The following is a 144,179-nucleotide window of genomic DNA, read 5'->3' as shown; positions in this document are numbered from 1 at the left end:
TTCAGGAAATTGGTAAAATTAAATAATGAACTTTAAAAATCTGAAGAGAAGTAATGCAAAAGGAACAACAAAAAGCAGACAGTAGTAGTAGTAGTTTCACCTTGACCTGGGAATTACATAAAGTAGTAGTAGTAGTTTCACGTTGACCTGGGAATTACATAAAGTAGTAGTAGTAGTTTCACCTTGACCTGGGAATTACATAAAGTAGTAGTAGTAGTTTCACGTTGACCTGGGAATTACATAAAGTAGTAGTAGTAGTTTCACCTTGACCTGGGAAATACATAAAGTAGTAGTAGTAGTTTCACCTTGACCTGGGAATTACATAAAGTAGTAGTAGTAGTTTCACCTTGACCTGGGAATTACATAAAGTAGTAGTAGTAGTTTCACCTTGACCTGGGAATTACATAAAGTAGTAGTAGTAGTTTCACCTTGACCTGGGAGTTACATAAAGTAGTAGTAGTAGTTTCACCTTGACCTGGGAATTACATAAAGTAGTAGTAGTAGTTTCACCTTGACCTGGGAATTACATAAAGTAGTAGTAGTAGTTTCACCTTGACCTGGGAATTACATAAAGTAGTAGTAGTAGTTTCACCTTGACCTGGGAATTACATAAAGTAGTAGTAGTAGTTTCACCTTGACCTGGGAATTACGTAAAGTAGTAGTAGTAGTTTCACCTTGACCTGGGAATTACATAAAGTAGTAGTAGTAGTTTCACGTTGACCTGGGAATTACGTAAAGTAGTAGTAGTAGTTTCACCTTGACCTGGGAAATACATAAAGTAGTAGTAGTAGTTTCACCTTGACCTGGGAATTACATAAAGTAGTAGTAGTAGTTTCACCTTGACCTGGGAATTACATAAAGTAGTAGTAGTAGTTTCACCTTGACCTGGGAAATACATAAAGTAGTAGTAGTAGTTTCACCTTGACCTGGGAATTACATAAAGTAGTAGTAGTAGTTTCACCTTGACCTGGGAATTACATAAAGTAGTAGTAGTAGTTTCACCTTGACCTGGGAATTACATAAAGTAGTAGTAGTAGTTTCACCTTGACCTGGGAGTTACATAAAGTAGTAGTAGTAGTTTCACCTTGACCTGGGAATTACATAAAGTAGTAGTAGTAGTTTCACCTTGACCTGGGAATTACATAAAGTAGTAGTAGTAGTTTCACCTTGACCTGGGAATTACATAAAGTAGTAGTAGTAGTTTCACCTTGACCTGGGAATTACATAAAGTAGTAGTAGTAGTTTCACCTTGACCTGGGAATTACATAAAGTAGTAGTAGTAGTTTCACCTTGACCTGGGAATTACGTAAAGTAGTAGTAGTAGTTTCACCTTGACCTGGGAATTACATAAAGTAGTAGTAGTAGTTTCACGTTGACCTGGGAATTACGTAAAGTAGTAGTAGTAGTTTCACCTTGACCTGGGAAATACATAAAGTAGTAGTAGTAGTTTCACCTTGACCTGGGAATTACATAAAGTAGTAGTAGTAGTTTCACCTTGACCTGGGAATTACATAAAGTAGTAGTAGTAGTTTCACCTTGACCTGGGAATTACATAAAGTAGTAGTAGTAGTTTCACCTTGACCTGGGAGTTACATAAAGTAGTAGTAGTAGTTTCACCTTGACCTGGGAATTACATAAAGTAGTAGTAGTAGTTTCACCTTGACCTGGGAATTACATAAAGTAGTAGTAGTAGTTTCACCTTGACCTGGGAGTTACATAAAGTAGTAGTAGTAGTTTCACCTTGACCTGGGAATTACATAAAGTAGTAGTAGTAGTTTCACCTTGACCTGGGAATTACATAAAGTAGTAGTAGTAGTTTCACCTTGACCAGGGAATTACATAAAGTATTAGTAGTAGTTTCACCTTGACCTGGGAATTACATAAAGTAGTAGTAGTAGTTTCACCTTGACCTGGGAATTACATAATGTAGTAGTAGTAGTTTCACCTTGACCTGGGAGTTACATAAAGTAGTAGTAGTAGTTTCACCTTCACCGGGGAATTACATAAAGTAGTAGTAGTAGTTTCACCTTGACCTGGGAATTACATAAAGTAGTAGTAGTAGTTTCACCTTGACCTGGGAGTTACATAAAGTAGTAGTAGTAGTTTCACCTTGACCTGGGAGCTACATAAAGTATTAGTAGTAGTTTCACCTTGACCTGGGAATTACGTAAAGTAGTAGTTTCACCTTGACCTGGGAGCTACATAAAGTATTAGTAGTAGTTTCACCTTGACCTGGGAATTACATAAAGTAGTAGTAGTAGTTTCACCTTGACCTGGGAATTACGTAAAGTAGTAGTTTCACCTTGACCTGGGAATTACATAAAGTAGTAGTAGTAGTTTCACCTTGACCTGGGAGCTACATGAAGTATTAGTAGTTGTTTCACCTTGAACTGGGAATTACATAAAGCAGTAGTTTCACCTTGAACAGGGAATTACATAAAGTAGTAGTTTCACCTTGACCTGGGAGCTACATAAAGTATTAGTAGTAGTTTCACTTTGAACTGGGAATTATATAAAGCAGTAGTTTCACCTTGAACAGGGAATTACATAAAGTATTAGTAGTAGTTTCACCTTGACCTGGGAAATAAATAAAGTAGTTGTAGTAGTTTCACCTTGACCTGGTAATTACATAAAGTAGTAGTAGTATTAGTTTCACCTTGACCTGGGAATTACATAAAGTAGTAGTAGTAGTTTCACCTTGACCTGGGTATTACATAAAGTAGTAGTAGTAGTTTCACCTTGACCTGGGAATTACATAAAGTAGTAGTAGTAGTTTCACCTTGACCTGGGAATTACATAAAGTATTAGTAGTAGTTTCACCTTGACCTGGGAGTTACATAAAGTAGTAGTCGTAGTTTCACCTTGACCTGGGAATTACATAAAGTAGTAGTTTCACCTTGACCTGGGAATTACATAAAGTAGTAGTAGTAGTTTCACCTTGACCTGGGAGTTACATAAAGTAGTAGTAGTAGTTTCACCTTGACCTGGGAATTACATAAAGTAGTAGTAGAAGTTTCACCTTGACCTGGGAAATACATAAAGTAGTAGTAGTAGTTTCACCTTGACCTGGGAGCTACATAAAGTATTAGTAGTAGTAATTTCAGGAGCTGCAGACAGACAGTATTAGTAGTTTCAGGAGCTACAGACAGACAGTAGTAGTTTCAAGAGCTACAGAAAGACAGTAGTAGTAGTTTCAGGAGCTACAGACAGTAGTAGTAGTTTCAGGAGCTACAGACAGACAAATAGTAGTATTTTCAGGAGCTACAGACAGACAGTAGTGGTAGTAGTTTCAGGAGCTACAGACAGTAGTAGTAGTTTCAGGAGCTACAGACAGACAGTAGTAGTTTCAGGAGCTACAGACAGAGAGTAGTAGTAGTAGTTTCAGGAGCTACAGACAGACAGTTGTAGTAGTTTCACCTTGATCTGGGAGCTACAGACAGACAGTAGTAGTAGTGTCAGGAGCTACAGACAGACAGTAGTAGTAGTTTCAGGAGCTACATACAGACAGTAGTAATTTCAGGAGCTACAGACAGACAGAAGAAGTTTCAGGAGCTACAAACAGTAGTAGTAGTTTCAGGAGTTAAATACAGTAGTAGTAGTTTCAGAAGATACAGACAGACAGTAGAAGTTTCAGGAGCTACAGACAGACAGTAGTAGTAGTTTCAGGAGCTACAGACAGACAGTAGTAGTAGTTTCAGGAGCTACAGACAGACAGTAGTAGTAGTAGTTTCAGGAGCTACAGACAGACAGTAGGTGTAGTTTCAGGAGCTACAGACAGACAGTAGTAGTAGTTTCAGGAGCTACAGACAGACAGTAGTAGTAGTTTCAGGAGTTGCAGACAGTAGTAGTAGTTTCAGGAGTTACAGACAGACAGTAGTAGTAGTTTCAGGAGTTACAGACAGACAGTAGTAGTGGTCTCAGGAGCTACAGACAGACAGTAGTAGTAGTTTCAGGAGTTACAGACAGACAGTAGTAGTAGTTTCAGGAGCTACAGACAGACAGTAGTAGTAGTTTCAGGAGTTACAGACAGACAGTAGTAGTTTCAGGAGCTACAGACAGACAGTAGTAGTAGTGTCAGGAGCTACAGACAGACAGTAGTAGTAGTTTCAGGAGTTACAGACAGACAGTAGTAGTTTCAGGAGCTACAGACCGACAGTAGTAGTAGTTTCAGGAGCTACAGACAGACAGTAGTAGTAGTTTCAGGAGTTACAGACAGACAGTAGTAGTGGTCTCAGGAGCTACAGACAGACAGTAGTAGTAGTTTCAGGAGCTACAGACAGACAGTAGTAGTAGTTTCAGGAGCTACAGACAGACAGTAGTAGTAGTTTCAGGAGTTACAGACAGACAGTAGTAGTAGTCTCAGGAGCTACAGACAAACAGTAGTAGTAGTTTCAGGAGTTACAGACAGACAGTAGTAGTTTCTGGAGCTACAGACAGACAGTAGTAGTAGTTTCAGGAGCTACAGACAGACAGTAGTAGTAGTTTCAGGAGTTACAGACAGACAGTAGTAGTAGTCTCAGGAGCTACAGACAGACAGTAGTAGTAGTTTCAGGAGTTACAGACAGACAGTATTAGTAGTTTCAGGAGTTACAGACAGACAGTAGTAGTAGTTTCAGGAGTTACAGACAGACAGTAGTAGTTTCAGTAGCTACAGACAGACAGTAGTAGTAGTTTCAGGAGCTACAGACGGACAGTAGTAGTAGTTTCAGGAGCTACAGACAGACAGTAGTAGTAGTTTCAGGAGCTACAGACAGACAGTAGTAGTAGTTTCAGGAGCTACAGACAGACAGTAGTAGTAGTTTCAGGATCTACAGACAGACAGTAGTAGTGGTTTCAGGAGCTACAGAGAGACAGTAGTAGTTTCAGGAGCTACAGACAGACAGTAGTAGTTGTTTCAGGATCTACAGACAGACAGTAGTAGTAGTTTCAGGAGCTACAGACAGACAGTAGTAGTTTCAGGAGCTACAGACAGACAGTAGTAGTAGTTTCAGGATCTACAGACAGACAGTAGTAGTAGTTTCAGGAGCTACAGACAGACAGTAGTAGTAGTTTCAGGAGCTACTGACAGATAGTAGTGGTAGTTTCAGGAGCTACAGACAGTAGTAGTAGTTTCAGGAGCTACAGACAGACATTAGCGGTAGTTTCAGGAGCTATAGACAGTAGTGGTAGTTTCAGGAGCTACAAACAGTAGTAGTAGTTTCAGGAGTTACAGAAATACAGTAGTAGTAGTTTCAGGAGCTACCAACAGTAGTGGTAGTTTCAGGAGCTGCAGACAGACAGTAGTAGTTTCAGGAGCTACAGAAAGACAGTAGTAGTAGTTTCAGGAGCTACAGACAGAAAGTAGTAGTAGTTTCAGGAGCTACAGACAGTAGTAGTAGTAGTTTCAGGAGCTACAGACAGTAGTAGTAGTTTCAGGAGCTACAAACAGTAGTAGTAGTTTCAGGAGTTACAGACAGTAGTAGTAGTTTCAGGAGTTACAGACAGTAGTAGTAGTTTCAGGAGCTACAAACAGTAGTGGTAGTTTCAGGAGTTACAGACAGTAGTAGTAGTTTCAGGAGTTACAGACATTAGTAGTAGTTTCAGGAGCTACAGACAGACAGTAGTAGTAGTTTCAGGAGCTACAGACAGACAGTAGTAGTAGTTTCAGGAGTTACAGACAGTAGTAGTAGTTTCAGAAGTTACAGACAGACAGTAGTAGTAGTTTCAGGAGCTACAGAAATACAGTAGTAGTAGTTTCAGGAGCTACAGACAGTAGTAGTAGTTTCAGGAGCTACATACAGACAGCAGCGGTAGTTTCAGGAGCTACAGAAATACAGTAGTAGTAGTTTCAGGAGCTACAGACAGTAGTAGTAGTTTCAGGAGCTGCAGACAGACAGTAGTAGTTTCAGGAGCTACAGAAAGACAGTAGTAGTAGTTTCAGGAGCTACAGAAAGACAGTAGTAGTAGTTTCAGGAGCTACAGACAGAAAGTAGTAGTAGTTTCAGGAGCTACAGACAGTAGTAGTAGTAGTTTCAGGAGCTACAGACAGTAGTAGTAGTTTCAGGAGCTACAGACAGACAGTAGTAGTAGTTTCTGGAGCTACAGACAGAGAGCAGTAGTAGTTTCAGGAGCTACAGAAATACAGTAGTAGTAGTTTCAGGAGCTACAGACAGACAGTAGTATTAGTTTCAGGAGCTGCAGACAGACAGTAGTAGTTTCAGGAGCTACAGACAGACAGTAGTAGTAGTTTCTGGAGCTACAGACAGACAGTAGTAGTAGTTTCAGGAGCTACAGACAGACAGCAGTAGTAGTTTCAGGAGCTACAGACAGACAGTAGTAGTAGTTTCAGGAGCTACAGACAGTCAGTAGTAGTAGTTTCAGGAGCTACAGACAGACAGCAGTAGTAGTTTCAGGAGCTACAAACAGTAGTAGTAGTTTCACCTTGCCCTGGGAGCTACAGACAGTACTTTAGAGGAGTTTCACCTTGCCCTGTGAAGTTGAGCACCAAACTCTCTCTGGAAAGAGATGAAAGGGAGGGTGACAGCCAACCACTACCCCAGGCCTGTCCTCCCCAATGACTGCTTGACTGATGGGCATCCCTTATCTTCACTGAGACCTTAAGGCAGAAATACACTCACAGATGCACACGCACACGCACACACACACACACACACACACACACACACACACACACACACACACACACACACAGTCGTCTTTAAAACACACACAGTCTCCATCGCAAGACACTTACTCACAAATATACTCACAGACGTATTTAGAACACAAACTGGCATTGTCCCAATTGACACGCACACACACACAGAATCTCATACACTTTAGATCACAAAGACACACGTAAACATTCATAGACCACACTCAAAGGCAGAACACAAATGAAATCAGATATGTCCAGAATAACAGTCATCATCCTATCATATACACTGAGTATACCAAACATTAGGAACACCTTCCTAATATTGAATTCCACCTAGGGCTGTTGCGGTCAAGAGACAAGAAGGCAGTGACCATTTAGTCATGGTCATTAAGCTTCTCCAAGCTCTGATGCTGCTAATGGTCATTAGGACCTACAAAACCTGCTAACTGCCTGCTACTCAGCACTATATTGTCCCTCTAATCACTCTGACATAAAAGCTAATTTGATCAAAAAATCTAATCAAACACTTCAAGAGAGTCCATGAGCTCATGTTGAATGATATTTCAATAGGCTATGCAATTGCATCTCCTCTACTAAAAAGAGAAGGATCAGATTTCTATAGACTAGGCCTGCTACATTTAATTCTAAACTTTCCTAATATTAAGCACAGTGCTTATATTTACAACAGGAGTACAGCCTACCTGGCTGGCACAAACATAAACCAGGGAAACACATTCTCCATTCCCTATTTAAGTGCATAGTTGACATGTATTTTTCCCCTGCCCCTATTTTGAATCAGGTTCATGAGAATGGTCCATTCTAAATCAAAACAAATTTCACACATATATTATTTTGTATACGTAGAGACAATATTAAATCAAGAATAGCCTGATGGGTGACAATATTAGTCTGTCACACCCTGATCTGTTTCCACGCCCCTCCAGGTGTCGCCCATCTTCCCATTATCCCCTGTGTATTTATACATGTGTTCTCTGTTTGTCTGTTGCCAGTTGGTTTTGTTTCGTCAAGCCTACCAGCAGTTTTCCCAGTGTTGACCATTCTGTTGGCCTGCCGTCCTGTACCTTTGCTCCACCTATCTGGATTACCGACCTCTGCCTGCCCTTGACCTGCTTTTTGCCTGCCCCTGTTCGATTAAATAAACTGCTACGTCGACTTTGTCTGCATCTGGGTCTTACCTGAAACGTGATACTATCACTTGTGAGTTATATATTATCACTTGTGAATGATGCCCAGCATCAGAAACAATGCATTTTTTGTGACATTTTCTGATCTTATTTGCACACTTCATGTAGCCGAGCTCACAGGCCTATATGTTTTAATACCATTCCAGTGTTTAATTGCTATATTATAATTACTTCGACACCATCGCCTATTTATTGCCTTACCTTCCTTATCCTACCTCATTTGCACATACTGTATATAGACTTTTTCTACTGTATTATTGACTGTATGTTTTTTTATTCCATGTGTAACTCTGTGTTGTTGTATGTATCTGTCACGTTCTGACCTTTATTTCCTTTGTTTTGTCTTTATTTAGTATGGTCAGGGGGTGAGTTGGGTGGGCAGTCTATGTTTGTTTGTTCTATATTTTGGGTATTTCTATGTTTCGGCCTAGTATGGTTCTCAATCAGAGGCAGGTGTCATTAGTTGTCTCTGATTGAGAATCATACTTAGGTATCCTGGGTTTCACTGTGTGTTTGTGGGTGATTGTTCCTGTCTCTGTGTTTGCACCAGATGGGACTGTTAGTGTTTTCACATTTCTTGTTTTATGTAGTCAGTTGTTCATGTGTACATTACGTATTAAAAAGAACCATGGACACTTACCACGCCTCATATTGGTCCTCTGATCCTTTTCGCCTCTCCTCTTCGGAAGAAGAGGAGGAAATCCCTTACAGAATCACCCACCAACCAAGGACCAAGCGGCGTGGTAAAAGACAGCGATGACAGCAGCAGCAACAGCAACAACAACGGCCGGCATCACAGGACTCCTGGACATGGGAGGAGATACTGAACGGAGAGGGACCCTGGGCACAGGCTGGGGAATATCGCCGCCCCAAAGCAGAGCTGGAGGCAGCGAAAGCTGAGCGACGGCGATATGAGGAGGCAGCACGGCAGTTCGACAGGTACGAGAGGCAGCCCCCAAATATTTTGGGGGGGAGGCAGTCGAGGTGTGGGGCTAAGCCAGGTAGCAGACCTGAGCTCACTCCTCGTGCTTATTATAAAGCAGCACGTCACTGGTCAGACACCGTGTTATACGGTTAAGCGCACGGTGTCACCAGTACGTGTCCATAGCCCGGTGTGCTATAGGGCAGCCCCCCGAGAGTGTCATGTGAGTGTGGGCATCCAGCCAGGGTGTATGGTGCCTGCTCAGCTTGTCTGGTCGCCGGTACGTCGTTTCGGGCCAGGGTATCCTGTGCCGGCTCTGCGTGCTGTGGGGCGCTGGGAGGGTGCAGTGCGTTCTATGCCTGCGCGCCTCTCGTGCCGGGCAAATGTGGGAATGGAGCCTAAGGGAGAGGTGCGCGTAGTAAGCACTAGATCTCCCGTGCTTACCCACAGCCCGGTGCAACCTGTGCCTGCACTCTGTAGGGTCCGGGCTAGAGTGGTTGTCCAGCCTGGGAAAGTGGTGCCAAGGCTGCGCATCAGAGCTCCAGTACTCCCCCACAGCCCGGTCCTTCAGGTGCCTCCTCCTAACAGCAAGCCTCGTGAAGGTCTCCCCAGCCTGGTGGTTCCGTTGGCAGCCCCACGCACCAGGCTGTTTCTCTGTCTCCTCCCTGCAGGTGGTCCTGTCTGTCCGGCGCTGCTGCCGGAGTCTCCCGCCTGTCCGGCGCTGCTGCCGGAGTCTCCCGCCTGTCCGGCGCTGCTGCCGGAGTCTCCCGCCTGTCCAGCGCTGTCGGAGTCTGAGGTGCCAGAGCCCCTCAGCCCAGAGGCTACAGAGAGTCCGCCTCTCTGTCCCGAGCTGCCCCTCTGTCCCGAGCTGCCCCTCTGTCCGGTGGGGTCATTGAGAAGGGTGGCCATAGTTAGAAAGCCACGGAGGCGGACTATAAGGCGGACTAAGACAATGGTGAACTGGGGTCCGCGTCCCGCGCCAGAGCCGCCACCGCGGACAGACGCCCACCCAGACCCTCCCCTATAGGTCAAGGTTTTGCGGCCGGAGTCCGCACCTTTGGGGGGGGGTACTGTCACGTTCTGACCTTTATTTCCTTTGTTTTGTCTTTATTTAGTATGGTCAGGGCGTGAGTTGGGTGGGCAGTATATCTTTGTTTGTTCTATATTTTGGGTATTTCTATGTTTCGGCCGAGTATGGTTCTCAATCAGAGGCAGGTGTCATTAGTTGTCTCTGATTGAGAATCATACTTAGGTAGCCTGGGTTTCACTGTGTGTTTGTGGGTGATTGTTCCTGTCTCTGTGTTTGCACCAGATAGGACTGATAGTGTTTTCACATTTCTTGTTTTATGTTGTCAGTTGTTCATGTGTACATTACGTATTAAAAAGAACCATGGACACTTATCACGCCGCATATTGGTCCTCTGATCCTTTTCGCCTCTCCTCTTCGGAAGAAGAGGAGGAAATCCCTTACAGTGTCGAACTGCTTTGCTTTATCTTGGCCAGGTCGCAGTTGCAAATTGGAACTTGTTCTCAACTAGCCTACCTGGTTAAATGACGGTGAAAAAAATTGACCTCTGGGTACATTGACTTCTGGGTACATAGCAGAGGTGTGGACTCGAGTCATATGACTTGGACTCGAGGTAGTCTTGAGTCAACAATATGATGATTTTAGACTCGACAGCATCAAAAAAGACTTTCAACTCGACTTTGACTTAACACCAATGACTCGTGACTTAACTTGAGCCATTTGACTCAAACTTACTTAATACCCTCGCCAAGCCCAAATATAAAAAATGATGAAATGTAGGCTACACTTGCAAATTAAATCAATGAGCCTCCACACAGTCAGTCAGTGCCGGAACTTGATCATTGCACCCAAGAATGAGCTACAACTGGCTAGGCAGTTAGTATCCTTACTCCTGCCTGATGTTACTGCTGTTCCTAAAACCATCGACATTAGTCTACTGTAACCACTCACAGAGAGAGTGTGTGTTTGTGTTAAGGTTGGGCCATTGTGTACAAGCCTACATCGTGCTTGTTGTTTCTGTTATACTTTTACATGTTTTGACAGAACTGATCTGCAAGATGCTGCAGGGACTGAGCAAGCTGTGCCTCTTGTTGATGAGGAAGAGTGAGAGGACCATAGTCTTGGACAAGAAGAAGGGCTGTTTGCAGCATGCTGTAAGAGGCAGAAGAAAGCTGTTGGGACCTCTCCAGCACTATAACTAAGTCACTACCTTGACATATGCGAAGGACAGAATGCCCTCTTGTACTGGACAATAAACATGAAGGCTCTTCTTTCACTGTCCCGAGTGGCCATCAGGGTCTTGGCAGTGCCTGCCTCCAGTGCTCCAGTGGAGCATGTCTTCAGCCATGGTGGGATCATACGTGCACAAATGACTGACAGACTTTTATCGAATTTGGTATTTTGCAAATCAAATCAAACTTTGTGTTACATGAGCCGAATACAACAAGTGTAAACATTACAGTGAAATGCTTAATTACAAGCCCTTAACCAACAGTGCAGTTCAAGAAGTAGAAAAGATTTAACAAGTAGACTAAAATAAAAAGTAATAATAAAAAGTAACACAATAAGAAACACAATAACGAGGCATTATATAGGGGGCACCGGATCCGAGTCATTGTGAAGGGGTACAGGCTTGTTGAGGTAATCTGTACATGTAGGTGGGGGCAAAGTGACTATGCATAGGTAACAAACAAACAGCGAGTAGCAGCAGTGTACAAAATGGAGGGGGGGGTCAATGTAAATTGTCCTGTGGCGATTTTCTGAATTGTTCAGCAGTCTCATGGCTTGGGGGTAGAAGCTGTTGAGGAGCTTTTGGTCCTAGACTTGGCGCTCCGGTACTGTTTGCCGTGTGGTAACAGAGAAAACAGTCTATAACTTGAGTGACTGGAGTCTCAAGACACCTCAATGCAATGCATCATAGGGCCCTGAGATAAGAGAAAAAATGTAACTGTTTATGCATTACACACACACACACACACACACACACACACACACACACACACACACACACACACACACACACACACACACACACACACACACACACACACACACACACACACACACACACACACACACACACACACACACACACACTCACACACAGTCTCCATGTTCAGGTTTTATCTCCCATCTTTGGGATTTGTATTTTTTTCTCAGACATTCAGGCCAGTGTTCAAATTGCAGGTCTACTTGAAGTAGAGCAGCAGTTGTTTTGACGTACCTTTTAACTTCTTATGGCTGCAGGGGCAGTATTGAGTAGCTTGGATGAAAGGTGCCCATATCAAACGGCCTGCTCCTCAGTCATAGTTGCTAATATTTGCATATTATTAGTAGTACTGGATAGAAACCCCTCAGCTTGTATGTATTCACCCGAGTCCCCAATGAAATCTCCTTGAGATATGAATGATGTTGCACTGCCTATGGGTTCCGCCTGATGTCAACCATGAATAGAAATTACAATGAGGCTTCTATGTTGTTGTGGGAGTGAATGAGAGCAGAATATATCAGATGTCCATCAAGCAGCCATTTTGTGATCCCACTTTTTCCTCATTTTAGTCATTTGCCTTCCATTGCTCACGTAAACAAGAAAGAATACTCCGGTTGGAACTTTATTGAAGCTATATGTTAAAAACATCCTAATGATTGATTCCGTACTTAGTTTGAAATGTTTCTTCGACCGGTAATATCACTTTTTGAAGTTTTTGTCCGATATGACGCTGACCAGAATTAGCGTTTGGATATGTATACCAAACGCACTAACAAAAGAAGGTATTTGGACAAAAATAACAGACATTTACGAACAAAACAAACATTTATTTTGGACCTGGGGTTCCTGGAGTGCTTTCTGATGTAGATCATCAAAGGTAAGGGAATATTTATCATGTAATTTCTTGTTTATGTTGACGCCATCTTTGCGGCTGTGTTGTTTTTACTATTGAGTGCCTTCTCAAATTCTTGCATGCGTTTCTTTATCCGTAAAGTTTTTTGAAATCTGACACAGCGGTTGCATTAAGGGGAGATATCTATAATTCCATGTGTATAACTTGTATTATCATCTACATTTATGATGAGTATTTCTGTTGAATGATGTGGCTATGCAAAATCACTTGATGTTTTTGGAACTAGTGAATCTAATGCGCCAATGTAAACTACAATTTAAAAAATATATAAATATGAACTTTATCAAACAAAACATGCATGTATTGTGTAACATGAAGTCCTATGAGTGTCATCTGATGAAGATAATTCAAGATTAGTGATTCATCTTTTCTTTATTTCAGCTTTTTGTGAATGCTATATTTTACTGGAAAATGGCTGTGCTTATTGTGGTTTTGTGGAGGCCTAACATAATAGTTTGTAGTGCTTTCGCTGAAAAGCTTATTTGAAATCGCACACTTTGGTGGGTTTAACAACGAGAAAAGCTTTAAAATGATATAAGACACATGTATGTTTTAGGAATTGTAATTCTGAGATTTCTGTGGTTTGAGTTTGGCGCCCTCTATTTCCACTGGTAGTTGTCATATCGATCCCGATATCGGGATCGCAGCCATAGCAGGTTTTAATAAATGAGTGTAACTTTATAGCATGATTGTTTTCGGTGTCTAGAGTATATCTGGAGAGAGAGAAAGAGCACTACAATATTTTGTTTTTGTTGTCATATTGTTGTGCCTTTCTCATGATTAACCATGTATTTCCATGGAAATAATCATGTTTATTTGGAAAGTTAAAAAAATTATAATTTTAAAAAGCATTCCTGATTTGCGTAAATGTAATATACTAACTATTACTCTTGATAAAAATATGAAACGGTATTACATTTGGTGAAGAGCACATTATGACTTGTTTAGGACCTGAAACTCAAAGTTTAGGACTTGAGACTTGACTCAGACTTGCCTGTCTTGACTTTGGACTTGAATTGGGACTTGAGTGCTAAAACTTGAGACTTACTTGTGACTTGCAAAACAATGACTTGGTCCCACCTCTGGTACATTGACTTCAATATAAAACTTAGGGGGCTCATGGTTCTCACCCCCTGTTAACTAGCTGGCTATGACTTTCCAACACAACACCGGAACTCTTCCAAGTCAAGGTGAGCTTTTGATTTAACTAATTTATTGTCACCGGGCCTGCCGGTATAACTGCTTACACTGCATGATTGTAGCGGGTTTACTAACACGTTAGTTCTGTTAGTTGTGCTGTCTATGACATTACTTTAGCTAATATGATGACAAGGATGTAGGCCGTGAGTAGCAGTTTGGCTTGGAAGTTTTTTTTTGCCTGGTCACTTACCTAATGTGTTGTGCATTAAAGTCCACAAGCAAAGGGAAGAGGTGAGAGGAGGAGAGCGCATAGATGTGAGAAGGAATACAATGTGACTGCTATGAAGGTGAACTGTGTTTCCGCGTGATCAGGAGTTTATTCATTCTGTCGATTCTCGAAAAGTGTATCATAAAAGGAAGCTAACGGAACAAAACAAGGATAAACATACCTGAATTTGTCCAATAGAAACTCTCGTTTGCAATTGCTAGACTAATGATTACACTGTCTGTCACCTCAAATTTGTATCTCAACCTGTGTGCACCTACGTTGTACATTTTCATTCATAGGCTTGGTTGTAGCAACCTCATGATGGATGTGGTGAAAATTTGAGAATCAAATCAAATCAAATGTTATTTGTCACATGCGCCGAATACAACAAGTGTAGACCTTACCGTGAAATGCTTACAAGCTGTTAAGGATATGCCCCTTTTTAAAATGTTCACCTAAAATGACACCCACATCTAACTGCCTTGAAAGGACACACTTTGAACTTTGTGGAAATGTGAAAGTAATGTAGGAGAATGTAACACATTAGATCTGGTAAAGATTTTTTTTGTACCATCATCCTTGAAATGCAAGAGAAAGGCCATAATGTATTATTCCAGCCCAGGTGCAATATAGACCTTGTCCACTATATGGCAGCAGTGCAAGTGCAAAGTTTGAGACTGGTCCAATGAACCATTGCATTTCTGTAAAAAATGTTTTATCAAGACTGCCCAAATGTGCCTAATATGTTTATTAATAACTTTTCATGTTCAAAATTATGCACTCTCCTCAAACAAAAGCATTGTATTCTTTCACTGTAATAACTACTGTAAACTGGACAGTGCAGTTAGATTAACAAGAATGTAAGCTTTCTGAGAATATCAGATATGTCTATGTCCTGGGAAATGTTATTGTTACTTACAACCTCAAGCTAATCGCATTAGCCTACGTTAGCTCAACCGTCCCTGTCACATTCGTCATAACGAGGAGACCAAGGCACAGCAAAGAATACTAAACAAAATAAGAAAACAAACGTGGCGCTATAACACGAGGGCTGACTTGCAAGTACACATAGACAATAACCCACAAAACCAAAATGGAAAATGGCAACCTAAAAAGGATCCCCAATCAGAGACAACGATAAACAGCTGTCAACGATAAACAGCTGTCTCTGATTGGGAACCAATTCAGGCCACCATTTACATTTACCTAGACAATACCAAAGCCCCATAGATATACAAAAAAACCTAGACAAGACAAAATCACACATACCACCCTCGTCACACCCTGACCGAACCAAAATAATAAAGAAAACAAAGATAACTGAGGTCAGGGCGTGACAGTCCTGTGGAAGGGACATCGACCCGAAGAAGTTGTTTAACCAACAATGCCATTCAACAAATAGAGTTAAGAAAATATTTAAGAAATAAACAAAAGTAAAAAGTAACACAATAAAATATCAATAACGCTATATACAGGGGGTACCGGTACCGAGTCAATGTGCGGGGGTACAGGTTAATCGAGATAATTTGTACATGTAGGTAGGGGTAAAGTGACTGCATAGATAATAAACAGAGAGTAGCAGCAGTGTAAAGACAAAGGGGGGGTTCAATGTAAATAGTCCAGGTAGCCATTTGATGAACTGTTCAGCAGTCTTATGGCTTGGGGGTAAAGGCTGTTAAGGAACTAGACTTGGCGCTCTGGTACCGCTTGCAATGTGGTAGCAGAGAGAACAGTCTATGACTTGGGTGACTGGAGTCTTTGACAATTTTTGGGCCTTCCTCTGACACCGCCTTATATATAGATCCTAGATGGCAGGAAGCTTGGCCCCAGTAATTTACTGGGCCTTACACACTACCCTCTGTAGTGCCTTGCAGTCGGATGCCGAGCAGTTGCCATACCAGGCGGTGATGCAACCGGTCAGGATGCTCTCAATGGTGCAGCTGTATAACTTTTTGAGGATCTGGGGACCCATGTCAAATATTTTCAGTCTCCTGAGGGGGAATAGGCTTTGTCGTGCCCTCTAAGACTTTCTTGGCATGTTTGGGCCATGATAGTTTGTTGGTGATGTGGACACCTAGGAACTTGAAACTCTCGATAGGTTAGGCTATCATGTAGTAGCCTAAACCTATTGTTATTACATTGAAATTGGTGAATAGAATATGAATGAGAGTATTCCAATATGCTGTAATAGAAATAAGGCTATGCTCATGAAAAAGAAAAGAATGCTTCCTAATCTTAAACGGCACTGACCGCCACTGGTGTGTGTGTGTGGCATTCATGTCTGCCTGACCATGTTGGGTCTTAATTATGTGCTGGAAATGTACCAGAGTGCTGCAAACGTACTGTGCCTCTGCTAAAGAAACAGGGTGAAAACAGACAGCAAAGCCAAATAAGCACCAGACAGAACAGTGCTAGCGGCTCAATTATTCATAACTGAACTGTGAAAGGAGGCATCACTGGGTCTGTACGCCCCAATTAGACTGCTTAGTGGCATAGAGAAAACAGTCATGTCAGAAGCCTAACCCATAGAGATGGAAAGAGGTATCAACTTTGCATCTGTGTCATTCAATTAGTAAAAATGTTTCATATTTTGTGTTTGAAAAAGTGTAAAGCTAATATTGGTGATTAACATCCACCAGCAGTGTTGGAGTCCTGAACCAATTCTTGAGTGTCAGTACTTTATTGTGACCACTAGATGGCGGTGATATAGCTTAAAGCCATTTACAAACCATATTACCCAATTTGAAGAAGACAATGCTCTGATGATTGGCTGATTGTTCCCAACCAATAGGAATCCTCATCCAGATGACTACTTTAAAGTGGTGGAAGCACTCGGTGTCGATGCAAAAACAGGTTATAGCCAAGTTCAGTCCTTGCCCGAACCCTAATCCTAGCTTCATGTCCACAACCCAATTCAACCCTAACCAACAACCCTAACCCTGAAACATAACCCTAGCTTCATGTCCACATCCCAATTCAACCTTTACTATAGCCTCAACAACAACCCCAATCATAGCTTCATATCCACATCCCAATTCAACCCTTACCATAGCCTCAACAACAGCCCCAATCATAGCTTCATGTCCACATCCCAATTCAACCCTTACCATAGCCTCAACAACAACCCCAATCATCCACATCCCAGTTCAACCCTATTCCTAGCCTAAACCACAACCACAACCCTAACCCTTAACCACCACCTTAACCTAACCTTAACCACCACCTTAACCTAACCTTAAACACAATCCTTACCCTAATCCTAGCCCTGTGGCCCTCCAGGAAAATAAGTGAAGAACACTCTGCTTTAGGGTAAAAAAAGAAAAAGAATTGTGAGTCTGAAAAAACGTATATGGCGACATACTTGACCAGAAATGGGATTTGGACCTGGATGGTTTGTTTGAACTGCCCGAGGCAGCCCCATTCATACTGGATGATATTACAAAACGTTGCCGTCGGAGAAGAGGGGTTGGTCCTAGTCAGACTCAGGCAACGAACAAACCATTCCAAGTATATTACTAGGTAATGTTCAGTCCCTGGGCAATAAAGGCGAGCTCAGATTAAGAACCTCCTTCCAGAGAGACATAAGCGATTGTAACATACTCTGTGTAACATTCATTGCGTGGACAGGAACAAAAAATAACAAATTTTGTTTTCCCGGTCTGGACTACCTCACCATCAAATGCAGACCGCACATATTCAATCTATCACTATCCCAGCCTGTTGTCCCCACTTGCTTCAGATATCCACCAATGTTGCTGTACCTAAGAAAGTGTAAGCAACTGAAATGAATGATTTTCGCCCATAGCATTTGCTTCTGTAATCATGAAGTGTTTTGAGAGGATAGTTAAAGACCATACACCATCTTAACTGACACCCTAGACACATTACAATTTGCATAACGCCCCAAAATATTCAAGGATGATGCAAATTCCACTGCACACTGCCCTATCCCACCTGGACATGAGGAATACCTATGTACAGTGGGGCAAAAAAGTATTTAGTCAGCCACCATTTGTGCAAGTTCTCCCACTTAAAAAGATGAGAGGCCTGTAATTTATCATCATAGGTACACTTCAACTATGACAGACAAAATGAGAAGAAAAAATTTCAGAAAATCACATTGTATGATTCAATATAAAAAAGGCACCTGTCCACAAGTTCAAACAGGTGCCATTAATACAGGTAAAGAGTGGAGGACAGAGGAGCCTCTTAAAGAAGAATTTAAAGGTCTGTGGGAGCCAGAAATCTTGCTTGTTTGTAGGTGACCAAATACTTATTTTCCACCATAATTTGCTAATATTATTTTTTTAAATCCTACAATGTGATTTTCTGAAATTTTTTCTTCTCATTTTGTCTGTCATAGTTGAAGCGTACCTATGATGAAAATTACAGGCCTCTCTCATCTTTTTAAGTGGGAGAACTTGCACAATTGGTGGCTGACTAAATACTTTTTTGCCCCACTGTATGTGTGAGGACAGACACTGGGAGACGAGAAGCAAGTCCAGGGAGGGAATATTTAATGGTTGAACAGACATAAAACAAAACAAGGACAGCGTCTGGACAAGGAAAACATAACGTCATTAATGCAGACAAAACGGAGGAATAGACAGATATAGGGGAGGCAATCGATAAAGTGATTGAGTCCAGGTGATTCCAATGAAGCGCTGATGCGTGTAACGATGGTGACAGGTGTGTGTAATGATGGACAGCCTGGTGCCCTCGAACGCCAGAGACAGTACCCCCCCCCCCTCTAGGGGCGCCACTCGGCATGCCACCTGGGTGAAGCTGAAGGGCCGGCTGAGGTGTGGGAGCCCGACGACCCGGGTGAGGCATGATGTGGGATTGGAGCCTGCTGAGCCAACCGAGACAAGAAAACGTCTTGAGCCAGCTAAGGCATGGAAGCCTGACGAGCCAGCTGAGGCATCCCCGGTTCCTTCAGAAGCGGCACCCGATGTCACCAACTAAAACAAAAAACTCCCTGATTATTCCATTATTGGTGCCAGCAGGGACAGACGCTGGGAGACGAGAAGGTCCTCGGCCTTCACATCGCTGAGGATCTGAAATGGCCCCATCATACAGACACCTTGGTGAATAAGGTGCAAAAGTGCCTCTTCAACATCAGGAAGTTGAAGAATTCCGGCTTGGCCCCTAAGTCCCTCGCAAACCATTAGATGCACCTTTGAGAGCATTCTGTTGAGCTGTATCACCGCCTGGTTTGGCAATTGCAGGTCTCTCCAGAGGGTGGTGCGGTCAACCCAACTCACCAACAGGGGCCAGCCTTCCAGGACATCTATAGCACCCAGTGTCACAGGAAGTCCAAGAAGATCATCAATACATCTAAATGTATTTAGAAAGCCCTTTTTAAATCAGCAGTTGTCACTAAATGCCTATACAGAAACCGAGCCTAAAATCCCAGAGAGCAAGCAATGCAGATGTAGAAGCCTGGTGGCTAGAATGGAACTTAAGAAGAAACCTAGACATGAACCAGGTTTTGAGGGGTGGCCAGTACTCGTCTGAATGTGCCAGGTGGAGTTTTTAAGAGTATATAGCCAACAAGGCCATATGGTTCTTCAAGATGTTCAAACGTTCATAGATGACCAGCAGGGTCAAAGAATAATGACAGTGGTTATAGAGGTGGCAACAGGTCAGCACCACAGGAGTCAATGTCAGTTGGCTTTTCATAGCCGAGAATTCAAAGGTTGAGACAGCAGGTGAGGGATAGAGATGGATCGAAACAGCAGGTGCGGGACAGAACAGAAGAAAGTGGGTCAGCAGCACGACCAGGTGGACTGGCGACTGGGACAGCCTGGAGTCGTCAGCCCAGGTAATTCTGAGGCATGGTGCAAGGGCTCAGGTCCTTCGGGAGACACCAGATAAAACAGAATAATTACACCAGATATGCCAGACTGACCCAAGACTCCCAGCACACAGACTATAGCAGCATAGATACTGGTGACTGAGACAGGGGGGGTTGGTGGACACCCGTGCCCCGTCCAAAGTTTCCCCCAGACAGGGCCAACCATACAGGATATGCACTGCATTTGGAAAGTATTCAGATCCCTTGACATTTTCCATATTTTGTTATGTTACAACCTTATTCTAAAATTGATTAAATAAATTGTTTTCCTCATCAATCTACACACAATAACCCATAATGACAAAGCAAAAATAGTTATTTAGACATTTTTGCAAATTTCTTAATTTCTTAATTTCACAAGTATTCAGACCCTTTGCTATGAGACACGAAACTGAGCTCAGGTGTATCCTGTTTCCATTGACCAGCCTTGAGCTGTTTCTACAACTTGATTGGAGCCCACCTGTGGTAAATTCAATTGAATAGACATGACTTGGAAAGGCATACACCGGTCTATTTAAGGTCCCACAGTTGACAGTGCATGTCAGAACAAAAACAAAGCCATGAGGTCTAAGGAATTGTCCATAGAGTTCCAAGACAGGATTGTGTCTTGGCACAGATCTGGGGAAGGGTACCAAACATTTTATGCAGCATCAAAGGTCCACAAGAACACAATGGCCTCCATCATTCTTAAATAGAAGAAGTTTGGAATCACCAAGACTCTTCCTAGAGCTGGCAGCCCGGCCAAACTCAGCAATCAAGGGAGAAGGGCCATGGTCAGGGAGGTGACTAAGAACCAGATGGTCACTCTGACAGAGCTCCAGAGTTCCTCTGTGGAGATGGGAGAATTAAATCAAATTTTATTGGTCACAAACACATGGTTAGCAGATGTTATTGCAAGTGGAGCAAAATGCTTCCAGGTAATATCTAACAAATTCCATAACAAAACCTAATACACACAATCTAGTAAAGGAGTGGGATGAGAATATATAAGTAGAAACATTTTATTTAACTAGGCATGTCAGTTAAGAACAAATTCTTATTTACAATCACGGCCTAGGAATCAGTGCCTTAGATTGCCTTAGATTTTGACCTTGTTAGGACGGGGATTCGATTTAGCAACCTTTCGGTTACTGGCCTAATGCTCTAACCACTAGGCTACCTGCCGCCCCAAACAGTCAGGAATATATGGATGAAAAGTGACAGAGCGGCTAAGATGGAATAGATCGTAAATAATAGATAGTGAAGAATATACTGTATATACAGATATACAGTATATACATATGAGAAGAAGAATGTGACGTATGTAAACATTCTTACAGTGACATTATTAAAGTGACTAGCGTTCCATTTATTAAAGTGGCCAATGATATCAAGTCTGTAGGTAGGCAGCCGCCTCTCAGTCCTAGTGGGGGCTGTTAAACAATGTGTTTTTCAATCTCTGTCCCAGCAATGATGCACCTGAACTGATCCCGCCTTCTGGATGGAAACGGGGTGAACAGCTAGTGGCTCGGTTGGTTATTGTCCTTGATCTTTTTTGCTTTCCTGTGACATCGGGTGTTGTAGGTGTCCTGGAGGGCATGCAGTTTGCCCCCGGTGATGCGTTTTGCACCACCATCTGGAGAGCCCTGCGTTTGTGGGCGGTGCAGTTGCCGTACCAGGCGGTGATACAGCCCGACAGGATGCTCTCAATTGTGCACCTGTAAAAGTTAGTGAGGACTTTCGGTGACAAGCCACATTTTTTCAGCCTCTTGAGGTTGAAGAGACGCTTTTGCGACTTCTTCAACACACTGTCTGTGTCCGAGGACCATTTCAGATCTTCGGTGATATGTACACAGAGGAAATTTAAAAACTTTCCACCTTCTCCACTGCTGTCCTGTCGATGTGGATAGGGGGGTGCTCCCTTTGCTGTTTCTTGAAGTACACAATCATATCTTTTGTTTTGCTGACATTGAGTGAGAGGTTATTTTCCTGACACCACACTCCGAGGGCCCTCACCTCATCCCTGTAGGCCGTCTCGTCATTGTTGGTAATCAAGCCTACCACTGTACTGTTGTCTGCAAATGTGATGATTGAGTTGGAGGCGTGCATGGCCACGCAGTCGTGGGTGAACAGGGAGAACAGGAGAGGGCTGAAAACACACACTTGTGGGGCCCCAGTGTTGAATATCAGTAGAGTGGAGATGTTGTTTCCTACCTTCACCACCTGGGGGCGGCCTGTCAGGAAGTCCAGGACCAAGTTGCACAGGGCGGGGTTGAGACCCAGGGTTTCAAGCTTAATGATGAGTTTAGAGGGTTCTATGGTGTTGAATAATGAGCTGTTGTCAATCAAGAGCATTCTTACATACAGTTGAATTCGGAAGTTTACAAACACTTAGGTTGGAGTCATTAAAACAAATTTTTCAATCACTCCACAAATATCTTGTAGACCTCCATAAGTCTGGTTCATGATTGAAGGTACCACGTTCATCTGTACAAACAATAATACGCAAGTGTAATCACCATGGAACCACGCAGCCATCATAACGCTCGGGAAGAAGACGCATTCAATCTCCTAGAGATGAACGTACTTTGGTGCGAAAAGTGCAAATCAATCCCAGAACAACAGCAAAGGACCTTGTGAAGATGCTGCAGGAAAGAGGTACAAAAATATCTCTATCCACAGGAAAACGAGTCCTATATCAACATAACCTGAAAGGCCGCTCAGCAAGGAAGAAGCCACTGTTTCAAAACCACCATAAAAAAAGCCAGACTACGGTTTTCAACTGGACAAAGATCGTACTTTTTGGAGAAATGTCCTCTGGTCTGATGTAACAAAAATAAAACTGTTTGGCCATAATGACCATCGTTATGTTTGGAGGAAAAAGGTTGGAGGCTTGCAAGCCGAAGAACATCATCCAAACCGTGAAGCTCGGGGAGGCAGCATCATGTTGCGGGGGTGCTTTGCTGCAAGAGGAACTGGTGCACTTCACAAAATAGATGGCATCATTAGGTAGGACAATTAGGTGGATATATTGAAGCAACATCTAAAGACATCAGTCAGAAAGTTAAAACTTGGTCGCAAATGGGCCTTCCAAATGGACAATGACCCCAAGCATATTTCCAAAGTTATGGCAAAATGGCTTAGGGACAACAAAGTCAAGGTATCGGAGTGGCCATCACAAAGCCCTGACCTCAATCCGATAGAAAATGTACGGCCTGAACTGAAAAGGCGTGTGCGAGCAAGGAGGCCTACAAACCTAATTCAGTTACACAAGCTCTGTCAGGAGGAATGGGCCAAATTCACCCAACTTATTGTGGGAAGCTTGTGGAAGGCTTCCCAAAATGTTTGACCCAAGCTAAACAATTTAAAAGCAATGCTACCAATACCAATGGAGTGTACGTAAACTTCTGACCCACTGAGAATGTGATGAAAAAAAAAGCTGAAATAAATCATTCTCTCTACTATTATTCTGACATTTCACATTCTTAAAATAAAGTGGTGATCCTAACTGACCTAAGATAGGGAGTTTTTACTAGGATTAAATGTCAGGAATTGTGAAAATTGAGTTTAGATGTATTTGGCTAAGGTGTATGTAAACTTCCGAATTCAACTGTAGGTATTCCTCTTGTCCAGATGGGATAGGGCAGTGTGATGGCGATTGCATCGTCTGTGGACCTATTGGGGCGATAGGCAAATTGAAGTGGGTTTGGGGTGACAGGTAGGGTGGAGGTGATATGATCCTTGACTAGTCTCTCAAAGCACTTCATGATAACAGAAGTGAGTGCTACCGGGCGATAGTCATTTAGTTCAGTTACCTTAGTTTTCTTGGTAACAGGAACAATGGTGGCCATCTTGAAGCATGTGTGGTCAGCAGACTGGGATAGGGATTTATTGAAAATGTCCGTAAACACACCAGCCAGCTGGTCCGTGTATGCTCTGAGGACGCGGCTAGGGATGTCATTTGGGCGGGCAGCCTTGCGAAGGTTAACACTTTTAAATGTTTTGCTCACGTTGGCCACAGAGAAGGAGAGCCCACAGTCTTTTGTAGCGGGCCGTGTATGTGGCACTGCATTGTCCTCAAAGCACGTGTCGTGACGTTGTATTAGTTAATGTGACGACTGTTGTTCATCGAATGATTAAAGTTTCTAATTGCGAGATTAACTGAATCAAGCAATTATTAACTCATTAACCTGGGGCACCATGGAAAAACTAGTTTTTATTGAGTTTCTATTTCCCAAAATAACTCAAAGAATATCAGAATATCTCTAATTAACCAGTTGTCTCTACCAATCTCGTTCTGAACGTCGTATAGCCCGTGAATCTGCACGGACCCGGGTCTCACCAATGAATTCGTACCACACCAATCTTAGTTGAATATTTATTTACTAAAAAGCTAAAATGATGATAAAATATACACATACACAAAACACGTTATAGGCTATCGATTAGAACTTAGTATAACGGGCCAACACACTATGGCGCGTGATACCCACAATGGGGATTTAAAAGAGAGAAAAAAGAAAGTGCACAAGAGAAATATACATGTGAATTTGTGAATTACAGGTGAATTTGTCAGCTATGCTATTCTAACCCTAACCTTGCCCCAAACTGTCGCTCTTATGGGTCAGAATATAGTGATGCAATTATGTGGGGATGATCTCAGAGGATTCTCTGCGTGGACCGTCAGCTGTTCAATGACGAACTACTCCGGCGCACCTCTCTGACCGTCCTCCTGATGTCAGTATCCTTTTTGGCTTAGGAGTCTGTTTCCCCACCCTTTCCTCTGGAAGGGGTCTTCTGAGGATAGACCACTCTGTAGCTCAGGGCACACAGCATAGGAATGAAGGAAGGAAGATACCATGATTCGATGGTAGATGGAGGCTAGGTGGTTCGACTTGAATTCACCCGCTTAGACACAGCTACTCATCTGTAGCTTGGGTAGAAAGGATTTCTTTGTCCTCAAACTTGCTTCGCGTTCTGGGTTTGTTGACTTTTTAGACCTTGCTGCAGCTGGGGTCACGTAGTCCTCTTGTAAATTCTATACTCACAGGTTTTATACCCTTGGGTCAGAAGTGTGCATAACTGCCTTTAGGGCAATTCTCTGGGCGTACCAAGTTAATGGGGCAAGGTCTAGATTTTATTCAAATCCAATTTTAGACAACTAACTTAAAATTTCATCTTCCCCAAAACATTCTATTTGATTTGGATTTTTTCCATTCAACGTACCTTCTATAAACATCAAACATCTACTAGGAAAACTCTTCACGTTACAATGTTTTCGTAATAACGTCATCTATTAACCTTTAATAACAAAACAAAAATGACATAATTTTCATATTCCATCTATCGTCATGACCACCATTATAGGCTGACGGAAACCATTGTTCCAAAGTCCCTTTATTTCATGTTTAATGTTCTGAGGCTGGTTCTCCATAGTAACAGGACAAAGGAATTTGTCTGTGGCCTGAGATTTACCAGGGGAGTGAGGGGTCATAAACCCCCCCCCCCCACACACATCTTCAGATCCCTAGATCTCTCCTCCTCTGTTGGGGTTGAGAGATAATCTGTAGGGTTGTGGTCTCCTGTAACCTGACCTGGTCAGGGCAGTCATGACACACGCAATGAAGTTGTTTCATTTGTCTGGGAGAAAGACACCAATGTCCGCGACGGGGCTGGTTTTCTTTTTGTAATCCGTGATTGTCTGTAGACTCAGACACATATGTCTCGTGTTTGAGCCATTGTTTGATTGCCTTACCGAGGGAATAACTACACATAACTACACTATATTCGGCCATGTTTCCAGTCTCCTTGCCATGATTAAATGCGGTGGTGTCTGCTTTTAGTTTTGCGCGAATGCTGCCATCAATCCACGGTTTCTGGTTAGGGAAGGTTTTAATAGTCACCGTGTGTAACAATCCGGGTGTCGTGGGTGTGGAGTCAAAGGCAGGAGACAGAGTACAATGCTGTGCTCTTTAATTGCACTAACGCACCACAGGGTGCTAACAATAATCACGGCCCCAAAACACAGGGAATGACAAAATGACGACTGAAAAATGCACGACTAGGAACTAACACGTTCTCTGATACAGAGCAGAAGGTTACAAAGAATAATCCTGCACAACAACCAGGCGGGCCGGCTGTCTAATAAAGACAAACTAATCATTACACACAGGTGCTACCAATAAACATACAAGGAGGGGGAGGAAAGACAATCAGTGGCAGCTAATAGGCCGGTGACGACGAGCGCCACTCGACCGGGAAGGGAAACCACCCTCAGTCGGACTCGTGACACCGTGGGTACAACATCTCCTATACACTTTCTTATAAACTCGCTCACCGAGTCAGCAAATACGTCAATGTTATTGTCTAAGGCTACCCGGAACATATCCCAGTCCACGTGTTCGAAGCAATCTTGAAGCGTGGAATCCGATTGGTCAGACCAGCGTTTGATAGTCCTAAGCACGCGAGCTTCCTGTTTTAATTTCTGTCTATAGGAGGGGAGCAACAAGATGGAGTTATGGTCAGATTTGACAAAAGGAGGGTGGGGGAGGGCCTTGTATGCATCGCAGAAAGTTAGAGTAGTAGTGGTCGAGTTTGTTACTCGCTCGTGTACTGCAATCAATATTCTCATATAATTTAGGTAGCCTTGTTCTCATATTAGCTTTGTTAAAATCCCCAGCAACAATAAATGCAGCCTCAGGATATATGGTTTCCAGTTTACATAAAGTCCAGTGAAGTTCCTTGATGTATCCGCTTGCGGGGGGATATACATGGCTGTGACGATAACAGAGGAGAGTTCTCTTGGCAGATAATACGGTCAGAATTTGATTATGAGGACTTCTAGGTCAGGTGAACAAAAGGACTTGAGTTCTTGTGTGTTACAATTACACCATGAGTCGTTAATCATAAAACACACAACCCGCCCTTCTTTTACCAGAGAGATGTTTGTTCCTGTCGGCACATTGCACTGAAAATCCCTTTGTCTGTACGGACTCCGACAGCATGTCCCCAGCAAGCCATGTTACAATCCCGAATATCTCTTTGGAAAGCAACTCTTGCCCTAATTTAGTCGACTTTGTTATTAACTAGGGACTGGACATTAGTGAGTAATATACTCAGAAGCGGTGGGTGGTGTGCGTGCATACTAAGCCTCACTAGAAGACCGCTCTGGCCCTCTCTCCTCCGACAGTGTTGTTTTGGGTCTGCCTCTGGAATCAGATCAAATGCCCTGGAAGGTGCAGACAAAAGGATACGCTTTGGGAAAGTTGTATTCCTGGTCGTAGTGCTGGTTGTGCTGGTGAGTTGATATCTCTCTGATATACAATAGTTCTTCCTGGCTGTATGTAATAACAACCATCTCTGTAGCACTCCACCAATCAGACCTTTATTGTAGAGTGGCCAGTCGGAAGCCACTCCTCAGTAAAATGCACATCACAGCCCTCTTGGAGTTTGCCAAAAGGCACCTGAAGGACTTTCAGAACATGAGAAACAAGATACTCTGGTCTGATGAAACAAAGATTGAACTCTTTGGCCTGAAAGCTAAGCGTCACGTCTGGAGGAAAACTGGCACCATCCATACAGTGAAGCATGCTGGTGGCAGCAGCATCCTGTGGGGATGTTTTTCAGTGGCAGGGACTGGGAAACTAGTTAGGATCGAGGGAAAGATGAACAGAAGAAATTACAGAGAGATTTTTGATGAAAATCTGCTCCAGAGTGGGTCGAAGGTTCACCTTACAACAGGACAACAACCCTAAGCACACAGCCAAGACAAAGCAGGAGTGTCTTCATGACACGTCTCAGAATATCCTTGAGTGGCCCAGCTGGAGCCCAGACCTGAACCCAATCGAACATATCTGGAGAAACCTGAAAATAGCTGTGCAGCAACACTCCTCATCCAATCTGACAGAGCTTGAGGATCTGCAGAGAATAATGGGAGAAACTCCCCAAATACAGGTGTGCCAAGCTTGTAGCGTCATACCCAAGAAGACTTAAGGGTGTAATCACTGTCAAAGGGGCTTCAAAAAAGTACTGAGTAAAGGGTCTGAATACTTATGTAAATGTGATGTTTCTATTTTTTAATCCATTTGAAAACATTGCTAAAAACCTGTTTATGCTTTGTCATTGTGGGATATTGTGTGTAGGTCGATGAGGGAAACAAACCATGTAATATATTTTCGAATAAGGCTGTAACGTAACAAAATGTGCAAAATATCCAAACGCACTGTAACCTCACCCACTTTGCCAAAACACAGTGCCCACACCACCAACGGGATATCAACAGACCACTATCTTATTACCCTGAGACAAGGCCGAGTAGAGCCCACAAATGTATTCCCCACCACATGAGCCTGACGACAGGACAGAACTCGTCAGTGACACAACCCAATAATGTTGAGTATAGCATGATGCACTCCTCCTAGGGACGGCATGGAAGAGAACAAGTAAGCCAGTGACTCGGCCCCCGTAATAAGGTCAGATGCAGAGAATCCCAGTGGAGAGAGGTGAGCCAACCAGGCAGAGACTGCAAGAGCAGTTCTTCACTCCAGTTCCTTGGCGTTCACATTCGCACTCCTGGGCCAAACTACATTCAATCATAGGACCTGCTGAAAAGATGAGTCTCCAGTAAAGAATTAAAGGTTGAGTTCGAGTCAGCATATCTCAAATAGATGGGCAGACTATTCTATAAAAAATTTAGCGCTGTAGGAGAAAGCTCTGCCTCCAGCTGTTTGCTTAGAAATTCTAGGAACAATAAGGAGGCCTGCGTCTTTTGACCGTAGCGTATGTGTTGGTATGTACGGCAGTAGGTTAGCAGTAAACCCTTGGAGTAATATGATTTAATTGTTTGGTTCGAGTCAAAATTCTAGCAGACGTATTTAGCACTAGCTGAAGTTGATTTAGTGCTTTATCCGAGTAGCCGGAGAGTAGAACAGTGCAGAAGTCTAATCTTGAAGTAACAAAAGTATTTTTGGACAACAAAAAAAACATTTCTGATTTGAGCATTGTTACAAAGATGGAAAAAGGCTGCTGTTGAAATATTTGTTATACGTTTGTTAAAAGAGAGATCAGGGTCCGGAGTTATGCAAAGGTCCTTCACAGTTTTATTGGAGACGACTGTACATTAATCGAGATTCATTGTCAGATCCGACAGCAGCCTGTGTAACCCACTTCCATCTAGAAGGCGGAGACAGTAGAGCTGCATCAAAGCTGGGACAGAGAGACTGATTAACAGTCTGATGGCCTGGTGATAGAAGTTGTTTATCAGCCACCACTAGACAGCCACCGCCCAGTACCCTACTCTCTGCCCGTCAGTCATTGTCACCATCTGGCTACCAACAGGTACTGTAGGTACACAACCCTGCACCTTAAGGACTGCTGCTCTATTGTCGTAATTAGTAGACCAAGGATGAGCATGAGTAGAGTAGAGTTCCACATATTTTTAATAAAACGAAGCTCAGCAAAACCAAACCAGCACAAACCAAACCAGCACAAACCAAACCAGCACAAACCAAACCAGCACAAACCAAACCAGCCGCTACTGGTGCACACAGGCAACTATCCGTAGACAAGATCCCACAACTAACAAATGAGGAAATGGCTACCTAAATAAGATCCCCAATCAGAGACAACGATAAACACCTGCCTCTGATTGGGAACCATATTAGGCCACCATAGAATTACAAAACACCTAGATGACCCACCCAAGTCACTATTACGCCCCAACCAACACAGAGAATAAACAGCTTACTATGGTCAGGGCGTCACACCAATGTAACATAGTCATTGAACACAGGACACTTTAATAATGTTTACACACTATTTATATATCTACTGCTGTATACATTTTTTGTAAATAATTTTAAATATTTTCGATTATTGTGTGCTTGTTGACATTTACTGCATTGATTGATAGGAACTAGGAACAGAAGCATTTCGCTGCACCCGCCATAACACCTGCTAAACTGTGTACACGACCAATACAATCTTCTATAATCTCATACTTCAGTGGCTTACTCTATGCCATCCTGCATTCCTTGCTTCCACCTTTTCCCCTAACTACCTCACCACCCACCCGTCCATGGTCCATGCCAGGTGTAACGTATCTGTCAGAGAAATGTAATCCTGCCATTGTTAAGTCAGTTCTGATACGTCAGGACATAAATCTCAGGCTGCTGCCATGCGGGCAGGCCCACATCTCTCCTCATCATTCAGAGACACACACACAGACAGGGTTGTGTAGGTTACTTTCTAAATGTAATCTGTTACAGTTACCTGTCCAAAATTGTGATCAGTAACGTAACTTTTGCATTACCCAAACTCAGTAACGTAATCTGATTACATTCCGTTACTTTTAGATTACTTTCCCCTTAAGAGGCATTAGAAGAAGACAAAAAGGTATGTTACCAATTGAATGACATCGATTGCAGGATAAATCAATGTTAAAGTTTACATAGCTGACCATATATGAACTTTAAAATTGTACATTATGGGTTGGTTATGTAGGCCTCTTCTAACCCATTGCTTTCTACTACAAATAATAATACTGTTAATTTATATCTTTACATTCAAAACCAAAGTCTGTCAGAATTCCAGTCATTCCAGTAAATGTTACACCCCTTGATCTTCAAGACCAGGACTTAGAAATAAGTCTGTGTAGATTAGCCAAAGTGTTCTACCTGAGCATAACCCCAAACCTGAGGACTAATTAGCCAGCCCTACTCTGCTGTTTATGAAGGACTGATTGGAGGACTGATTGGGCTCATTGATTTAAATGATATTTATTTTTGATATTTAAATGTGAAACATGAAAGTCATATGCTGCATTGCTAATAGGCCTATTGTTTACCTTTTTATTGGTGACACTTTGATATCTTGATAATATGCAGCTGTTTTAAAGGGCAAATCCACAGATGAAACAATAACAAAATGGTGCCCCGCCTCTGTTTTGGTAAAAAGCTGAGGGTTGGGCCTGGAGAAAGGTAACCACTCAGATTAATAGACAGAGATATGGATGCAAGGACTGACCATCCATGATATCACAATGATTGTTTTACCCATGTTATGAGGCTATACAGTGTTTGTTTACATTTACAATGTTTACAAACATTGGAGAAAAACAAGTTTATATTTTGGGTTCTCGTGGAGTGTGACAGTTGAACATTTATAAATTGTTCAGGCATTTCTAAGTTATATTCTTCAAGAATCAATGGATTATATATATATATAATTTTTTATCCGTTTGAATTAGAATGAGCAATAAAAGCCACATTTTTATTCCATAGGCTTGGGTCCGCACTATGCAGCTGTAAAAACAATGCTTGATTGGCAGCTTAAACTTCTTGAATTCAACCATTTCACTGATCTGTTTCACCTGTCCTTGTTATTGTCTCCACCCCCTACAGGTGTCGCTTGTTCTCCCCAGTGTATTTATCCCTGTGTTTCCTGTCTCTCTGTGCCAGTTTGTCTTGTATGTCCAAGCCTACCAGCGGTTTTTCAAGATTTCCTGCTTTGACTTTTCGCCTTCTTCTAGTCCTCCCAATTTTGTCCCTTGCCTGTTCTGGACTCTGTACCTGCCGGCCTGACCTTGAGTCTGCCTGCCAGTCTTTACCTCCTGGACTCTGATCTGGTTATGACCTTTTGCCTGTCCACGACCGTTCTCCTGCCTATTCCCTTTGGATTCATTAAACATCTTAAACTCCAACCATCTGCCTCCTGTGTCTGCATTTGGGTCTCGCCTGGTGTCATGATACCATTATTGAGTTCAAGTACACGTTTAGATTTGTGAACAGCCATCCACAACAAACACAATCCGTAAGGCGCAAATAGCTAAATGAGAGAGCAGCAGTGTGATTCACATCAATGTGTTACAGTATGTAGATATAAATAAGTGATATCCGTATCGTCGTAGACTACACCACTGCTGTCATCCTTACATCCATGTGTTGGATAATCTTTGGATGCCGACAGCAGTCACACAATTGGGGTGGCATGTAGCCTAGTGGTTAGAAGCCAGCAACCTAGTGGTAGCCTAGTGGTTAGAAGCCAGCAACCTAGTGGTAGCCTAGTGGTTAGAAGACAGCAGCCTCGTGGTTCGAAGCCAGCAACCTAGTGGTAGCCTAGTGGTTAGAAGACAGCAACCTAGTGGTAGCCTAGTGCTTAGAAGCCAGCAACCTAGTGGTAGCCTAGTGGTTAGAAGACAGCAACCTAGTGGTAGCCTAGTGGTTAGAAGACAGCAACCTAGTGGTAGCCTAGTGTAATGTTACTCCCCAACCTTGCACACACACACACACGCCCAGGGAGGGAGAGGTGAGGAGGGGGGCTGAGCGACGACACCCCTCTGACAAGCGTTTTTACTGTTTAAACGCTTTATCATGACTTTGTCATTTGCCTTTCAGCGAAGGCAATCTGCCGGCCTCTCGCTGAGAGATAATTTAAACAATTTTTTACACCACCTTTTGTGAAAAGTGTGTGTGTGAGTGTGGGTAGGTGAGTGTGGGTAGGTGTGTGTGAGTGTGGGTAGGTGTGTGTGGGTAGGTGAGTGTGGGTAGGTGAGTGTGAGTGTGGGTAGGTGTGTGTGGGTAGGTGGGTGTGGGTAGGTGTGTGGGTAGGTGTGTGGGTAGGTGTGTGTGAGTGTGGGTAGGTGTGTGTGAGTGTGGGTAGGTGAGTGTGGGTAGGTGTGTGTGAGTGTGGGTAGGTGTGTGTGAGTGTGGGTAGGTGAGTGTGGGTAGGTGTGTGTGAGTGTGGGTAGGTGTGTGTGAGTGTGGGGAGGTGAGTGTGAGTGTGGGGAGGTGTGTGGGTAGGTGTGTGTGAGTGTGGGTAGGTGTGTGTGAGTGTGGGTAGGTGTGTGTGAGTGTGGGTAGGTGTGTGGGTATGGGTGGTGTGTGTGAGTGTGGGTAGGTGTGTGTGAGTATGGGTAGGTGTGTGTGAGTGTGGGTAGGTGTGTGTGAGTGTGGGTAGGTGTGTGTGTGTGAGTGTGGGTAGGTGTGTGTGGGTGTGTGTGAGTGTGGGTAGGTGCGTGTGGGTGTGTGAGTGTGGGTAGGTGCGTGTGTGTGAGTGTGAGTGTGGGTAGGTGCGTGTGGGTGTGGGTGAGTGTATGTGTGTGAGTGTGGGTAGGTGCGTGTGTGTGTGCATGAGTGCGTGTGGAGTAACTAAGAGGGAAGACACTTCGCCTGGAGATTCTTAGCATGTGTGTTAACATGTTGATGTCATATGTGAACAAACCAAATAAAGGTGACAAGTGTGCTCCTCCGAACACACCCTAAAGTGTCTATACTATTTGGGCCAGTGCTGCAGTACTGTCTGTCAGAATTGTGTGGTCTCCACCTACTGTGAGAAGCTCCAGGAGAAAGTGCAGAGCTGACCTGGTTATGGCAGAAGGAACAGGTTTCTCACACGCACGCGCACACACACACACACACACACACACACACACACACACACACACACACACACACACACACACACACACACACACACACACACACACACACACACACACACACACACACACACACACACACACAAGACCACAGGAAGAGTTGCTGCTGCTTCTGCAAAAGCTAATGGGGATACAAATAAACAAACAAATAAACAAGAAGCATAGAGATGATGGTGCTCTGGAACTTCAGCAATGTTTGTGCTGACAGAGACAATTTGTATGCGTTATTCTCCCAACCACCACTAAGCAGTGCTCACAGAGGGCGGCCTCAAGTACTGAGCACATGCAGAATCATGGGGCAAGTAGTGGAGTGAACGGAGAAGGAATAGCTAAGAGCAGACAGGAAATAATGAGAGAATGAGAGGGAGAAGGCGAGAGAGGAAGAGAGATCAAAGAGAATGAGGGTGAGATGACGGTGGGTGAGAGAGAACAAAAGAGGGAGAGGAAGAGAGACTTATCTTCAGCAGCTGTCGTTTTCACATCACTCACTGCACAGAAAAACATGTGTGTTTTACAAACCCAGCAATATCAAAAAGTGCATCTGCCTCTTTGAAATGAATTGTCTTCGCCATCTCAGTTCTGATTTACAGTATCACCAATGTGTCTGAAAATCAGTAATTAACTGAGAAAAGTTATTCAAAATAAAGGCTTTTATTAACATCTAAACTTTTACATCGACAATCCTTCAAAATTATGTTTTTCATAGCAGTAAATACAATGTATTTGACTTAATTACAAAAGCACAAATCTTGTAGCTTGACCACTACACTCCTTCTCCGTTTTCATCCACATGCATACATGCCTAATAAGAAGCATCTTCCTCTCACCAACATTATCATCATTATATAATCTTTGCCAACATCATCGATATCTTCAGCTGTAGTTTTCACAAGGTCTTCAGAAATCAAGCCAGGACTCTGTTGAATCTGTATCGCTGAAGTGTTTGTCTGTAATATTTTCCCCTAACCACCCCATCCCCTAAATGGAGTAAACTAATGGACAACAACACTTAGGCTTCTACTTCCAGCTTATACAAACTATATACATTATACAGACACAGTATATTTTACAATAGTTATCTTTTGTTTGTTTTTAGTCCCATCCTTCAGCTACCCTCAACCCCTCCCATCGATCTCTGAACACCATCCAGTATTGATTTCTATATTTTTCAATTGTGCTGTTTCACAAAGGTTTTGAACCTATATACATTTTACAGACACAGTATATTTTACATTAGTTATCTTGTTATTTTAAGTCCCACACTTCAGTTCCACTCAACCCCTTCCATCTATCTCTGAACACTACATTTGTCAACTGTGCTGTGATGTTTCACACAAGTTCTGAATCTTTATATTCTCATAGTTTCTACAGATTGTAAATTAAAGATAACATTTTTTGCTAAGAGTATTATTATATTATTGATCGATTGACTATGCCTTTTCAAATCACCCAGCAGTGCTATTTGCAGCGTTAGCTCCAGGTATATGTTGCAATTCTTCAGCTATTCCTGAACCTGCGACCAAAAACAAGCTACATATAGACAGTACCAAAAAAAATTATCTCTTCGCAGCAAAATCTGCCGAGCTGGGATGGTTGTATCCCCCATATATAAAACATTCTATTAGTTGCAAGAATTTTGTATAATAATTTAAATGTAAAAACGGTATGTTTTGAATCCAGAGTTGTTTTGTGTATCAGTTCATAAATCAGATTGCATGATATAAATGTAAAAGTAATTTACGATTGAGCCGACATATGCATTGAATACCGTGAATGCTAATGTGTGAACATTGCCTTTAAATTTTCAATCATCCTGCAACGCTGAACTTCTGCGATACGGATTGAATAGAGATCCGAGTCTCTTCAAAACTAAATAAAGCAAAAAGAACAAGCAACCCAAAAAATATACAAAGCATCAAAGTTTATCATGCACATTCTGCATCATCATGGAACACAGTATCACAACAACGGTATTTAGCGTCATTATGGAACACAGTATCACAACATTGGTATTCAGCGTCATCATGGAACACAGTATCACAACAACGGTATTCAACGTCATTATGGCCTGAATTAATTCAACTGATTTGTACTAAGATTAACTTCTTCATAAAAACAGTATTGTCATTATTCACATAGATAGATTGAGCAGGGGCGCAACTTTGATTTTATACATGGGGAGGACATAACTTGGCAGGGTATCTGGGGGGTCCTCCCATTTTTGGGGGCATCTAAGCTTATTTCATGCATTTCTACACAATCTAATATGAACCCTCTTGTTGCCATCTCTATTTAGAACAACAAAAAGTAAGCAAAGGCCCACAGTCATCAAGCTAGGTAAGAGATCTTTATTAAATATGTTTAAGTTATTGACAAGACTGAACTAGATCAATGATAATTCAATAATACATATTGTGTTGCACCTTCAGCCAATAGCCTAACAACTCTTACAAATAAAGTACAAAGACTTTTGATTGTCTTTATTAAGACATCCTCTGTATCAAATTTCAGCCGGACCGCCCAGGCAGCCCGTGCCGCCTGCACACCTGACCCCTACCAGTCTAGTCAATAACTCAACTCTCTGCCCAGCACAACTTCTTCCCATCTTTTTTGTTCTTGTTTTTATGTCTCAAGGGAAAGGTTTGGAAAACACAAGTTAAATAAAAACACACATACACCTACATATTAACACACAGAAACAGTACACCATCCATATAATCCATATCATAGGTCTAAAAGAACTGTAGAGCTCTTTTTTACCTGCACACAATATAGCTGGGTCACCCCTCCCTGCTCCTAGGGGTCCATGGCCCTGCAGTGCCCCAACCCAACAGACCCCACTCAGCTTTAGGATCTTAGTGAAACATTCATTATTGGTTTCAGGTGTGTTAGGGCAGGGCCAGAGTGACAACCAACAGTACAGCAGAGGGCCAAGACTGAGCAGCCCAGAAGCTAGGATTGCCTAAATAAATATCTCCCCTGATTTGGGCATGTTTTCAATACAGACTCCTTTTGTCGTACAGTATTCCATATAAGGCATCCAGACTTTTTGAAAGTTGCACAGTATACCCTTAATCTGGTAATAAATCAAATCTAGTGTTATATAACATTTATTCCGTCCATTGTGGGAGGATAACCAACCTTCTAATTAAACGCAATGCATTTCTTAGCCGCTATAAATGTTCTTCGGACAACAATCTCCAGTATCAACATTTCCAAACAGGGAGAAGGGAGAATCTGTAGAAATGCTGAGCTGAAATAACATACTCTTTGCCAGAATTCAGCCAGCCTTCACAAGACCATAACATATGCAAATATGTCCCTTTTTGTGCTTTACACCTTGAGCAGAATAATTCTATTTCTGAGTGCGTGCTATTCAGTTTCCTTGGCATATAGAACATTCTATGGATGGTCTTAAACTGCAGTCGTGTATGTCTCAGATTAAAAGAACATGACTGGGTATTCAACATATCTGTATGCATTCATCATCATCAGTAGTGTCTCCCAGGTCTTCACATGTTTGTTTTATATGTTTTGTGTCATCGGGAAAAGCCTCTATCAACCCGTGATACAGTTTGGAAATCAACTTCAGAGGTTTGTCAGACTGCCTTAAAATAGTTTCAATCTTTGAAGCGTCTTGTTTTTCCAGTCATTGCTGCACAGAGATAATAAAGTGTTGTATCAGCACCAACGCTGACTGGCCTTCCCTGGGTGCCTGGCCCTGATGAGACCCATGACACCATATGATCCTGCTCAGATGAGGCATGACAAAGAATTACCTTGGTGTACAATTATACATATTAACCAAGAATAGAATCAATGGTTCAATAATTGAAATGACCATTATTCACAGATCCCAGACTGTAACCTACCTATCAACGCAAGATGGATCTTTGTATCATTCACTGATTGTTATTATATACTGAAAAGTTCACCTGAGCTCCGTAGACTGGTCTGCCATCTGATCCTGCTAAGACATGTTAGGCATAGCGTTGTCTACTGACAGTGCACCATGACAGTGAAGCCTGTAGAGATGTTTATACCGTGTCAGTGTGAAAAGTAGGGAATTAACTAGGGAAACTGACAGATCAATAACGTTACATTGTTATACTGACTAATAAAAACTCACATTGCGCTGAAAAACATCAGAATATCAGTCTTCAGTAGGGCTGACCCCATTTCGTCAACTGGTCGGTTGTTTGGTTGATAGGCTGTTGGTCAACTGAGATTTTTTTAAGTCAAGCAATCACATTAAAAATTTTCTGCGGTCGAAGTCACCGACCTTCTAGCCTTCGCTGATCCACTTTTCATTTTCTATTGGTTTTGTCTCGTCTTCCATCACACCTGGTTCCAATTCCATCAATTACATGTTGTGTATTTAACCCTCTGTTCCCCCCCATGTCCTTGTTGGTAATTGTTTCTTGTAGTGCTTATGCAACGGTATGCTGCTTTTTACCAGGTTTTGTTTGACCCATGTATTGTATTGTTCTGTTGAAGGTGGTTTATGGATATTAAAGGACACCGTTGTGAATCAGTTTTTGCTCTCCTGCGCCTGACTTCTCTGCTGCCAGTACGCACCTCACTACAGAATTACCGACCAAAACGATGGAGTCAGCAGGAGCAGGTACCCTGGGTATAGGGGTGGAGGTGCGCGTCCGGGAGCACGCAGCAATGCTCCAACATCTGAGCACCGCCATGGACCATGTTGTCCAGACAATGGACCGCTGGGAGTGACTGAGTTCTTCCAGCCGCCTCCACCAGCACAACCGGGGTCTCCCCTGAGCACCCCTCTTCCTCCTGGTCCCAGTGGGATTTGTCTCTCCCTGCCTCAGGAAGACGATGGAAAGGCTGCGAACTGCCAGGGGTTCCTTTGACAACTGGACCTATACCTGGCCACCGTCCACCCGGCTCTGTCGGGCCGTGAGAGGGTCTCCGTCCTTGTCTCGTGCCTCACCAAGAAAGCCCTGGAGTGGGCCAATGCCGTGTGGAGAGAGGGTGATGCGGCGTTGGACCAGTTTGAGGAGTTCACAGTTTTCGACCACCCGCTCGAGGGTAGAGTGGCGGGTGAGCGCCTCTTCCATCTGAGGCAGGAGCTTATCAATTGAAGCTTATCATCAGTACTGACAAATAAACTAATGGTGTTTCATAATGCAAGAACTAGACCTCTGAACCTTTCACCTATTACTACCTGTCAGGGCAAGGTGATTGATGTTGTAACCTCATATAAATATCTTGGAATTTTAATTGATGACGGCCTCTCTTTTAAATTGCATATTCAACAACTTACAAACAAATTGAAGCTGAAATTGGGATTTTATTTTAGGAATAAGGCCTGTTTTTCTTTTGAAGCCAGAATGAGGCTAGTATCAGCTACATTTATGCCTTTACTAGACTATGGGGATATTTTATATATGAATGCTTCCGCTCAGTGTTTGAGATCAATTGACACTCTTTACCATGGCACTTTGAGATTTATTTTAAACTGCAAAACCCTTACGCAGCACTGCACTTTGTATACCAGGGATGGCTGGTCTTCTCTAGTCACTCGTAGGCTAAGTCACTGGTATACTTTTATTTACAAAGCCATTTTGGGTTTACTATTTTTTTGGGCATTTTTATTGTTTGCTGGACTTTATCCTGCTAACTGTTCCAAATGTCTGAACTGAATTTGGTAAAAGGGATTTTATGTACTCTGTGCCATCGTCTTGGAACACCTGACAAAATCCTTTTAAACTGGAAGAACTTGTCCCGATTGGTGTTTTTAAATCACTGATTAAGGTTTTTGAGGCTGATTCCCTGACCTGTCAATGTTTTTAATTTGCTGTTTTATACTCTTGTGAATTCAATAGTTTTTACTAGATTACATGTAGTTTTTCATGTTGTCTGTCTGTAATTTTTTTGTAATGACTTGGTGCTGCCTATCTTGGCCAGGGCGCTCTTGAAAAAGAGATTTTAATCTCAATGAGCCCTTCATGGTTAAATAAAGGTTAAATAAAAAATCAAATAAAAAAGGAGACGAGGAGCACCCTGGAGTTTAGGACCCTGGCTGCCGGCACGGGATGGAACGGCAGGGCCCTGATTGACCATTCAATGCAGTCTGCGCGAGGACGTCCGTTGGGAGTTGCCCTGCAGAGACACCACCCTTACATTCGACCAGCTGGTGGACATGTTCATCCGGCTGGACAACCTGCTGGTTACCCGCGGACGTTCAGATCGGGGTCTGGTGGTTCCATCCTCCCGCACCCCCTCTCCGATACCCATGGAGCTGGCAGGGGCGGTGCGCAGGGAGACCGGAGGAGGTTCCAGCTCGTGTACCATCTGTGGCCGCAGAGGTCACACTGCTGGTTGGTGCCGGGTTGGTTCCTCTGGGTATCGAGGCAACAGGCAGGGCGCTCTGGCGTCACCTCAGGTGAGCCGGCACCATTCTCACCCAGAGTCCTCTGTTGCACATTTGTTTGTGTATGTCACTTTCCCTGAGTTGTCCCCCCATTCCCAGCATAAGGCGCTCGTCGATTCAGGCGCGGCTGGGAATTTTATTGACAGTGTTAGCCCATAGTTTAAGGATCCCCATTGTTCCTGTGGCTGTGCCCTTCCCCGTTAAAATCTTAGATATTCGACCATTAGGGTCAGGGTTAATTAGGGAGGTCACCGCTCCTTTGGGTATGGTGACGCAGGGGGTCACACAGAGAAAATTAGTCTTTTCCTTATTGACTCTCCTGCGTTTCCTGTGGTGCTGGGCCTACCCTGGTTAGCTTGTCATAACCCCACTGTTTCTTGGCCACAGAGGACTCTCACTGGGTGGTCGCGAGGGTGCTCAGGTAGGTGTTTAGGAGTTTCCGTTGGTGCTACTACGGTGAAGAGTCCAGACCAGGTCTCCACCGTGCGCATTCCCCCTGAATATGCTGATTTGGCTCTCACCTTCTTCAAAAAGAAGGCAACTCAATTACCACCCCATCAACGGGGCGATATGCGATAAATCTCCTGGTAGACGCTGCACTTCCCAGGAGTGAAGTGTATCCCTCTCACAGGCGGAGACGGAGGCTATGGAAACATATGTTTCTGAATCCCTGCGTCAGGGGTACATTCGGTCCTCCACTTCACCCGCCTCCTCAAGTTTCCTTTTTGTGAAGAAGAAGGAGGGGGTCTGCTCCAGTGTATTGACTATTGGGGTCTGAATCAGATCACTGTGAGGTATAGTTACCCACTACCGCTCATAGCCACAGCGATAGAGCCAATGCACGGGGCGCTTCTTCACCAAACTAGATCTCAGGAGCGCTTACAACCTGGTGCGTATCCGAGAGGGAGACGAGTGGAAGATGGCTTTCAGTACCACCTCAGGGCACTATGAGTACCTCGTCATGCCGTACAGGTTGATGAATGTGCCATCAGTCTTCCAAGCGTTTGTAGACAAGATTTTCAGGGACCTGCACGGGCAGGGTCTAGTGGTGTTTATTGAGGACATTTTTATATACTCCGCTACACGCTCCAAGTATGTGTCCCTGATGTGCAGGGTGCTTGGTTGCCTGTTGGAGCATGACCTGTACGTCAAGGCTGAGAAATGCCTGTTCATCTCCTTCCTAGGGGAGATGGAGAGTGACCACATTTCAGTGCGTAATTGGCCAACACCCACCTTACCTCACTATTGAAGGGGGGCCCGGTATGCTTGCAGTGGTCAGCTGAGGTGGACAGGGCTTTTAGTCACCTGAGGGCTCTGTTTACCTCAGCTCCCGTGCTGGCCCATCCAGATCCCTCTTTGGCGTTCATAGTGGAGGTGGGTGCGTCCGAGGCTGGGATAGGAGCTGTGCTCTTTCAGCGCTCGGGTACGCCACCGAAGCTCGGCCCCTGTGCCTTCTTCTCAAAGGAGCTCAGCCCGTCGGAGTGAAACTATGATGTGGGGGACCGGGAGCTGTTGGCTGTTGTCAAGGCCTTGAAGGTGAGGAAACATTGGTTTGAGGGGGCTAGACACCCTTTTCTCATCTGCACTGACCACCGCAATCTGTAGTACATCCTGGCAGCGAGGAGACAGAACCCTCACCAGGCAAGGTGGGCCATGTTTTTCACCCGTTTTGTGTTCACCCTTTCCTACAGACCAGGCTCCCAGAACGTGAAGGCAGACGCATTGTCCCGGCTGTATGACACAGAGGAGCGGCCCATGGATCCCACTCCCAAACTCCCGCCTTCTGCCTGGTGGCACCGGGAGTGTGGGAGTATTATATTAGAATCTAACAGCAACAGTTTGGCACACATAATACTACACCCTCTTTTACTTTCATCTCCAGTAGTTTCCACAACTAAGTCAAATGTCTTAAACTGGTCAGATTTCGCCTTTCCTTCCTGAGCAACTTGTAAACATTCGCACGTTTCCAGTTTCCTTTTCATGTTCTCCACATCCATTTTGCTGTCATGTGTTACTGTGTTCGGCATTTGTTATAACCAATTTATAACCCTATGTGTCAGATGCATGCGATGCTTACATGTTTCACATAAATAGAACAAGGGTTGAGGGAATAGGGAATGTTTGTCCTAAACAAATTAGGGACTTTGGTAACAGATCTTTCCAATCCGAAACAAGTAAGAAACTAAATGGATGAAATTATGTTTCAGCTTCAGCATGGACAGTGCAATAAACACTTGCTGTGCTTTGGTGCCTTTTCGCTGCAGCAGGGAGAAGAGCAAGACAATGTGCACCAATCACACAGACACTCGCTGTCATCTTTTTAAACAGTGTGACCATCAGGCTATTTCTTGAGTCAGATGTGTGTCTTAATTATTTAATCAAACAGTCTGCTTAAAGAATCAGACAAGCTCAGTGCATACGTAATTGGTTTTATTCAAACTTTGGGTGTGTGTCTATAGATGTAAAAAATAAACTTGAACGTTTTGACCAATCGATTGGCGAAAGAACAGGATGACTCTCGAACCAATATTTTTTGGGGTCATGGACAGCCCTAGTCTTCAGTCGTTTGGCTAGCTCTAGCTAATGGTACAATGGTACATTGTCAAATTTACTTCTGGTGAAACGGGACAAAACAAAGGCTACAAAACATTTCCATACACACAACTGCTACCTGACAGATAGCTAACTAGAGCTATCTAGAGCTGAACTGGCTGTGGTAGTTACCAGCTAGCTAACTAGCCGCTAGTGGTTCATTCACTTCAGTCGAGATAGGATGAAACATTAGCTAAAGTAACATGTCAGTTACACTACTAGCTCAGCACTGGGAGTAAATACTTGTTTTCTGTCAAACAGCAGTTACCTTGCCAGCTAGATCAGTCAACTAAAGAGTAGCCAGTTTCTGCTCTGTTTGCTTTTACAACTCTGAGAAAAAAACACAATACAGACAGCAGACGTTCACACAGCCTGTCTGCACACTCGGTGGTGTCTGTGCGGTCCTAAATCCAGCCGGGTGAAAACCAGAAAACAGCTTAACCGACCACTCTGAGGCGTTTGCATGTTCCTAAAGCAAACCTGTGCAGCATTTATTATCACAGTGGAATGATAAAACTGGGGGGGACAAAAATGCAAGTTCAGAATTTAGGAGGTCGTGTCTCCCCCGTCCCCAGTGAAAGTTGCGCCCCTGGTATTGAGTAAGTTGGTTTTCTGTAGTGTTCTAAGGTAATGACATGAAGTGTAAAATGCATAGAATAAGTCTTCATGCATTACTAAGAGTACAGTTTAAACCTGTAAACAGAATAAGTACAATGTCATCCGAGTTAAAACAGCTTCGTTGTGCTTATAATGTACCAGCAAGGGGTTTTCAGGACACTGCTGTGGGGCATCATAGCTCCCCATTCCTGTGTCAACAGAAATGACAAAATCTGCTGACGTATCTAATGTAGTTGACTACTCAGTCTTATATCCTTGTGTAACTCTAAGCCTAATGCTATATGCTGACTGTAACCCTAATGAGTTAACCCATACTAACTGGGTTAAATCGTAAAGGGGTTCTTTTTGGCAAATCTCCTGTTTGAGATCATGAGCATAAAATCAGGCACCTTTTGACAATCCAATTGCCTCGTTAGTAGTAGGACCTTGTGAGCTCCTAACGTTGGCATGATCCATCACTTATTTGTTATTTACAACCAAAAGGATTTTTACAAATTGTGATCTACGCTAATGTACGCTGGTCATAATGATTGTCATAATTATAACAATATATAGATATAGAAAATAAATTAAAAAGTGTGATAAATAACTTTCTTACAGAGGAAACTGTGAAGATAACACGTGTCTTTAAATACACTGTCCTATATAAAAATGCAATGGGTGTAATGGTGTAAAAAAATGTAATAATAATTTTGGAGTTTCCACTTTAAAATGCATATTGTTACAGCAGCAGAGAACAGGCAGACAGCCTGAGGTGTACATAAGAGTATGATACATAATAAGTTAGAACACACTTTTGTATATATAATGTATGTGGACACCCCTTCAAATCAGTGGATTCGGCTATTTCAGCCACACCCGTTGCTGACAGGCAAATAAAATCGAGCACACAGCTATGCAATCTCCAAAGACAAACATTGGCAGTAGAATGGCTTTACTAAAGAGCTAAGTGACTTTAAACGTGGCACCATCATAGGATGCCAAACTTTCCAACAAGTCAAATTTCTGCCTTGCTTGAGCTTCCCCGGTCAACTGTTGTTGCTCCTAGATGTTTTCACTAAAACAGCACTAATGGCTCAGCCGCAAAGTGATAGGCAAGCTAACAGAACGGGACTACCGAGTGCTGAAGTGCGTAGTGTGGAACAATCGCCTGTCCTCGGTTGCAACACTCACTACCCAGTTCCAAATGGCCTCTGGAAGCAACGTCAGCACAATAACTGTTCATCCATGGCCAAGCAGCAGCACACAAGCATAAGATTACCAATCCGTAATGCCAAGCACCGGCTGGAGTGGTGTAATGCTTGCCGACATTGGACTCTGGAGCAGTGGAAACGAGTTTGCTGGAGTGATGAATTACTCTTCACCATCTGGCAGTCCAACGGAGGAATCTGGGTTTGGTAGATGTCAGGAGAACACTACCTGCATAGTGCCAACTGTAAACTTTGGTGGAGGAACAATAATGATCTGGCACTGGTTTTCACCTCAACCCCATCAAACATTTTGGGGATTAATTGGAACTCCGACTGTGAACCAGGTCTAATCGCCCGACATCAGTGCCCAACCTAACTAATGCTCTTGTTGCTGAATGGAAGCAAGTCCCCGCAGCAATGTGCCAACATCTAGTGGAAAGCTTTCCCATCAGAGTGGAGGCTGTTATAGCAGCAAAGGTGAGACCAAATCTCTATTAATGCCCATGATTTTGGATTGAGATGTTTGATGAGCAGGTGTCCACATACTCGTGGTAATGTAGTGTATACTGTATGCTTCATGAATGGCACTCTTTGAATTGTGAATAACAGAGTCAGTTATCATCAGTCAACACCTCTCTCTTTTCTTGTGTATGTCTAGCTCTCTCTCTTTAATCCGCACCATTCCGAGAGTTCATTGAGGCTTTGGTAACAGCACAACTGTGCAGTCAGTGAGATATATAGATAAATGGCACTCCAAGACTGAAAAAATAAACAAAACACATGGGAAAGGAGTAGAGAACCTTGGCGTCAACGTCACAAAGCCTCTCCTTTGACGTGATCGTTGTTGTTGAGTCCCAGTCTAGGCGAGTGCTTGCTCCTCATACCCTCTGTACCCCCCTGTGACGCCTCCTGGAAGAACAGACCAGGCATCCACATGGCCATGATAATCCGTTTGTATTCCTTACGGAAGTTCTGGTTGAGAAGGCCGTAGATGATGGCATTAAGGCAACTGTTGAAGTACGCCATGAAGTAGCTGACCACGAACAGCCACTCGGGGATCCGTGGCGCCACCGTCTCCGGGTCGATGGCCACGGCCAGCCCAATGAAGTTGAGTGGCGCCCAGCAGATGGCGAAAAGCACGAACACCACAAACATGGTGATGAAGTTGCGCATGTCGCTGGGTTTGAGTCGAGACTTCACCTCTGACTTCACCTTCCTCCTCACCTGGATGACCAGGATCCAGATCCTCAGGTAGCAGAAGGTAACCACGGCGATGGGCACAAAGAAATGAATCACCACCACAGTGATGGTGTACGATGTACTGACGGCCTGAGCAAAGGTGCACGAATACACCCTGGGGTCGTACTGGAGTGAGCCTACGAAAAAGTTTGGTATGATGGCCAGGATGGTGAGGAGCCAGATGAGCCCCACCAGTAGGAGGGTGTTGCGGTAGCTGTAGAGCTTATCATAAGCAAAGCTGTGACAGATGTAGCAGTAGCGGTTGATGGCGATGCCGGTGATGTTGAAGATGGAGCCGATGACGCTCAGGCCCATCAGGAATCCACTGACCTAAAGAGGGAGATAGAGAGGGGGGGGGGGGCAGAAGCCCTGTTTATACCTGGTTCTGAAACACATTTTTAGTGTAGACTATTAAAAGATGCATTGTGATCTGATTATGATCAGATCTTATAAGTGTAAGCAGATGTTAAAAGGCAGGTATAATCCGGGCTAGACAGATAAGAGGCGAGCATAGATACATTGAGAAAGAAATAAGGAAAGACAGAATAAAATGAAGAAAGCAGACAGAAGCCTTGTCCGGATCTTGTCCAAATAAGATTGTCATCCTTATACACACACAAACATACATATAACTCACACATTATATATGCAATATGTGCCTGACTACCTCCAGAGGTGGTCAGGAAGATTAGATCACAGTCAGATCATAATCTGAGTTTTAATCATATACACCTGTCTGAAAATGTGGGCACAATCAGAATGTGGACAATATCAGGACAAAGGAAACATGTTAGAACCAGGTATAAACAGGGCTAGAGAGACAGACAGACAGACAGACAGACAGACAGACAGACAGACAGGTCTTAGTCACTTTGCACTGTGTCTCTCCCAGCGACCAGCCGTCATGGAAGATGGCGTAGAGCACCAGAGGGTAGGGGTAGAAGGCCACCACCAGGTCAGCAAAGGCCAGGCTCACCAGAAACACGTTCCCTACAGGGGAGAGACACAACAACACATTAGATTATTGGTCCTTTATCAAGGGAAAGGGTTTGAGCTAGAGCTAAGGGTTAATATTGAGGCTAGGGTTCAAATCAAATCAAACTTTATTTGTCAAATGCGCTGAATACAACAAGTATAGACCTTACCTTGAAATGCTTACTTACAAGCCCTTAAACAACAGTGCAGTTCAAAAAGAGATTAAGAGAATATTTACCAAATAAGCTAAAGTAAAAAATAATAAAAAGGAACACAATAACATAACAGTAACTAGGCTATATACAGGAAGTACTGGTACCGAGTCAGTGTGCAGGGGTACAGGTAAAATGTAATTTGTACATGTAGGTAGGGGTGAAGTGACTATGCATAGATAATAAACAGCTAGTAGCAGCAGTGTACAAAACAAATGGAGGGGGGGTCAATGTAATAGTCCGGTGGCCATCTGATGAATTGTTCAGCAGACCTATGGCTTGGGGGTAGAAGCTGTTAAGGAGCCTTTTGGTCCTAGACTTGGCGCTCCAGTATGGCTTGCCGTGCGGTAGCAGAGAAAACAGTCTATGACTTGGGTGAGCTTTCCTCTGACACCGCCTATTATATAGGTCCTGGATTGCGGGAGCGTAACCATAGCCTCAAACTAATTAGCATAACGCATCGGACATAAATCTTCCTAGAAAATCTTCCTATACATGAAAATCACAAATGAAATATATTGAGACACAGCTTAGCCTTTTGTTAATCACACTGCCATCTCAGATTTTCAAAATGTGCTTTACAGCCAACGCTAGACAAGCATTTGTGTAAGTTTATCATGGCATAATGCTATGGCTAGGCTCTGCTACCAGCAGGCAACATTTTCACAAAAATAAGAAAAGCAATCAAATTAAATAATTTACCTTTGAAGAACTTCGGATGTTTTCACTCAGGAAACTCCCAGTTAGATAGCAAATGTTCATTTTTTCCAAAAATATTATTTTTTGTAGGCGAAATAGGTCCCGTTTTTTCTTCACGTTTGGCTGAGAAATCGACCGGAAAATATAGTCATTACAACGCCAAACTTTTTTCCAAATTAGCTCCATAATATCAACAGAAACATGGCAGACGTTGTTTAGAATCAATCCTCAAGTTGTTTTTCACATAATAATTTGATAATATATCCGTCGGCACAATTGGCTTATCATAAGAAGCGATTGGAAAAATGGCTACTTGTGTACTTTACGCAAGATTTTCTGCGGGAGCCATGATGTGACCACTTGCTAAATGTGGTCCCTTACGGCTATTCTTCAACATAAATGCGTAGAAAGACGTCACAATGCTGTAGACACCTTGGGAATACGTAGAAAATGTAAGCTCATTCGTAGTTCATTCATAGCCATATAAGGAGTCATTGGCATGAGGCGGTTTCAAAAAATGCAGCACTTCCTGATTGGATTTTTATCTGAGTTTCGCCTGAAACATCAGTTCTGTTGCACTCACAGACAATATCTTTGCAGTTTTGGAAACGTCCGAGTGTTTTCTATCCAAAGCTGTCAATTATATGCATAGTCGAGCATCTTGTCCTGACAAAATATCCCGTTTAAAATGGGAACGTTTTTTATCCAAATATGAAAATACTGCCTCCGAGTTATAAAAGGTTAATGGGGGCCTGCCTTTTCCTGTAGTCCACGATCAGCTCCTTTGTCTTGCTCACATTGAGGAAGAGGTTGTTGTCCTGGCACCACACTGCCAGTTCTCTGACCTCCTCACCATAGGCTGTCTCATCATTGTTGGTGATCAGGCCTTCCACTGTTGTGTCGTCAGCAAGCTTAATGATGGTGTTGGAGTCGTGTTTGGCCACGCAGTCATGGGTGAACAGGGAATACAGGAGGAGACTAAGTACAAACCCCTGAGGGGCCCCAGTGTTGAGGATCAGCATGGCAGATGTGTTGTTGCCTACCCTTACCACCTGGGGGCAGCCCGTCAGGAAGTCCAGGATCCAGTTGCAGAGGGAGGTGTTTAGTTGTAAGCTTAGTGATGAGCTTCATGGGCACTATGGTGTTGAGGTCTGAGCTGTAGTCAATGAATAGCATTCTCACATAGGTGTTCCTTTTGACCAGGAGTGAAAGGGCACTGTGGAGTTTGATTGAGATTGCATCATCTGTGGATCTGTTGGGGCGTTATGCAAATTGGAGTGGGTCTAGGGTATCCGGGAGGATGCTGTTGAGATGAGTCATGACTAGCTTTTCAAAGCACTTCATGGCTACTGACGTGAGTGCACGGGACAGTAATCATTTAGGCAGGTTACCTTCACTTCTTTGGGCACATGGACTATGGTGGTCTGCTTGAAACATGTAGGTATTACAGACTCAGTCAGGGAGAGGTTGAAAATGTCAGTGAAGACACTTGCCAGTTGGTCCGCGTATGCTTTGAGTACACGTCCTGGTAATCCATATGGCCCGCAGCTTTGTGAATGTTGACCTGTTTAAAGGTCTTGCTCACATCAGCTACCGATAGTATCATCACACAGTCATACAGAACAGCTGGTGCTCTCATGCATGCTTCAGTGTTGCTTGCCTTGAAGCGAGCACAAAAGGCATTTAGCTCATCTGGTTGGCTTGTGTCACTGGGCAACTCGTGTCTGAGCTTCCCTTTGTCGTCCGTAATAGTTTTCAAGCCCTGCCACATCCGACGAGCGTCAGAGCTAGTGTAGTAGCGTTTAGAAAGATTATTTTATTTTTTATTCCAAATCAAATAGCTAAATGATTCATGGTCCATCTTAAAACAAGTCCATATGTAAACTGAGAACAAATGCAATTTTAAATACTAACCCTAACCTTTACCTTCACACTAACCCTAGCTTCATGTGAACACCCCTGTTCATCCCTAACCCCAAACCTATCCCTATTCTTTAAGTTTGAGGCTAGGGTTAGAGCTAAGGTTTAGGATTTAGGCTACGTTTAGGTTGGAGGCTAGGGTTAGGGTTGGGTCGAGGCTCGGGATAGGTTTGGGGTTATGATGCAACCGGGTGTACACATGAATCTAGGGTTAGTGTTAGTGTTGTGGTTGAGGCTAGTGTTAGGGCTGAACCGGGGTGTTCACATGAAGCTAGGGTTAGTGTGAAGGTAAAGGTTATGGTTAGTGTTTAAAATTGCATTTGTTCTAAGTTTACATATGGAATTGTTTTAAAATGGGTTGTACTGTGAATCATTTAGCTATTTGATTTTTTTGATCTAATGGCAGTCAGGCTACCTCTAGCGAGCACATGGAGGGCTGTGCGGCCCCCCAAAGAAATGCCACCCCACACCATGACTGACCCACCGCCAAACCGGTCATGCTGGAGGATGTTGCAGGCAGCAGAACGTTCTCCACGGCGTCTCCAGACTCTGTTACATCTGTCACATGTGGTCAGTGTGAACCTGCTTTCATCTGTGAAGAAGACAGGGCGCAAGTGGCGAATTTTCCAATCTTGGTGTTCTCTGGCAAATGCCAAACGTAATGCCCGGTGTTGGGCTGTAAGCACAACCCCCACCTGTGGACGTCGGGCACTCATACCACCCTCATGGAGTCTGTTTCTGACCGTTTGAGCAGACACATTTGTGCACATTTGTGGCCTGCTGGAGGTCATTTTTCAGGGCTCTGGCAGTGCTCCTCCTGCTCCTCTTTGCACAAAGGTGGAGGTAGCGGTCCTGCTGCTGGGTTGTTGCCCTCCTACGGCCTCCTCCACGTCTCCTGATGTACTGGCCTGTCTACTGGTAGCGCTTCCATGCTCTGGACACTACGCTGACAGACACAGCAAACATTCTTGCCACAGCTTGCATTGATGTGCCATCCTGGATGAGCTGCACTACCTGAGCCACTTGTGTGGGATGTAGACTCAGTCTCATGCTACCACTAGAGTGAAAGCACCGCCAGCATTCAAAAGTGACCAAAACATCAGCCAGGAAGCATAGAAACTGAGAAGTGGTCTGTGGTCACCACCTGCAGAACCACTCCTTTATTGGGGGTGTCTTGCTAATTGCCTATCATTTCCACCTGTTGACTATTCCATTTGCACAACAGCATGTGAAATGTATTGTCAATCAGTGTTGCTTCCTAAGTGGACAGTTTGATTTCACAGAAGTGTGATTGACTTAGAGTTACATTGTGTTGTTTAAGTGTTCCCTTTATTTTTTGAGCCGTATATTTACTAGAATGATGGGAGCAGGATTTCCCAGACTGATCTGCTGTGTCGTTGGCATGTAGGATGTTAAACCATGCAGTCTCAGAGCTGCCTCACCCGATCACTCGTCACCCAGCTAATTGGATGAGAAAAGGTGCACAGCTCCTAATCGGCTTGTGAAAACAATCATTGTGTCAAATCACCCCCGCTTTGCCAAGACAAAAGAAAGTATGTGTCTGTACTGTGCAGTGGCCACGGGGCAGAAGATTGTTAGCGTTAGCATATTAGCATGCCCAATGTACTTTACATTCCCCTTGATTTGCTCCTCATTTTGAATGGCAGTTCATTTCCACCTCAGCCTGTTTACTAATGTTCATATTCGTCAAGTCTAAATTGTTCCAATGCTAGGCCTTACCTTAGACCAGCCATTTTCCCTATATAATGTACTCTATTGTACTCTACTCTACTCTACAGTACCTTGCAGTACTGAACTCTACTGTACTGTACTCTACTGTGCCCTGCTGTACTACTGTACTGTACAGTACTGTACTCTAATGTACTGTACTGAACTCAACCGTGCTGTACTCTACTGTACTCAACTCGACTGTGCTGTACTCTACTCTAATGTACTGTACTGTACTGAACTCTACTGTGCTGTGCTGTACTCAACTCAACTGTACTGTACTGTACTCTGATGTACTCTACTGAGCTCTACTGTGCAAACCTATGAAACATAGGCATTTATGATTGGTTCAGATTTGGTGTTGTTTGGGGGCAGAGCTAATTCAAATAATAGCAAGTGTGCAGAATAATACCCCAAATATGCAGGAGAGGATATTTCATATTTATACCTTTGTATACCGATATAGGATACATCAACATGAAGAGAATTACATGAATATCCATAATTATTTCTGTGTGGTACAGATTAGATCCATGATGAAATTCCATTACCGCAATTCCGTTACCGGGTGTAATTCCACTTCACTTACTGTACTTCAATAACCAAAATAGATGTTTTCAAAGTCAGTGTGTCATGTCATAGCTGACACCCCATTCTTTCTGCAGACGTCTTTGAATCTTAATTCAGAGCAGATATTTTAGAGTTTTTGGAAAATGTGGTCACATAAAAAACGAATTCCGTTACTGCACAATTCTTCCAGTGAATGTGTTTTGCAACATTTTCAGTGTAAATTGTTAAAGGTAGTCCTTTTGCATGGAGTTTTACGTTTGATAAACTTTCAAATCAATGTGTTTTGTTTAGCATAAATTTTAAGTGAAAATTTTTAAGTGAGTCTCAGCGCAATTCTGTTACCGTGGAATTGCCTATTACTGTCTCCTCCAGTTAGTATTACAAGTATTAAATTGAATGATATCTTCCATTTGCCTCATAAAATTGATTGCCACTCCGGTCAAATGGCTAAGGAAGGAAGGAAGAGAGAACTATGCTTCATGCAAAAATAATTTTAAAACATTTCCTGCCACTTCAAAGACATTTTCTCCTTCAGGCTATTCCACTCCTCTGCTTCCATCTCTGCTCTGTTCACTATTCCCCTGTGCGTGTCCTTTTCCCCATCTCTATCACTCTCTGTCATTTCTACTTCCTCATCTCGATTGCTCTACTTTCTTCACCTTTCTACGTTGGCTCATGCATCCCCCCTCCTCTCTCCTGTAACTATTCCGAGGTCGTTGCTGTAAATGAGAATGTGTTCTCAGTCAGCCTACCTGGTAAAACAAATAGAAATACAGTTGCGAAACCATAATAGGTGCTAAACTACATACCTCAGAGGCAATATGCAGTTCAAACAATAACAAAGCTGTACCCCAAGTGTTTTTGTAAAAAGCTGAGGGATGAGGCCGGAAAAATGTCACCACCCTGGAAATCATAGACAGAGCTATGGATGTATGCATGATTTTTTTTACCTTTATTTAACCAGGCAAGTCAGTTAAGAACAAATTCTTATTTTCAATGACGGCCTAGGAACAGTGGGTTAACTGCCTGTTCAGGGGCAGAATTGGCACAGGGTGGGTAAAACACAGAATGCCAATAACATGAGCTCATATTGGGCCCCAAAATTCCAAATAAGGGCAGGCAATCCAAAGGGTGGATTTATTTCAGGCAAAGTGAGGGCTGCCCTTGGGGAAACCTGCCTTGGACACAATGTGAAGCCGATGAGCAAAGGAGCATCGGCCCAATGTGGTCAGACAACATGGGGACATTATTTTAGCCCTGGGCCCAAATTATGACAAATAAGGACACTGAGGTCCGGACCTCGATTCTAAAAAATAATGCTTTATAATAATAATAATAATAAAAATATACTGTACCAGTCGAAAGCTTGGACACCTACTCATTCAAGAGTTTTTCTTTCTTTTTGATGACAGCTTTACACATTCTTGGCATTCACTCAACCAGCTTCATGAGGTAATCACCTGGAATGCATTTCAATTAACAGGTGTGCCTTGTCAATTTCTTTCCTTCTTAATACCTCTTGATACTCCCCATCCCGGATCCGGGATCGTGAATAAAGCCTCAGGCTCATTAGCATAACGCAACGTTAACGATTTCTGAAAATCGCAAATAAAATGAAAATAATGCGCCTGCTCTCAAGCTTAGCCTTTTCTTAACAACACTGTCATCTCAGATTTTCAAAATATGCTTTTGAACCATAGCAAATCAATCATTTGTGTAAGAGTATTGCAAGCTAGCTTAGCATTTTGAGTAGCATTTAGCACGCAACATTTTCACAAAAACCAGATAACCAAATAAATAAAATAATTTACCTTTGAAGAGCTTCTGATGTTTTCAATGAGGAGACTCTCAGTTACATAGCAAATGTTCAGTTTTTCCTGAAAGAATCTTTGTGTAGGAGAAATCGCTCCGTTTTGTACATCACATTTGGCTACCGAAACTATCCGAAAATTCAGTCACCAAAATGTCAAACTTTTTCCGAATTAACTCCATAATATCGACCGAAACATGGCAAACGTTGTTTAGAATCAATCCTCAAGGTGTTTTTTCACATATCTCTTTATTGATATGCAGTTCGTGGAAGCCTGCATGGAAAAATACCAGCAGCTGAAAATGACGCACCAATTTCGACGGAGGACACCGGGCGGACACCTGGAAAATGTAGTCTCTTATGGTCAATCTTCCAATGATATGCCTACAAATACGTCACAATGCTGCAGACACCTTGGGGAAACGACAGAAAGGGCAGGCTCATTCCTCTCGCATTCACAGCCATATAAGGAGACAATGGAAAACGGAGCCTCAAAAATCCTGCTGATTTCCTGGTTGCCGTTTCATCTTGGTTTTGCCTGTAGCTCCCGTTCTAGGGCACCCACAGACAATATCTTTGCAGTTCTGGAAAATTCAGAGTGTTTTCTTTCCAAAGCTATCAATTATATGCATAGTCGAGCATCTTTTTGTGACAAAATATCTTGTTTAAAACGGGAACGTTTTTCATCCAAAAATGAAATTGCGCCCCCAGAGTTTCAAGAGGTTAATGTGTTTGAGCCAATCAGTTGTAATGTGACAAGGTAGGGGTGAAAGACAGAAGGTAGCCCTATTTGGTAAAATACCAAGTAAATATTAAAGCAAGAAGAGCTCAAATAAGCAAAGAGAAATGACAGTCAATCAAGAACTTTGAACGTTTCTTCAAATGCAGTCACAAAAACCATCAAGCGCTATGATTAACCTGGCTCTCAGAGCACCGCCACAGGAAAGGAAGACCCAGAGTTATCTCTGCTGCAGAAGATATGTTCGTTAGAGGTACCAGCCTCAGAAATTGCAGCTCAAATAAATGCTTCACAGAGTTCAAGTAACAGACACATCTCAACATCAACTGTTGAGATGAGACTGTGTGAATAAGGCCTTCATGGTCAAATTGCTGCAAAGAAACCAATACTAAAGGACACCAATAATAAGAAGATACTTGCTTGGGCCAAGAAACACGAGCAATGGACATCAGACTGGCTGAAATCTGTCTTTTGATCTGACGAGTCCAAATTTGAGATTTTTGGTTCCAACTGCCATGTCTTTGTGAGACGCAGAGTAGGTGAACGGATGATCTCTGCATGTGTGGTTCCCACCGTGAATAATGTAGGAGGAGGAGTGATGGTGGGGGGTGCTTTGCTTGTGACACTGTCTGTGATTTATTTAGAATTCAAGGCACACTTAACCAACATGGCTACCACAGCATTCTGCAGCAATATGCCATCCCATCTGCTTTGCGCTTAGTTGAACTATCATTTGTTATTCAAGATGACAATGACCCAACACACCTCCAGGCTGTGTAAGGGCTATTTGACTAATAAGGAGAGTGATGGAGTGCTGCAACAGATGACATGGCCTCCACAATCACCCAGCCTCAACCCAGGTGGTTTGGGATGAGTTGGAACACAGAGTGAAGGAAAAGCAACCAACAAGTAAGTACTCAGCATATGTGGGGTCTCCTTCAAGACTGTTGGAAAAGCATTCCTCATTAAGCTGGTTGAGAGAATGCCAAACGTGTGCAATGCTGTCATCAAGGCAAAGACTCTCTCACTTTTTTGGTTACTACATGATTCCATATGTGTTATTTCATAGTTTTGATATCTTCACTATTATTCTAAAAGGTAGATAATATTAAAAATGAAGAAAAATCCTTGAATGGGTAGGTGTGTCCAAAATTTTGACTGGTACTATATATATATATATATATATATATATACAGTATATATACAGTGTCTTCAGAAAGTATTCAGACCCCTTGATTTTTTTCCACATTTTGTTACGTTATTACAGCCTTATTCTAAAATTGATTTAATATTTTTTTCCTCATCAATCAACACACAGTACCCCATAATGACTAAGCAAAAAACAGTTTTTTATACATTTTTGCGAATTTATAAAAAATAAAACTGAAATATCAGATTTACATAAGTATTCAGACCCTTTACTCAGTACTTTGTTGATGCATCTTAGGCAGCTATTACATCCTCAAGTGTTTTGGGGTATGACGCTACAAGCTTGGCACACCTGTATTTGCAGAATTTATCCTATTCTTCTCTGCAGATCCTCTCAAGCTCTGTCAGGTTGGATGGGGAGCGTCGCTGCACAGCTATTTTCAGGTCTCTCCAGAGATGTTTGATCAGGTTTAATTACCACAGCATGATTCTGCCTTCTGGAACATATGAACTTTCATGTGCCTTAATAACAAACTTGTATGCCATCTGTTAATACTAATAGAATTGTTAAATTATGAGCCTAGTTGATTAAGCCATGGAAAAAGTCAGCAACCTTCCCGCTAGCCAATATTGGCTGAGATAATGAGTGGGCTGGACATGCCGAGAGATGAGTTCGGATTGGTCTCCCATGTATCATTATTCTGTCTATGTAATCCTCCCAAACATGTTAAAAAAAATATAGATCACGTAATAGAAATGCCTAAGTGTTGGTTTCCACTTTTTGGAGAACCGAGTATTGAAATCATTGGAATTAGAATACCTGTGTGTATATATATATACCTGTGTGTGTGTGTGTATATATATATATATTTATTTGTTTACCTTCATTTAACTAGGCAAGTAAGTTAAGAACAAATAGTTATTTTCAATGACGGCCAAGGAACATTGGTTTAACCTGTCTGGCCCACCCGGGATGCAACCGCACCCCCTGCCAACAATAAATGCAAATGCACTACGCCAAATGCTAATAGCACTCGTTAAAACTCAAACGTTCATTAAAATTCACATGCAGGGTAGTCAATTCAAGCTACACTCGTTGTGAATCAAGCCAATGAGTAAGATTTGTACAATGCTTTTCGGCGAAAGCATGAGTAGCTATTATCTGATAGCAGGCAACACGGCGCTACACAAAACGCAGAAATAAAATATAAAACATTCATTACCTTTGACGAGATTTTTTGTTGGCACTCCTATATGTCCCATAAACATCACAATTGGGTCTTTTTTTCGATTAAATCGGTCCTTGTGTACCCAAAATGTCAATTTATGAACACCGTCAGATCCAGTAAAAACACATTTTTTAAACGCAACGTTATTTTTTTAAATTAAAAAAGTTGCCTATAAACTTTGACAAAACACTTCAAACTACTTCTGTAATCCAACTTTAGGTATTACTAAACGTTAATAAACGATCAAATTGATCACGGAGCGATCTGTATTCAATAAGCACGAGTTTGGGAAACATAACTAACTTTTCCGGTTCCATTGTTTACAGCTGTGGACTTGACAACCGGATGTGGCTATTACTCAGATGACCAACGATTTAGTTGAATCGAAGTCACAACACTGGCGACATCGTGTGGAAGCTGTAGGAACTGTAATCTCACCCTTAATTATTTTTCCTTCCAATAGACAATACATGGGCTGGCGGATTGATTTTTTCTTTGTCGATTTAGTGACCAGGTTCTCTGGCGATTTTTACCACGGAACTCGTTCTGTTATAGTCACGAACACCATTGAACCAATTCTAGAAACTTCAGAGTGTTTTCTATGCACACATACTAATCATATGCATATACTATATTCCTGGCATGAGTAGCAGGACTTTGAAATGTTGCGCGATTTTTAACAGAATGTTGAAAAAAGTAGCCTCTCTCAGTTTACGAATGCCCAGAGCAAACTCTGGCACTCCTGATTAAATTCATGAACTAACCCCTAGTATAAACCAGCCTTCAGTCTTGAAATCTTTGGTTGATTAGTACATAGCCTCACATGTGAAAGAGATGGGTGGGGCTAAAGCTTAAAAGGGTGTGAATGATGCTGAATGGGTAACAAAGAAGAGCTTTCCAGTAGATACCAAAACATTCAAGGGCCATTTTCTGAAAAGTGAGGTTCAAAGATTATCAACTTTCAAAGCAGAATTGCTTTCCCATTGTTCCTCAACTGCAGTGTATGAAATATCATTTTATAGCTCTGTCTCTACATTTATCCAATGTAAAAAACACAATTTCAAATGTTGCTACCACATCCGATGGTAAATAGTAAACACTATTTAGTTAGAGGAAAGTCATACAGTGCCCTCAAAGTATTCATATCCCATGACTTATTCCAAATGTTGCTGTCAAACAAAATTGAGTAAATAGATTTTTTTCTTACACATGTACACACAACACCCTAAAATAACAAAATGAAAACGTGTTTTTGGACATTTTTGCAAATGTATTGAAAAATTATTCAAATTGGTTGTTCATTGCTAGCCTGTTAAGGCTCAGGACAATACTGCCACCTTTGGATGAATTGCGTGCCCATAGTAAACTGAAAAAACATCTGTCCAAAATTGCTAATATACGCGTATAATAATTATTATTGGATAGAAAACACTCTAAAGCTTCTAAAACCGTTTGAATTATGTCTGTAAGTATAGCAGAACTCACAGGGCAGTCAATCTCCCAAACTAGTTTTGGCATCCAGAAAGTTGGGGCAACTTTGACGTCATCACCCCCACCCTTCCCAACCAGCTATGGATCTGGAAACACTTTCTATGTCTTCCACTAGATGTCTTCATTCAGTAGAGTGTTTAATTGTGCAAATCCCGCGAGCTTTGACCCTTTGGCAGGCAAAAGAGTGGGTGTCGCGAGAAAATACATGTGCGTTAGAGCGCGAATTATATACAGTCATTCCTCCGTTCCAGATTGTCTGAGAAGAATTGCTTTTGTCCGGTTGAATCGCCAATTGTTTTGTACGTTTATAACATCCTAAAGCTTGATTCTGCACTGAGTTTGACCAGTTCAGTCGACATATAATATGTAATTTTGAAGTTTTGATGCGCAACTGTTCGGGACCAGAAGTCATTTTGGATGCATTTCAGCTGAAAGGGGTAGCATATGCTACTATAACTACACACGAACTGAAACAAAACGATGTATTGGGTAAGTATGACTCGTTCCACTACATTCTGATCGAAGACCATCAAAGGTAAGGGAATATTTATGTTGTAATTTTGTATTTCTGTTGACTCCAACATAGTGGAGAAATATTGCTTACGTCTGAGCGCAGCCTCAGATTATTGAATAGTGAGCGATTTCTTTAACTTTAAAAAGAAATGTGACAAAGCGGTTGCATTAAGAAGCAGTGTATCTTTCTAACTATATGTAGAACATGTATATTTAGTCAAAGTTTATGATGTGTATTTCTGTTATCTGGCAGAGCTATCTATAATTTCTCCGGACATTTTTGAGGATTTTCTGAACATGGCGTCAATGTAAACGGAGATTTATGGATGTAAATTGCATATTATTGAAAAAAAAACATAAATGTACTGTGTAACATGTCCTATTACTGTCATCTGATGAAGATCTTCAAAGGTTAGTGAATTATTTTTCTTTTAATCCTGCGTTTGTGATTGCATCTTTTGTTCAACAAAATGGCTGCATATCATCTGTGTCTTTGTGGTGGTTTGACATACATATGTGCTATGTTTTCGCCGTAAAACATTTTAGAAATCTGACTCGCTGGGTAGATGAACAAGGTGTTTATCTTTCATTTGGCCTATTGGACTTGTTAATGTGTGGAGGTTAAATATTTCTAAGAATATTTTTGCATTCTGTGCGCCACCTTTTGAGTTGAGCGGGGGGGGGGGCCTTGGGGAACGTGTACCGTGAACAAGCTAGAAAACCATTTGCAGGTCTTGCCATAGATTTTCAAGTAGATTTAAGTTCAAACTGTAACTCGCTAATTCAAAATGCTCTGTCTTCCTGGCAAGCAACTCCAGTGTACATTGATTGGGCCTGTTTTAGGTTATTGTCCTGATGAAAGTTGTATTCATCTCCTAGCATCTGGTGAAAAGCAAACAACCAGGTTTTCCTCAACAATTTTGCATGCGCTTAGCTCCAAATGTTGTTTTTTTTTACCTGTAAAACACCACAGTCCTTCACAAGTAAAAGCTTACCCATAACATGATGCAGCCCCACTATGCTTATAAATATGGAGAGTCAGTAATGTATTGGTTTTTGCCCCAAACATAACACTTTTTATTCAGGACAAAGTTAACTGCTTTGCCACATTTTTTGCAGTATTAATTTAGTGCCTTGTTAAAAACTAGATGCATGATTTGGAATATTTTATTTTTACTCTGGTTAGTATTGTAGAGTAACTACAATGTTGTTCCATCCTCAGTTTTCTCCAATCAGTCATTAAACTCACTGTTTTAAAGTCACCATTGGCATCATGGTGAAATCCCTGAGCGGTTTCCTTCCCCTCCGACAACTAAGTTTGGAAGGACGCCAGTATCTTAGTAGCGACTGGCTTATTGATACACCATCCAAAGTGTAATAACTTCACCATGCTCGAAGGGATATTCAATGTTTGTTTTGTTTTTTTGTTACCCATCTACCAATAGGTGCACTTCTTTGTGAGGCATTGGAAAACCTCCCTGGTCTTTGTGGTTGACTGTTTGAAATTCACTGCTTAATTGAGGGACCTCACAGATAGAAATCATGTTTAACCTCTTACACTTATGGTGGCGCTATTTCATTTTTGGAAGAAAAACGTTCCCGTTTTAAACAAGATATTTTGTCACAAAAAGATGCTCGACTATGCATATAATTGCTACTGTTCGAAAGAAAACACTCTGACGTGTCCAGAAATACAAATATCTTCTCTGTGCGTGCCCTTTAACGTGAGCTTCAGGCAAAACCAAGATGACTTGGCATCCAGGAAATGACAAGGATTTTTGAGGCTCTGTCTTTCATGATCTCCTTATATGGCTGTGAACGCAAGAGGAATGAGTCTGCCCTTTCTGTCGTTTCCCCAAGGTGTCTGCAGCATTGTGACGTATTTGTAGGCAGATCGTTGGAAGATTGACCATAAGAGACCACATTTACCACGTGTCCGCCCGGTGTCCTGCGCCGAAATTGGTGCGCAAAAGTCACCTGCCAGTATTTTTCCATGGGGCACAGAGAGAGAAGCAAGCTTCCACGAACTGCATGTCAATGAAGAGATATGTGAAAAAACACCTTGAGGATTGATTCCAAACAACGTTTGCCATGTTTCGGTCGATATTATGTAGTTAATCCGGAAAAAGTTTCACGTTGTAGGTGACTGCATTTTCGGTTCGTTTCGGTAGCCAGGCGCAATGTAGAAAACGGAACGATTTCTCATACACACAGACGCTTTCAGGAAACACTGCGCATCTGGTATGTGGCTGGGAGTCTCCTCATTGAAAACATCAGAAGCTCTTCAAAGGTAAATGATTTTATTTATTTGGTTATCTGGCTTTTGTGAAAATGTTGCGTGCTACATGCTACACAAAATGCTATGCTAGCTTTGCATACTCTTACACAAATTAGTCAATTTCTATGGTTCAAAAGCATATTTTGAAAATCTGAGATGACAGTGTTGTTAAGAAAAGGCTAAGCTTGAGAGCAAACGCGTTATTTTAATTTTATTTGCGATTTTCAGAAATCGTTAACGTTGCGTTATGCTAATGAGCCTGAGGCTTAGTCACAATCCCGGATCCGGGATGGGGAGTTTCAAGAGGTTAATTAACACTATTGCACACAGTCCATGCAACTTATTATGTGACTTGTTAATAAGCAATGTTCTACTCCTGAACTTATTTAGGCGTGCCATAATAAAGGAGTTGAGTACTTATGAACTCGAGACATTTCAGCTTTTTATTAATTTGTAAAATTTATAAACACAATTCCACTGACATTATTTACAGCCCTGATGCCAGTGTGGAAATGTTTGAGGGGTAGTTACAATCCTTGGCACCAAAACAGTCTACTGGAGGTCAGAGATGTAAAAACCCACAAGAAGAAAGAAAACACACAACAAAACAAACATTTGCTTTGGAGAGTAAACCTTCAGACCCTTGGGTGGGAGCAAGGGAATATGAGAGATTATCCAGTTGCATACTGATGTAGAGAGGCGTGGTAGAGAAAGATGGAAAGAGAGAGGGTGAGGGAGTGAGAAGAGGGCTGCTGCAGGCCTTCTTTGATGTCCTTCTCCCCGCAAGCACGAGCGGGGCCAAGGCAATGCACGATCTGAGAATGCTCCCTCTGGGAGAGATACAAACACACACACTTTTGCAATGTTGTGTTCCATCAAACAGCAATTATACAATCCAATCCACACAGAAACACACTCGTCTCAGTTGGCCTAACCCAGAATGCAATGTTAATTCAAAATTTGCATTGGCTGATGAGGAAAACTGTGCTTTGTTGTTGATTTAACGTGATCTAATACACCCTCATCTGCCAATGCAATTTCATCCTACCACCCCCTTTGGCATTCCCCAACCACATTGGCACTGTGTGGTCCCTCTGGCACTTATCTGCCTCTCACACGCTTTGCTTTATGTATATCCTGTATTGATCTCTACTAGCCACAAGCTACCCATCCCAACTGCTCTGCTAGAGTCTCCAGTATCTCTGGCATGTAACTCATCTATACATTTCTAAGGGGAGTGGCATTAGATATACATTTATCGATATAAAGGTGTTGATTCTGTCATTCATCACACCTTGTTTTGTGGTTAGGTAAGACAAGGCCATACCAAACCAAACTAGTTTTGTGGTTAGGTAAGGCCAGACCAAACTAACCCTATTTGCCCCCGCTACAGTTTATAATTCTCCTAGGATTGTCACTGGAAAATATGGCCATAGAAGAGCCTGTTCATACACTAACTTTCTTCATCCATCATTATGGTCAGACAAGGCCAAGGACATTCCTAACTGCCAAGCCATAAATTCACCACTTTTCTGTCTGTGTCCCCTAGGCAGGCCTAGTGGTTTTTAATGGGGAAAAGGTGGCCATAGTGGTGTCCATTCCTATACTAATTCCCTCATCCATATCTCCTTCATTTTGAAGTTGGATAATTCCAATGCATGACAGGACAACCCCAACTGCCACCTTCCAGCAGCCCCCATCCACTGGCATATGGCAGGGTCGTCGGCTGGCCATAACTGTGCCTGATCATTTCTACCCAGCTGGAGCTCTGAGTGCCATCCATTTTCCATCCTGTACCTGCCATGGGGCCAATGCCACTCTGTCAATCCTAAAGTCAAGTGGAGAAAGGCCATCTTCCCCTGCCCTGCTGGATTTAACAATTGTGTATTAGATGAAAGACAAAACAGAAGGATTATGCAAGGTTGAGCCATATAGAGGGGAAGTAGATACTGCTGTTGGCTCTTCAAAAATTAAAGCTAAATAAAATACTATGATCCTTCACTGCTGGCCTTGTGTAATTGTGCTGTGAAGTGCTGCTGAATAGATTGGCTCTGTATTTTAACTGACAGCCTTGAGTGTTCTGAACTTTACACATCAAACACAAATTTACTTTATTCCTAGTTGAATCACTCACTCACACACAGCACACACACACACACAAACATTGCTGAAGGATAACCTCTGGGTCATGGTTAATCTGATCCCTTGAAGCCCTGTGGTGTGATACATTTGACACCGTGTCACCTTACACATCTTCTCTAATAGCATCATCAGACACCTGAACTTTCATCACCAACCTCACTTTTTTGTGAGATACCGAAAAGGTTTCTGTTCGCAGGACTCTGCCTAGAGAAACTCCCAGGGTGTCTGACTACACTCTTAGAAAAAAGGTGCTATCTAGAACCTAAAAGGTTCTTTGGCTATCCCCATAGGAGAACCGTTTGAAGAACCCTTATTGGTTCCAGGTAGAATCCTTTTGGTTCCGGGTAAAACCCTTTTGGGTTCCATGAAGAACTCTTTCCACAGAGAAAAATGCTTTTCATATGGGGACAGCTGGAGAACCCTTTTTAAACCCTTTTTTAAGTGTATATAGTGCACTACTTTTGATTAGAGCCCTATGGGTTCACTATATAGGGAATAGGGTGCCATTTCTGATTCAGGTAATTTGAGTCTTTATTGACACTGTACTGTACTGACAGTGTTTCATCGTTATAACTACCACAATGTGGTGTATCACTCTTATACTATGTTCATGGTATCACATGCAGACAGATAGCCACACACAATGGATGCAATCAGAGAGAGAGAGAGAGAGAGAGAGAGAGACAGAGAGAGAGAGTCAAAGACAGAGAGAGTGAGCTACAGTGTCAGACTTTAACCTAAATATTAACCCCTACACATGTAAAAGAAAAACACATTTAGAACACAGTTTTGTAATTGCTTAAGTACTGTAAATCCATAGGTCAGTGCATAGCTTCAAGGTCTTATTATTATAAAGGCTTAGTATTACACTCATGTATAATTCCCCAGGTGGACCTAGCTATGGAGAGAAACCATCACCACTACACAGGCAACAACTGACCTACTGAAGACAATCTTGTTTGATCTATTTGTGCTAATCCCAAATTATTGAGATTTTCAGGAAATATCTTATAATTTTTCACATTTTTTTATGTAAAAATTTACCTTCCTATATATATACTAAAATTCCGCATCACCTTCTGTTCCTGTTCCCAGTAAATCTGAATAAAAAACAGTGAAAACCTCTGTTTCCGAACGATGAATGCTTTATTTGCGCACTGAATGCTTTTATCAATTATTTCCTAATTAGGCAAACAGCTGTTCCCAGTTGTATGTCTTAGATTCCTGTGAGTTAGCAATACAGATTGAATAGAACCCTAACTGTGACCATGTTATACAACCCTGACACCAGGCCAGCTCTTACTCATCACAATCATCACAGCTTAACTAGAGACAGGCAGAGGAGAGAGTGTGAAGTGGGTGGCAGAATGGGGGGGCAGCACTAGTGGCTGGATGGAGAGTGTTGGGAGCAGAGAGCGGGAAGGGTAGCACTAGTGGCTGGATGGAGAGTGTTGGGAGCAGAGAGCGGGTAGGGCAGCACTAGTGGCTGGATGGAGAGTGTTGGGAGCAGAGAGCGGGAAGGGCAGCACTAGTGGCTGGATGGAGAGTGTTGGGAGCAGAGAGCGGGTAGGGCAGCACTAGTGGCTGGATGGAGAGTGTTGGGAGCAGAGAGCGGGTAGGGCAGCACTAGTGGCTGGATGGAGAGTGTTGGGAGCAGAGAGCGGGAAGGGCAGCACTAGTGGCTGGATGGAGAGTGTTGGGAGCAGAGAGCGGGTAGGGCAGCACTAGTGGCTGGATGGAGAGTGTTGGGAGCAGAGAGCGGGTTGGGCAGCACTAGTGGCTGGATGGAGAGTGTTGGGAGCAGAGAGCGGGTAGGGCAGCACTAGTGGCTGGATGGAGAGTGTTGGGAGCAGAGAGCGGGTAGGGCAGCACTAGTGGCTGGATGGAGAGTGTTGGGAGCAGAGAGCGGGTAGGGCAGCACTAGTGGCTGGATGGAGAGTGTTGGGAGCAGAGATCAGGTAGGGCAGGACTAGTGGCTGGATGGAGAGTGTTGGGAGCAGAGAGCGGGTAGGGCAGCACTAGTGGCTGGATGGAGAGTGTTGGGAGCAGAGAGCGGGAAGGGCAGCACTAGTGGCTGGATGGAGAGTGTTGGTAGCAGAGAGCGGGTAGGGCAACACTAGTGGCTGGCTGGAGAGTGTTGGGAGCAGAGAGCGGGTAGGGCAGCACTAGTGGCTGTATGGGAAGTGTTGTGAGCAGAGAGCGGGTAGGGCAGCACTAGTGGCTGGATGGGGAGTGTTGGGAGCAGAGAGCGGGTAGGGCAGCACTAGTGGCTGGATGGGGAGTGTTGGGAGCAGAGAGCGGGTAGGGCAGCACTAGTGGCTGTATGGGGAGTGTTGGGAGCAGAGAGCGGGTAGGGCAGCACTAGTGGCTGGATGGGGAGTGTTGGTAGCAGAGAGCGGGTAGGGCAGCACTAGTGGCTTGATGGAGAGTGTTTGGAGCAGAGATCGGGTAGGGCAGCACTAGTGGCTGGATGGAGAGTGTTGGGAGCAGAGAGCAGGTAGGGCAGCACTAGTGGCTGGATGGAGAGTGTTGGGAGCAGAGAGCATGTAGGGCAGCACTAGTGGCTGGATGGGGAGTGTTGGGAGCAGAGAGCATGTAGGGCAGCACTAGTGGCTGGATGGAGAGTGTTGGGAGCAGAGAGCGGGTAGGGCAGCACTAGTGGCTGGATGGAGAGTGTTGGGAGCAGAGACGGATAGGGCAGCACTAGTGGCTGGATGGAGAGTGTTGGGAGCAGAGAGCGGGTAGGGCAGCACTAGTGGCTGTATGGGGAGTGTTGGGAGCAGAGAGCGGATAGGGCAGCACTAGTGGCTGGATGGAGAGTGTTGGGAGCAGAGAGCAGGTAGGGCAGCACTAGTGGCTGGATGGAGAGTGTTGGGAGCAGAGAGCAGGTAGGGCAGCACTAGTGGCTGGATGGAGAGTGTTGGGAGCAGAGAGCGGGTAGGGCAGCACTAGTGGCAGTATGTGGAGTGTTGGGAGCAGAGAGCGGGTAGGGCAGCACTAGTGGCAGTATGTGGAGTGTTGGGAGCAGAGAGCGGGTAGGGCAGCACTAGTGGCAGTATGTGGAGTGTTGGGAGCAGAGAGCGGGTAGGGCAGCACTAGTGGCAGTATGTGGAGTGTTGGGAGCAGAGATCGGGTAGGGCAGCACTAGTGGCTGGATGGAGATAATTATTTAGTGTAGAGGTGCTGACTAACGGATAATAAAACTGTAAGCTATAAAAACAGAGTCGCACACTCCATATGTATAACCTCCTGGTCATTTATTGAGTAAAAAAACACAAACGTTTTGGCAACACTGTGCCTACAGGGTCAAGAAGGCACAGTGATGCTGAAGAAAGCACAGTGATGCTGAAACGTTGGTGTTTTTTTTACCCAAAAAATGACCAGGAGGTTATACATATGGAGTGTGCAACTCTCTTTGTTTTTATAGGGGTCAGTGTTAACAACACCTAGGTTAATCAGGATAACTAAGGATCTAGAAAGAGAGGCTTAAGGAAATCACGAATATCATGGATATAATGGAACTAGTGGATATAAGGAGGCTTAAATGTGACTCGTTTCAGGGAAACTAGGTGTATGTCGCGTGTCACTACTTCACAGGAGAGCCGTTTGAGCGTAAACTTTTTTTAAATTAAAATGTGTTTTTTGGCAGAAATGCCTTCTGGAACATGTGAACATTCATGTGCCTTAATAACAAACTTGTATGCCATCTGTAAATACAACTAAAATTATTAAATTACAAGCCTACTTGGTTTAGCCGCAGCAAACTTCCAGCTAGCCGTGATTGGCTGAGATAATGAGTGGGCTGGACATGCTGAGATCGGATTGGTCTGCCATGTCGAACGCTTCTATATATTTGAGCTGGTCAGTATGTGTAAGTAATCCTGTCTAACGGGGCTTTTTTATATACATATTCCGTAGTAGAACTGTGTAAGTGTCTCTCTCCACTCTCTGGAGGACCAAGTTTTGAAATCAGTGGAATTAGAGTATGATCGCTAAGGCGATGGAGAAAACACCTGTCTCCGTATTACATCTTCAAACTAGGGGCAAGCATGGCATCCATGACAGAATGTGAGAAGCGTCCTTCCATGTAAGATAGTCTAGCAAGCTACATTTTCAAATATTACATGTTTCTAATTTTCATTGAGCCTGGTTGGTGAGCTACCTGGAGATTCATGCAGGGTAGTAAAGTCATGAGTTGGGATTATGGTTCATTGTTTAGCTAGCTAGCTAGCTACATGTCTTAACAAAAGACTCCACTATGCAAGTAACTATTTCAATAGAATGTTAATGATGTCCCTGTGAAAACTGTTGACAGACGAAGCTGGTAAATTCGCTCTGGCTATCTACTCCGATTTCAGACCACTCTCGTCTGAGTGTGCCAGAGAGCAGAATAACTGACAAATTTACGAACGCTCAACACCCATTGAATATGGCCAGTGTCAGTAAACGTTGGCAAAAAAAACGTAAATTATTGCCAGCAGCACAGTTGGCGTCAACCAACGCTCTTGATAACATAAAAACAGCTTAACCAGTTCTGCTAGGGCGAGTAAAATGGTCAGTGAGCTGTTCTCTCATTTTTGTCTGAAAGTAGCTAGCAAGCTAGCCAACATTAGCCATTTAGCTGGGTTGCTTGACTGCTGTTATTAGGAAAGAACGCTCAGATCAACCCTTATTAAAGAGATGGGTGGGGCTGAAGCTTAAGAGGGTGTGAATGATGCTGAATGGGTGTTGACAAAGAAGCGCTCTCCAGTAGTAGTACCAAAATAATCACAGGCCATTTTCTCAAAAGTGAGGTAACAAGTTTATCAACTTTCAAAGCAGAATTACTTTCCCATTGTTCCTCATCTGTAGTGTATGATATCATTTTCTAGTTCTGAGTCTCTACTTTTATTCAATGTAAAAAAATACCATTTTAAATTTTGCTACATAAGACCAAATCGAGCCGGTCCGTCACAAATATCCTGACCTAGTGAAATATATATGGTGGAGGCTGAATCAAGCTAGTTTTTAACCAGGACAATAATTTCTAACAGATGTATTTTTTTGACATAACATAGGTACAGCAGAACACTGTATGGGACATTGTAATATATATATATATTTTTTTTAAAGCCTAACTGGATGGAATATGGGGAAATCATTTTTTAATCTTCAACCTAGAAATGCTACCAAAAATAATTTATTGAAACTTGTTACAAATGACGGAGTCACCCATAATTTAACAAACAATATTTTGAAAGAGGAAGCGAAGTACTTTAAGTCAATGTTATCCAAGTTGTCGCAGCAGGTCTTATCTTGTCGTGTCCCGTGTATATATCTTTATATATCTTTTTTTTCTTCGCATATATTTGAAATATATTTCTTAACCTCAACTTCAACATACTCTCCTGCAATCCGCCTCACACAATGTGGTATGGATCTGCTATTGTCTTTACTTTTGAACTGGAACTCCCAACAGAAGCTAGCCAGCTAACTAGCTTCTAGGAGGTAGTCAGCTATCCACTGCTAGCGGTCATCAGCTACCTTTAGCCCTGACAACTCTTGCCAGTCTGCACAGCGTGACTCAAACCAGGGCAAATCAGACTTATTTTTCTCCATATCTCCGGATTCCTACCACAAGCTCTGAACCTTTCCACCTGGATCATCGCAGCTAGCTAGCTGCTATCCGAGTGGCCACTCCTGGCTAACGTCTCTGTCCCGAAGCAAGAACCAATCAGCTTGGAGCTAGCCTTTGCTAGGCCCATCTCCCGGCTAGCCGAAGAGGTCCATCAGCCACTCCTGGGGCTACAATACCTATTTTGCCAATTGGCCTGGACCCCTTTTACTGCTGACACGGAGCCCCGCCGACCCTTCACGACTGGACTACAGACGTAATTCGCCCTAGGATTTTTTTTACCTGGCTCCTCCGTCGCGACGTCTCCTGAATGGCCATCTGCTACCCTGCTAGCAGCGGCCTGCTAGCTGTCTAGAGCATATCAGACTGTTAGTTGAAGAGGCCCAACGGACAATTTTTTTGGCCACTATACCTATTTTGCCAATTGGCCTGGACCCTTTTACCACACGGAGCCCTGCTGATCCATGACGACTGGTCTGCCAACGTATCAGCAAGAGGGGGCTACAACAGACTTCTTCCGTAGCAACGTAGTGACGTCACCTGGTTTAAATTATGTTTCCAGAGACAATATCTCTCTCATCGTCACGCAATGCATAGGTCTACCTCCACTGTATTCACATCCTACCATACCTTTGTCTGTACATTATGCATTGAATCTATTCTACCGTGCCCAGAAACCTGCTCCTTTTACTCTCTGTTCCAAACGTTCTAGACGACCAGTTCTATTAGCCTTTAGACTTACCCTTATCCTACTCCTCCTCTGCTCCTCTGGTGATGTAGAGGTTAATCCAAGCCCTGCAGTGCCTAACTCCACTCCCATCCCCCAGGCTCTCTCATTTGTTGACTTCTGTGACCGTAAAAGACTTGGTTTCATGCATGTTAACATCAGAAGCCTCATCCCTAAGTTTAGTTATTCACTGCTTTAGGACACTCTGCCAACCTGGATGTCCTAGCCGTGTCTGAATTCTGGCTTAGGAAGACCACAAAAATCCTGAAATTTCCATCCCTAACTATAACATTTTCCAACAAGATAGAACTGCCAAAGGGGGTGGAGTTGCAATCTACTGCAGACATAGCCTGCAGAGTTCTGTCTTACTATCCAGGTCTGTGCCCAAACAATTTGAGTTTCTACTTTTAAAAATCCACCTTTCCAGAAACAAGTCTTTTCACCATTTCCACTTGCTATAGACCACCTTCTGCCCCAGCTGTGTCCTGGACACCATATTTGAATTGATTGCCCCCCATCTATCTTCAGAGCTCGTGCTGTTAGGGGACCTAAACTGGGACATGGTTAACACCCCGGCCATCCTACAATCTAAGCTTGATGCCTTCAATCTCACACAAATTATCAATGAACCTACCAGGTACAACCCCAAATCCGTAAATACGGGCACCCTCATAGATATCATCCTAACCAACCTGTCCTCCAAATACACCTCTGCTGTTTTCTACCAGGATCTCAGCGATCACTGCCTCATTGCCTGTGTCCGTGATGGGTCTGCGGTCAAACGACCACCCCTCATCACACTCCTAAAACACTTCAGTGAGCAGGCCTTTCTAATCGACCTGGCCCGGGTATCCTGGAAGGATATTGACCTCATTCCATCAGTAGAGGATGCCTGGTTATTCTTTAAATGTGCTTTCCTCGCTATCTTAAATAAGGATGTCCCATTCAAAAAATGTAGAACCAGGAACAGATATAGCCCTTGGTTGACTCCAGACCTGACTGCCCTTGACCAGCACAAAAACATCCTGTGGGATATTCCATTAGCATCAAATGTCCCCCGCACTATGCAACTTTTCAGGGAAGTTAGGAACCAATATACACAGGCAGTTAGGAAAGCAAAGGCCATCTTTTTCAAACAGAAATGTGCATCCTGAAGCACAAACTCCAAAAAGTTCTGGGACACTGTAAAGTCCATGGAGAATAAGAGCACCTCCTCCTAGCTGTCCATTGCACTGAGGCTAGGAAACACTGTCACCACCGATAAATCTGCGATAATTTAGAATTTCAATAAATATTTTTCAACGGCTGGCCATGCTTTCCACCTGGCTACCCCTACCCCAGTCAATATCCCTGCACCCCCAACAGCAACTTGCCCAAGCCTCCCCATTTCTCGTTCGCCCAAATCCAGATAGCTGATGTTCTGAAAGAGCGGCAAAATCTGGACCCCTACAATTCAACCAGGTTAGACAATCTGGACCCTCTCCTTCTAAAATTATCCGCATAAATTGTTGTAACCCCTATTACTAGCCTGTTCAACCTCTCTTTCGTATCGTCTGAGATCCTCAAAGATTGGAAAGCTGCCACGGTCATCCCCCTCTTCAAAAGGGGGAGACACTCTAGACCCAAACTCCTACAGACCTATATCTATCCTACCCTACCTTTCTAAGGTCTACGAAAGCCAAGTTAACAAACAGATCACGACCATTTCGAATCCCACCGTACCTTCTGCATGGGTGCACCTCAGCCACGCTCAAGGTCCTAAATGATATGATAACCGCCATCGATAAGAGACAATACTGTGCAGCTGTATTCATTGACCTGGCCAAGGCTTTCGACTCTGTCAATCACCACATTCTTATCGGCAGACTCAACAGCCTTGGATTCTCAAATGACTGCCTCGGCTGGTTCACCTACTTCTCAGACAGAGTTCAGTGTGTCAAATCGGAGGGTCTGTTGACCGGACCTCTGGCAGTCTCTATGGGGGTGCCACAGGGTTCAATCCTCGGGCTGACTCTTTTCTCTGTATACATCAATGATGTCGCTCTTGCACTGGTGATTCTCTGATCAACCTCTATGCAGACGACACCATTCCCTATACTTCGGGTCCATCTTTGGACACTGTGTTAACTAACCTCCAGATGAGCTTCAGTGCCATACAACTCTCTTTCCGTGGCCTCCAACTGCTCATAAATGCAAGTAAAACTAAATGCATGCTCTTCAACCGATCGCTGCCCACACCTGTCCGCCCGTCCAGCATCACTACTCTGGGCGGTTCTGACTTAGAATATGTGGACAACTACAAATAACTAGGTGTCTGGTTAGACTGTAAACTCTCTTTCCAGACTCACATTAATAAGCATCTCCAATCCAAAATTAAATCTAGAATCTGCTTCCTATTTTGCAACAAAGTATCCTTCACTCATGCTGCCAAACATACCCTCGTAAAACTGATTATCCTACAGATCCTTGACTTTGGCGATGTCATTTACAAAATAGCCTCCAACACTCTACTCAGCAAATTGGATGCAGTCTATCACAGTGCCATCCGTTTTGACACCGAAGCCCCATATACTACCCACCACTGCGACCTGTATGCTCTCGTTGGCTGGCCCTCGCTTCATATTCATTGCCAAACCCACTGGCTCCAGGTCATCTGTAAGTTTTTGCTAGGTAAAGCCCCGCCTTATATCAGCTCACTGGTCACCATAGCAGCATCCACCCATAGCATGGGCTCCTTCAGGTATATTTCTCTGGTCACCCCCAAAGCCAATTCCTTCTTAGGTCACCTTTCCTTCCAGTTCTCTACTGCCAATGACTGGAACGAACTGCAAAAATCACTGAAGCTGGAGACTTATCTCCCTCACTAGCTTTAAGTAACAGCTGTCAGAGCAGCTCACAGATCACTGCACCTGTACATAGCCCATCTGTAAATAGCCCATCCAACTTCCGCATCCCCATACAATTATTTATTTTATTTATTTTGCTCCTTTGCAACCTCTGTATCTCTACCTGCATACTCATCTTCTGCACATCTATCACTCCAGCGTTTAATTGCTATATTGTATTTATTTCACCACTATGGCCTATTTATTGCCTTACCTCCCTTATCCCACCTCACTTGCACACAGTGTATATATACTTTTTCTATTTTATTATTAACTGTATGTTTGTTTATTCCATGTGTAACTCTATGTTGTTGTTTGTATCGCACTGCTTTGCTTAATCTTGGCCTGATCGCAATTGTAAATGACAACTTGTTCTAAACTAGACTACCTGGTTAAATAAAGGTGAAATAAAAATAAAAAAAGTATATGTTTTTGTTTCAGTCTCCTCCATCTTCCCTAACCAAAGTTAATTGTCAGGATTGTTGTTCCTGTAGTCAGTTAGGATCAACACTTTATTTAGTAGGCTTCCGTATGTACATTTCTGACCCACTGGAATAGTGATACTGTGAATTATAAGTGAAATAATCTGTCGGTAAACTATTTTGGAGAAATGACTTGTTTCGCACAAAGTAGATGTCCTAACCGACTTGCAAAACTATAGTCTGTTAACAAGACATTTGTGGATTGGTTGAAAAAGTTTTAATGACTCCAACCTATGTGTTTGTAAACTTCTGACTTCAGCTGTATGTGGGGAATACAACCATCCTAGCTCTACAAATGTTCCTGCAAAGAGACAGAATCATTCGATCATTTGCTTTGGGACTGTCCATATGTAGTTTGTTTTGGGTTGCAGGTTCAGGAATGGTAGAATAATTACAACATTCACTTGTAGAATCTATGAGAATCGGAAGGTTCAGCAATTTTGTGAAACATCACAGCACAGTTGAAAAAAATATGATAAATAGAATGAAAACTGGATGGTGTTCAGAAACAGATGGGAGGGCTTGAGTGGACCTGAAGGATGGGACTAAAACAAACAGATGGGAGGGCTTGAGTGGACCTGAAGGATGGGACTAAAACAAAGAGATGGGAGGGCTTGAGTGGACCTGAAGGATGGGACTAAAACAAACAGATGGGAGGGCTTGAGTGGACCTGAAGGATGGGACTAAAACAAACAGATGGGAGGGCTTGAGTGGACCTGAAGGATGGGACTAAAACAAACAGATGGGAGGGCTTGAGTGGACCTGAAGGACGGGACTAAAACAAACAGATGGGAGGCTTGAGTGGACCTGAAGGATGGGACTAAAACAAACAGATGGGAGGCTTGAGTGGACCTGAAGGATGGGACTAAAACAAACAGATGGGAGGGCTTGAGTGGACCTGAAAGATGGGACTAAAACAAACAGATGGGAGGGCTTGAGTGGACCTGAAGGATGGGACTAAAACAAACAGATGGGAGGGCTTGAGTGGACCTGAAGGATGGGACTAAAACAAACAGATGGGAGGGCTTGAGTGGACCTGAAGGATGGGACTAAAACAAACAGATGGGAGGGCTTGTGTGGACCTGAAGGACGGGACTAAAACAAACAGATGGGAGGCTTGAGTGGACCTGAAGGATGGGACTAAAACAAACAGATGGGAGGGCAGATGGGGAGGGCTTGAGTGGACCTGAAGGATGGGACTAAAACAAACAGATGGGAGGCTTGAGTGGACCTGAAGGATGGGACTAAAACAAACAGATGGGAGGGCTTGAGTGGACCTGAAGGACGGGACTAAAACAAACAGATGGGAGGCTTGAGTGGACCTGAAGGATGGGACTAAAACAAACAGATGGGAGGGCTTGAGTGGACCTGAAGGATGGGACTAAAACAAACAGATGGGAGGGCTTGAGTGGACCTGAAGGATGGGACTAAAACAAACAGATGGGAGGGCTTGAGTGGACCTGAAGGATGGGACTAAAACAAACAGATGGGAGGGCTTGAGTGGACCTGAAGGACGGGACTAAAACAAACAGATGGGAGGCTTGAGTGGACCTGAAGGACGGGACTAAAACAAACAGATGGGAGGGCTTGAGTGGACCTGAAGGATGGGACTAAAACAAACAGATGGGAGGGCTTGAGTGGACCTGAAGGATGGGACTAAAACAAACAGATGGGAGGGCTTGAGTGGACCTGAAGGACGGGACTAAAACAAACAGATGGGAGGCTTGAGTGGACCTGAAGGACGGGACTAAAACAAACAGATGGGAGGGCTTGAGTGGACCTGAAGGATGGGACTAAAACAAACAGATGGGAGGGCTTGAGTGGACCTGAAGGATGGGACTAAAACAAACAGATGGGAGGCTTGAGTGGACCTGAAGGATGGGACTAAAACAAACAGATGGGAGGGCTTGAGTGGACCTGAAGGATGGGACTAAAACAAACAGATGGGAGGGCTTGAGTGGACCTGAAGGATGGGACTAAAAACAAACAAAAAATAACTACTGTAAAATGTACAGTTAGTCAAACGTTTGGACACACCTACTAATTTGAGTGTTTTTCTTTATTTTTACTATTTATAAGAAGAAGAGACTTGCTTGGGCCAGGAAACATGATTATTAACAGCTATAAAGAGAAGTCCCATTAACAGCTATACAGAAAAGTCCCATTAACACCTATAGAGAGACATCCCATTAACACCTTTAGAAGTGTGGTCCCATTAACAAATATACAAAGAGTTCCCATTAACAGCTATAGAAGTGATCACATTAACAGCTATACAGAGAAGTGTCATTAACATCTATAGAGAGAGGTCTCATTAACAAATATACAAAGAGGTCCCATTAACAGCTATACAGAGAGGTCCCATTAACAGATATACAGAGAGGTCCCATTAACAGATATACAGAGAAGTCCCACAGCTACAAAGAGAGGTCACATAACAACTAAACAGAGATCCCATTAACAGCTATAAAGAGAGGTCCCATAACAACTAAACAGAGATCCCATTAACAGCTATAAAGAGAGGTCCCATAACAGCTATACAGAGAAGTCCCATTAACAGCTATAAAGAGAGGTACCATAACAGCTATACAGAGAAGTCCCATTAACAGCTATAAAGAGAGGTGCCATAACAGCTAAACAGAGATCCCATTAACAGCTATAAAGAGAGGTCCCATAACCTAAAGAAGCTAAAGAGCTAAAGAAGAAGAGAGAAGGAGAGAGGTGGAGGTGGGAGCTAAAGAAGAGAGAAGGAGAGAGGTGGAGGTGGGAGCTAAAGAAGAAGAGAAAAGGAGAGAGGTGGAGGTGGGAGCTAAAGAAGAAGAGAGAAGGGGAGAGGTGGAGGTGGGAGCTAAAGAAGAGAGAAGGAGAGAGGTGGAGGTGGGAGCTAAAGAAGAAGAGAGAAGAAGAGGAGTGGAGATGGGAGCTAAAGAAGAAGAGAGAAGGAGAGAAGTGGTGGTGGGAGCTAAAGAAGAAGAGAGAAGGAGAGAGGTGGAGGTGGGAGCTAAAGAAGAAGAGAGAAGGAGAGAAGTGGAGGTGGGAGCTAAAGAAGAGGAGAAAAGGAGAGAGGTGGAGGTGGGAGCTAAAGAAGAAGAGAGAAGGAGAAAGGTGGAGGTGGGAGCTAAAGAAGAAGAGAGAAGGAGAGAGGTGGAGGTGGGAGCTAAAGAAGAAGCGAGAAGGAGAGAAGTGGAGGTGGGAGCTAAAGAAGAGGAGAAAAGGAGAGAGGTGGAGGTGGGAGCTAAAGAAGAAGAGAGAAGGAGAAAGGTGGAGGTGGGAGCAAAAAGGAGAAGAGAGAAGGAGAGAGGTGGAGGTGGGAGCTAAAGAAGAGAGAAGGAGAGAGGTGGAGGTGGGAGCTAAAGAAGAAGAGAGAAGGAGAGAAGTGGAGGTGGGAGCTAAAGAAGAAGAGAGAAGAAGAGAAGTGGTGGTGGGAGATAAAGAAGTAGAGAGAAGGAGAGAAGTGGAGGTGGGAGCGAAAGAAGAAGAGAGAAGAAGAGAAGTGGTGGTGGGAGCTAAAGAAGAAGAGAGAAGGAGAGAAGTGGAGGTGGGAGCTAAAGAAGAGAGGAGAGAGGTGGAGGTGGGAGCTAAAGAAGAAGAGAAGTGGAGGTGGGAGCGAAAGAAGAAGAGAGAAGGAGAGAAGTGGAGGTGGGAGCTAAAGAAGAGAGGAGAGAGGTGGAGGTGGGAGCTAAAGAAGAAGAGAAGTGGAGGTGGGAGCGAAAGAAGAAGAGAGAAGGAGAGAAGTGGAGGTGGGAGCTAAAGAAGAGAGAAGGAGAGAGGTGGAGCTGGGAGCTAAAGAAGAAGAGAGAATGAGAGAGATGGAGGTGGGAGCTAAAGAAGAGAGAAGGAGAGAGGTGGAGGTGGGAGCTAAAGAAGAAGAGAAAAGGAGAGCGGTGGAGGTGGGAGCTAAAGAAGAGAGAAGGAGAGAGGTGGAGGTGGGAGCTAAAGAAGAGAGAAGGAGAGAGGTGGAGGTGGGAGCTAAAGAATAGGAGAAAAGGAGAGAGGTGGAGGTGGGAGCTAAAGAAGAGGAGAAAAGGAGAGAGGTGGAGGTGGGAGCTAAAGAAGAAGAGAGAAGGAGAGAGGTGGAGGTGGGAGCTAAAGAAGAGAGAAGGAGAGAGGTGAAGGTGGGAGCTAAAGAAGAAGAGAAAAGGAGAGAGGTGGAGGTGGGAGCTAAAGAAGAGAGAAGGAGAGAGGTGGAGGTGGGAGCTAAAGAAGAAGATAAAAGGAGAGAGGTGGAGGTGGGAGCTAAAGAAGAGGAGGAAAGGAGAGAGGTGGAGGTGGGAGCTAAAGAAGAGGAGAAAAGGAGAGAGGTGGAGGTGGGAGCTAAAGAATAGAGAAAAGGAGAGAGGTGGAGGTGAGAGCTAAAGAAGAAGATAAAAGGAGAGAGCTGGAGGTGGAAGCTAAAGAAGAAGAGAGAAGGAGAGAGGTGGAGGTGGAAGCTAAAGAAGAAGAGAAAAGGAGAAAGGTGGAGGTGGGAGCTAAAGAAGAAGAGAAAAGGAGAGAAGTGGAGGTGGGAGCTAAAGAAGAAGAGAATAGGAGAGAGGTGGAGGTGGGAGCTAAAGAAGAAGAGAGAAGGAGAGAGGTGGAGGTGGGAGCTAAAGAAGAGAAAAGGAGAGAGGTGGAGGTGGGAGCTAAAGAAGAAGAGAAAAGGAGAGAGGTGGAGGTGGGAGCTAAAGAAGAAGAGAGAAGGAGAGAGGTGGAGGTGGGAGCTAAAGAAGAGAGAAGGAGAGAGGTGGAGGTGGGAGCTAAAGAAGAAGAGAAAAGCAGAGAGGTGGAGGTGGGAGCTAAAGAAGAAGAGAGAATGAGAGGTGGAGGTGGGAGCTAAAGAAGAGAGAAGGAGAGAGGTGGAGGTGGGAGCTAAAGAAGAAGATAAAAGGAGAGAGTTGGAGGTGGGAGCTAAAGAAGAGGAGAAAAGGAGAGAGGTGGAGGTGGGAGCTAAAGAAGAAGAGAGAAGGAGAGAGTTGGAGGTGGGAGCTAAAGAAGAGGAGAAAAGGAGAGAGGTGGAGGTGGGAGCTAAAGAAGAAGAAGGGAGAGAGGTGGAGGTGGGAGCTAAAGAAGAGAGAAGGAGAGAGGTGGAGGTGGGAGCTAAAGAAGAAGAGAAAAGGAGAGAGGTGGAGGTGGGAGCTAAAGAAGAGAGAAGGAGAGAGTTGGAGGTGGGAGCTAAAGAAGAAGAGAGAAGGAGAGAAGTGGAGGTGGGAGCTAAAGAAGAAGAGAAAAGGAGAGAGGTGGAGCTGGGAGCTAAAGAAGAAGAGAGAAGGAGAGAGGTGGAGGTGGGAGCTAAAGAAGAGGAGAAAAGGAGAGAGGTGGAGGTGGGAGCTAAAGAAGAAGAGAGAAGGAGAGAGGTGGAGGTGGGAGCTAAAGAAGAGGAGACGGAGAAAGGTGGAGGTGGAAAAATGAAAATTGAGGGAGAGAGCACTCTTGTAAGAGGTGCCAACTCTCACCTAATCGAGTTCACGCTGAGTAACCATGGAGACCACAGGCAGCAGGGGGCACTTTAATTGGGGAGGAGGGGCTCATAGTATGGAATAAGTTGAATATTACCAAACATTCACTCTATTCCAGCCATTATTATGAGCCTTCCTCCCCTCGCTAGCCTCCTGTAGTGGAGACGGCTGCGTTGCGATGGGGTGAGGTGATAGAAGCTAGTGAGCCTGGTGATCTGCCAGCGGGAGGTGGGGGCAGATGGAAGTAAGGGGTAGATGCAGGAGCACTGAGTGAATTCTGATTCAGTCGGCAGCACCCAGAGATAACACTGTTTTTTCTACGAAGGGACTTGATATAGGAAGAGGGTGGCAGAGCGAAGAGGAGACAAGACAGGAAGGGTCACAGAGCGTAGCTGACAAGGTCAAATGGTGGGTGGTAGCAGAGGGGAGGTGTCGTTGGAGAGGTGACACGAAGAGAGCGGTATAGGAAGGGATAGTGAAAGAGAGAGGGATTGAGGAGGAGGAGAAGAGGTTGCTGTACCACGTATTCCTCTCCATCTTTCCCCCTCCCTTCCTTTCCTTTCCCTCTCTCCATCTCTGTCTCATCCCTCATCTCCTTTCCTGTCTCTAGCGCTCCCTGGCTGTCCAGATGAAGACGGATCATTTCCGCTTGAGTGTAACTTCCACAAAGGACTCACTGATAAACTCCCACTGTTCCTCTCATCCCTCCCCCCCCCTCTTTTTTTCCCTCCTCCTCATTCACATCTTTCTCTCAGAGCCCTCTCCCCAGTTGTCGATCGCTAGGAGCCAAGGGCCTGAGTAGAAGGCAGCTTTGTGATGGAGAACTGTGACACTTACTAAGACCATGAATGAATTGTGTTTGAGAGACTTCGGGTGGACACGGGTGGACAGGCATGTTAAAGAAATAATATATTGGGTGATGTGGTGGCTGTGGGAAGGTTGAAGAGACAATATATTGGGTGATGTGGTGGCACCACATATAGTAGCTTGTGCCACAGACAGACAGAGAGAGAGAGAGTTGGGGGAGGGGTGGAAGAGATCAAGAGAGAGCTAGAGGGAGTTTAGAAAGGGAGGGAGGGAGGGAGGGAGGGAGGGAGGGAGGGAGGGAGGGAGGGAGGGAGGGAGGGAGGGAGGGAGGGAGGGAGGGAGGGAGGGAGGGAGGGAGGGAGGGAGGGAGGGAGGGAGGGAGGGAGGGAGGGAGGGAGGGAGGGAGGGAGGAAAATTGTATTTGTGAGACATGGAGGGTTTGGTCCAAATCCACCAATTATAGTTGGACTGGTGGAGAGAAAAGAGCAAGAGATCGAGGTTTGGCCAGAATTAAACATTCTCTCTGATCCAATGGCATCGAGTCAGGAAGGGCAAGGATCCAATGGGCCTTCTGTCTGTCTACACTTCAAAACCAAACTGAAACAACAAATCGTTCCCACTTTTGACTCGTTCTGGGACGAAGACAGCATTATGTCAGTGGTTTCAATCAAAAAAACAGTGATAAGAAAACAGGTGCATTTTTACTACAAGGCCTAATACGGCTTTTCCTGCAGAACCATTTAATATAAAATAGCAATTTCAACCAAAAGTGCAATTAACTCCTGAAAAGTACAATGGTATTAGTAATTTACTGATACAAGTTGGAATTGTTTTATTTGAATTTGGATCATGACATACATTTAAAAATAGTTTGTACTTGACTTAAAAACTATGTGCACTTATCTCAAGTTGACTGAGCATTACTTCCCTGGAGCAGTGGACTTTTCTGGAAGGATGGTTACATTACTTCCCTGGAGCAGTGGACTTTTCTGGAAGGATGGTTACATTACTTCCCTGGAGCAGTGGACTTTTCTGGAAGTATGGTTACATTACTCCCAATCTCACACAAAACAATTGACAAAAAAGCGCACGCAAACATGCACACACACACACACACACACACACAGACACACGCCTAGAGATCTGAATGAGAGTGACAGACAGACGTGGCACTCCTGTCCCTCTTAAGGCAATAAATAAACAAACAAGCCATTTACTGTGCAAATAATGAAATCCTCCCTGGACTGCGGCAGGGCTTCCCAATCAATCATGCTGCGCTGAAGAGAGATAAATGTGTGTGAGTGTGTGTGTGCACGTGTGTGTTTACAAGTCAGTGTTTCTCTGTGCGTGTGCGTGTGTGTGTGTCTTCCTTCAGCCCCAGCAAAGGCAGGGAGGATTAGTGGATCTGTATGAAATTAGGGTTAGCATTAACATCTGGCCTAATGATGGCATCCTGACCACCTTCCACTGTCTGGATCCAACACACACACCATATGCGCAGGACCACAGCCCCATGTCCAAGTTGTGTGCTGCGACAGAGAGACAGACAGAGAGAGACACAGACAGAGAGAGAGAGAGACAGAGAGACAGAGAGACAGACAGACAGAGAGACAGACAGACAGAGAGACAGACAGACACAGAGAGACACAGAGAGACACAGACAGACACAGACAGACACAGACAGACAGACAGACAGACAGACAGACAGACAGACAGACAGACAGACAGACAGACAGACAGACAGACAGACAGACAGACAGACAGACAGACAGACAGACAGACAGACAGACAGAGACAGAGAGAGAGAGAGAGAGAGAGAGAGAGAGAGAGAGAGAGAGAGAGAGAGAGAGAAAGACAGACAGACAGACAGAGAGATAGACAGACAGAGAGAGAGAGAGAGAGAGAGAGAGAGAGAGAGAGAGAGAGAGAGAGGTAGAGAGAAAGAGAGAGAGACTGACTGACTGACTGACTGACTGAATAAATAACAAACCACTGTGCAGGGCAGCACTCTGTAACCCGGCAATTTCCCCTTCATGAACACCTAATCATATTACTGAGGTGTATGCACTGACTGACCACTCTGCAAGGTGACACTGGCAGACAGGATTCTGGACCCTTCAATAAACTGTATTACCTCCCAGTTTCTCAGATGTGCCATGATCTTAGAACAACATAAACTTAACCTCTAAATATGTAGGATCAGGAAAAAAAACCTGTAGCAACTGATTATTGTGTGGATTATAATTCATGGAGATTTGTGTAGGGGTTGATACATTTTTAGTCAGTGCAAATCAAGTCTGACATTTTTTTTTGTGGAAATTACAAACTTTAGAAGCCTTTTTAAACCTTGTAGGAAATTAACTGCAACAACAGGGTGATAGAATGAACTAGTCCCCTTTGACCATTGACATTGGCTCTAAAAAAAATGTCTACCAAGGACATCTTTACAGCCAGCCTGGCTCGAAACAAACAGCACTTTGCCTGTTTTGCTCCGTGAGTTAATGGATAATCAGTGAAATAGGAGTTGTGAAAGTAGGCTCTGAACAAAGGAATTGGCTAACACTGAGAATCCTCTAGACAGGGACAGACACACGCAGGAACGATTGTTACCATACACACACAAATACACACAAAGCAATATCTGACACAGAGCGGTCTCCCTGTGGCAGCCAGCAGCCAAAGGACACCCTCGCTCCGCCTTTCATCCCTTTAGTTCCAGGGAGCCAATCAAAATCCCTACGCATGAGGCCAAGCATTGCGTATTCTCTGACATCGCTCAAAAAGCCCTCAACTTTTGACCTTTTAGCTCTGCATGTTCTTCCACTCATCATTCCTGCCAATGCTGTTAATCCTTAATAAGAAATGAAAAATAAATGTTCTGGATTAAAACACGGGCCAAACTGCTGAATGCAGAGACGTCTCTAAATTAATCTCATCCCGTGGAACGTGATTCATTCATTGGAACAGTGGGTCATTCTTACAGACAGTTTATGTACAGATAATTGGCTCTGTTCAATCAGATCCGCTTTCGCTGAAATCTGCATAGCGGTTGTTTTGGCGGTGTCAGAGGTGGAACTGTGTTAGGGAAAGGGGGAGAACTGCTAAATCCTCGCAGGTTCCGATTTTCGTCACACATTTTGTTCTGGAGGTAGCTCTGCAGAGTGGTCACTTGCTGGCACAGGCACAAACTCGTAAAATCTGATTTTAAACCTAACCTTAACCCGAACCTTAACCACGTTGCTAAACCTAATGCCTAACCCTAACCTTAAATTAAGACCAAAAAGCAAATGTTTGTTTTACAATCATTTTTACAATATAGCCAAATTTGACTTTGCAGCTGGCCTAAGGGGAAATCGCTCAGTTCTGCCTCCAATTCAAGACTCATGACAACAAACGTCAACCTGCCAAATCCACAGGCGGCTCCTGGCATTATACCTAAAGCAGACATTCCAATTGGAGTCACATTAAGAGAAATCCCATTCGGCCTTGTTTACAAGTTTGAACACTGGCATGTGTCATGAACAGCTGCTCACCGATTTGACAGCTCCATCACAGTTACACCTGCGACACCCTCAAAACATCAGCTATGCAGCTGTGGGCTATTGCCAGTTAACGCTTGTTCTGATTGAATCCAGGCCTATGTTGCAATAATTCGCTTTGATGGGTACTAAAGTCACAGCTTATTCTAATTTACACAGTACACCACTGGGAGTAGGAGGGAAGACCGTGGAGGAGTTGGAACAGGTGAAAGAGAAGAAGAATATTGTCTGGAAATAAATCAAGCTTAAAAACAGGCTTATGTAAAAGAACAGAGAATGAAAGAGGGTCAGCTCGGGTCGCTTCAGGTGGGCAGACAGGCAGGGACGAGAGGAGAAGAGAGGAGTGTTCCTTTTGTAACAGGTTGAGATACCGCTTGCCCACCAACTGTGGTGTTATGTAGTCTTCCCCCTCTTCAGTGGTTTGACCTCGGCCACGAGCTTCCCACTGTCAGGGTTTAAGAGCCATAAAGGGTCCCGGTTCTACTCCTCACCATGGGATATTTCCTCTCTTTAGCAGATTGTAGTTATGGTGATTTTGTGTTACGGAAACTGAGGAAATGTAATTTGTCATTTTGTTTCCATGGGTGGGGGGGAGTGCATGGGTCCATTAGGGCATTAGCTGGGTTATGTGACAGACAGACGAGTGGAAAACGGATTGCAGAAATTGTCCACATTCCCATGAAAAGAACATGTATCTATGGCCCTTTAACAGAGAGCATGGCCGAGATGGGGGTGATTAGACTGTAGTCAAGACTCAGGAAATACAGCACAGCACTTCCCCGGGAAGGAAGTAAACAGGGACGTAATAGGGGAAGAGTAGCACAGGTGGATGGATGATGACTCTACAGGACATCAAGGCATGGGCTGGCTAACGCAGTGCGACAGTCAGTCAGGGATAATGATAATAATGATTTGGGATTGATAGGATATCAAATCAAATCAAAGTTTATTGGTCATGTACCCAGCTCTTGCACCTTTTTCACCACACTGTCTGTGTGAAGAGACCATTTCAGGTCCTCAGTTATGCGCATGACGAGGAATCTAAAGCTTTTGACCCTCTCCACTGCGGCCCAGTCAATGCAGATGGGGGCGTGCTCTCTCTGCTGTCTCCTGTAGTCCATGATCAGCTCCTTCATTTTGTTGATGTTGAGGGAGAGTTTATTTTCATGGCACCACTCCACCAGGGCACTCGTCTCCTCCCTTTAAGCTTTTCTTGTAACTTTTGGTAATCAGGCCAAACACTGTTTTGTCGTCAGCAAACGTGATGATTGAGTTGGAGACGTGCATGGCCATGCAGACATGTGTGAACAAGGAGTACAGGAGGGGGCTGAGCACGGACCCTGTGGGGCCCCTGTGTTCAGGATCAGCATGGCAGAGGGGGTTTTGCATACCTTCACTTCTTGGGGTCGGCCCATCTGGAAGTCCAGGACCCATTTGCACAAGAAGGAGTTCAAAGCCAGGGTCCTGAGGAGCTTGGAGGCCACTATGGTGTTGAAGGCTGAGCTGTAGTCGATAAACAGCATATATAGGTATTTCTCTTGTCCAGGTGGGATAGGGCAGTGTGCTGGCGATTGCATCGTCTGTGGATCTATTGGGACGGTAAGCAAATTGTAGTGGGTCGAGGGTGACAGGTAAGGTGGAGGAGATATGGTCCTTAACCAGCCTCTCAAAGCACTTCATGATGACAAAAGTGAGTGCTATGGGGCGATAGCCATTTAGTTCAGTTACGTTTGCTTTTTCTTGGGTACAGGAGAGATTGAATATGTCCGTGAACACTCCAGTCAGCTGGTCTGCACATGCTCTGAGGACGCGGCTTGGGATGCCATCTGGGCAGGCAGTCTTGAAAGGGTTAACATGCTAGCCAGTTCCTGAAGTCAAATGACCTCGTGGCATCATGGGTGGAATGTTATTCATATTTTTCATAATTAATAAACACTCAAACAAATGTCATGCCAAAAATCGAGTGTTTCTATGTCACACAGTTATATTACATTTCAGTCTTCTGTGATGTATATACAGTGCCTTGTAAAAGTATTCATCCCCCTTGGCATTCTTCCTATTTTGTTGCAATACAACCTGGATTTTAAATTGATTTTTATTTGGATTTCATGTTATGGACATACACAAAATAGTACAAATTGGTGAAGTGAAATTAAAAAATTATATTTTGGGGGGGGGGGGCTATGAAGCCCCTGAATAAGATCTGGTGCAACCAATTACCTTCAGAAGTCACATAATTAGTTAAATAAAGTCGACCTGTGTGCAGTCTAAGTGTCACATGATCTGGTTGGTTTCATCTGACCATATGACATTCTCCCAATCTTCTTCTGGATCATCCAAATGCTCTCTAGCAAACTTCAGACGGGCCTGTACATGTACTGGCTTAAGCAGTGGGACACGTCTGGCACTGCAGGATTTGAGTCCCTGGCGGCGTAGTGTTTTACTGATGGTAGGCTTTGTTACTTTGGTCCCAGCTCTCTGCAGGTCCCCCCGTGTGGTTCTGGGATTTTTGCTCACCATTCTTGTGATCATTTTGACCCCACGGGGTGAGATCTTGCGTGGAGCCCCAGATCGAGGGAGATTATCAGTGGTCTTGTATGTCTTCCATTTCCTAATAATTGCTCCCACAGTTGATTTCTTCAAACCAAGCTGCTTACCTATTGCAGATTCAGTCTTCCCAACCTGGTGCATGTCTACAATTTTGTTTCTGGTGTCCTTTGACAGCTCTTTGGTCTTGGCCATAGTGGAGTTTGGAGTGTGACTGTTTGAGGTTGTGGACAGGTGTCTTTTATACTGATAACAATTTCAAACAGGTACCATTAATACAGGGGAGGACAGAGGAGCCTCTTAAAGAAGAAGTTACAGGTCTATGAGAGCCAGAAATCATGCCTGTTTGTAGGTGACCAAATACTTATTTTCCACCATAATTTGTAAATAAATTCATTAAAAATCCTCCAATGTGATTTTCTGGATTTTCTTTCTCATTTTGTCTGTCATAGTTGAAGTGTATCTATGATGAAAATTACAGGCCTCTCTCGTCTTTTTAAGTGGGAGAACTTGCACAATTGGTGGCTGACTAAATACTTTTTTGCCCCACTGTAGGTGTCATGGCTGGTCTGTTTGTACTCGTCCATCTTCCCCGTCACCTTGCCATGGTTAAATGCGGTGGTTCATGCTTTCGATGTTGTGCAAAGGCTGCCATCTATCCACAGTTTTTGGGGTGGATACGTTCTAATCATCACAGTGGGAACAACATCCTCTATGCACTTCCTGATGAACTCAGTCACCGAGGCGACCTGGAATATTCCCCATTCCTCGTGACCAATCTTGAAGCATAGATTCTGACTGGTCAGACCAACATTGAACAATCCTTACCACGGCTGCTTCCTGTTTAAGTTTCTGCCTATAGGTGGGGTGAAGCCGAATGGAGATATGATCTGATTTGCCGAAGGGAAGGCAGGGAAGGCCTTGTTCACGGTCCCAGAAGGGAGAGTAGCAATGATCAAGAGCTTGTGATGATAGAATTTTGGTAGCGTTTTCCTCAGATTTCCTTGATTAAATAGACCTAATACACTGTACAAACCTGTGGGCATTAGGCAAAGGTGTATAGTACATGTCTAGACACAGCACAAAGCGTGTGTTCAAGCGTTGTTGAGGTAACAGACAACACAATTACATTGTAGCGTAGGAGTGTCATTGTTGTTATCCCTTTACTCTTTGCCGTTGTCTTCGTCATCCCCATCATTACTGTCATAGTCATCCCGATCGCAGCTGTCTTTTATCAAAAGGTACAGCACCAGTCAAAAGTTTGGACACACCTTCTCATTCCAGGGTTCTTCCTTATTTTTACTATGTTCTACATTGCAGAATAACAGTTAAGACATCACAACTAACAAATAACACATATAGAATCGTGTAGTATCAAAAACAATGTTCAACAAATAAATATATTTTTATTTGTGCAAAGCTGTCATGTGCAAAGGGCATCAAGGCAAAGGGTGGCTACTTTGAAGAATCTCAAATATAAAATATATTTGATTTGTTTAACACTTTTTTGGTTACTACATTATTCCATGTGCTATTTCATAGTTTTGATGTCTTCACTATGTCTTCACTATTATTCTAGATTGTAGATAATAGTGAGAAAAATAGAAGAAAAAAAACTAGAATGAGTAGGTGTGTCCCAGCTTTTGATTGGTACTGTATGTAAGAGTCACTAGCAGTCAGCATTTTCATCATCATCAATGTTCTGTAAGTTGCATGATCATCATCAACATTATTATCATGGTCATTATCAATTTCCAGTCAATTGCATAATCCTAATCATCAATTTCCAGTCAATTTGTCACGACTTCCACCGAAGTCGGTCCCTCTCCTTGTTCGGGCGGCGTTCGGTGGTCGACTTCACCGGCCTTCTAGCCATCGCCGATCCACTTTTCATTTTCCATTTGTTTTGTCTTTGTCTTACACACTTGGTTTCAATTCCCCAAATACTTGTTCATTATTTAACCCTCTGTTCCCCAGTGTTTGTTTGTGAGTAATTGTTTATTGTAGTGCGGTCCGTATTTGTGGCCTTGTATTTATACGACGTGTATTGTTATATTGTTGGTCTCAAATATCAGAAGAATGTTGGCAGAGCTCATTTAAACCCTTAAAAGAGCAAATCCATGAAGATAACTCTTTCTTTTTACCTGTGAGTGAACTAAGTCAGTGAATGTTGGTACATTCCCCTGCTGACAACTCATAGAGGTAATGAAAGACAAAGTAAACCCAACACTTTCACCAACATCAAGACTTTTTAACGAATTACAGAAAGAAACGTTAAGCTTTGAAAGGTTTCAACACTACTCAAAGCAACCAACTGTCTTTGATCACTGCCAAGTTTTAAAATGCAAAGTTCCCTTCTCGGCATGTCCCCTAATCCACTGAAAGAGTTGTTGATGAAAGAACATAAACATATTGACTTTTTTGAACAGCGTTGAATTTGGTGAGTGTGAGGAATATTCCTCTAAGTGTTCTGAAAATGAACGGATCTCTTGAAGTTGTGGATGGGGATATTATGAGGTTCCCCTGTTCTGGGGCCGGCTGGTTCTTCAGCTTTGGATTCAGCTTTTAACTATCACAGCCCATTAGTCTGAGTCCAGCCCAGTGGACTTCAGCAAATATAGTACTAACCATCTTCCCTCAGGGGACACGTCTTCATAATGCAACATGTTTGACTCTCCCACACATCAACCGACTGTCTGCTAGTCAGTTAAATCAGGTAGTCTGTGATGTAGGATATATTAACTTTTCAGGGGACACCAGCAACTCTCTCTCTACCTGCTTCACTGGTACTGTTAGTAACCAATAGCTAGGCCCCGGCCAGGTACTGTTAGTAACCAATAGCTAGGCCCCGGCCAGGTACTGTTAGTAACCAATAGCTAGGCCCCGGCCAGGTACTGTTAGTAACCAATAGCTAGGCCCCGGCCAGGTACTGTTAGTAACCAATAGCTAGGCCCCGGCCAGGTACTGTTAGTAACCAATAGCTAGGCCCCGGCCAGGTACTGTTAGTAACCAATAGCTAGGCCCCGGCCAGGTACTGTTAGTAACCAATAGCTAGGCCCCGGCCAGGTACTGTTAGTAACCAATAGCTAGGCCCCGGCCAGGTACTGTTAGTAACCAATAGCTAGGCCCCGGCCAGGTACTGTTAGTAACCAATAGCTAGGCCCCGGCCAGGTACTGTTAGTAACCAATAGCTAGGCCCCGGCCAGGTACTGTTAGTAACCAATAGCTAGGCCCCGGCCAGGTACTGTTAGTAACAAATAGCTAGGCCCCGGCCAGGTACTGTTAGTAACCAATAGCAAGGCCCCGGCCAGGTACTGTTAGTAACCAATAGGCCCCGGCAGGTACTGGTAAGGCCCCGGCCAGGTAGGCTCCGGCCAGGTACTGTTAGTAACCAATAGCTAGGCCCCGGCCAGGTACTGTTAGTAACCAATAGCTAGGCCCCGCCAGGTACTGTTAGTAACAAATAGCTAGGCCCCGGCCAGGTACTGTTAGTAACAAATAGCTAGGCTCCGGCCAGGTACTGTTAGTAACAAATAGCAAGGCCCCGGCCACGAGGCTTCAACTTAATAATGCAACATGTCTGACCCTTCCTCTCCAGCTAGGGCGCTTCTCAACTGACTGTTTGTTAGTAAGTTGGTCAGTTAGTCAGTGTTACAAAAGGATGTTAACTGTAACTGCAGCATGTTGGCTTTGAAATGGGTTTCAAGTGTGACGCTGCTAAAGTTCATATTGTGGTTGTCTACGCCAGATGATATAATTATGGCTCCACACATACACTGAGTGTACAAACATTAGGAACACCTTCCTAATATTGAGTTCCACCCACTTTTGCCCTCAGAACAGCCTCAATTCGTCGGTGTATGGACTCTACAAAGTGTTGAATGCATTCCACAGGGATGCTGGCACACATTTACTCCAAAGCTTCCCACAGTTTTGTCAAGTTGGCTGAATGTCCTTGGGGTGGTGAACCATTCTTGATACATATGGGAAACTGTTGAGTGTGAAAAACTCAGCTGCGTTGCAGTTCTTGACACACACAAACTGGTGCGGCTGGCACCTACTACCATACCCAATTTAAAGGCACTTAAGTATTTTGTATTGCCCATTCACCCTCTGAATGGCAAACATAAGCATTCCGTCTCAATTGTCTCAAGACTTAAAAATCCTTCTTTAGCCTGTATCCTCCCCTTCATCTACACTGATTGAAGTGGATTTAACAAGTGACATCAATAAGGGATCATAGCTTTCACCTGGATTCACCTGGTCAGTCTACATCATGGAAAAAGCTGGTGTTCCTAATGTTTTAACCACTGTGTACATGCCGTGCCTGTGAGAACACAAGCCTATGGCAGTTATTATATTTTCATTGACATTGCATAACATAGCGTTTATGTAACTCTCCAGCGTTGACATCAGCACAGTGTTAAGGGTGACATCATTGCTGGGAGTTAATAAAGCTCGACAGTTACCTGGATGATCCTAATAATTACATAAAAACCAACCAGGCGGATTCAGGTTCTCTATGAAACTGTGTGTAGAGGAAAAGAAGTGGTTCGCTCCCGCAGAGGAGGTAAACAGGTCTCTTACAGCATGGTATTATCTGAAGGACCCACCAATAAAACGCCGCCCATCAGAGATTACCATACACCACTGTCACAAAGAGAGAGACAGAGAGAGAGAGAGAGAGAGAGAGAGAGAGAGAGAGAGAGAGAGAGAGAGAGAGAGAGAGAGAGAAAGAGAAACAGTGAAACAGTGAAACACAGTGTGCTATAAGATATTCATAGAAACACCACTTCATCCAAGAGTAAGACACACACACACACACACACACTTCATAGTAGAATGAGACAGAACCGGTTGCTATGTGCCCAAGTGACAAAGCGAAAGAGACATACATGACTTCTTACAAAGACTGCAATCACGGCACAACCAAGCTCATCTCCTAGGCCTTGGTTACCTTGGACAACCTACATGCAATACGTGCCTGCAGACGCCTTCTCCACACGCCACAATGTAAAGCACATTTCAAGGTTCCATGGAGTTAATCAATATAAATGTTAGAGCCTCTATGTCTGCACGCAACCTCCCCTCAGGCAAGTGAGGCACTGAGAAGAAAATACAAATTCCTAAGTTAGACTCATTGTTGCTGAGAATCTAAGGGAAAGACCCTGCAACAGTCTCTCTGCTAAAAATATATTTTCAAAGTGCATAGAATTGTGATTTTTTTGTAGAATGGAAATGTGCTTTCTTTGTGAAGTCGGCAAAGAAAACAAACAAATTCAAGAGCACAATATTAGGCTTTCTAAATAGAAAACACTCACTATTTAGAGGGATAGAAAACCCCAGGTGAAAGTGTATTTTGTTGAGTTAACACTATAAAGTCAGAAGCAGCTTTTCGGAATAAAAAAAACATATGAGCTGCTCTACTAGGGCTGGAGATAGTTACAGGGAGTTTGTTTAGAATGTGTTTTAATGGCTAAAGTTACCATTAGCATTGCATGTATTTTAGTGTGTACTTTAATGGTAAGTGTTAGCATTAGCATAGTGTGTGTTTAGAGTGTGTTTTACTGGATAGAGCAGGTTTAACGGAAATCATTTATTAGAGAGGATGGCCAAGGTGCCAAAGTCGTTAAAATTAATCATACATCACTGGAAGCTAACATGATTTTAGTGCATGCTAGCATATGCTCCGGGCCATGGCTCACTACCAAAATAACACACAGGGGATTTGGAGGTACACACAGGAACGTGAACTGGGTTACTATCAGCTCACTATACCCCCTAGAGTTACTTGGTGTCAGTTAACTCTTTGTTCTTTTCTCTACTCCGATGTCCTTTCCTCTCCTCTATCCCCCTTATCCTTCTCTCTTTTTCCCTTCTCATCTCTTCACCCTCATCCACTTTCATCCACTCTCCTCCCCTCCTCCCTCCCTTCTCTCCACTCCTCCTCTCTTGATGTCCTAAACTTCCCCTTCATCTTCTCTCTGATGTCTCCATTCATTCCCTCTCCTCATCTTTATCTCTGCTCTCTCCTTTACTTTCTCCCTGTTCTCTCCTTTACTTTCTCATCATCTTTATATCTCTGCTCTCTCCTTTACTTTCTCCTCATCTTTATCTCTGCTCTCTCCTTTACTTTCTCCTCATCTTTATCTCTGCTCTCTCCTTTACATTCTCCCTGCTCTCTCCTTTACTTTCTCCTCATCTTTATCCCTGCTCTCTCCTTTACTTTCTCCTCATCTTTATCTCTGCTCTCTCCTTTACTTTCTCCTCATCTTTATCTCTGCTCTCTCCTTTACATTCTCCCTGTTCTCTCCTTTACTTTCTCCTCATCTTTATCTCTGCTCTCTCCTTTACATTCTCCCTGTTCTCTCCTTTACTTTCTCCTCATCTTTATCTCTGCTCTCTCCTTTACATTCTCCCTGCTCTCTCCTTTACTTTCTCCTCATCTTTATCTCTGCTCTCTCCTTTACTTTCTCCTCATCTTTATCTCTGCTCTCTCCTTTACATTCTCCCTGCTCTCTCCTTTACTTTCTCCCTGTCTCTCCTTTACTTTCTCCTCATCTTTATCTCTGCTCTCTCCTTTACTTTCTCCCTGCTCTCTCCTTTACATTCTCCTCATCTTTATCTCTGCTCTCTCCTTTACATTCTCCCTGCTCTCTCCTTTACTTTCTCCCTGTTCTCTCCTTTACTTTCTCCTCATCTTTATCTCTGTTCTCTCCTTTACTTTCTCATCATCTTTATCTCTGCTCTCTCCTTTACTTTCTCCTCATCTTTATCTCTGCTCTCTCCTTTACTTTCTCCTCATCTTTATCTCTGCTCTCTCCTTTACATTCTCCCTACTCTCTCCTTTACTTTCTCCCTGTCTCTCCTTTACTTTCTCCTCATCTTTATCTCTGCTCTCTCCTTTACTTTCTCCTCATCTTTATCTCTGCTCTCTCCTTTACTTTCTCCCTGCTCTCTGCTTTACTTTCTCCTCATCTTTATCTCCGCTCTCTCCTCATCTTTCTCCCTGCTCTCTCCTTTACATTCTCCCTGTTCTCTCCTTTACTTTCTCCTCATCTTTATCTCCGCTCTCTCCTCATCTTTCTCCCTGCTCTCTGCTTTACTTTCTCCTCATCTTTATCTCTGCTCTCTCCTTTACATTCTCCCTGCTCTCTCCTTTACTTTCTCCTCATCTTTCTCCCTGCTCTCTCCTTTACTTTCTCCTTGTTCTCTCCTTTACTTTCTCCCTGCTCTCTGCTTTACTTTCTCCTCATCTTTATCTCTGCTCTCTCCTTTACATTCTCCCTGCTCTCTCCTTTACTTTCTCCTCATCTTTCTCCCTGCTCTCTCCTTTACTTTCTCCTTGTTCTCTCCTTTACTTTCTCCCTGCTCTCTGCTTTACTTTCTCCTCATCTTTATCTCCGCTCTCTCCTCATCTTTCTCCCTGCTCTCTCCTTTACTTTCTCCTCATCTTTCTCCCTGCTCTCTCCTTTACATTCTCCCTGCTCTCTCCTTTACTTTCTCCTCATCTTTATCTCTGCTCTCTCCTTTACATTCTCCCTGCTCTCTCCTTTACTTTCTCCTCATCTTTCTCCCTGCTCTCTCCTTTACTTTCTCCTTGTTCTCTCCTTTACTTTCTCCCTGCTCTCTCCTTTACTTTCTCCTCATCTTTATCTCCGCTCTCTCCTCATCTTTCTCCCTGCTCTCTCCTTTACTTTCTCCTCATCTTTCTCCCTGCTCTCTCCTTTACTTTCTCCCTGTTCTCTCCTTTACTTTCTCATCATCTTTATCTCTGTTCTCTCCTTTACTTTCTCCTCATCTTTATCTCTGCTCTCTCCTTTACTTTCTCCTCATCTTTATCTCTGCTCTCTCCTTTACTTTCTCATCGTCTCTTGTCTACTCATAATTAGCCCCATTCCCTCTCCTCTTCTGACCCCTCTCCATTCTTCCCTCTCCTCTTCCTTCTTCCACTCTGCCCTTCTTTCCCCTCCTCCACTCTTCATCTGGAGTGCAGAGGGTTCATCTCGTTGAAATTTGAGCCACTTGTCTGGGAGAGACGCTCCTTCAGTTTTATACCATGCCTTCAGGGAGGTTTAACTGTGACAAAGCGTGCTGTTGAATAAAAATGATGGTTGAGGGAGAGTACATGTGTGTATGTTTGTGTGTGCGTACATTGTATGTGTGTGTGTCTGTACAGTGTGTGTATGTACGGTGTGTATACCGTGGCTGGTGTAATGTGCACTAATGATTTTTGTTATTTTAAAAGGCTCATGGAAACGTTGGGTCCACATCAAAGCCTATATAACCTCCAACCACCCACCCTGACACAAATACAAAACACACACACTCACTCCTCCCCCGTGCCTGTCCTTTGCGGGAGACAGTTACATAAGCCATGTATCATTCTCATGCAATGGCCACCAGAGCACAGGTATCCCTGTTACAGTTTCCTAATGGGTAAGCCTGGGTAGTACAGAGGTTGCAACAAACAGAAGCCCTCTTTTAGGATTGACAAAATACACCAAACTAAAGATTTTCACACACAGCAAGCTCTTAACTATACAGTAAATGGACTCTCGGGCATAACAAGAGTTGAGCATATTGAGCCTCTGTTCAACTTGTTGACAAATCATCCACTCCACCCACGGAAAGGAGAGGGAGAGCCATCCAGTCCAGTCCAGTCTAGTCCAGTCATCCCCTTCAAAACAGCCAATGAGTCAGCTGGTCAAGCACCCCAGCATCCGACACCCAGCTCAGCTCAGCCTTGGTGGGACTGCCACGTTCAGCTCTATCAGACCAATTATGTGGAGACGAGAGACGGGGTGGAGGGATGAGGGGCGTCGTGTTGGGTTACGCTAACGCTTCACATTGTCTGAAACCAGAGTCAGCACTCCGTAGTCATCATGTCATGAAAATGAAGCTGACATTTCAAAGTCACCTTGCACCCCTCGCTGGCTGAGTGTTTGTGGCCCATGGTATGTGAGTGTAGTGTGTGTGTTTGTGTGTATGTATGTGTGTGTCTGTATGTGTATGTATGTGTGTGTGTGTGTGTTGTGTGTAGGCTGTTTGCTGACAACATGGAAAACGGAGGTGAGCGCTAGCACTAGCGGAGGTGACAGAGCGCTGATGCCCCACACCCTGTCCTGTGTGTGTGTGTGTGTGTGTGTGTGTGTGTGTGTGTGTGTGTGTGTGTGTGTGTGTGTGTGTGTGTGTGTGTGTGTGTGTGTGTGTGTGTGTGTGTGTGTGTGTGTGTGTGTGTGTGTGTGTGTGTGTGTGTGTGAGAGAGAGACTCTTAGCATGAAGGCCACTGACAATTCCCAATTTCAATTAATTTCCACCCTCATCAGGTGTATTATAAGACCACTTCCCCCGACCCTCTAGAGCCCCTCTGCAATGACCTCATAGAATGAGAAAGGGAATGGGAGAAGGCCACAAGGCGACCTTCCAGGGGAAGCAAACCCCAACACACACACACACACAGAGGACATTCTGAACCCACAATCGTCCACATACGAGGACATGGTACAGAGTCATGGGAGGGGGATTGTAACCAATAGATGTGAGAGTGTATTGATTTATTTAGGGGGGAAGTGGGGTAGAGGTGACAGTTAATATACCATCAGTTAATATACCATCTACTCCCAAGCATAGATGGTGCTAGGGGGTAGAGGTGACAGGTGATATACCATCAGGTAGTGATAGATGGTGCTAGGGGGTAGAGGTGACAGGTGATATACCATCAGGTAGTGATAGATGGTGATAGATGGTGCTAGAGGGTAGAAGTGACAGGTGATATATCATCAGGTAGTGATAGATGGTGCTAGGGGGTAGAGGTGACAGGTGATATGCCATCAGGTCGTGATAGATGGTGCTAGAGTGTAGAGGTGACAGGTGATATACTGTCAGGCAGTGATAGATGATGCTAGGGGGTAGAGGTGACAGGTGATATACCATCAGGTAGTGATAGATGGTGCTAGGAGGTAGAGGTGACAGGTGATATACCATCAGGTAGTGATAGATGGTGCTAGGGGGTAGAGGTGACAGGTAATATACCATAAGGTAGTGATAGATGGTGCTAGGGGGTAGAGGTGACAGGTGATATACTGTCAGGCAGTGATAGATGGTGCTAGGGGGTAGAGGTGACAGGTGATATGCCATAAGGTAGTGATAGATGGTGCTAGGGGGTAGAGGTGACAGGTGATATGCCATCAGGTAGTGATAGATGGTGCTAGGGGGTAGAGGTGACAGGTGATATGCCATCAGGTAGTGATACATGGTGCTAGGAGGTAGAGGTGACAGGTGATATACCATCAGGTAGTGATAGAAGGTGCTAGGAGGTAGAGGTGACAGGTGATATACCATCAGGTAGTGATAGATGGTGCTATGGGGTAGAGGTGACAGGTGATATACCATCAGGTAGTGATACATGGTGCTAGGGGGTAGAGGTGACAGGTGATATGCCATCAGGTAGTGATACATGGTGCTAGGAGGTAGAGGTGACAGGTGATATACCATCAGGTAGTGATAGAAGGTGCTAGGAGGTAGAGGTGACAGGTGATATACCATCAGGTAGTGATAGATGGTGCTATGGGGTAGAGGTGACAGGTGATATACCATCAGGTAGTGATACATGGTGCTAGGGGGTAGAGGTGACAGGTGATATGCCATCAGGTAGTGATACATGGTGCTAGGAGGTAGAGGTGACAGGTGATATACCATCAGGTAGTGATAGATGGTGCTAGGAGGTAGAGGTGACAGGTGATATACCATCAGGTAGTGATAGATGGTGCTAGGAGGTAGAGGTGACAGGTGATATACCATCAGGTAGTGATAGATGGTGCTAGGAGGTAGAGGTGACAGGTGATATACCATCAGGTAGTGATAGATGGTGCTAGGGGGTAGAGGTGACAGGTGATATACCATCAGGTAGTGATAGATGGTGCTAGGAGGTAGAGGTGACAGGTGATATACCATCAGGTAGTGATAGATGGTGCTAGGAGGTAGAGGTGACAGGTGATATACCATCAGGTAGTGATAGATGGTGCTAGGGGGTAGAGGTAACAGGTAATATACCATAAGGTAGTGATAGATGGTGCTAGGGGGTAGAGGTGACAGGTGATATACCATCAGGTAGTGATAGATGGTGCTAGGGGGTAGAGGTGACAGGTAATATACCATAAGGTAGTGATAGATGGTGCTAGGGGGTAGAGGTGACAGGTGATATGCCATCAGGTAGTGATACATGGTGCTAGGAGGTAGAGGTGACAGGTGATATACCATCAGGTAGTGATAGATGGTGCTAGGGGGTAGAGGTGACAGGTGATATGCCATCAGGTAGTGATACATGGTGCTAGGGGGTAGAGGTGACAGGTGATATACTGTCAGGTAGTGATAGATGGTGCTAGGGGGTAGAGGTGACAGGTGATATACCATCAGGTAGTGATAGATGGTGCTAGGGGGTAGAGGTAACAGGTAATATACCATAAGGTAGTGATAGATGGTGCTAGGGGGTAGAGGTGACAGGTGATATACTGTCAGGCAGTGATAGATGGTGCTAGGGGGTAGAGGTGACAGGTAATATACCATAAGGTAGTGATAGATGGTGCTAGGGGGTAGAGGTGACAGGTGATATGCCATCAGGTAGTGATACATGGTGCTAGGAGGTAGAGGTGACAGGTGATATACCATCAGGTAGTGATAGATGGTGCTATGGGGTAGAGGTGACAGGTGATATACCATCAGGTAGTGATACATGGTGCTAGGGGGTAGAGGTGACAGGTGATATACCATCAGGTAGTGATAGATGGTGCTAGGAGGTAGAGGTGACAGGTGATATACCATCAGGTAGTGATAGATGGTGCTAGGAGGTAGAGGTGACAGGTAATATACCATAAGGTAGTGATAGATGGTGCTAGGGGGTAGAGGTGACAGGTAATATACCATAAGGTAGTGATAGATGGTGCTAGGGGGTAGAGGTGACAGGTGATATGCCATCAGGTAGTGATACATGGTGCTAGGAGGTAGAGGTGACAGGTGATATACCATCAGGTAGTGATAGATGGTGCTAGGAGGTAGAGGTGACAGGTAATATACAATCAGGTAGTGATACATGGTGCTGGGGAGAATGTATTAGGTGATATGCCTTCAGGAAGTGTTAGATGGTGTTGATCTGGTTCTTTTACAGGCTTGTATGGCCATATCTTGAAATCTCATCCTCCCTAAATCCTGAAAATGAAAACACCTCACATTCATTCTCAGATAAAGATAAATTCTGACAAATGTTCACATGATTCTAGCATTAGAGCCACTAGTTCCAATACAGCCTCTCGTCACATTACAGACACCAGTCGAAATAAAGCCACAAGCACCAATACAGCAACTAGTCCCACTACAGCCTCTAGTCCAAATACAGCCTCCAATCCCAATACAGCCTTCAGACCCAATTCAGCTACTAGTCCCAATGAAGCCACTAGTCCCAGTCCCAATACAGCCTCCAGTCCCAATACAGCCTTCCATCCCAATACAGCCTCCAATCCCAATACATTCTCCAGTCCCAATACAGCCACTCATCCAAACACAGCCACTAGTCCAAACACAGCCACTAGTCCAAATACAGCCACTAGTCCAAATACAGCCACTAGTCCAAACACGGCCACTAGTCCAAACACGGCCACTAGTCCAAACACGGCCACTAGTCCAAACACGGCCACTAGTCCAAACACGGCCACTAGTCCAAACACAGCCACTAGTCCAAACACAGCCACTAGTCCAAACACAGCCAATAGTCCAAACACAGCCACTCATCCAAACAGAGCCACTTGTCCAAACACAGCCACTAGTCCAAATACAGCCGAGTCCAAATACAGCCACGAGTCCAAATACAGCCACGAGTCCAAATACAGGCACGAGTCCAAACATAGCCACTTGTCCAAACACAGACACTAGTCCAAATACAGCCACTAGTCCAAACACAGCCACTAGTCCAAACACAGCCACTAGTCCAAATACAGCCTCTCGTCCAAATACAGCCACTAGTCCAAATACAGCCACTAGTCCAAACACAGCCACTAGTCCAAACACAGCCACTGGTCCAAACACAGCCACTGGTCCAAACACAGCCACTGGTCCAAACACAGCCACTGGTCCCAATACAGCCACTTCTCCCAATACAGCCACTATTCCCAAATACAGCCACCAGTCCCAATACAGCCTTCAGTCCCAATACATCAACATGTCCCATTACAGCCACCAGAAACATTGCAGCCAGTTGTCCAAATACAGCCTCTCGTCCCAATAAAGACACTAGTCCCATTACAGCAAATAGTCACAATACAGCCAAAAGTCCCAATACAGTTACTTGTCCCAAAACAGCCACAAGTCCAATTACAGCCACTAGTAACATTGCAGCTAGTAGTCCCAATACAGCCTCTAGTCCAAATAGACCCATTACAGCAACTTGTCCCAATACAGCCAGCAGACCCATTTCCGCCTATAGTCACAATATAGCCACTTGTCCCATTACAGCAACTAGTCCTAATACAGCCTTCAGTCCCAATACAACAACATGTTACAACAACAATTCCCAAAATAGCAACTAGTCCCAACACAGCCACACTATTCCAAATACAGTCACTGGTAGCAATACAGCCACTAGTTCCAATACAGCAACTAGTCCCAATTCCTGGCACTAGTCCCAAAACATCTACTAGTCCCAATACAGCCACTTTTCCCATTACATCCACTAGTAACATTGCAGCCAGTAGTCCCAATACAGCCACTTGTCATAATAAAGCCCCAATGCAGTCTCTAGTCCCAATTCAGCCACTAGTCTAAATACTGCCACTAGTCCCAAAACAACTTCTAGTCCAAATAAAGCAAATAGGCCCAATTTAGCAAACAGTCCCAACACAGCCACACTAGTCAGAATACAGTCACCGGTTCCAATACAGCCACTAATTCCAATACAGCCACTAGTCCCAAAACTACCACTAGTCCCATTACAGTCACTAGTCCCATTACAGCTACTAGTCCCAATACAGCTACTAGTCCCAATACAGCCACTAGTCCAAATAAAGCTATGAGGCCCAATTTAGCAATCAGCCAAAAATCACAAAACAGCGTCCAGTCCCAACACAGCCACACTACCCCAAATACAGTCACCGGTACCAATACAGTCCCAATACAGCCACCAGTCCCAATACAGCCTCCAGTCCAAATACAGACACTTCTCCCAATACAGCCTCTAGTCCAAATATAGCCACTAGTCCAAACAAAGCTACTAGTCCCAATACAGCTACTACTCCAATTACAGCCTCTAGTCCAAATACAGCCACTAGTCCAAACAAAGCCACTAGTCCCAATACAGCCACTTCTCCCAATACAGCCACTATTCCCAATGCAGCCACCAGTCCCAATACAGCCACCAGTCCCAATACAACAACATGTCCCATTACAGCCACCAGAAACATTGCAGCCAGTTGTTCAAATACAGCCTCTAGTCCCAATAAAGACACTAGTCCCATTACAGCAACTAGTCACAATACAGCCACAAGTCCCAATACAGGCATTGTCCAAAAACAGCCACAAATCCCATTACAGACACTAGTAACATTGCAGCCAGTAGTCACAATACAGCCTCTAGGTCCAAATAACATCATTAGTCCCATTACAGCAACTAGTCCCAATACAGCCAGCAGTCCCATTACCGCCTATAGTCACAATATATTCACTTGTCCCATTACAGCAACTAGTCCCTATACAGCCACTAGTCCCTATACAGCCACTGGTCCCATTACAGTCTATAGTCCCACTACAGCCACTAGTAACATTACAGCCACTAGTAACATTACAGCCACTAGTCCCATTACAGCCACTAGTCCCAATACAGCCACTAGTCCAAATACAGCTGCAAGTGACATTACAGCCACTACTCCCAATACAGCATTGAGTCCCAATACAGCCACTAGTAACATTACAGCAACTAGTCCCAATACACCCAGAGGTCCCATTACCGCCTTTAGTCACTTGTCCCATTACAGCAACTAGTCCTAATACAGCAACTAGTCGGGTGGGGGCTGTGCTTTGGCAAAGTGGGTGGGGTTATATCCTTCCTGTTTGGCCCTGTCCGGGGGTGTCCTCGGATGGGGCCACAGTGTCTCCTGACCCCTCCTGTCTCAGCCTCCAGTATTTATGCTGCAGTAGTTTATGTGTCGGGGGGCTGGGGTCAGTTTGTTATATCTGGAGTACTTCTCCTGTCCAATTCGGTGTCCTGTGTGAATCTAAGTGTGCGTTCTCTAATTCTCTCCTTCTCTCTCTCAGAGGACCTGAGCCCTAGGACCATGCCCCAGGACTACCTGACATGATGACTCCTTGCTGTCCCCAGTATACCTGGCCGTGCTGCTGCTCCAGTTTCAACTGTTCTGCCTTATTATTATTCGACCATGCTGGTCATTTTTTAACATTTGAACATCTTGGCCATGTTCTGTTATAATCTCCACCTGGCACAGCCGGAAGAGGACTGGCCACCCCACATATGCTCTCTCTAATTCTCTTTCTTTCTCTCTCTCGGAGGACCTGAGCCCTAGGACCATGCCCCAGGACTACCTGACATGATGACTCCTTGCTGTCCCCAGTCCACCTGGCCGTGCTGCTGCTCCAGTTTCAACTGTTCTGCCTTATTATTATTCGACCATGCTGGTCATTTATGAACATTTGAACATCTTGGCCATGTTCTGTTATAATCTCTACCCGGCACAGCCAGAAGAGGACTGGCCACCCCACATAGCCTGGTTCCTCTCTAGGTTTCTTCCTAGGTTTTGGCCTTTCTAGGGAGTTTTTCCTAACCACCGTGCTTCTACACCTGCATTGCTTGCTGTTTGGGGTTTTAGGCTGGGTTTCTGTACAGCACTTTGAGATATCAGCTGATGTATGAAGGAGTATATAAATACATTTGATTTGATTTGATTTGAATTTGATATACAGCCACTAGTCCCATTAGTCTCTAGTCCCAATACAGCCACTAGTCCCAGTACATCCACACTCGTCTAAATACAGCCAAAAATCACAAAACAGCTTCCAGTCCCAATACAGCTACTAGTCCCAATATAGCAATAAGTCAGTCCCAATACAGCCACTAGTCCCAATATAGCAACAAGTCCCATTACAGCAAGCTAGTCCCAATAATGCTACTTGTCCCATTATAGCAACTAGTCCCAATACAGTCACCAGTCAGTCCCAATACAGTCACCAGTCCCAAAACAGCCACTAATCCCAAAACAGCCACTAGTTCCAAAACAGCCACACTTGTCCCAATACAGCCAAAAGTCCCAAATACAGCTACTAGTCCCAATATAGCCTCTAGTCCCAAAACAGCCACACTAGCCCAAATAAAGTAGCCTGTCCCAATACAGTCACTAGTACCAATACAGCTACTATTCCCAATACAACCACTAGTCCCAATACAGTCATTAGTCCCAATAGAGCCACTAGTCCCAACACCTCCCCTGGCCCCAAAACAGCCATTAGTCCCAATAGAGCCTCCAGTCCCAATACAGCCACTTGTCATAAGAGCCTCTAGGCCCAATACAGCTCTAGTTCCAATACAGCCACCAGTCCCAATACAGTCACCAGTCCAAATACAGCTACTAGTCCCAATACATCCGCTTGTCCCAATAGTGTCTAGTCCCAATACAGCATCTAGTCCCAAAACAGCCACTAGTAACATTGCAACCAGAAGTGCAAATGCAGCATCAAGACCCAATATAGCCACTCGTCCCATTACAGCAACTAGTCCCTATACAGCCAGGTGTCACATTACAGCCTATAGTCCCAATACAGCCACTTGTCCCATTACAGCAACTAGTCCCAATACAGGTACTAGTCCCAATACAGCCACCAGTCAAAATACAGCCACACTAGTCTAAATACAGCCACTAGTCCCAAAACAGATTCTAGTCCAAATACAGCTACAAGTCCCAAAATAGCAACTAGTCCCAACACAGCCACACTGGTCCAAGTGCAGTCACCGACACCAATACAGCCACTAGTTCCAATACATGCAAAAGTCCCAATACAGTCATTAGTACCCAATACATCCACCAGTCCCAAAACAGGCACTAGTCCCAAAACAGCCACTCGTCCCAAAACAGACACTTGTCCCATTACAGCCACTAGTAACATTGCAGCCAGTAGTCCAAATACAGCTGCAAGTCCCATTACAGCCACTACTCCCAATATGGCATTGAGTCCCAAATACAGTTACTAGTCCCAAAACAGCCACACTAGCCCAAATAAAGTCGCCTCTCCAAATACAGTCACTAGTCCAAATACAGCTACTATTCCCAATACAACACTAGTCCCAATACAGCCACACTAGCCCAAATAAAGTAGCCTGTCCCAATACAGTCACTAGTACCAATACAGCTACTATTCCCAATACAACCACTAGTCCCAATACAGTCATTAGTCCCAATAGAGCCACTAGTCCCAACACCACCCCTGGCCCCAAAACAGCCATTAGTCCCAATAGAGCCTCCAGTCCCAATACAGCCACTCGTCATAGGAGACACAAGTCCCAAAACAGCTCTAGTCCCAATACAGCTACTATTCCCAATACAACCACTAGTCCCAATACTGTCATTAGTCCCAATAGAGCCACTAGTCCCAATACAGCCACCAGTCCCAATACAGGTACCAGTCCCAATACAGACACCAGTCCCAATACAGTTACCAGTCCCAAGACAGCCACCATTCCCAAAGCAGCCACAAGTCCCAAAAGCCACTAGCCCCAAAATAGCCACTTATCCCATTACAGACACTAGCAGCATTGCAGCCAGTAGTCCAAATACAGCCCGTAGTCCAAATACAGCAACTATTCCCAATACAGCCACAACTCCAAATACAGCCTCTATTACAAATACAGCCTCTAGTCCAAATAAAGCCTCTTGTCCAAATACAGCCTTGAGTCCTATTACAGCCACTAGTCCCATTACAGCCACTAGTCCAATACAGCTACTAGTCCCATTACAGCACTAGTCCACATACAGCCACTAGTCCCATTACAGCCACGGGCCCAATACAGCCACTAGTCCCATTACAGCCACTAGTCCCATTACAGCCACTAGTCCCATTACATCCACTAGTCCCATTACATCCACTAGTACCAAAACAGCCACTAGTCCCAATACAGCCACTAGTCCCAATACAGCCACTAGTCCATTACAGCCACTAGTACCATTACATCCACTAGTCCCATTACAGCCACTAGTCCAATATAGCCACTAGTCCCAATACAGCCACTAGTCCATCTAGTCCATTACAGCACTAGTCCACATACAGCCACAAGTCCCATTACAGCCACTAGTCCAATACAGCCACTAGTCCCATTACAGCCACTAGTCCCATTACAGCACTAGTCCCATTACAGCCACTAGTCCCATTACAGCCATTAGTCACAGTGCAGCTACTCATCCCAATACAGCCACTAGTCCCATTACGACACTAGTCCCAATACAGCCACTAGTGCCTATACAGCCACTAGTCCATTACAGCAACTAGTCCCATTACAGCCACTAGTCCAATACAGCCACTAGTCCCATTACAGCACTAGTCCACATACAGCCACTAGTCCCATTACAGCCACTAGTCCAATACAGCCACTAGTCCCAATACAGCCACTAGTCCCATTACAGCCACTAGTCCCATTACAGCCACTAGTCCCAATACATCCACTAGTCCATTACAGCCACTAGTCCCATTACAGCCACTAGTCCCATTACAGCCACTAGTCCCATTACAGCCACGAGTCCCATTACAGCCACGAGTCCCATTACAGCCACGAGTCCCATTACAGCCACAAGTCCCATTACAGCCACTAGTCCCATTACAGCCACTAGTCCCATTACAGCCACGAGTCCCATTACAGCCACGAGTCCCATTACACCCACTAGTCCCATTACAGCCACTAGTCCCATTACAGCCACTAGTCCCATTACAGCCACGAGTCCCATTACAGCCACTAGTCCCATTACAGCCACTAGTCCCATTACAGCCACTAGTCCCATTACAGCCACGAGTCCCATTACACCCACTAGTCCCATTACAGCCACTAGTCCCATTACAGCCACTAGTCCCAATACAGACACCAGTTCCAAAACAGCCACTTTTCCCAATATAGTAACCGGTGCCAATAAAGAGAATAGTCCGAATATATCCACTAGTCCCAAAACAGCCACACTCGTCCAAATACAGCCACGAGTCCCAAAACAACCACTAGTCCCAATACAGCTACTATTCCCAATACAGCAACTAGTCCTAATGCAGCCATTAGTCCCAGTACAGTCACTAGTCCCAATACGGCCACCAGTCCCAAAACAGCCACTAGTCCCAATACAGCAACAAGTCCCAATAAAGACACTCGTCCCAATACAGCCACACTAGTCCCAATACAGCCAAACTATTCCAAACACAGTCACCTGTCTCAATACAGCCACGAGTCCCAATACAGCCACTAGTCCCAATACAGGCACTAGTCCCAATACAGGCACTAGTCCCAATACAGGCACTAGTCCCAATACAGCCACTAGTCCCAATACAGCCACTAGTCCCAATACAGCCACTAGTCCAAATACAGGCCCTAGTCCCATTACAGCCACTAGTAAAATGCATGCACTAGTCCCAATACGGCCAAAAGTCCCAATAGAGCTACTAGTCCCAATACATCCACTAGTCCCATTACAGCACTAGTCCACATACAGCCACTAGTCCCATTACAGCCACTAGTCCAATACAGTCACTAGTCCCAATACAGCCACTAGTCCCATTACAGCCACTAGTCCCATTACAGCCACTAGTCCAATACAGCCATTAGTCCCAGTACAGCTACTAGTCCCAATATCCACTAGTCCCAGTACGCCACTAGTCCCAATACAGCCACTAGTCCCAATAGAGCCACTAGTCCCAATACAGCCATTAGTCCAATACAGCCACTAGTCCCATTACAGCACTAGTCCACATACAGGCACTAGTCCCATTACAGCCACTAGTACCATTACAGCCACTAGTCCCATTACAGCCACTAGTCCCAAAACAGCCACTAGTCCCATTACAGCCACTAGTCCCATTACAGCCACTAGTCCCGTTACAGCCACTAGTCCCATTACAGCCACTAGTCCCATTACAGCCACCAGTCCCAATACATCCGCCAGTCCCAATACACCCGCTGGTCCCAATATAACCTCAAGTCCCATTACAGCCACAACTCCCAATACAGCCACTAGTCCCAAAACAGACACTAGTAACCTTGCAGCCAGTAGTCCAAATACAGCCAGTAGTGCCAATACAGCCGCAAGTCCCATTACAGCAACTATTTCCAATACAGCCACAACTCCAATTACTGCCTCTTGTCCAAATACAGCCTCCAGTCCAAATACAGCCTCTAGTCCAAATACAGCCTCTAGTCCAAATACAGCCTCTAGTCCAAATACAGCCTCTAGTCCAAATACAGCCTCTAGTTCAAATACAGCCACTAGTCCAAATACAGCCTCTAGTCCAAATACAGCATCTAGTCCAAATACACCTACTAGTCCCAATATAGCAGCTAATACCAATACAGCCACAATAGTCCAAATACAGTCACCTGTACCAATACAGCCACTAATTCCAATACAGCACTAGTCCCAATACAGCCACAATTCCCAATATAGCCACTAGTCCCAATACAGCCACACTAGTCTAAATACAGCCACAAGTCCTAAAACAGATTCTAGTCCAAATAAAGCTACAAGTCCCAATATAGCAACTAGTCCCAACACAGCCACACTAGTCCAAGTACAGTCACCGATACCAATACAGCCACTAATTCCAATACAGCCACACTAGTCCAAACACAGCCTCTAGTCTCAATACAGCCTCTAGTCCCATTACTGTCTCTGAGTCCCATTACTGCCTCGAGTCCCATTACTGCCTCGAGTCCCAATACAGCCACTAGTCCCAATTTTTTATTTTTTATTTAACCTTTAGTTAACCAGGAAGGGCTCATTGAGATTTAAAATATCTTTTCAAGACCGTCCTGGGCAAGATAGGCAGCATCAAGTCATTACAAAAATGACAGCAAACAACATGAAAAACTACAAGAAATCTTGTAAAAACCATAGAATTCACAAGAGTATAACAAAATCAAAAACAGCAAATTAAAGACATTGACAGGTCAGGGAATCAGTCTCAAGATCATTCATCGGTGATTTAAAAATACTAATCGGGACAAGTACATATACATACATCCACACTAGTCTAAATACAGCTCTAGTCCCAATATAGCAACTAGTCCCAACACAGCCACACTAGTCCAAATACAGGGACCTGTCTCAATACAGTCACAAGTCCCAATACATCTAGTTATCCCAAGAATTCCACTAGTCCAAAAACAGCATCCAGTCCCAATACAGCCAGTAGCCCCAATACAGTTACTTGTCCCAATATAACTACCAGTCCCAATACATTTACTAGTCCCAATACATTTACTAGTCCCAATACATTCACTAGTCCCAATACATTCACTAGTCCCAATACTTCCACCAGTCCCAAACCACCACTAGTCCCAATACAGTCACCAGTCCATATACAGCCACTAGTCCCAATACAGCTACTTGTCCCATTACTCTCACTAGTCCCATTACTGCTCCTTGTCCCAATACAGCTACCTGTCCGAATACTTTACCTGTCCCAATAATTTCACTAGTCCAAAAACAGCATCCAGTCCAAATACAGCCACTAGTCCAAATACAGCCTCTAGTCCCAATACAGCCAGTAGTCCCAATACAGCCAGTAGTCCCATTACAGCCACTTGTCCCAATACAACCACCAGTCCCAATACATTCACTAGTCCCAATACAGCCACCAGTTCCAAACACCCACTAGTCTCAATACAGTCACCAGTCCCTATACACCCACTAGTCCCAATACAGTCACCAGTCCCTATACAGTTACTAGTCCCAATACAGCTACGTGTCCCATTACCTCCACTAGTCCCATTGCAGTTCTAGTCCCAATACAGTCATGATCTAATACTCTCTCACAGTCTAATTTCTCTCTTTCACATAGTTCTATAACGGGGAGGATGGGGGACGTTGCAGTCATCTTCTCGGCCGCTGCATGCCTACTTTCTCAGTCTCTCTGTAGTGAGCTCTGGAGAGGTTCCATTGGGTTCACTTCATGAATTTGTGACCCGATTCAGGAAACTTGGGTAGTGGAGCTGCATAAGTGTTACTCCCCACTTTCTGGAGGATCAAGTTTTGAAATCAGTGGAATTAGAGTATGATAGCTGAAGAGATGGAGAAAACAATAATAACTGACTTTATTATTAATTTCCCAGAGGTGTTTGCTTTTCTAGTTAGTGCCTAATGTTAGCTATTAACATTGAACCTGGTTGGTTATCTGCCAGCACTGTGGCATTGTTGGCACTGTTCATTGTTGTTTAACTATCTAACGTTAGCTGGCTGGCTTGTTAGCTAACGTTACGTGATATGTGTACAACACCCGTTGAATATGGCTGGTGTCAGTCTGCAAAAAAGACCAATGAAATTGTTGCCAACAGAGCTGGTTAGGCAGTTTTCATGTTATCCAGGGGTAAACAAATCATCGGCCAGAGCGTCAGGTGTGCACTTAGAACGCTCCAATAGCGAAACGAGATGGGTGGGGCTAAAGCTTAAAAGGGTGTGAATGATGCTGAATGCGGGTAGACAAAGAGCTCTTCACTAGATACCAAAACATTCAAGGGCAATTTTCTCAAAAGTGAGTTTACAAGTTGAACAACTTTCAAAGCAGAATTACTTTCCCATTGTTCCTCAAATGCAGTGTATGGTATACAATTTTGTAGCTCTGAGTCTTTACTTTTATCCAATGAAAAAAGGAAATAAATAAAACATTTTGCTATGTAAGACTGAATCCAAGTGGTGAGTCACATATAATAATGTATATGGGGTCTGTGGAGTGGAGCAGCCAGAAGCCTTAGCCACCCAGCGTCTCTCTCTGGTTTGGCGGGTGAGGACGAGGAGGTGGCTTTTAAAATATCCACACGTGGCTGTGAAGGGACGGAGCCTGCACTCTTTCAGATAGGTAAATGTCATGGGAAATCACCAAATCACTTTACATTAGTGAAGAGCTCAGCGGCGTGAGTGAGTGAGTGAGTGAGTGAGTGAGTGAGTGAGTGAGTGAGTGAGTGAGTGATACCAGCACCAGCACTGGCTCTGTTTCTGTCTCATCACACTCACGCTCTCCGTACACAAGAAGACACACTCATTATGAGTCAAAACACACACTATATATCAAAAATCCCCAAACACAAATGAACATACTGTACACGCCCACTGGGGCTTCATTACGAGACACAGTGAGCTGAAAGCCTGTTTTGAGTGACTTCTTGGTGATACAGCACTTGAACCTGCTGTCTGAATCCTTCTGTCACTCTCTCTGTAACGATCGTTGTTCTCCTCGGATGAGGAACAGGGAGGATCGGACCAATATGCAGCGTGGTAAGTGTCCATGTTAATTTATTAGACTGAACACACGAAACAAAATAACAAAGTGAATGGAAGAAACAAAACAGTTCTGTCAGGTGACATACACAAAACAGAAAACAACTACCCACAAATCATAGTGGGAACACAGGCTACCTAAGTATGGTTCTCAATCAGAGACAACAATTGACAGCTGACTCCGATTGGGAACCATCCCAGGCCAAAAGCAGAAATACAAAACATAGAACAAAAACATTGAATGCCCACCCCAACTCACGCCCTGACCAAACTAAAACAGAGACATGAAAAAGTAACTAAGGTCAGGATGTGACACTCTCCCACTGAAGCAATTATTTTCTGTCACTTTGTAAGCAGTTCTGTCTTTTTACCATACTATCTTCTTTGTCTGAATTCCACTCAGATATTCTCACACAAACACACACCACACACACACAGAAACACACACAATCCATTTATGAAAAGGTGACGTATTTTGTGAACTCAAACCCACGATAAAGTTGACCAAGGAGAGAGTTTTTTGCCAGTGGATAGTTTTGTGTAAGCACTAGGCTACTGTACGTGGCAAAGTTCTCATTTTTTACTCTATGACCATGAAACAGACTCAAAAATCCCCTTTAATGAGACCAGTCTCCTTTAGTGCATTCAGAGAACTAAGTATACTAAGTAAGTATACTCAGAAAATAGTATTAGTGCACTCAGAAACCAATCAGAAAATAGTATTAGTGCACTCAGAAACCAATCAGAAAAGAGTACTAGTGCACTCAGAAACCAATCAGGAGAGTATTAGTGCACTCAGAAACCAATCAGAAAATAGTATTAGTGCACTCAGAAACCAATCAGAAAAGAGTATTAGTGCAATCAGAAACCAATCAGCAAATAGTATCAGTGCACTCAGAAACCAATCAGAAAAGAGTAATAGTGCACTCAGAAACCAATCAGAAAAGAGTATCAGTGCACTCAGAAACCAATCAGAAAAGAGTATCAGTGCACTCAGAAACCAATCAGAAAAGAGTACCAGTGCACTCAGAAACCAATCAGAAAAGAGTACTAGTGCACTCAGAAACCAATCAGAAAAGAGTACTAGTGCACTCAGAAACCAATCAGAAAATAGTATCAGTGCAATCAGAAACCAATCAGAAAAGAGTACTAGTGCACTCAGAAACCAATCAGAAAAGAGTACTAGTGCACTCAGAAACCAATCAGAAAAGAGTATCAGTGCAATCAGAAACCAATCAGAAAAGAGTATCAGTGCACTCAGAAACCAATCAAAAAAGAGTATCAGTGCATTCAGAAACCAATCAGAAAATAGTATTAGTGCAATCAGAAACCAATCAGAGAAGAGTATCAGTGCACTCAGAAACCAATCAGAAAAGAGTATCAGTGCAATCAGAAACCAATCAGAAAAGAGTATCAGTGCACTCAGAAACCAATCAGAAAAGAGTATCAGTGCACTCAGAAACCAATCAGAAAAGAGGACTAGTGCACTCAGAAACCAATCGGAAAAGAGTACTAGTGCACTCAGAAACCAATCAGAAAAGAGTATTAGTGCACTCAGAAACCAATCAGAAATTAGTATTAATGCACTCAGAAACCAATCAAAGGAGTATTAATGCACTCAGAAACCAATCAGAAAATAGTATTAGTACACTCAGAAACCAATCAGAAAAGAGTACTAGTGCACTCAGAAACCAACCAGAAAATGTATTAGTGCACTCAGAAACCAGTCAGAAAACCAGTTTGTGCTTTGGAGCAAAGGAGAGGAGCCTTATAGATCAAAGCCTGTCCCCCATGGTTTTCTCAGAATTGTCAACCAGCTTAGCACCACTGGCCACATTCAAACCACACACTGTAATACAAAGAAACAGACACACTCCCTCCGTCTTTCCCTATCTCTCTCTAACTCCCTCTTCCTTTACTGACCTCCCTGCCTCTCTCCTCCCTATCTCTAACTGCAACCAACTGGCATAGCACTTCAAGAGATGGCCATAGTCCGACCCAATTTGTTCAGATCACAGTCTGGAGGTTAGTTTTAAGACCACACTTAAATGTAGAGAGAGGGAGAGAGAGCGGTAGAGGGAATGAGAGACAGACAGAGACAGGCTATGTGCTCACTGCCCACAAAATGAGGTGGAAACTGAGCTGCACTTCCTAACCTCCTTCCCAATGTATGACCATATTAGAGAGACATATTTCCCTCAGATTACACAGATCCACAAAGAAGAGGGAAAACAAATCCAATTTTGAAAAACTCCCATATCTACTGGGTGAAATTCCACAGTGTGCCATCAGAGCAGCAAGATTTGTGACCTGTTGCCACGAGAAAAGGGCAACCAGTGAAGAGACACGCACCATTGTAAATACAACACATATCTATGCTTATTTATTTTATCTTGTGTCCTTTACCATTTGCACATTGTAAAAACACTGTATATATACATATATAAAGATGACATTTGTAATGTCTTTATTGTTTTGAAACTTCTGTATGTGTGATGTCTACTGTTAATTTTTATTGTTTATTTCACTTTATATATTATATACCTTACTTGCTTTGGCAATGTTAACACATGTTTCCCATGCCAATAAAGCCCCTTGAATTGAATTGAATTGAATTGACAGAGATGGAGGAGAGACAGAGATGGAGGAGAGACAGAGATGGAGGAGAGACAGAGATGGAGGAGAGACAGATGGAGGAGAGACAGAGATGGAGGAGAGACAGAGATAGAGGAGAGACAGAGATGGAGGAGAGACAGAGGGAGAGATGGAGGAGAGACAAAGAGGGTGGGAGGTAAAGAAGGAGGAGTGAACAGACAGAGAGGGAGGGATGAGTTACAAAGTGGGAAATAGGTAGAGGAAGAGGAGGAAGAGGAAGGTGTAACAAAGAGAGAAAGTGACTGTCGGAGCAGACAGATAATAATCTGAGGCATTTCCCAAACCAAAATAGTTGAAATAGCTCTACTAATTAAATATTCAGACAGCAGGTCATGGTTATCGTGAAGAGGAGTTGTGTTGGATGGAGGGAGCTGTAAATGGCTAGGTATTTACACACACACAAACACCTCCCCAGTGCTGACACACTCAACAAGGGAGATAGATAGAGAGGGTGATAGGAAATAGGAAACCCGAGCAAGCAGACAGGGGACAGAGGGGTGGGGGGGAGAGGAAATGGACAGGAGAGAGAGAGAGAGAGAGAGAGAGAGAGAGAGAGAGAGAGAGAGAGAGAGAGAGAGAGAGAGAGAGAATCCGCTGTGCTGCCAATGTGCTCCGGCCCTGTGTGTGCGACGAGGTCTGGCTCTATTGGTGTTCTCCCGACACACTCAGGAAGAAGGCCTCTGTGCCTGGATATAATTGGCTCCTGTTCGTTAAGAGTGGGGAAAAGGAGAGCTCTGGAACGTGTTAACGAGCCAAGCATATATATGGGGTCCATGAGAGGGTCACCCACGGATCCCCCCTCATCCACACCAACTATGGGGGTCTTGGGTAGCCTAGCAATTAGAGTGTTGGGTCAGTAAACGAAAGGTTGCTGGTTTGAATACCCAAGGTCAACTATCTGTCGATTTGCCCTTGAGCAAGGCACTTAACCCTAATTTACTCTTGGGCACTGTACTACTATGTCTGACCCTGTAAAACAACACATTTCACTGCACCTATCTGGTGTACGTGGCAATAAAACCTGTTATTTGTTCTCCTATAGGTCAATACACACACAGGCGCTGATTCCTTGAAAGGATTGAAACTGAGAGAACTACGTCATAGAGTGAAATAAGAATGAGGCCTGTGTGCACAATGGTAAGTTGTCAAGTAAATATCAAGTGATCCAATTCAGAAGCAGGGAGCTGCTACCCCATGCAGGACTTTTGACCACTATCTGCTGTTGGCTCTTATTATTAGCATTTCAGTTTCTATCATGAAAACATGTCCTGTGATGTTTTAAGTGTCCTCTATTCTATTAATGCAATGTATTAGGTATTTTAAGTGGGTTTATTTATGTAAATGTAGTTTTTTCCCTAGTTTGATTTATGAGCAAGAATCAATACTCTCAAACTCACCCTAATTATTATACTGTATGCAGAGTGCACCGTGTAAGAGAACCTGTGTTCTGTCTCTACTCCGACTCTCTCAACACACATGCAGAACTCTAGCCATGGAGTCCCACAGAGAGAAAGGGAGAGGCAACAAGAGGGAGGACAGGATGGATGGAGAGATGACCCTAATGGAAACAGAGCAGAGATGCAGGCAGAGACCCAGGTGATAGGTGTACCCTTCCTACCCCAGACATCACCTGAGTCAACATCATCAGAACTCCTTCATTCAAATCAAATTCAAACAACTTTTTTTGATCCGTCTTAAGCTTAACTCCACAAGCAGCATGGGTGGTTAGACTTTTTAACAGAACAATTTCCCTTTATGATATACTGACAAAATAAAGGAAACACAAACATAAATTGTCTTAATAGGGCGTTGGGCCACCATGCAACAGTCTCACTGAAGAATGAAACGTTCATCCACGCACTCCAAATGCCAAATTTCTAAGTTGCTCCAAACGTCAAATGTTTAAGTGTTTTGGTTGCTCCTGCTACTCTGAAATTAAGGCACTCGTTGTAAAGGTAAGGCAGTCGTTCTGAAGGTAAGGCACTCGTTGTAAAGGTAAGGCACTCGTTGTAAAGGTAAGGCACTCGTTCTGAAGGTAAGGCACTCGTTCTGAAGGTAAGGCACTCGTTCTGAAGGTAAGGCACTCGTTCTGAAGGTAAGGCACTCGTTCTGAAGGTAAGGCACTCGTTCTGAAGGTAAGGCACTCGTTCTGAAGGTAAGGCACTCGTTCTGAAGGTAAGGCACTCGTTCTGAAGGTAAGGCACTCGTTCTGAAGGTAAGGCAGTCGTTCTGAAGGTAAGGCACTCGTTCTGAAGGTAAGGCACTCGTTGTAAGTTAAGGCACTAAGGCACTCGTTGTAAAGGTAAGGCACTCGTTCTGAAGGTAAGGCACTCGTTCTGAAGGTAAGGCACTCGTTCTGAAGGTAAGGCACTCGTTCTGAAGGTAAGGCACTCGTTCTGAAGGTAAGGCACTCGTTGTAAAGGTAAGGCACTCGTTGTAAAGGTAAGGCACTCGTTGTAAAGGTAAGGCACTCGTTGTAAAGGTAAGGCACTCGTTCTGAAGGTAAGGCACTCGTTCTGAAGGTAAGGCACTCGTTCTGAAGGTAAGGCACTCGTTGTAAAGGTAAGGCACTCGTTGTAAAGGTAAGGCACTCGTTCTGAAGGTAAGGCACTCGTTGTAAAGGTAAGGCACTCGTTGTAAAGGTAAGGCACTCGTTCTGAAGTTAAGGCACTCGTAAGGCACTCGTTGTAAAGGTAAGGCACTCGTTCTGAAGGTAAGGCAATCGTTCTGAAGGTAAGGCAATCGTTCTGAAGGTAAGGCACTCGTTGTAAAGGTAAGGCACTCGTTGTAAAGGTAAGGCACTCGTTGTAAAGGTAAGGCACTCGTTGTAAAGGTAAGGCACTCGTTGTAAAGGTAAGGCACTCGTTGTAAAGGTAAGGCACTCGTTGTAAAGGTAAGGCACTCGTTGTAAAGGTAAGGCACTCGTTGTAAAGGTAAGGCACACACTCTGTATCGTTCATTAAGGCACTCATTCTGGTAAGGTAAGAGTTAAGGTTAAGGGATACAGTGCCTTCAGAAAGTATTCATACACTTTGACTCATTCCACATTTTGTTGTGTTACAGCCTGAATTCAAAATGGATTCAAAAATTGTTTTGAATGTCTAACATGTTTTTAGACATTTTTGCAAATGTATTGAAAATGAAGTACAGAAATATGAATTTACATAACTATTCACACCCGAGTCCATACTTTGTAGAAGCACCTTTGGCGGCAATTACAGCTATGAGTCTTTCTGGGTAAGTCTTTAAGAGCCTTCCATACCTGAATTGTGCAAAATTTGCCCATGATTATTTTCAAAATTCTTCAAGCTTTGTCAAATTGGGTGTTGATCATTGCTAGAAAACCATTTTCAGGTATTGTCATAGACTTTCAACCAGATTTAAGTCAAAACTGTAACTCAGCCCCTCAGGAACATTCACTGTCACAATTTCGTGATAGAGATCTGTTGTTTTGTCACCTTTCACCGCAGATGTGTTCCACATCGGCAGATGAGGTGGATTGAGACACATCCAGAGCAAAACAACAGATCTCTATCTTAAACGGACAGATGTGTATTATGCTAATTAGATTTCCGGTGGGGTGCTGACATCGTCTCTAGGGGGTTAAAACAACCAACAACAACAAAAAACAGGATCAAACACGCAACCTTCTGATCCAGCATCATGGCATTACGCATTCTGAATGGTTAAGGTAAGGGATGGATAAACATTTACTGAATTGGTACCTGGAGGAAAATGGGGGGGGGGATGCTTTTCAATTTCAGTCAATGGAGGGTTTAGTATTTTTTTTTTAATCTAGTCCAGGGTATGGTCATGTCATTTGTAATTGATGAAATGTCAATATTAGGTTATATATCGATGTGCGCCCGATGCCGTTCCTCACCTCTGATTCTTCGACGGGCACACAATATCAAGTGCGACAACAGGCTATTTAGTGTGGTCTCAATCAGATGATCCATGGCCTATCGGCTATAGACTACGAAGTGCATACTTGGAGAAGCTCAGAGCAAAGTTACATTTGTAAGATAGATGTTGGGATGGTGCAAATACAACCAGGCATTACACTGCACTTGCTATTCCAACCCTGAGCCCTGCTCTGCTCTTGCTGATCAAACACGTTGTTTGTGCAGCCTATCTAATGGCTGTGCTGTGTACGCCTATGGTGGAAGTTCAGGAGAGTCAAAGGCTTCTTCCGAAAATAATTGTCGATTAATTAAGTGTAGTCCAAAAAATGTGGCGCGCGACTACCTATAGCCTATTGTAATGAAAGAGGCAGGACCAGAGGTCAACTTTGATAGCTTGCTATAATTGCTTTTATTTAAAATAATATGTTTCTTGCCCGTGATCAGAGTAAGACAACAATAAGACAGATTCGAGTAATTTACATTGTGGTGCTGAAACTTGAAGCAGCAGCCGCAGCACAATCAATCAGAAATCGACAGCTCATTGTGCGGAAAGAAGGCAAATTCGAGTAGGCATAATTAATTTCAACCATCTTCATTTTAATTAGACCTTACTAAAAACAAGAGGGCTTTGTGTTGGAGCCGATTTCTTCCTATTTGGAAATAATAGGCAGGCCTACCTGTTTGACAGACTAAATGTGGCTATAGGCTGCTATACCCATAGATTTTGTCGGTAAATTCCTTCACCCACCATGCACTCTTTGAATAGCATACCTCCGTGTCAGTTAAGTGCAGGTAAGTTAAAACCAAGACACGAATTTAGGGGGTGTGAGAGGGTATGCCATAGCCCTACCTTTTATTAAGGAAAATGGCAAAAAGCACAGGCCTTTGTTCGCTTAAGACTGTTTTTAAATGAAACTGAACCATTATATAAAGTGATCTATAATGGCGCTTTGGTCCGTGCTAGAAACAAGCTGTAAAAAAACTGGAACTACGTGACTATGACGATGTATATGGCGATATCATTGTTTCGTTTCTTTGACATTCAGAGACTGAGCTACAACCTTCTATAGCCGAGGAGACAAAACATGTACTTTGCTTGGGAAGTAATCTAATTATGTCACTATCAATTGATTAAACTATTCACTTTCTGTACAATAGAAGAGGTTTAAACCCAGAAGGCTTTTAACGAAACACTTGTGACCTCTCGTTGGGTTAAGCCGTGGAAGAAGAGTAGCCAGCCGGCTTACATTTTTCTGCGTCAGGAGGCCTATCCTGTCTGGGGTGGAAAGCTATAGGCCTAACTTTTGAAAGTACCTTGCTCCGATTCCTAACGATGTATCAGATATGTTATTTGCAAACAGGGACAGTTTCGTTGCAAACAATACACACTGATTCGGCATTGGATAAGTATGATGAGATGAACACGTAGGCCTGTCCATTCTTAGTCTGTCATTTCGGTCATTTGTGTAGTATTATATTCTTGTATTCTGCTAATATGTCAAATGTCCTAGAATTGCATGAAATGTTAATAAAACACCATTTTTTTCTCGGCAAATACGATGATACAGTACAATAGAGTCATGCAATATTTTTACTATAAAGGAGATCTTTCTACTCCTACTTTTGTCGACGGTCGTCTGCGAAAAACCACAACATTCTGGCCCCCAGCTCCGTGGGCAAAATTACTGCGTTTACATGCAATGCTTACAGGACAATGAACAGTTTCTAAAAATGCTTATAAAAAGGCTCTGGTCTTTCCAAAAAAGTGAAGGTAAACGGTAGACATGTTCCCTGCTATACACTTTATGTTTTTTTTTTCAAGGGTTCAGGAAGGGTTCGGGTAAAATATATATTTTTCATTTCAGAGGTCCGATTTTCTCCATGTAACCCTTGTTATAAATAACGTTACTTTTCTAAGGGTTAAAGTTTGGGATAGGGTTCAAACGGAAAATAAAAAGCACTCTGCACAACTGGTATCAAACACGCAACCTTGTGATCCAGAGTCATGGGATTACGCACATCCACAATCAATTATGTTTATGTGTGTGTTGTGCAGTTATTGGTGCGTGGGTAAAATCACTGGGGAAGCCAAGCCAGGAAAAAAAAGCCATATTACAACCTATGTGTTGTGATAATTGCGTTGTTTTCTCTATACACTCGGAGTTCAAATACCTTGGGACCGTGATATATAGGCCTAAAACCAAGACAATAAGAAGACACAGCGGCAGAATAAATTCAACCACACCTTTGTTTCATCGCAAAACAGAAGAGCACAAAGCATATCGCATATAACAAACAGTTAATGTTTCCGACATTTTCGGACTATAAAACAACTATTGATTTAGCGCCACATAGAGTTACCGCAAGTCGCAAAGAAACAGGGGCTGCCTCAACTATTCCAGCACCATTTCAACTTCAATATTTCGACATCATCAAATCATCTATGCTTAGTCTAATACAGTGACAACTAAAAGATACCCCAAAATAATTTTGTCCAATCAATGTAAGCTAAATATAATGTGGCTGTCCATGGTTCTGGTTTTTGTGTGCGTGCCCGCGCTCATGTGTGTGTAGTTGCATTCGTGTAAGTAGAACTAACATGTTGACTCATTCTACTTGTAGAGAAACGCCAATGCCATCCTTCTCTCTTTCATGTTAGCAAAACGTCTACAGTACACGCTTACATTTTTTGTTGCTTGCTAAATAACCTTCCTTTCATTGGCAACGTCAGCTTCCAACACTCTACTCAGCAAACTGGATGCAGTTTATCACAGTGCCATCCGTTTTGTCAATAAAGCACCTTATACCACCCACCACTGCGACCAGTATGCTCTAGTCGGCTGGCCCTCGCTACATATTAGTCGCCAGACCCACTGGCTCCAGGTCATCTACAAGTCCATGCCAGGTAAAGCTCCGCCTTATCTCAGTTCACTGGTCACGATGGCAACACCCACCCGTAGCACGCGCTCCAGCAGGTGTATCTCACTGATCATCCCTAAAGCCAACACCTCATTTGGCCACCTTTCGTTCCAGTTCTGTGCTGTCTGTGACTGGAACGAATTGCAAAAATCGCTGAAGTTGGAGACTTATCTCCCTCACCAACTTCAAACATCTGCTATCTGAGCAGCTAACCGATCGCTGCAGCTGTACATAGTCTATCGGTAAATAGCCCACCCAATTTTACCTACCTCATCCCCATAATGTTTTTATTTATTTACTTTTCTGCTCTTTTGCACACCAATATCTCTACCTGTACATGACCATCTGATCATTTATCACTCCAGTGTTAATCTGCAAAATTCTAATTATTCGCCTACCTCCTCATGCCTTTTGCACACAATGTATATAGACTCTCTTTTTTTTCTACTGTGTTATTGACTTGTTAATTGTTTACTCCATGTGTAACTCTGTGTTGTCTGTTCACACTGCTATGCTTTATCTTGGCCAGGTCGCAGTTGCAAATGAGAACTTGTTCTCAACTAGCCGACCTGGTTAAATAAAGGTGAAATAAAAAAATACAAATACAAATAAAAAGCTAGTTATTAATAAGGATCGGACCCTTCATCTCAATTTCAGCCTAAAATTACATACCCAAATCTAACTGCTTGTAGCTCAGGACCTGAAGCAGGGACATGCAATTTGAAAGGAAACACTTAAGTTTGTGTATATGTGAAATGAATGTCGGAGAATATAACACATTAGATCCGGTAAAAGATAAACAAACAAAACAACTGGCACTTTCTATTTTTATTGCATCATCTTTGAAATGCAAAAAAAGGCCATACATTGACATAGGAAGTTGGGTGTAATTTAAATGTCGTCCATAAGAGGGCAGCAGTGTGTGTGTGCACAGTTTCAGACTGATACATTCAAGAATATGAGATATCCATAATATTTTGTATCAAGTCCCTCACAAGTTTGCCCAAAAGCACGCAAGTGGCCGAATTGATCAAGTGATACATTTCCAAGTGCATAATTATAGAGAAAATACAAAGATGCTATGGTAATATATATATTTTTAATTAGCTTCCCTACATAAAAGGTACTAACTAAGATGTATGCTTAGATATGCATCGTTTTTTTTACATAGAAATAAGCATAATGATTATGGCTCTAGATTGCAGGAAAAATCTGTCCCCTCTGATTTTTAGGGTACATGACGCCCCTGGTAGATGATGCTTCTCAGCAAGAATAAAAGCAAGTGAACCAAGGACTTATAAATAACGACTGGGACTGGTGATAACGTGCTACAGAGAGACCGAGACAGATACAGGGAAACAGAGAGCGGGTACGGAAGGTCGGCCATTGGCTCCAACCTCCAACAGTCAACATCTGGACCATGCCATAGGGGAAGAAACTCCGGGATTTGAGCACTCAGTATTAGGAAAAACAGACTGGAATTAACCATGAGTATTACAACTATTCCCGGTCCCTGCTTTAAACCCCCAAACCATCACAACTAAATGTGCATTCTGTTTTCAAACATATATTCCAATATTAATCAGTAACCTAGATAACGGCTACTAGACCACTGTGAAAAAGCCAAACAAAATAGACCCATTGTATGTCACCCGTATGGGCACATCATGTGTTTGCAACAATAACACGGCTGTCGATGTGTTGGAGCGGATTTCTTGCCGCTCTGTTTGGATACCCCTGGCGGGAATCCATCATTTTTATACCGTCTTCTCTTTTGCATTTCCAGTATGGACTCGACAGGCATATGAAAAAGGTTTGCAAAACCCACACTGGAAATAAAAGTTTAGGCCCCGGTTTATGCACACAAAAACATGGCTATGTACTTATTTATTAAAATAAATACATAGCCATGTTTTTGTGTGCATATTTATTAAAATAAATAAGACAAATCTAAAAACAATATGAACAATATTGAATAAAACAAACGATTAATGCATAAACTATAGGTCTATCAACAATAAAGTAAGCTAAACAAAATAATCCCATGGGATTGCAATCTTTTACCCTCTTCATGCAATTTATGCGTACATTTTTTTTGGTAGGAATTGAGTGGCTCCATAAAATCTGAGAACTGCCTGCAGAATCCTCACAAGTGGCTGATGAATGACTGACAAAGCATTCCCATAGGTTATTAAAACACATTACAGGCAATAGGATATAACATTTTCCCATAACAAAAAGTGATTAAAAATCAAATCGTCAACATTCGATACAATCTTAATTTTATATGTGCATAAAGTTAACTAAATCCTTCAGCATAGGAGGAATATATTCACTATTTTCAGCAGTCTCATTCATATGTGGAGTCTTGCGTGTAGGCTTATTGGTGTGAATGAGATCGCTCAGGGATTCAGATAACGCACGAGAACGAAATTGTATTTTCAGAATCTCTCCTTATAATTGCATTTAGAATATATCTATTGCATTGACTGATATGTCAAAGTCATGCCAAATCGTTAAACAATATTAAGGTATAACTACTGGTGTCATCTTCCTCCGTCTCTCTCGCGAGTGAACACACACACACACATACAAAGAGACACAAACAATCTTTATCCCCTTACCCGCATTTCTAAGTTTCCGGTTCCTAAGCACTGAAATGATAACCAGCAAATTGCCCAAGACATCCACCACCGTGGTGAAGATCAGCACGCTGGCCAGTACCGTGATAGCCCATGCGGGACGCGTCCCCGGCCGCGTGTCCAGAACCGTGCGGTTCCTGGAGAACGAAACATTCTCTGGCATGTCGAAAACCTTAGGGCTGCCAACGTATGTCCTCCCTGTCCGAGTCATTCAAACACCGCTGTCCTGGCAAAACAGTGACATGTTGTTGCGAAAGTAGACTTGTAGTCTATTTGACAGCTGAATATGTTTAACGTCGCGGTGGGCGCTTGGTTTCGACAGTCTGTGATGCACACTGTTTCTCAACTTGCTCAGAGTGAGCCGCGCCGTCATCGAGTTGTTTATAACTGTGCCCGCTCTGGCCAGCTGGCCCTAATATCCCCTATCGATCAGATACATGAGAAGTCTCGTGGGTGCTCAGTGCCGTCATTCTGGCATACATTTGCATATCCAGTCCAGCTGTTATCCCAGTGTGAACGCGCCTATCGCTTTCTCTCAACCCTCTTCTCTCTTCTATGCTGGTCGGACCGAACCTTGCCTGCTGTGCTGTGAGCTGCTCTATCTTACCTCTGGCAAAGTCTGGCTGCGATCTGAATGATTTGTTTTAAAAGCTGCTCGGAATTGCGAATCCACCGCGCAATCAGACACGATAGCGAGAGCCAGACGGTAGGCTTGTATTCAGAAGGAGGATATATCCGAGAGGCGGATTCATCAACTCGTGCTTCGAAACCGAGCTCAGTAATGCTTTTCATGAGTATTGTTTAGCTCAGGCGCGGTGACAATCCATTCTTTGATTGGTTTGATTCTGTTTATTAATTATAAGGAGATTTCTGTCTGTCTGCGCTACGCCTTCTGGAAACAATGTTGGATTACATTGAATTGACTATCATTCGACAACAGATGCCTGCTCCGTCCAACCTCTTCACTACAAAACGTGTGAAGTTGCATGAAGAGGAGACTGGCTAGCACCACCGGGAGCGAATTGCATATGAGGGACCGGAATGTGTCCGACCCAACTGGACAAAAACTGGTTGAATCAACGTTGTTTCCACGTCATTTCAATCAAAAAATGTAATATGATGTTGAAACAACATGGGAAACTGATTTAATTCGCAAAAAGTTATCTACATGAGGCAATTTCGTATTTTGTCAATGACATTGTGACTTTTATGTTGATTTTACGTTAGTTGACAACTCAACCAAATGTAATTCAAAACTAGATGTTGAACAGACTTCTATACCCAGTGGGTATTGTGCACCTCCTCTCTGTGCTTCTGGGGAGCACCATCTCCTATAATATGAGCTCCCTCAACCAGTTCCAGCATGCTATATTATCACCCCCACAGTTATATATATATACAGTACCAGTCAAACATTTGGACACACCTACTCATTCAAGGGCTTTACTTTATTTAAAAAAAAATTCTACACTGTAGAATAATAGTAAAGACATCTCAACTAAGGAATAATAAAAATGGAATAATTTACTAACCAAAAAAGTCTTAAACAAATCTAAATATATTTTATATTTGAGATTCTTCAAAGTAGCCACCCTTTGCCTTGATGACAGCTTTGAACAGTCTTGGCATTCTCTCAACCAGCTTCACCTGGAATGCTTTTCAAACTGTCATGAAGGAGTTCCCACATATGCTGAGCACTTGTTGACTGCTTTTCCTTCACTCTGCTGTCCAACTCACCCCAAACAATCTCAATTGGGTTGCGGTTGGATGATTGTTGAGGCCAGGTCATCTGATGCAGCACTTCATCACTCTCCTTGGTCAAATAGTCCTTACACAGCCTGGAGGTATTTTTGGGGTCATTGTCCTGTTGAAAAACAAATGATAGATAGTCCCACTAACCACAAACCAGATGGGATGGCATATAGCTACAGAATGCTGTGGTAGCCATTCTGGTTAAGTGTGCCTTGAATTCCAAATAAATCAAAGACAGTGTCACCTCCTCCATGCTTCACGGTGGGAACCACACATTCAGAGATAATCCATTCACCTACTCTGCCTCTCACAAAGACATAGCGGTTGGAACCAAAAATCTCAAATTTGGACTCATCAGACCAAAGGACAGATTTCCACGGGTCTAATGCTCATTGCTTGTGTTTCTTGGCCCAAGCAAGTCTCTTCTTAATATTGGTGTCCTTTAGTAGTGGTTTCTTTGCAACAATTCAACCATGAAGGCCTGATTCACACCACAGGAATGGAACACACAGAGTTACCTCTGTTAGCCTCAGAAATTGCAGCCCAAATAAATGCTTCACAGAGTTCAAGTAACAGCCACATCTCAACATCAACTGTTCAGAGGAGACGGCAAAGGGTGGCTACTTTGAAGAATCTCTAATATGAAATAAAGTTTGATTTGTTTATCACTTTTTTGGTTACTACGTGATTCCATATGTGTTATTTCATAGTTTTGATGTCTTCACTATTATTCTACAATGTAGAAAATAGTACAAACATTTGACTGGTACTGAATATGAAAGAGACAGAGTCAGAGACGGAGACAGAGAGAGAGGCAGAGAGAGAGACACCGAGAGAGAATTTGTGCGAGGATAACTGCAGATAGCACAAGATGAAGCTTAATTTCTCACCCAAGAGACTCACAGGCCCACAGCATTTGTCACACACTCACAGGTTAAAGTCTCCGTTATCTCAGTTTGAACACCATTGGAGGCAAACGAGGGCAAAGATTATGCTTCTCTCACAACATCAATTTAGCGTTATCAGGGCGTGAAAACGAACTGGCACGCCTCGACTATCCTGTAGCGGCCTATCACAGCTAACATAGTACGCGCTCAGAGTAGAGGCTGACATAAGCACTGCAATAATGTCATCTGGGCAGTCGAAAGCATGCTTGCAGACTAGAACCCCGGGTCCTTGATTGGGACAGAGAGGACAAGTCAGAAATGGGAACCACATCACTGCTAACTTAGCTTCCATATCCGCTTGTTAAGCTAGCTCAACATGATAAACATGAGCACATTTCCCGCTCGCATTTTACCCAAACTTGTGATTCGTTGGGAGAGTTGTCTATCTGAAGAGGACCCTCCCCAGAGAAATGTATTTCTCCTTTCGAAATGTCCAACATGACATCCTCCCCAGACTTTGTGCTGTTGCCTAGATTATGATGCTCCCCAGGTCTAGGATATAAGAGACTATATATTGTTCCATACTGATTTTAAAGGAACAAATTAATTTGGAGAAAAGGTTGAAGAGTCACAACACCATTGTTTACAAGCTACAGCCCTCACACCATGACGACACTTCATTTTAGAACCAGGATACTTGACATCCTTTCAGGCCTTCCCACAAGTTATAGCCTAGCTGATCCTCACCAAATTAAACTTCAACGTCTGGAATTCTACAGGGTTCTTTTCCATTTCTCCTATATGGTGGATATAAAGTGTTTCTCATCTCACCACTGGCTGCCCTGCTGTGTGTTTCTGAATTATCAGCAGGGTCACATGGTATATACGTGAGTTTGCTGTCTAGGGACACAAAGAGGTGAGCTAGTTTGACTGTGCTGGAAGACGGGTCATACAGAGGCTGTACATTTCTTTGGTTATTTACCAGGGCGCCTTCTTCCACCCACTTTCCCGCCTTACTTCAGCCTCAAGGGAGCATGAAGCCTTGCGCCATGTGTTTACATTCTCTGTAGGTCTATTTTTTCTTAGGAGCGTTAAGTAAGCCTAGACTACATCAACGAACTGTTGGATGAATCATATGTAAAAGGTTGTAGATTTTAAGGTAGGTGTCATGTTCTGACCATAGTTCTTTTGTGTTTTCTTTGTTTTAGTGTTGGTCAGGACGTGAGCTGAATGGGCATTCTATGTTGTGTGTCTAGTTTTCCTGTTTCTATGTTTGGCCTGATATGGTTCTCAATCAGAGGCAGGTGTTAGTCATTGTCTCTGTTTGGGAACCATATTTAGGTAGCCTGTTTTTTTTGTTGGGTTTTGTGGGTGGTTGTCTTCGGTCGATGCACCAGATAGGACTGTTTCTGTTTTTCCACATTTGTTGTTTTGTATTTTGTAGTGTTCACGTTTATTGTCTTTATTAAACATGTTGAACACTAACCACACTGTGCTTTGGTCTGATCCTTCGTCCACAGAAGAAAGCCGTTACAGTAGGGATCATCAACTACAGTGCCTTGCGAAAGTATTCGGCCCCCTTGAACTTTGCGACCTTTTGCCACATTTCAGGCTTCAAACATAAAGATATAAAACTGTATTTTTTTGTGAAGAATCAACAACAAGTGGGCACAATCATGAAGTGGAACGACATTTATTGGATATTTCAAACTTTTTTAACAAATCAAAAACGTAAAAATTGGGCGTGCAAAATTATTCAGCACCCTTAAGTTAATACTTTGCTGTGATTACAGCTGTAAGTCGCTTGGGGTATGTCTCTATCAGTTTTGCACATCGAGAGACTGAAATTTTTTCACATTCCTCCTTGCAAAACAGCTCGAGCTCAGTGAGGTTGGATGGAGAGCATTTGTGAACAGCAGTTTTCAGTTCTTTCCACAGATGCTCGATTGGATTCAGGTCTGGACTTTGACTTGGCCATTCTAACACCTGGATATGTTTATTTTTGAACCATTCCATTGTAGATTTTGCTTTATGTTTTGGATCATTGTCTTGTTGGAAGACAAATCTCCGTCCCAGTCTCAGGTCTTTTGCAGACTCCATCAGGTTTTCTTCCAGAATGGTCCTGTATTTGGCTCCATCCATCTTCCCATCAATTTTAACCACCTTCCCTGTCCCTGCTGAAGAAAAGCAGGCCCAAACCACGATGCTGCCACCACCATGTTTGACAGTGCTTATGGTGTGTTCCGGGTGATGAGCTGTGTTGCTTTTACGCCAAACATAACGTTTTGCATTCTTGCCAAAAAGTTCAATTTTGGTTTCATCTGACCAGAGCACCTTCTTCCACATGTTTGGTGTGTCTCCCAGGTGGCTTGTGGCAAACTTTAAACAACACTTTTTATGGATATCTTTAAGAAATGGCTTTCTTCTTGCCACTCTTCCATAAAGGCCAGATTTGTGCAATATACGACTGATTGTTGCCCTATGGACAGAGTCTCCCACCTCAGCTTTAGATCTCTGCAGTTCATCCAGAGTGATCATGGGCCTCTTGGCTGCATCTCTGATCAGTCTTCTCCTTGTATGAGCTGAAAGTTTAGAGGGACGGCCAGGTCTTGGTAGATTTGCAGTGGTCTGATACTGCTTCCATTTCAATATTATCGCGTGCACAGTGCTCCTTGGGATGTTTAAAGCTTGGGAAATCTTTTTGTATCCAAATCCGGCTTTAAACTTCTTCACAACAGTATCTCGGACCTGCCTGGTGTGTTCCTTGTTCTTCATGATGCTCTCTGCGCTTTTAACGGACTTCTGAGACTATCACAGTGCAGGTGCATTTATACGGAGACTTGATTACACACAGGTGGATTGTATTTATCATCATTAGTCATTTAGGTCAACATTGGATCATTCAGAGATCCTCACTGAACTTCTGGAGAGAGTTTGCTGCACTGAAAGTAAAGGGGCTGAATAATTTTGCACGCCCAATTTTTCAGTTTTTGATTTGTTAAAAAAGTTTGAAATATCCAATAAATGTCGTTCCACTTCATGATTGTGTCCCACTTGTTGTTGATTCTTCACAAAAAAATACAGTTTTATATCTTTATGTTTGAAGCCTGAAATGTGGCAAAAGGTCGCAAAGTTCAAGGGGGCCGAATACTTTCGCAAGGCACTGTATATTCATCTGCGGGCCAATCTGTAGATGTGCCCTTGAGCAAGGTACTTAACCCTAATTGCTCATAAGTCGCTCTGGATAAGAGTGGCTGCTAAAATGTAGAATAATTAGTAGACTGCAAATTGACAGCAAGAAGCCCAAACAGATGTAATGTTTGACTAAAACATAATTTCAAACATTGCTTACATTTGTATACAATCACGTGTCTATAATGTCCAGACCTGAGCAGCCTCACGCTGAGCACCGTCAGGGTGAAGGAAATACACTATATATACAAAAGTATGTTGGCAACCCTTCAAATGAGTAGATTCGGCTATTTCAGGCACAGTATAAAATCAGGCACACCGCCATGCATTCTCCATGGACAAACATTGGCAGTAGGATGTCACCTTTCCAACAAGTCAGTTCGTCAAATTTCTACCCTGCTAGGGCCTCCCAATTGGCGCAGCGGTCTAATGCACTGCACTGCTAGAGGTGTCACTACAAACTCGGGTATGATCCCAGGGAGACCCGTGAGGCGGCGCACAATTGGCCCAGTGTTGTCCGGGTTAGGGGAGGGTGACTCCTTGTGGTGGGCTGGGAGCACACACGCTGACTTCGGTCGCCAGCTGTATGATGTTTCCTCCCACACATTGGTGCGGCTGGCTTCCGGGTTAAGCGAGCAGTGTGTCAAGAAGCAGTGCGGCTTGGCGGGGTCGTGTTTCGGAGAACGCAAGGCTCTCGACCTTTGCCTCTCCAGAGTCCATACTGGAGTTGCAGTGGTGGGACAAGGCTGTAACTACCAATTGGATTGGGATGTCATGAAATAGGAGTAAAAAAGCTGCCCAGTCAATTATAAGTGCTGTTAATGTGAAGTGGAAACGTTTAGGACCAATGACAGCTCAGCCGCAAAGTGGTAGGCCACAAAAGCTCACAGAACGGAACAGCTGAAGCGTGTAGCATGTAGTCCTCAGTTGCAACACCCACTACGAGTTCCAAACTGTGCAATGCCAAGCATTGGCTAGAGTGGTGTAAAGCTCACCACCATTGGACTCTGGAGCAGTGTAAAGGAGTTCCCTGGAGTAATAAGTCACACTTCACCATCTGGCAGTCCAACAGACAAATCTGGGTTTGGCGGATGCCAGGAGAATGCTACCTGCCCCAATGCATAATGCCAACTGTAACGTTCGCTGGATGATTAATCATGATCTGGGGCTGTTTATCATAGGTCATGCTAGGCCCCTTAGTTCCAGTGAAGGGAAATCTTAACGCTACAGCATGCAATGACATTCTTGACAATTCTGTGCTTCCAACTTTGTGACAACAAAGTTTCCTGCTCCCGTGCACAAAGTGAGATCCATACAGAAATGATTTGCCGAGATCATTGTGGAAGAACTTGACTGACCTGCACAGAGCCCTGACCTCCACCCCATCAAACACCTTTGGGATGAATTGGAACGCTAACTCCGAGCCAGGCCTGATCGCCCAACATTAGTGCCCGACCTCACTAATGCTCTTGTGGCTGAATGGAAGTAAGTCCCTGCAGCAATGTTCAAACATCTAGTGGAAAGCCTTCCCAGAAGAGTGGATGCTGTTATAGCAGCAAAGGGGGGACCAACTCCCTATTAACGGCCATAATTTTGGAATGAGATGTTTGACGAGTAGGTGTCCACATACTTTTGGTCTTGAAGTGTACCTCCACTTCCAGGAATGAAACAGAACGACTACAATTCTTTAGGCTAGATTATTATTATGTTTTATCAGTATTAATAACTATAGGGAAAAACATGGCAGATTGAATATTTCCCTTGACAGGAGACAGGATTGAGGCACAAGTTGTTTTCTCAGTGCCTGCCTGGTGTTGGCGAGCACACGGGGGCAGAGTTTGATTGTTCCAGTGCGTGTCTTGTTAAGAGCTCACAGGTTATGTAATTGCCTCTCTGTCTCTGAGTGAAAGCCAAGGTATATCTGCTTTGATGTTAGCCTCACTGGCTTCACAAAGTAGAGGGAATGCATATGCCTGTGTGAAAGAGAAACAGGGAGAGGGATTAGGCCAACCCCCAAATGTACCTGGCTGCCTCCATACCCCCCTCTGTGAGAGTGTGTGTGTTTGTTCATACAGTGTGTTTGTTGCATACATTATGTGCTTGTATTTATCTGTGTGTTTGTGTGTCACACAATGTGCGTTGTATGTATGCACATGCTCTCTCCTTGTCCTCCAAATGGTCATCTTCCCAATGCATATGTGCTCCATGCAGCTGTGTCACTTGTGTAAATGTCAGATGGAGAGGGGTTGTTTTTCCTGACTCCTTTCTCCTATTTTGGCATACGCTCTGCTCTCTTCCTCTCCCTTTTTCAGCACAGCAAATGCCCCAGACACAATCGTCTGTAAAAATAGACCATGTTTAGCAGACCAAATCGGAGCATGGCAGACAAGCCTGTCCTAGCTAAGGACCCTCTGCCTTACCAACTCAATGTCAGACTCAACAGTACAGATGGGCAGCCATGTCTATTAGCCAATTAATTCATAGTTAAACACGTGTCCATGTGGCGACTACCCCTCTCAAACTCTTTTTATTTTATATATAAATATATATATATATATGTATTTTTTTTAAACAATAACAACCATTCAAAAACAAAAGACCGATAACTATTTATGCCAGGGAAAGAGCTTTTGTCTGTGTGAGTCACAACCTAACTCACTGTCTGATGAGTCACCGCCTAACTCACTGTCTGATGAGTCACTGTCTAACTCACTGTCTGATGAGTCACCGCCTAACTCACTGTCTGATGAGTCGATGTCTGATGAGTCACTGCTTAACTCACCGTCTAATGAGTCACCGTTTTATTAGTCAGCGTCTGATGAGTCACCGCTTAACTTACGGTCTGATGAGTCACCACCTAACTCACCATCTGATGAGTCACCGCCTAACTCACCATCTAACTCACCGCCGGATGAGCCACCTTCTAACTCACTGTCTGAAGAGTCACCATCTAACTCACCATCTGACGAGTCACCGTCTAACTCACCATCTGATGAGTGACCGTCTAATTCACTGTCAGACTATTAAATTGCAATCCCTAGCTGGCTTACACCCAGTTACGCAACCCTGTGCGTAATATTTATATATTTCTTAATTCCATTCTTTTTTTTGTGTGTATTGTTGTGAATTGTTACATACTACTGCACTGTCAGAGCTAGGAAAACAAGCATTTAGCTACACCTGCAATAACATCTGTTAAATATGTGTATGTAACCAATAAAATTTGATTTGACTTGTCTGATGAGTCACTGTCTATCTCAATGTCTGTTGAGTCACTGTCTGATGAGTCACCGTTTAACTCACTGTCTGATGAGTCACTGTCTATCTCAATGTCTGTTGAGTCACTGTCTGATGAGTCACCGTTTAACTCAGTCTGATGAGTCACCGTTTAACTCATTGTCTGATGAGTCACTGTCTAATGAGTCACCGTCTAACTCACTTTCTGATGAGTCACTGTCTAACTCACTGTCTGATGAGTCACCGTCTAACTCACTGTCTGATGAGTCACTGTCTGATGAGTCACTGTCTAACTCACTGTCTGATGAGTCACCGTCTAACTCACTGTCTGATGAGTCACTGTCTGATGAGTCACTGTCTAACTCACTGTCTGATGAGTCACCGTCTAACTCACTGTCTGATGAGTCACTGTCTAACTCACTGTCTGATGAGTCACCGTCTAACTCACTGTCTGATGAGTCACTGTCTGATGAGTCACTGTCTAACTCACTGTCTGATGAGTCACCGTCTAACTCACTGTCTGATGAGTCACCGTCTAACTCACTGTCTGATGAGTCACCGTTTAACTCACTGTCTGATGAGTCACCGTCTAACTCACTGTCTGATGAGTCACCGTCTAACTCACTGTCTGATGAGTCATGTTTAGCCAAGCAACCACATCATGTCTATTCTCATTAAAACGTTACCTCACGCTACAGATGTAGGATCTTAATTTGATCACCCTGCTGCACCTAAAGTGCAGAAAAGTTTAAATGTGTAGTGTATTTGTGGTTAAAAAGTCTTCTGAAGTTATAATTTCCAGTTAGAAATGTCAGACTTAAATGTAAAAAAAATGTCCATTAACAATAATCCACATAATAATTCACATTTCCTGTTGCTGCAGGATTATTTTCCTAATGCTGTGTTTACATGGTAAATGGTAGACGGCTAACCAAATGCGGTTGTTTTCAATGACAGCACGACGGTAACTACTCATTGTAAATAAGAATTTGTTCTTAACTGACTTGTCCAGTTAAATAAAAAAGTTTAAAAAATAAATCAAAAATACAGTGAATGCCATCAGCCACCACAGTAGGCAGGGCTTGCTGCCAGAGTTAAAATATTTCAACTTTTTGCTTACTGAAATCACCATAGCAACATCTACCGCCTTGCAGGCTTGCTTTTCCCTTGTCTAAATGCAGCATAAGGTTGTCAGACTGTCAGTGAAGTGTCAGTGTACGTGTCCATTTGTCTTTTTTGCTGCGTTAAACATCAGCAGAATCTGATGGAGAAATCTGGGTCCATGCTTACCCCCTGATTGCAATTATTGTCTGACTAAGAAATTGCCAGGGAAAATAAGTACTCTTTTGCCACTCCATAAAGCTGACATTTCGCTGACTCTCATGTTTGATTGGACTTCAGAGAGCCCTCGACAGACACTTACCCTTAGCATCGCAAAAGAACAAATTAAACAGTAAAGCGTTGAATTGCACTTTCATAAACTTATAAAGGAAATGAAAGTCAGCTCCTTGAAAACGAGCCCTGGACGATAAAGATGTGGCACTCCACTCATGGGTCTGTGCCGTGTTTGTAATGACTCGCACGTCCTAACAAACCACTTCTCACCGTACTAACAAACCACTTCTCACCGTTCTAACAAACCACTTCTCACCGTCCTAACAAACCACTTCTCACCGTCCTAACAAACCACTTCTCACCGTTCTAACAAACCACTTCTCACCGTCCTAACAAACCACTTCTCACCGTCCTAACAAACCACTTCTCATCGTCCTAACAAACCACTTCTCATCGTCCTAACAAACCACTTCTCACCGTCCTAACAAACCAATTCTCACCGTCCTAACAAACCACTTCTCATCGGCCATAACAAACCAATTCTCACCGTCCTAACAAACCACTTCTCACCGTCCTAACAAACCACTTCTCACATAAATCACTTCTCCCTGTCCCCCTAACAAACCACTTCTTCCCAAGAACCTTGGTTAGCAGCCAGCACAAAGCGTTACAGCTCCCTCATCCCTCCATTTCTCCTCTTCCCTAAGTGGTCGTCCTGTTCCATACATGTTTAATGTGAATTTATCTGCTTTATATCGATACTATCCTCCCAATGCTGCCTATTACCGTACCATTACCTCCATTTTGTGACTTTGGGGAAACTGTTCTTCAAAGACCTCTCAGTCACCTGAGGGAAGTTTGTTTTAACTGTTAAAAATGAATTGGGTAATATACTGTAATGCTAATATAATAGTCATTAATATCCTCTGTTGTGTTCTATACAGCTTATGGCCCCACCTCCTTGGGAGAGGTCTTTCCTCGGCCCACTGTTAACTGTACAAGCCCTAGTCTACCCTCCTTTTCTTTCCCTTACCTCTTCCACCCTGTACTGTAGCCATTATAATACATTGAAGATTACCTCCATTTTTACTACACATACTGTATACACACACTGTTGTTGGATGGGGAACAAAACAACCCCCTCCGTCCAATTAGCAACACAAGAGGAGTATTGGTAAACGCTTCAAAATGTCTTCAAATCTCATATTATTCGTCACATACAAGTGTTTAGCAGATGTTTAGCAGATGTAGTGAAATGCCCTGTTGATGGCCCTGTTGGGTGTTTGTGTGTGTGTGTGTGTGTGTGTGTGTGTGTGTGTGTGTGTGTGTGTGTGTGCGCGTGTGTGTGTGTGTGTGTGTGTGTGGGGGGGGGTGTGTGTGTGTGCGTACCCACACGTTTGAAGGGTGTGGGGAATGCACACAGCACCTGCAATATTGATGTTTTTAATGTTTTGGTTTATAGTAATGTAAATAACATTACTGTGGTGGAGATAAATGTTTCTCAGAAGTGACAGTAAGGAATACAAGGTGGAAGACAACAGAGTGTAAGTGCTCATCAGTGGTGGAATGGGTGTAGAACATACATGTTTTATACAAATGTGGACGTCCCTGTGTATGTCTACTGTGTTACATTCTAGTCTATTATTACCCTAATGAGAAGCGCCTACATTTTGCAACGTAGTCTAATGAACTGTTCATCAAAGCAGATCTCTGTCGATACTCGTGGAAACTGGCGATGATCTAGACCAAACCCCCTTTAATGTGAACACAAACACAGATAATGTAACTGAAACACACACACATACACAGCATAATATCACCAAGACAACACACACACACACAGCCCGCCACAGTTATAATATCACCAAGACAACACAGCCCACCACACCAGCAGGACAATGACTAACCAACAATGTGAAAGGGATGAACTACACATATGGCCTCAGACTCAACGTTGTATCTGACATATCAGGCCAAATGAGTTGGGTATGATATAATCTCGCCTGCCTTCAAAATGAAAGAGAGCAAAGTTGTTAGGGTTGGTCTTACTGTGCTCTTTCCTAATGTCTGTTTTTCTGCACCTACCATGTGTGGAAAAAGAGTAGAAGCATTACACATTTACATTTTAGTCATTTAGCAGACACCCTTATTCAGAGCATCTTCTATGTCATAATCTATGAATACTTATGTATAAACAACTTGTTTTCAAGAGCAGAACTGATATGCTTTCATGACCGTGAGCAGTTTATTTCAGAATGTATTCCCTTTTGAGCAGGTGATACAAAGCACAGACATGTGGTAGCATTATCAGCATACACCAATTTCACTGTAAGCTAGACAGGTTGTTATACTTTACATTCTCTGTGGAACCTGGCAATGAAAAATACCATTATAATATGTGCATGCCTGCAATGTAAATGTATTTCGACTAATGCTATGCAAAGCTGAGGAGAATGCAGAGCTCATTCTAATGTGAGTGAGGGACGGGGAAGACGAGGAGCGAGGGACGGGAAGACGAGGAGCTAGGGACGGGGAAGACGAGGGACGGGAAGACGAGGAGCTAGGGACGGGGAAGATGAGGAGCTAGGGACGGGAAGATGAGGAGCGAGGGACGGGGAAGACGAGGAGCGAGGGACGGGGAAGACGAGGAGCGAGGAAGACGAGGAGCGAGGGACGGGAAGACGAGGAGCGAGGGACGGGAAGACGAGGAGCGAGGGACGGGAAAACGAGGAGCTAGGGACGGGAAGACGAGGAGCGAGGGACGGGAAGATGAGGAGAGGGGGACGGGGAAGACGAGGAGCGAGGGACGGGGAAGACGAGGAGCGAGGAAGACGAGGAGCGAGGGACGGAAGACGAGGAGCGAGGGACGGGAAGACGAGGAGCGAGGGACGGGAAAACGAGGAGCTAGGGACGGGAAAACGAGGAGCGAGGGACGGGAATGATGAGGAGAGGGGGACGGGGAAGACGAGGAGCGAGGGACGGGGAAGACGAGGAGCGAGGAAGACGAGGAGCGAGGGACGGGAAGACGAGGAGCGAGGGACGGGGAAGACGAGGAGCGAGGAAGACGAGGAGGGAGGGACGGGAAGACGAGGAGCGAGGGACGGGAAGACGAGGAGCGAGGGACGGGAAAACGAGGAGCTAGGGATGGGAAAACGAGGAGCTAGGGACGGGAAGACGAGGAGCGAGGGACGGGAAGATGAGGAGAGGGGGACGGGGAAGACGAGGAGCGAGGGACGGGGAAGATGAGGAGCGAGGAAGACGAGGAGCGAGGGACGGGAAGACGAGGAGCGAGGGACGGGAAGACGAGGAGCGAGGGACGGGAATACGAGGAGCTAGGGATGGGAAAACGAGGAGCGAGGGACGGGAATGATGAGGAGAGGGGGACGGGGAAGACGAGGAGCGAGGGACGGGGAAGACGAGGAGCGAGGAAGACTTGGAGCGAGGGACGGGAAGACGAGGAGCGAGGGACGGGAAGACGAGGAGCGAGGGACGGGAAGACGAGGAGCGAGGGACGGGAAGACGAGGAGCGAGGGACAGGAAGACGAGGAGCGAGGGACGGGGAAGACTAGGAGCGAGGGACGGGGAAGACTAGGAGCGAGGGACGGGAAGACGAGCAGCGAGGGACGGGAAGACGAGGAGCGAGGGACGGGAAAACGAGGAGCTAGGGACGGGAAGACGAGGAGCGAGGGACGGGAAGACGAGGTGAGGGGACGGGGAAGACGAGGAGCGAGGGACGGGGAAGACGAGGAGCGAGGAAGACGAGGAGTGAGGGATGGGGAAGACTAGGAGCGAGGGACGGGAAGACGAGGAGCGAGGGACGGGAAGACGAGGAGCGAGGGACGGGAAGACGAGGAGCGAGGGACGGGGAAGACTAGGAGCGAGGGACGGGGAAGACTAGGAGCGAGGGACGGGAAGACGAGGAGCGAGGGACGGGGAAGATGACGAGCGAGGACAGGAAGACGAGGAGTGAGGACAGGGAAGACGAGGAGTGAGGAAGATGAGGAGCGAGGGACGGGGAAGACGAGGAGCGAGGGACGGGGAAGACTAGGAGCGAGGGACGGGGAAGACTAGGAGCGAGGGACGTGGAAGACGAGGAGCGAGGACAGGAATACGAGGAGCGAGGACAGGGAAGACTATGAGCGAGGAGGGGAAGATGATGAGCGAGGGACTGGGAAGACGAGGAGCGAGGAAGATGAGGAGCGAGGGACGGGGAAGACTAAGAGCGAGGGACGGGAAAACGAGGAGCTAGGGATGGGAAAACGAGGAGCTAGGGACGGGAAGACGAGGAGCGAGGGACGGGAAGATGAGGAGAGGGGGACGGGGAAGACGAGGAGCGAGGGACGGGGAAGACGAGGAGCGAGGAAGACGAGGAGCGAGGGACGAGAAGACGAGGAGCGGGGACGGAAGACGAGGAGCGAGGGACGGAATACGAGGAGCTAGGGATGGGAAAACGAGGAGCGAGGGACGGGAATGATGAGGAGAGGGGGACGGGGAAGACGAGGAGCGAGGGACGGGGAAGACGAGGAGCGAGGAAGACTTGGAGCGAGGGACGGGAAGACGAGGAGCGAGGGACGGGAAGACGAGGAGCGAGGGACGGGAAGACGAGGAGCGAGGACAGGAAGACGAGGAGCGAGGGACGGGGAAGACTAGGAGCGAGGGACGGGGAAGACTAGGAGCGAGGGACGGGAAGACGAGCAGCGAGGGACGGGAAGACGAGGAGCGAGGGACGGGAAAACGAGGAGCTAGGGACGGGAAGATGAGGAGAGGGGGACGGGGAAGACGAGGAGCGAGGGACGGGGAAGATGAGGAGCGAGGAAGACGAGGAGCGAGGGACGGGAAGACGAGGAGCGAGGGACGGGAAGATGAGGAGCGAGGGACGGGAATACGAGGAGCTAGGGATGGGAAAACGAGGAGCGAGGGACGGGAATGATGAGGAGAGGGGGACGGGGAAGACAAGGAGCGAGGGACGGGGAAGACGAGGAGCGAGGAAGACTTGGAGCGAGGGACGGGAAGACGAGGAGCGAGGGACGGGAAGACGAGGAGCGAGGGACGGGAAGACGAGGAGCGAGGGACAGGAAGACGAGGAGCGAGGGACGGGGAAGACTAGGAGCGAGGGACGGGGAAGACTAGGAGCGAGGGACGGGAAGACGAGCAGCGAGGGACGGGAAGACGAGGAGCGAGGGACGGGAAAACGAGGAGCTAGGGACGGGAAGACGAGGAGCGAGGGACGGGAAGACGAGGAGAGGGGGACGGGGAAGACGAGGAGCGAGGGACGGGGAAGATGAGGAGCGAGGAAGATGAGGAGTGAGGGATGGGGAAGACTAGGAGCGAGGGACGGGAAGACGAGGAGCGAGGGACGGGGAAGACTAGGAGCGAGGGACGGGGAAGACTAGGAGCGAGGGACGGGAAGACGAGGAGCGAGGGACAGGGAAGATGACGAGCGAGGGACAGGAAGACGAGGAGTGAGGGACAGGGAAGACGAGGAGTGAGGAAGATGAGGAGCGAGGGACGGGGAAGACGAGGAGCGAGGGACGGGGAAGACTAGGAGCGAGGGACGGGGAAGACTAGGAGCGAGGGACGTGGAAGACGAGGAGCGAGGGACAGGAATACGAGGAGCGAGGGACAGGGAAGACTATGAGCGAGGGATGGGGAAGATGATGAGCGAGGGACTGGGAAGACGAGGAGCGAGGAAGATGAGGAGCGAGGGACGGGGAAGACTAAGAGCGAGGGACGGGAAAACGAGGAGCTAGGGATGGGAAAACGAGGAGCTAGGGACGGGAAGACGAGGAGCGAGGGACGGGAAGATGAGGAGAGGGGGACGGGGAAGACGAGGAGCGAGGACGGGGAAGACGAGGAGCGAGGAAGACGAGGAGCGAGGGACGGGAAGACGAGGAGCGAGGGACGGGAAGACGAGGAGCGAGGACGGGAAGACGAGGAGCGAGGGACGGGAAGACGAGGAGCGAGGACAGGAAGACGAGGAGCGAGGGACGGGGAAGACTAGGAGCGAGGGACGGGGAAGACTAGGAGCGAGGACGGGAAGACGAGCAGCGAGGGACGGGAAGACGAGGAGCGAGGGACGGGAAAACGAGGAGCTAGGGACGGGAAGACGAGGAGCGAGGGACGGGAAGACGAGGAGAGGGGGACGGGGAAGACGAGGAGCGAGGGACGGGGAAGACGAGGAGCGAGGAAGACGAGGAGTGAGGGATGGGGAAGACTAGGAGCGAGGGACGGGAAGACGAGGAGCGAGGGACGGGAAGACGAGGAGCGAGGGACGGGAAGACGAGGAGCGAGGGACGGGAAGACGAGGAGCGAGGGACGGGAAGACGAGGAGCGAGGGACGGGGAAGACTAGGAGCGAGGGACGGGGAAGACTAGGAGCGAGGGACGGGAAGACGAGGAGCGAGGGACGGGGAAGATGACGAGCGAGGGACAGGAAGACGAGGAGTGAGGGACAGGGAAGACGAGGAGTGAGGAAGATGAGGAGCGAGGGACGGGGAAGACGAGGAGCGAGGGACGGGGAAGACTAGGAGCGAGGGACGGGGAAGACTAGGAGCGAGGGACGTGGAAGACGAGGAGCGAGGGACAGGAATACGAGGAGCGAGGGACAGGGAAGACTATGAGCGAGGGAGGGGGAAGATGATGAGCGAGGGACTGGGAAGACGAGGAGCGAGGAAGATGAGGAGCGAGGGACGGGGAAGATTAAGAGCGAGGGACGGGAAAGACGAGGAGCGAGGGACAGGGAATCGGAGGATGAGGAGGAAGTGGGGTGTTAGGGTGTGGGGGAAACTTCAGCTATGAGTATGTATCTAGATTAACTGGAGAGGACAGGGAAAGACTGAAATTATAAACTAGATGGTTCGAACCCTGAATGCTGATTGGCTGACAGCCTTGGTATATCAGACCGTATACCACAGGTATGACAAAACATTTCTTTTTACTGCTCTAATTACATTGGTAACCAGTTTATAATAGCAATAAGGCACCTCGGGGTTTATGGTATAAGGCCAATATACCACAGCTAATGGCTGTATCCAGGCTCACCGTGTTGTGTTGTGCATAAGAACTGCCCTTAGCCGTAGTATATTGGCCATATACCACACCCCCTTGTGCCTTATTGCTTAAGTATTCCTTGTGTCACTGTGTAAGGACAGTTTAGATCCCACTCCAGTAGCAATACATTTTTACCTTACATACACACATTTTGTCAGTTGAAGACACACACACACACGGTCTTGCAGGCACACACACGTAAACATATATGCTGTGAAAGTAAATTGTACGTCACTCGCTATCTCTCGATCTGTCTTTATCCATTTTCTTTCTACCTCTCCTTCACTTGTGCCTCATTGCTCACTCTTTTTATCTCTTTGCCTTCTATCTCTAACTTTGTCTGAGACAATAGGACACTATCTCTCTCCTCCACTCCTGCACTCCTAGGAGTCTGAAACCCCTTTAAATGACTCTGACCTTCACTCTTGACTCATTCTGTTTCACAGTCGCAGTTGGTGTAGTACACACACCCAACAGATATAACAGATGCAGGGTAGCCTAGTGGTTAGAGAGTTGGACTAGTAACCAAAACGGTGGCAAGTTCAAACCCCTGAGCTGACAAGGTACACATCTGTCGTTCTGCCCCTGAACAGGCAGTTAGCCCACTGTTCCTAGGCCGTCATTGAAAATAAGAATTTGTTCTTAACTGACTTGCCTAGTTAAATAAAGGTAAAAAATAAATACTGCATAATAGAAAGGAGACTACTGTTAAGACATGGCCAAAGTGTCCATGTAGCAACGGTTTGGCCAATAAGAACCCTTTATTAGGCTTGAAGAGAGACTATTACTGATGAATGACTGTTTTTCTTTTTTCTTATATTTTGTATTTATATTTTGATGTGTGTATTTTCTGTAATTTCTTCTAGCTACGCTTATCACATCCCATGACTCTTCACCACCAGCTCTTCCCTCAATCCCTCCTCCCCCCTCCCAGCTCATTGATAATTACAGTAAGCCAATGTATGTGTGTGGGGGGGGTACTGTTGGATTATTTAAGAAAAGGTAGGATTTCAGATGTTTTGGAAGTAGTTGGATGTCATACGAATAGCAATGATAGGTGAGACCATGTGAGGATATGACGGAGCTGAGTGACTTGGTGTTTAGAGACAAGAGGGGGGGCCTACAACCGAGCCCTGGGGGACACCCGTAGTGAGAGTATGTGGTGCAGACACAGAGGAGTGGCCTGCCAGGTAGGATGCAATCCAAGAGTGTACAGAGCCTGGGACGCCCAGCCCAGAGCGGTTGGAGAGGAGGATCTGATGGTTCACGGTGCGGAAGGCAGCGGATAGATTTAGGAGGATGAGAACAGAGGAGAGAGAGTCAGCTTTGGCAGTGGGGAGAGCCACCGTGACACAGAGAAGAGTGGTCTCAGTTGACTGCCCCATCTTGACTGACCCTGGGGCGGCAGGTAGCCTAGTGGTTAAAGCATTGGACCAGTAACTGAAAGGTTGCAAGATCGAATCCCTGAGCTGACAAGGTAAAAATCTGTTGTTCTACCCCTGAACAAGGCAGTTAAACCACTGTTCCTAGGTCGTCATTAAAATAAGAATTTGTTCTTAACTGACTTGCTTAGTAAAATTTAAAAAGTCTTGAAGACCAACTGGTTAGGGTCAAGAAAATTATTCTGAGATAGTGAGAGAATTTGACAGCACGCTCAAGTTGACTGTTGGTTTCTTCAGCAGGGGAGCAACTTTGTCCATGTTGAAGTCAGAGGGGGAGCAGCCAATGTTCAAGGATGAGTTAATGAGGGAAGAAGGTCTCCAGAAATGGAGGGGGAGGAACAGGCAAGCTGTCGGGTGGCCGGAACTCACTAGTCGCAGGATTTCATCTGGAGAGAGTGGAGAAAAAGGCCAAGGCATAAGGTAGTTCAGTGTGACTGGGACCAGTGGACTAGTGAATGAGGAGCACATGTCGTCAACCTTCTTTTCAAAGTGGTTGACAAGGCTGGAGGATTAAGGAGGGAGGAGACTGTGGAAAAGAGTTTCCTAGGGTTAGAGGCATAAGCTTGACATTTTGAGTGATGTAACGTGGCTTTTGCAGTGGAAACAGAGCAAGAGAACATAGAGAGAAGGGAGTGAAAGGAGTTTAGTCTTCCTGCATTTTTGCTCAGCTGCCCGCAGCCCTGTTCTGTAAGCTCGCAATGAGTCACTCAGCGATGGAGCAGGAGGGGAGGGCCGAGTCGACTGGGAGGAAAGGGGACAGTGCGAGTCATAGAAGGCGAAAAGGGAGGAGCTTAGGGTCAGAATCAGGAGACTGGAGGGAGAAGGATTTAGCAGAAGGGAGAGATGATAGGATAGAAGAGGAGAGAGTAGTGGGAGAGAGAGTGAAGATTACGACTGCGCATGACCATCTGGGTAGGGGCTGAGTGGCAATGGTTGGAGGAAAGGGAGACATTAAAGGAAACAAAGTTTTGATCAGAGACCTGGAGGGGGGTTGCAGTGAGATTAGTAGGTGAACAGCCTCTAGTAAAGATGAGGTCAAGTGTATTGCCTGCCTTGTGAGTGGGAGGAGACTGGAAAAGGATGAGGTCAAGTGTATTGCCTGCCTTGTGGGTGGGAGGGGACTGGAAAAGGATGAGGTCAAGTGTATTGCCTGCCTTGTGAGTGGGAGGGGACTGGAAAAGGATGAGGTCAAGTGTATTGCCTGCCTTGTGAGTGGGAGGGGACTGGAAAAGGATGAGGTCAAGTGTATCGTCTGCCTTGTGTGAGGGGACTGGAAAAGGATGAGGTCAAAAGAGGTAAGGAGGGGAAAGAGAGAGTTGAAAATAAATTAATCGAAGGCAGACGTCGGGAGGTTGAAGTTGCCAAGTACGAAGAGCGGTAAGCCGCCATAAGAAAATGAGCTAATCAAGGTGTCAAGCTCATTGAGGAACTCTAAGGTAGTAAATGTAATCCGTTACAGTTACTAGTTACCTGTTCAAAATTGTAATCAGTAACATAACTTTTGGTACTCAAACTCAGTAACGTAATTTGATTATATTCAGTTACTTTTAGATTACTTTCCCTTAAGAGGGATTGGAAGACAAAAATGTATGTTACCAATTGAACAACATCTATTGCAGGATAAATCAATGTTAAAGTTTACATAGTTGGCTATATATAGATGTTACATTTTACTTTATGGGTTGGTTACAGTATGTAGGCTTCTTCTAACCCATCGCTTTCTACTATATAGAATAACATGATTAAATGATACTGTTATTTTAAAAACCAAAAGCTATAAGAATTCCAGTCATTCAAATAAATGTTATACCCTTTGATCTTCAAGAATAGGACTTGGAAATATGGAAGTATAGATTAACCAAAGTGTTCTACCTGAGCATGACCCCAAAATGAAGGACTTATTAGCCAGCCATACTCTGTTGTTTATGATTTTGTTGTCATGGAGGACTGATTGGGCACATTGATTTGAGTTGAAATATAAATGCTGCGCTCATGGAATGGCCTGCTTTAACCACTGCTGAAAAGTTATATTTACATGGGAAAATGAAGGTCATATGCTGCATTTGCTATAGGCCTATTCTTTACCTTTTAGTTGGTGACACTTTGATATCTTGATAATATGCAGCTGTTTAAAGGGCAAATCCACAGATAGCAAAATGGACACCCCTCCACTGTTTTGGTAAAAAGCTAAGGGATGGGCCTGGGGAAAGGTAACCAATCAGTTACCTTTCTAATAGACAGAGATATGGATGCAAGGACTGACCATCCATGATATCAAAATGATTGTTTTAACCATGTTATGAGGCATTTACAATGTTTACAAACATCGAGAAAAACAAGCTTATATTTTGGGTCCTCGTGGAGTGTGTCAGTTGAACTAAGCTCATGAGGCATTTATAAGTTATATTATTCAACAATCAATTTATATACAGTATATACACTGCCTTTCAAAAGTTTGGGTTCACTTAGAAATGTCCTTGCTTTTGAAAGAAAAGCACATTTTGTGTCCATTGAAATAACATCAAATTGATCAGAAATACAATGTATGGGGATCACGTGACCCTTGAACGAGATGGCCACATGAACTAAGAGCTCCGCACAAGTAGTTTCCAATTCCTAATCTTACCTTCACTCCAAGTTCAAACTCATTTAGCTTTAGTAAGAAAAAAGTCATGGCGGCTACAAAAGACAACACTACAGGTGACAGTTTTACCCGGACTATTAGCGACGGAAAAAGCCTCCAAGAAGAAGCTAGCTTCAGAAAAAACTAGCGCCATTAGCCAGGAGCAAGAGGACATGCTCCCCCCCGAGGCACAACGAATACCAACCTCGCACTCTGTCGAAGACATCCTTTCTGAGTTGAGATCCCAACGTACAGAACTCAACACTAAATTAGATGCCATTAATTCTCAGCTCAGTGCGATAGGGGGCAAGGTGACAATCCTGGAAAACGCTTTGCCTGACATCAACAACAAGATAACCATAAACGCGAGGCACCTGGACGAGGCAGAGGGGCGAATCCTATCCATGGAAAACTTATTGACAGATGCCATGGAAACAATAGCATATGCTAAAAAGAAAATAGAGCATCTGGAAGAGAAAACAGAGGACCTGGAAAACAGGGGGCGAAGGAATAATTGTGTTCTAAATCTGGGCGAAAAAGAAGAGGGAAACATGCCACTGATCCGCTACCTGCAAGACAAACTTCCCGAGTGGCTCCACCTGTCCACCGACAGGCCCATAGAACTCGAGAAAGCTCACCGAGCACTGAGGCCCCCACCAGCAGCCAGACAACCACCGCGCCCAATCACCATATGTTTCCTGAGATTCACCGACAAGGAACGAGTCCTAGAGGCGGCGAAAAACAACCCATCACAGTGGGAAACGCCAAACTCACTTTACACCAGGACCTGTCAGCTGGAATACGCCCGAAAGCTCCAAGAGTTTGACGAAGTGAAGAAATACTTCATTGACTGAGGCATCTTCAGGGGATTCAAATACCCAAACGAACTCAGGATTCTTCACCAAGGAGCCTTGCGACACTTCAAAACTCCCGAAGAGGCAAACCGTTTTTTTGAAAGACAATCCTGGTCAATGAGAAACGGACCAATGACTAAATGTGATTAATGCTATTACTAAAGGAGGTAAGACAACATATAGCCCATATCCATTGACCCACCTGCCTCGCTAAATGTCATTATAGCCGTCCAATCTATATTTATGTTCCTTTAACTGAGAAGGATATGCTCTATAGCCTAACCTCGGCCTACTAACGTCTCGGCCTACTAACGTCTCGGCCTACTAACGTCTCGGCCTACTTTTATTTCCCTGGTTTTTGTTGCTATTATTACTTGGGGTTCCCTGTCCCTTGGGGGAGGTTTGTGTAGGCTGGGCTATTGATTTTATTTTCTCCCTCTTTTAGTGTGGTCTGGATGGGGGCTACGTTGTCATTTACTCAATGCGGGGTGGAGAGGATGAGGCATTTCCTTGGTGGGGAGGGGGAGACGTTGTGCGTTGCTAACTGTTCCCGGTTTTTAGTTTTTTTCAGAACACAGAATTGAGACTGAGCGGGGGGGGGGTAATAGATCCAACGAGATGAGTCAGGTTGTTTGGGAACTCGGCTGGGGTGTTCAGAGATTGTTATTTTATGTACACCATTTATTTTCCTTTTATGTGAACGCAGCTGTAACTACTATCCACTTTTTCCCAGAGATGACTTGCACTAAAGTTCGATTACTGCTCGATGACGATGACTAGTACCTTAAATCTATTGACATGGAACTGCCATGGTCCAGGGCATGCAATAAAACGGAAAAAGATACTACGTGCTCTAAAAAAGGAAAAAGCAGACATCGCACTATTACAAGAGACACACCTCTGTGATGCTGAACATGCCAAACTCCGCAGAGCTTGGGTGGGACAGGTGTATTTCTCATCTTTCAAATCAAACAGTAGAGGCACAGCCATACTCATCCATAAGAATGTTCCATTCATAATTGACAAAAACATATCTGATCCAGAGGGGAGATTTATTTTGATAACTGGGTCACTATATGGTCAACCAATTACAATCTTAAACATATACGCCCCTAACACAGATACTTATGCCTTCATGTCAAAAATGATAACCCTGTTCAATGAGCATTGTGTTTCCTTTGGCGTGGTGGCCGGAGATTTTAATTGTACCCTCAACCCAACCCTAGACAAATCATCTCAAGTCCCCACCACAAATCCTAGATCTGCAAAGATGT

General features: G+C 44.2%; 1 protein-coding gene across 1 annotated transcript; it reads right to left on the bottom strand.

The window, feature by feature from the left end:
* Positions 1–44,865: 44,865 nt before the first annotated feature.
* Positions 44,866–120,745, bottom strand: LOC135546634 (melatonin receptor type 1B-B-like). Its single transcript, XM_064975223.1, has 3 exons — positions 120,517–120,745; positions 46,281–46,399; positions 44,866–45,739 (listed from the first exon to the last, which is right to left on the bottom strand). The coding sequence occupies exons 1-3, from the start codon at positions 120,743–120,745 to the stop codon at positions 44,984–44,986; spliced, it is 1,104 nt and encodes a 367-aa protein (XP_064831295.1). The 3' UTR covers positions 44,866–44,983.
* Between the last annotated feature and the right edge of the window lie 23,434 nt (positions 120,746–144,179).

The sequence above is a fragment of the Oncorhynchus masou genome, chromosome 9 (assembly GCF_036934945.1).
Source record: "Oncorhynchus masou masou isolate Uvic2021 chromosome 9, UVic_Omas_1.1, whole genome shotgun sequence".
In the NCBI taxonomy this organism is placed as follows: Eukaryota; Metazoa; Chordata; class Actinopteri; order Salmoniformes; family Salmonidae; genus Oncorhynchus; species Oncorhynchus masou.
Note: the sequence above shows the minus strand (reverse complement) of the source record. Positions and strands in the feature narration are given on the sequence as shown.

Bases quoted from the DNA above. Each gene is read 5' to 3' on its own strand.
- LOC135546634 (XM_064975223.1), bottom strand. From the start codon at position 120,745: ATGACTCGGACAGGGAGGACATACGTTGGCAGCCCTAAGGTTTTCGAC. The intron at 46,400-120,516 runs GTAAGGGGATAA...TCTCCCCTGTAG, and splicing joins CCGGAAACTTAGAAATGCGG to GGAACGTGTTTCTGGTGAGC. The intron at 45,740-46,280 runs GTGACTAAGACC...CTCCCTCTTTAG, and splicing joins TGGGAGAGACACAGTGCAAA to GTCAGTGGATTCCTGATGGG.